Genomic DNA, 144,179 nt, shown 5'->3' with positions numbered 1-144,179 from the left:
GACACATGGGAAGGGTGAGCCTACATGGGGAACTCTGCGGCAGAGACAGGGCCATCATGGAGAACCCAAGGGACAGCAGTAAGCCAGTGGGTGTTGGGAGCCTGGCCAGCCAGCTTTTGGGTGAAGGACAAGGCAGGAGGGGCTGGCTGCCTCATAATCCCCTTGTGACGGGGGATCTAATGCTGGGCTCCTTGCATGAGGTGCCCTACATTGACTTGATCTTTCATAGCTAAAGAGTAAATAAAGAAAAAATGGCACAGTGGATGCTAAGGTAAGTCATTGCACATGTGAGTGAGATTGTGCAAGGTGAGTGGGAGCCACTGGGTCAAGGGTTGCAGCCTGAGCCCTGCCTTGAGAACCCAGCCCACTGCAGGATCACCTCTAAAGTCCACACAGTACAGCATTTCACAGGATACTTCCACTGGAAATATCTGAAATATTTATCTTCCCATTTTTTCCAGCCCTAAAATAGTAGAGAATAATGAGGGTTTCCTACCTCTACATTTGTTACACTAATAGGAAAATACTGCTAAAACCCCAGTCCCAGAAAAGTCCCCTTTGCAGATTAGAGCAGGGCCAAGGGCTGGGAGCGTGGACACTGAAGGGTCTGCTGTAAACTCTCATTCAGCCTGGTTACTGGAGGCAGGATGCAGAGTACAGGCTTAAACCCATGCTGCCACTAATTCCGTGCTTTTGCACTTTGAAGGAATTAATTTACAGACTATGTGGGAACTAGCCTGGATTAATCACCCTGGCTTCTTTTTTTTTTCCTTATTTAGATAAAAATCAGGACACTTTCCCAAAAAGTCCATGATTTTCCAAGCAGCCTTTGTACAAAAAAACCTCTTCCATGAATTCTTTTATTTATGCAAAACCTAGAAGAATTCAACAGTGGCAGGAGCAGCCACACCCGGTGACTCGGTCTTCCGGAAAGAAAATTCAAAAAGAATGAGGTCACAGCCTGATTTGGTCCATGGGGAGGCCCTGCAGTGAGAACAGTCATCTGGGAGATTCCCGCCCAGGGGCTGCACCACCCTCATTTAGGTCACGCAGATGTTACTGAGAGACGGACAGCTCCATCTCCACTGCACAGCATCAGCATGAACACAGCTCACAGGTGTGATGAGCTCAGTTTACAAAGTAAATGGTTGTATGCCTTCCTAAACATGGTAGGAAACCCAGAAGTCATGTAGGAAAAAATCACCTTCTTTTTAATGTAAGATTTTAATAATTCCTTACATCAAAAAACACAATAAGCAAAATGTTTTCCAAAAGCTGGGCTGAAAACTATTCTTATGCATTGAACAGAGAGAGATGGTGTAACACATACATACATGCCTATGAATCAATAAGACAAGTCGGGCAAAGGAGAGCAATACGTAAATCCACAGAAACTTTACTAATGATGGATTAACAACATTAATCATAATGTGCAAGTATGATTAACCTTGCCAGTGTCCACGGAAGTTCAAATGGAAACAATAATGAAGCATTGCTTTTGGTTAGTCAGATGGGCAAGATTTTTCAACATTGTAACTACCTATGTTGGTGAGTATGGGAAAACAAGTCTTCATACACCATGAACGAAAGACCAATTATTGCAACTTTCCAGAAGTTTGTTAAGTTTGTTAAAATCCTCTGACCCAGCAATCCTACCTCTAGAATAGTTTCCCAGAAATAAAAGTGGCTGTTTATAAGAAATAAATAAGAATGGTCATCACACCAATGCTGTCAATAGAAAACCCAGCAATAAACACCATCAAGGATGAAGGCTGAGTAAATCATGACAGACTATGTTTTTACTTAATCAGTAAAAAGAGAAAGGAAGGCTTATTTACACTGAATTGGAAAGAGTCTTACACTTTCAAGTGGAAAAAAATGTCAGAACAATATATATTGCATGCCTCTATTTTCATGAAGAAATAAAAGGCTCTAAACTCTATCTTTATCTTTCTATGTAAATCTACATCCAGGTGTATGAGGAGGTTTCTCTGAAGCCAGAAAATACAGAAAGTTCACAGCAACCTGCTGACTTGGCACCCTTCCTGTTAAAACAGAAGAGGAGACAACACTTAATATTCAGTAATGCTCCCTTCCACTCCTCTGTAGTTTGCACTATTATTTTTATCATCTAAGCTAATCCTAGACAAAAGCAATCATTAATACATATGCAGAGAAAAACGAGGGGTTGAATCATGTTCATTGTTGTTTTCTTCTATGTATTTTTGTAAACATTTCTACACTGAAACTCTATTGCTGCTGGAAGAAGAGAGCAGTAAGTACATGTATATGCCCAAAACAAAAGTCATGCTCACATTGGCAAGGCGTCTGCTGCCCCTTCCTGGCACAGGTGAGCGAAAGATGGTGGGGACATCACTGTCACAGGACCAGCTCATAGCTACAAACACTTCCCAGTCTGTAACAGGCCAAGGGCGGTGGAGGGCAGTGTCCTCACACAGCCTCCACATTTGCTCAGACAAGGTTCTGCACACGCTCTCTACCTATATGGCCCTGGTCACCTTGAGGGCTACAGGGGGCACCCGTGTCCTCAGGTGCTGCATGGCCAATCTGACAAGCAGCCCTCTCTGAGTTTTTTTCACCACTAGGAATAAGGTGTTCTTTTGAAATGGTCTTCGCCTGCCAGAGCCCACCCAGGCTGACCCTGAAAGCTAGATTACAGAACCTCGTCCAGATGTGGAAAACGGGCAGACCTGGGAAGAGCAGTTCCACTACACAAGAAAGAGTGTTTGTAGACATGGGAATCAGGAAGGAGCCTAGGGTGCTCCCATCCAGTCCTCCCTGTTCAGCAGCATAAGAACTAAGACCTGGAGATGAGAAGCCATGCAAAGAAGGGACAGAGCCAGAATGTATGCCCACATCTTCTGAGCAGGATGGGCCAACGATGTAGAGCCCACCAGACTTATTTCTTCTCCTACACAGCAGACCACCTTCCCTGCCTCCCTGCATTCTGGAGTAGGAGTTGGGCTACTGCTCTCCACCGTCAGGACTAGACGCTCAAGAGCCCCTGTGCAGAATCCTTCGCTCTTCCTTGCATGAGTCCTGGGAAGGCAGGTGTTCCACATGGCATGCACAAGTTCACCTGAGAAAGAAACGAAATGTGTGGGGTCCACACCGACCCTGGGGAGTTCTTCAGCCATCAGCCCTTGGTGCCTGCAGCAGACGCAGACAGCACTCCGTTCCTCCCTCGATAGCACTGTCCTTCAGGGGCTGACTCGGTGCTGTCGGTACACTTTGTTCAAATACATGCTTTCCACATGACCCATTAGGACCAGTAAAATGTGGCAAGATAAAAGTTTGCGTGTAGTTACAGAAATGATACTGAGTGTAGAACCAAAGGCAGACTCAGCTATTCTGGGGTAGGGGGTGCTTAGGCTCCTTAACAGCTGGACAGTCACTGATGTCTGCAAAAAGGAGCATGGCTGCAAGACGGGCCAGACTGAGATCATTCGGCTTTCATTCTAACGAAGGGATGTGCAGGGAAACAGGCAAAGGAGCAGGAGAAATCATCTCCAAACACACGACGGTCAATGTGAGAATAAATGTGGTCCACAAGAAACTAAATACAGTCCGGTCTGGAATCCCCCACCCCGACACTGGGCCCCACATCCCTTTGGGGAAGGAAATGCGGCTGGAGGCATGGAGTGGTCCTGCGCTCCCAGCAGCGAGGACATGGAGCCCCCGCAGGGCGCCTGACTCCTCCTCTTTTCTCCATCCCGACGGCTCCGAGAGAGAAGGCGCGAATCCTCTGCTCTGCTCCCTGGTGCCCTCAGCGACCCTGCCATGAGGCCCTCCTGACTTGCAGCCACGGCTCTTCCTTCCCAGTAGAATGAAAACCGGGAGTCAATATGCTGAGAAAAGTCCTTATTTCCAGAGCTGGCTAAGGAGAAGATAACAAATATAAGCAGAAGTAATGATTGCCTGGGTGACCCCAACAGGAAGAGGTGTTAGGATGGACAGAAACAAGACCACCTCCAGGAAGGGGCCCATGACCTGGCCCATCGCTGACCCCAGGCTGGCCGAGGGGAGGTGGATGTGTTCCCTGGGGAGCTCTGCCCTGTGGCCGGGTTCACACGTGTCTGCGTGAAGCTTCCAATGATGGTGCAGGTCTCCCGGATGCATGGGACTCGCAGCTCCTCAGGTGCCTCAGCCCCAGGGCAGAGCCAAGCCCTTGTCACAGCCTTGCTGGAGGAACAGCCAAGTGGTCTGCGTTCGTGGGCAGTGTGCACTGGTCTGCAGCAGACAGAAGTCGCAGAGGCAGCCCACGTTGTTATCAAAGCAATGACCTCCAGTGCTGCAGCGTCAGCTCCTCCCTCCGGGGTCCTGCTCCATCATCCCTTCCCCACCTGCCCAGGGGACCAGCACGCTCAGACAAAGGCTCCCCACCACTTGTCTGGCAGTTATTTCAGCCTCTTCTTGCCCACACTCCCACATGGTTCTTGGGGACACAATGAAGAGAAACATTTGGAGAATATCTGGAGTCCATGCTGGGCAGTAGGGAAAACATGAGGAACAGGGCTCCCAGCCTAGTTCAGACCAGCTCTCCACTCTCAGAATCCTCACCTGGCACCTCACCAGCACAGAGCGCCAGTATGCAGCTCAGCTTTGCAGCGGGAGACAATTTTAAAGTCACCGTTTACTGCTCCTCCATCAAGAAGGTGTTCTGATTTTCCAAGAATATACCTTTTATCATATTGACAATTCCAGGCAGATGTTGAAAAGAATGGATAAATATAAGTAGGTAGATAGAAGATAGATCAATAGATGATAGATAGATGAGATAGATAGATAGATAGATAGATAGATAGATAGATAGATAGATAAGAGACAGATTAGATAGATAAATAGGTGACGTGATAGATGATAGATGGTTTTTAATATGCACAGAAAAGATGTGGAAGGAAAATGGATCATATTTTTCATGATGAGCAGCTGGAATGACCATGGGTATGAAGTGAAAATATCATTTATTTTCATCAATTGCATATAGTTTATATTTTTCTACTATTACTGTTACTATTCACTGTTTACTATTACTGTTACTAAAAATAGTAATATTGACCCCAAAGTTTTAAAGGTACAGAAGATTGTAAAATTTCTCCCTTCCTCCTAGGTAAAAGCTTCATTAATATTTTCTTGTGTCTTTTTATAAAATATACATTCATACAAACTCTTACACATAACCTTTTTACAATTTAATAAGCATGTGTTTATATATGATTCATGCTGTTCAACTTTCTATTATAATTAATAATATCTTAAGTATTATGTACATATATTTATAATACTTAATATTAAGTATTATAATATTTGAAGTATTATTATATAAGTATATTATATAAGTATTAAAAATAATAATATCTTAGGTATTTCCAAATCAATACAGACAGATCTATACTTTACTTCTTTAAAAGTGGCCTAATATTTCATTTGTGGATATAACAACTTACTCAATCAGTCCCTTAAAGGTGGATATTTTAATGGTTTCTGGAATTTTGACTTTTCAACCAACTATGGATGGAACATCCTTACACTTAGACATGTGGTTTCACAAGAAGAAGGATTTGCTCAAGTCAAATATATTTCAAATATATTTTAACTCATGGAATCTGTGGAATTAAAATAGTACACATCTCTTAAATTCAACAGCTATTGAAGAATGCTTCTCCAAAAATGTTACACAGGATTACCTCCCACCCATACCAGGTGTCTTTGATGTCCTGCTGTTTAACTTTAAATTCAGGTCTGCATCTCTTTAGATATCCAAAGGCTATACGCATTTGTCTTTGAAAAGAAGATTTTGGTACCCCAAAGAAAACCTGGGTGATGTAACTCAACATTGTCTCATGTGACGGGGTGTATGTGTTTGTGTGAGTGTGTGTACGCACGCTCACACATATGCCTGTATTTATCCCAGTGTCTCCTCAAGTATTAGAGAGAGTTTTACCTGTGATCACATTCATAACTGTATATAATCTACAAACCTCTTCTTGCAGCGTGAAATATCCATTGCTGTGGACAATATCCATTGTCATCATCATCAAATGTTGAACCCACCAGCTCCTCCCCAAGCCCCTCCTCCTCCCTCTATCCCCAACATCCAGGTTCAGGTGAATTAACAACTTCACACCATCGATGCGAATGACCTTGATGGCTGTTGTGCAGCTGCAGAGGCACGTGGCAGTTAGGAAAACTGCCCCTGAAGGGGGGTGTCTATCCCAGCCTCACTAGGACTTACCCTGGGGGACCCTGCTCCAGGCACTAAATCTAAGCCTCAGTATCCCAACCTGTCAGAAGGATAAACCAGCCACAGAGATTTATTGAGAAAATTAAGGGTAGACAGCCTTGTAAACCTTTAACAAAAAAAGCACATTTCCTATAGTCTGGATCTGGTTTTCCATACATGAAGTAAATCATCACCCAGCCCACCCCAAGCTGTCTCCTTTGCAAACCCTACCATTCCTGAATCTATTATTTTGATTAAACTTTCAAGGAGATTCTCCATTCAAATAATGTTATCCATTCTCCATTCAAATAATGTTTTCAAAGGCTTGGTGGATGTGATTTCTCAGCACACTTGCATATTAAGGAGGGCAGCCAGCAGCACTGTCATGCGGGAGTACCTAAGGCCAGGCACCAGATTCTGGGCTACACTTCCCATTCTCCGTATTTTCTTAAGAAATCCAAAATCAGACTAATTTTCCACATGCAGGTGACTGTTTCCCTGTATGGGTGCCAGGGCATCCCTCCTGATCCTTGACATCCCCTGGCCTCACAGGACAGTCCAGGGCTGATGGTCCCATGGCCATGTTCCCAGAACAAGGGGATCTGGATCCAGTCGCTCTTTACTTCAAGTATATTGATCAATCCTGTGCAATGAAGCGGAATCATCTTAAACAGCCCTGATCACACCTTTCCTTTATATACACCTGCTCCTCTTTGTCTCCCAAATTAAATTATAGCGAGTAATGCTGATATTAAGCATCTTGCCGATCTCCACTCTAAGCTTCTCAGAGTCCTGGGCCAGGTAAGTGGACCGGCTGTGGCAAAGAACTGTAACATCTTCTGTCACCTATGTCCTTGGGGTCGGGTGCAGTAAAAGAGAGGTGCGGGTCTGCTCTGACCCGGTGGGTCCCAGCTTATCCTTGGGGCCCTGAGACCCTTTACAGGCTCCAGTGGGTCTCATCCTGTGCTTTCCACAGACCAACAGTGACTTCAGGCCAACCACGAGTGACCGCGGCAACATGGAACACAGGCCTATTCCCTGGGTCCTTGTCTAATTTTCTGAACCTCCTACTGTACTCTCCCAGACTGCTATTACTTCCCCAGCTTGTCCTACAGTTGTTTAAGGTCCAATGCTCACACAGACACACACAGACACACACACACACTCCAAGCAGCTCTGCTTCCCTGATCAAACCTAACTAATAAAATTGTATATTATTCATCACAAAATGCATCACATTAAGTCAAAAAGCTCTGCCCATCTTCTCCGCACAGTGTATGCAGGGTGTACGGTATATACACTTCTCTGTCACGTTATAGACAGGGGACACTCACATCTACAACAGCCGGAGAAATGCACACTCCCTTCACCACCGCGCTGTGAAGCTGGTGGACTTCGCACTTCAGAGGCCTCGGCCCTCCCAGAGCCCAGGTGTGAGAGGGTGGGGAGGGCGAGTCAGCGTCCTGCCCTCTCTCCGGCCCTCCGGCCCCCTCCTCGTGCTTCGTGGGAAGCTCCACCTGAATCAGACTAGACCTCTCCATCCCCACGTGGGCAGGAAAAACGGAACAGCCGGCTGAGCTTGAACGAGTATGCGGCAGGTCTGCTGTTAGAGCAGCCTAACTCTCTGAGCAGCCCCAATTTCCATCCTACATTCCCTGTTCCTCCGTTTATTTCAGAGTAGACATTTAGAGAGGAAAGGTCAGGATGAGCAGGGAGACAGAGCAAGATCAGTCATTAACACAGGCCTCCTGCCTACAGTACTTACCTGTTTCTAAGAAAATTTGCTCAGGCTGCCAGTTTCCTCGAATTGTAATTTTGGTCAAGTGACTTGACTAAGACCCAATCCTTCCCAAGTGGGAAATGTCACCATATCTCATAAAATATGCCAGGGATCAGGAGCTGCATGAAGCAGTCCCAGAAAGGGAGATGGGCAACTCTGAGTTTCTGCTTCCTAAGCTTTGAGGAAGATGGTGATGCCTTTAAATAGTATTTTAAGGAGGAATGCTTAATGATGTGGGAAAATATATACCATGTATGAAGTCTAAAAACATGACAAAAGCCTTATATTATAAAAGTTATAAATAAAATACACAATGTATGTATGTGTGTGTTTTCTAAGGCATCAAATATTACTATTCATTATTTCTGGGCAGTCAGGGTTTGAGGGTTTTTTTCTTTTTACATTTTTCAAATGCTTTTTTATTAAAGATACATTGTTTCTATAATTAAAAATAATAATGACTAATTTTATAAAAGAGAGAGATGTTGAACTTGGTAGAAATAAAACCTCACCCTATGTTTGTGCTTGGTGCTACAATAATATACACTTCCTGGAGACAAGCTTTTAACTTACCTTGTCCCAAGCCAAATTCCCAAACTCCACCCTCTACAATTCTCCATTTCAGTGACTGTCCACCTGCCAAGCTAAATGACCCCAAAAGCTCCCTGTCGCTACTGTCCATCACAGCACCATCCTGAAGGCGGACAGCCTCCAGCACCTCAGCACCACCCCTCCTCCTCTTACCTCCGTCACCCGCCTCACCCGCGTCCAAGTACGCACCACTCCTCTGTCCTGGACCACTGCAGGGGCTTCAAGCCTGCTTTCTCCACTTCTCTCTGCTCAGCGTCATCCCCACACCGTCCCACACCCCATCCTGATGCTGGTACTCATGGTATCCTGTACTGACTATCCTCTTCCAGCTGCAGGTCTAAAAGATAAGGCAAGGAAAATAGAATCAAAACTGGATTTCCACCCACCAGATTCATTGGTTCCCTGGTCTTCCCCACCTCAGGAAACAATAACCTCCTTCAATTCACTCATCCTGAGCATCTGGTACATGCAGCAGGGCACAGACTCATTCACCATGACTCCAAATCGCAGCCGAAATTCACCCATGCATCCCACCTATGTTGTTGCTACCAGGGTCCTGGTCATCACCACCTCTTTCTGCCGCAATAACGTCCGAGCAGGACTCCCTGCTTCCATTCTCCACCCTACAAGCAATAGCCTGCACATGACCCAGAGAGATCTTAAAATCAAAGAAGGAAGCCTAGTTAAACCCCTCCAGTGGATGTGCATTGCACAGAGGGAAATAACGGACTCTTTCTCTTGCAGGAGCAGTTGCTGCCCACTGCTTTGTCCCACCTCTTATTCACCTGTTTGCTCACTGGGTTCCAAACATACTGATCTCTCCCCATTGCTGAAACAGACCATGGCTGACCACAGCCCAGGAATGTGGAGCTTGCTGCCAGGAATGTTTCCCTCTGGCTTTTTTATGGCCCCACCCTCCAAATCTTGCAAAGTTCAGAGCGCACGTAACTTTCTAAAATAGGCTTTCCTGGTTTCTGTATAGACAGGTAGCTGGCCCCCAGTTTGGCCTAACTCTTGATCACATAATCTACCTTTATTTCCTTCTTTGCATTTATCACTATCTGAATTTGTCACATTCATTAATGGCCTTAGATTTTACCTATCAGTCTCCCTCTAGTAGAAAGTAAGCCCCATTATCTACTTTTTTTCACTGCTGTTGCCCGGGGTCTAACAAAATGCCTGGATTGTTAAATTTTGTTGAACAGGTAAAGGAAAGAATCTCCAGGACTTTCTCACAGTTTTTACATTAGCATATCTCACTGTTTCTGTGAGAGGCAGTCCCTGCGATAATCTAAGCTTTCATTGGTCCAACTTAGACTAGACAAGCTGACTATCTTGCCAGTGTGTTAGAGACCAAACTGCTTCACTGCTGTAAGAGTCAATGATGACATTAAAGCTGTGGACTGCCTCCATGAGGGTGTGCTCGGGCCCCACGGGGGCTCTGGAACTGGAGACCATTTGCCACTTTCTGGCATCTGTGGTATGTGCTGGGGGAAGTGAGCAGCTGCCACATGATAGAATAGGGAGCAGGGGAAAGGTTCATCTTCTGCCAATGTGCCTCTGTTCTGATCTGGGAGATACTCCATCCTCAGAGCAGAAAAATCCAAGGCATTCCAGAAGAGGGGGGAAGTATAGGTACGTGGAAGTGATGACACAGCTACATTCCATCATTTTATTCTCATCCATGCACACATTCCGATCATCAAAATAGTCATATTCGTGTTGGCATTGCACACCCACCAGCTGGCCCTGAGCACTCCCACGCTCAGCCTGGATAAGCTGTATGTGACCAGAACTCAGGGACGCTGACCTCCATGTCCTGTCCATCCTCAGAGAGACATTCTTGGGAGCTGCAACTGCTCTCCAGCCACAAGGCCCATTTAGTCAAGGCGGCCGGCATGACTCACAGCCCCCACTGAACAAAGCCTCTTTTTCGTTATTGTCTTCCTGCTCCTTAAAGTGTAGTTCAGAGCACTGTGCATGGCATTTGGAGTGGCAGTGAAATACACTAATGTTAAACCTGTGGGAAAGTCCTGGAGATTCTGGAGACAGCAGTGGTTTAATGAGTGAGCACAGAACATCTGTGGTAGAGAATCAGGTGCTGGGGTCAGAGGATAATCTGACAGATTTGCCTCACTGTCCAGAGCAAGTTTAATTTTGCCTTGTTCAGAATTGCATAAAGAATAGTTCTGGTTGCACATGATGGGAGGGTGGATGCTAACATTAAGGCAGCAGCAAGTACTGTGGAGTGGGAGTTTATGGCTGCACATAGAGGTAGACCAGATGGCCCAGCAGGACTTCTTTTCTCCCTGTTCTACCTAGAATATCCTAGGAGTTATGGGACAATAATCAAAACACAAAGCAAGTGTCTTGGAAAAGACAAGCTCAAAATCAGGGGTTGAGGCAGGTTTCCTAGGTAGGCAGGGTCACCTGAAACTCAAGTCCAAGTCCACAGGGCCTCTCCATCCAGGAACATGTTAGTTAGCACATTTTCTAAACCAGATAGGCAAAAACAAGAACCTGGACTTCACCTCTTTCTCCTAGACAAACAATACTATTCATCAGGGTAATTGGACCCTTGAAATTCAAATTCACAAGGTGGGGGAGAGGGGACAACTACGGAGAACAGACAATAATAGAAAATAACGAACTGAATAACCTACACCTGGTGAAGGAAAATTAACAGACTAAAACAAATCAAGAACTTAAGTATAATAAATATTCTTGAAGAGATAAGAGAGGACATTATTGGTATAAAGTAGAGAAGTTAACAAGAACCAAGTAGAGATAATGGGAATGACAAACATGAGTAAAAATGATTCAATACATGGGGTTAATTTTGAATGGATAATAGCTAGAGAAGAAATGTGTGAGCTGAAGACTGGATGAAGAAACCCTGAAAGGCATCAAGGGGGAGCATAAAAGATAGCAAGTCTGAATGGAAAGCTAATAAATGTGGTGGGGAAGAGCTGGCAATGCCAGTATGCATACACTAGGAGTCTAATAATAAGGGGAAAATACACAGAGAGGAAGCATTATCGGAAGAAATGCAAATGAAGTTATTAAATTAAAGAAAGGTGAAAGTCCTCAAATTAAGAGTCCTAACCATGTGACAGAAAGATAGAGAAGGACAAATCCATGCTAGAGATAGTATAGGGATATTTTTTAAATGCCACAAAGAAAAATTCCCAATGTGTACAATGTGTAGTAGGGTTTAATCATTTCCCCCCAGCAACAATGACAAAAAATTTTTTTAAATGAGAATCTTAGTATACAGAGAATCTAAATATCAGCTACATTCTCTTTAAATGAAATCACAGAAGTGTGGTGTTAATAGTATGTGGCCTCAGACTTCTTACCACTGAAAGGATCTTTGAAAATAGCCTTGAAGGAGCTGCTACAGCAAAAAGAATGAACCCCAGAGGAAACTAGGGGATAAAGAGGAGTAACAGTAAATAGAAACAAAGGTATTGGTCTCTAATAAATTGGATACACAAGGGAAGATTTCCTCTAATATTCCAGAACTAAAATTGATGGAAACTTGATTGTATGCAGCTACCATAAGAAGCCACAGACACACTGATGAGGCCTCAACAGATCAAGCTAGGAGCTGATCTTCTACCTCATTTCACCTCTATTACTCAGAAAGGTGAGTCAGAAACCCAGCTCACCTACACAGTATTGTCTGGGGGCTGAGCCTGGGACTCATCATCCAGTTCCTGTCCAAAAGAAACAGATGGTGGCACTTCCTCTGGCTGGGTAACATCAGTAGGACTGAGTAGGTAGCTGATCCTTTATCGCCCATCAGGCAGAAGCAGGTGCTGCTCTGATTTCCTCACCAGGAAGTGGGGATGGAGGGCATTCAGCAAGCTGTGCCTCCACCCACTTCAAACATCAGCCAGACCAAATAAGGCTGCAAGGGTGGGGCCTGACCACTTCCCCACCCCTACTATCAGCAGGGCCACCTGGAAAGGTGCACTTCTGCTGTCCTCCAGCACCAATGAGGTGGAATAAGGTGTTGGAGAGTGGAACTAGTTGTCATACCGTGGGGTCCACTGAATCCAGCAAGAGCTGAGCTTCCACTTTCACCAGGCAGCAAAAAAGTGGTGGGAGTAAGCCCTCCATGTACCCCCTACCTGGTGTCAGCAGGGCCCAGTGGGAGCTGAGCCTCCCACCTCACTTGAAGGAATGTGGTGGTGTAGGCTAGTGCTCCACTATTTTATGAAAGGTGTCAATGGGCCCCAGAGGGAAGCTGAACTTCCGCCCCCATATCTACAAAGAGGCAATGTAAGTTAGCCCTCCATTTCTTGCCAGATTTGTGCTAGCAGAGCCCAGCAAGAAGCTGGGCATACACACCCACCCATCCCTCATGCATACCTCACCAGATGGTTAGCTCCAGATTAAGTAGGTCCCAGAGTCTCATTATAAAATATTTGGAATGTCTAAGATACAACTGAAAACTACTCATTATATCAAGAACCGGGAAAATCACAACTTGAATGGGAAAAAACAATCAACAGTTGCCAACACAGATGAATCATATGCTGAAATTGTCTGACAAGGATTTAAAGCAGTCATCAGGAAAATTGCTTCACCAAACAATTATGAATTCTCTTGAGACAAATGGAAAAAATAAATTATCAACAAAGCAGCAGATGGCATAAAACAAAAGAACCAAATAAGAATTATGAACTGAATATGCAGTTAGCAGAATAAAACATTCAGTAGATGTGCTCTGTGGTTGAGTGGAAATTACAGAGAATAGAATAAGAGAATCAGAGGGCAGATCAATAGAATTTACCTAACCTGCATAACATAAAGAAAATAGACTGGAAACAAAAGCAGAGTCTCGGAGATCTGGAGGCCAACAAGAGAATTTTTAACTAACAAATAATATCAGAGTAAATCATGAATCACCAGAGTCCCAGAAGGAGAGGGAAAGGTGGGACTTCATGGGTATTTGAAGAGATAACAGCTAAAAATTTCCCAATTTAGTGAAAGATAAAAATCTACAGAGTCAAGAGATTGATCAAATCCAAAATAGGATAAACTCCAAGAAAGCCACACTCTTAGACACAATAATGAACTTGGGGAAACTAAAGACAAAGAAGAAATATTTAAAGCAGCCATAGAAAACCAACACATTCCTTATAAGAAAACATCAGTTAAATGACAGTGGATTTCTCATTTTAAACCATGGAAGTAAGAAAGAAGTGGCACTCTGTTTTTCAAGAACTGAAAGAAAAGAACTAGCAACCCCAAATTCCGTACCTGGTAAAAATATTTTACTTTAATGAGGGATACTCTGACATAAGAAAACTAAAGGAATCAGTTACTAGCAACCCTACCCTTAAAGGATGGCTAAAGGAATTCTCTAAACAGAAAGGAAATAACAACAGAAAACAGTTTGGAAGTTCAGAAAGAAGAAAAAAATAACAGAAAGGATAGAATTAGGGGTAAATAGAATGGACTAGCCTTCTTACAAATGTCTTAAATCATATTTGATAGTGGAAGAAAACATAACAGTCTAAGGTGGTGTTCAGTATACATAGTATAAAAGACAATTCTGCTAAACAGCAGGCAGGGTAAAGGGTGGAAGTGGAGTTTCTATATGTCATGCAAAGTGGTAAAGCATCAGTACCAGCAGGTTGTGATGTTATGTATGTATACTTTAAGACCTGCAGCAACACTGAGAAAACTATATGGAGATTGAAACCCAAAAGCATCTAAGTAAATCAAGACTAAAGGAATGTTCAAGTAATCCAACAGAAAGTAATAAAAGGAAGACAGATGAATAAGAAACAGAGGAAACAGGAAATAGAAAATAAATAAATGGCAACCCTAACATAGCAATAGTTCCTTAAGCGTAAATGGACTAAAAAACACAGAAACCACTGAAAACACAGAGCATGGCAGAGTGGAGTTTAAAAATAATGCTGCTTCAAATGCAATCATATGAATGTTAGAAAATCAGGAGTCACTATATTAATATCAGATAAAGTAGACTTTGAAGGAAATAAAATTACTAGAGACAAAAAAGAACATACAAAATGATAGAAGAATAAATGCACTCGAAAGACAAATGATTCTACATATGTATGTGTCAAAGAGCAAAGCCTCAAAATACATGAAGCAAAAACTGATATTAGCATTGGCCATTAGGGGAATGAAAATTGAGATTGCAATGAGACAACACATCTATCAGTTAAATAGATAAAACTGAAAAATAGTGATAACACCAAATGCTGGTGAGCATGTGAAGAAACACAACCATTCTTACATGACTTGTGGAAATGTAAATTGACTCAGTCCCTCAGGAAAAGAATGCAGCAGTTTCTTACAAGACTAAACATGCATTTACCATACTGCCTAACAATTGCACTCTTGGACATCTATCCCCAACAAGTGAAAAATTATGTTCACACTAGTGCCTGTACACGAATGACACAAATGCTTTGCTTCTAATAGCCAAAACTTGGAACTAACCCAGCTGTCTTTCAGTGGGTGAATGGTGGTCTACCCTCAAGAATGGAATACTAATGAGCAATCAATGGGAATGAACACACAGCAATCTGGGTGGATTTCAAAGGGATGATGTTGAGTGAAAGTCCAATTTTAAAGGGTAACATGCTGAACCAGCATTCTTAAACTGACAAAATTATAGAAATGGAAGACAGATTAGTGGTCTCCTGGGGTAGGGCGAGGCAGTGAGGGAGAGGCTGGCTGTGCCCATGAAAGGGAGTACACAGGACCCTTGTAGAGATGGAACTGTCCTGTGTGTTGATTGTGGGGGATCACAAGTATCCACATGCATCATATATGTAGGTATATATCCACATATGCCATAAAACTGCACAGAACTGAACACACATATACACATAAAATGGATGAAATCTGAAAAAAGTCCATGGATTGTTTAAAAATAAATTACCTGGTTGTGATATTGTACTATCATGATGTTACTATTAGGAGAAATTGAGGGCAGTGTATATGTGATCTGTTCTACTTCCCAGACTGCATGTAGATCTACAATTATCTCAAAAAAAGTGTTTTAAAAATGGGTATATTGGCATCTAATGATATAGCTTCAAAAATATGTGGCTATATAGTTAAATTAATACATTACTCTTCTCAAAGCACATAGAACAGGATTCATAAAATAAGCAAAGATAATTAAATAATAGGAGGACTAAGCTGCTGTCCAGGTCCATATAGAATGTACACCACCACCACAGAAAGCCATTCTCTTTGTCCTGTTATCCACCTGCTACTGAGTGTTCTAAGTAAATGTCCAACAAGCACATGAAGAGATGTACAAAATCACTATTAATTGGAGATGTGCAAATTTCAATAGCGATGAGACGCCATCTTCAATTAAGTATGTCTTGAGTTAGCAAAACCTAGCAATCTGAGCGATCCCAGTGAGCCATGTGGGAGATGGACTGCCACGTTTATATACGGAGCTCACCTGTCAGCTTATACAAGCAACCAGGCACCGCTCAACGATGTTTAATACGCAAGAACCACAACTCCCACTTCTGGGAAGTACCCCGGAGGCTACATGCGCAGACCCACACACTTGCTGTGATCACGGAATGTGGGGAAGCAGGCTAGAAAATGCCTGAAGCGTTGGAAGCAACAAGCCACATATGCAGAGAGCCCCGAGGGGAGCTCACTGGAATACCGGTTACCCAGCAATTGAGAGGCTGAACAAATGGCTGCACACGCGCAGGTTCCATGTGGACTGAAAGTGCACATACAGCCACACAGCCTTTAACGAGGTCATACATGTCTTCAAGGCCGTGGAGTCCAAGAGCGCATGCATCTTGGAGGTGGGATTGAAGTAGGAGCAGGAAGTTAGAAACAAATGGGGTCAAAAACAAAAAGCAGCAAAAGCTTCTGCATGGATTGATGAAAAGAATGTTAAAACCGTAAACTACAAATGCAGAGAAAGCAGCTAGACTATTACATGGGGCGGAGGGAGGATGGGGGGGCGGGGTCAGATGCAGAAATATCCTAGGTGGCCTCTGCGAAATGAGGGTGGGACAGGGAAGGCCGGCTTCCTCTAAGACCCTTTTTGTTTCCTTTCTTTAACCTCGTGCAGGCACTACTTTGGTAAAAATAGAAAAGGAGCCGTGGGTCAAAGACTGGAAAACAAGATGAAAGCTGGCAAGGATCTCAGGGCCCCTGTTCTCAACCCCCCTGCCCCAGCCCATCACCCGCCCCTGGTGAAGCCCACAGCCCTGGCTCGAAGGGAGGGCATGCCGCTTGCTCCTGAGCCTGCTGCCGCTCGGCGCACTGGCCGCCTTGGGAAGGCCAGGTAGGAAAGGCCGAGAGGCCAGTGCTGCTCAGCTGGCTTCCCCAGTACAGGTTCCACCCTTCACGCTCCTGTCTCCTGACACCTGTTCCCCTGAGTTCAGCAGAGGAGATCCCCAGGGAAGGAGCCAGAAACCAGGGAGGAGCTCAGGGCAAGGACGAGCTACGGACCCACAGGGAGGGTGGGCCTGCCCCTCCATGGTGGCGTTTTGCTCTCCTACCTGCTGGGGTGATGGGCGACAACCCTGGCATGGAGGCTGAGCCATGCGGGCACGTCTGCCCTGCCCGAGATGGGAGGCCCTGTCAAATCAAGGCTGCCTGGTAACCCCACGTCCTTTCCGGGGGAAAATGCAGCCATTGTTTCTACACAGGACAGACCTCTGTCACCGGCCAAGCCTGTTTGAAGAAAGTTATTTCCACAAAACTCTGAAGGAAAAGGCTGCAGAAACGTGTCCTTGTTCCAGTCTCCCGCTAACAGCGCTGAACCAAGTGCACAGAGGCATGCTGAGCTCCTGGGCTAGAGGGCTGTGGTGAGGGCAGCTGCAAGGGCAAGTGAGTCCCTCCGCCCCTGTCCCAGTCCCTAGCTCCTGAACCCCCCTTGCACACACCCAGGCAAAGCCTTGGCAGCCTCTGTCTCCTGAGTTTACTTTTCCCAAGAGCCAGAAAAGAACAGTGAAATCTCTGGGCCAGCAGGTCCTAGGCATGCCCTCCACACCATCAGGGCTTCTCCAGAGACTGCCATGGCCTCAGATGCCCACCCAGCCCCTTGTCCCCAGCCTTCCTTCCCACTGCCAGGGCAGACCATGGCCTCCACCAAGCCTCTCGGGCGGCGGGAGCAGGGAGGCCCACGTGGGCCATGCCTGGCCAGCCTGGCGGTGGATGAGAGGCCTGGGGCCAGGCCTGCAGGCCCCCACCTGACTCCCGTCCTCACGGGCGCCTAGCTGAGCACAGCACCATGAGCAAGCCAGCGGTGACACCCTCCCACTGTCACAGTGAGCCAAATCAGTGGAACCATTATTGAGTCCCACTAATACTTTTCACTTGACGTACTAAATTTTAAATTAAAAAAGCTTGAATTTCAATTCAGAATGAAATGTTCCAATTGCATTTTTTAAAGAGTCAAGGCATTATGGCATCACCACCTCCTCTTACGACCACCAAGGCCACTCCGCATTCCAGGTCATTCCCTGTGACGGAGGCGCTGCCGCCTGACACACTGGGGCATGCTGCATTCACTGTAGCACTGTTCCCAGAGCTATGGGCCCATAAGTGCCCAGACACCCAGACAGAGGGATTGACCTGGCCTCAGGGGCGCTGGGAGGTGTGACAGAACCCGGGCAAAACAAGCCTGAGCTTGAGTGCAATCAAAGAGGCCAACTTGCCCCTCTGCACCCCACAGTCAGCTTGGAAGGGTCTATTTGCACCACCTTTTTGGATGTGGCCAAGGCTTGGCCCTAAGCCTGTGCAGGGGCCAGGGCCTCAGGAAGGGCCACCCCATGGCTGGCCGGCTCCCACCCTGGGTGCAGCAGGCTGGGGCTCTGAGGGGCTCCCTGGCATTGTAGTGTGGCCTTGTGGTAGCTCTTGATTTTCATCTTCTAAGGACAGCTTGCACCGTAGGACTGATTGTAATACTCAACTCCTGTCAAGAATCTCCTTAGGCCAAAGTACCATGGGAGTGCTCACTTGCAACTTTTACCTACAAGGCTGCACTTTCCATGCAGGCTTGCCACTTGTATTTTATTACTGCAGTAGATGGAAATGAAATTTGAAAATGAAAAAAAAAAGAACAGCTTATCAGTTTGATTCTTAACCATCATAACTCGTGGAAGCACCAAGGGGAGTATTTATTCCTGAAGCAGCTGTGCGGCTCTCCTGAGCACCCAGGCTGCGGGGCTTACTGAAGAGGTTGCACTTTCTTCCCAGAAGGAGCCGGGAAGCAGGCAGGGCAGCTGCCCATCTGGGGCCCTCAAAGGGAGAAGGAGGAGGGGGGAGCAGGGAGTGTTCCCAGCCCTTGTGGGAGCAGGAGGCCACCCACCTCTGCCCCGGCTGGTCCTCTCCTACACCTGGGGCAGGGCGCGACTGAGTCTGCTTGAGCTGCAGTGATTGTGCCCCAGTCCTGGAGGCTGGAAGGCAAAGTAAAGGTGTCAGTAGGGCTGGTTTTCCAGGGCATGTAAACGGCTGTCTCTCCCATATCCTCTCGTGGTCATCCCTCTGTGTCTGCCCTGATCTCCTCTTCTTATAAGGACACCAGTCATCCTGGATCAGGGCTCACCCAGTGACCTCATTTTACCTTAATCGCCTCTTTAAAGGCCCCATCTCCACACACAGTCCTTTCTGAGGTCTGGGGATTAGGTCTCCTACAAAAGGATTTGGGGACATGATGACTCAGCCCAGAGTACAGGGTGTCTTCTGGCAGCACACTGTTGTCTTGACCTCTCCTACAAGGTGACAAAAAGCGGCTGGGGAAGGACACTCAATTCAACCTCAGGGGTGGAGATGGTCTGCAAAGGCAGTAAGAAAATAAGCCTGGCAGGACTTGAATGTAGCAAGTCTCTTCCCATCTTGTCCACTAGAGCAGGGACCAACAAACTCCACCTGGGCCAAATGCCACAACAGGCCGGCTCCTGGTCCTGCACATGAAGCTGTACCGGGGCATGGCCACACTCCTGTGTGCATGTCATGTCTGTGGCCACTTTCACAGAGTTGAGTAGCAGGAACAGGGACCACACAGCCCCCAAAGCCTAAAATTCTTAGTGGAAAGCATGTGCTATCCCTGCTCCAAAGACAAGGCAGGGACATGTCCTCTGCTCACAGCTGTGACCTCAGCACCCACATAGTAGGGACTCCATCAGTATTTGCTAGATGAGCAGGAGCTGAAAGTGTGGTGAGGTGAAACACAGGAGACCCCTCGCATGAGTCAGTGAAGGCCTTACATCCTGGAGGCAGCACCCATGTGCATCAGGTTAATGTTCATCTGTGTCCCCAGCAAGACCACAGTGAGTACGAGCTGCCCTTTCTGTAGTAAAGGGCCTGGCACTTCCTTTGTCCCCTACTACCTCCAGTAGCACTCAGCCCTCAGGACCTGTTGTTCACTCTGTCCCACAAAGTATGGAAGCCCTGCTAACTCCATGACTGTGAGCATGAGCTCCTCTTTCCTGGGCTCTGACACGCAGTGATGCTGGCTGCATTGGATATTCTCTAAGACACTGTCTGGGGCCAGAATCAAAGTGGCAAAGGTGTTGGCCATCACCAATCAGACTGAGCACTTGCAAACAAGGGACCTGACCACACTTCCTGCAACCCCTTCCTGCTCCCCTAAATCCCGGTCTCACAGCGACCTTAGGACTTGTCAACACTCAGGGCCTGGAAGACATAGTGCTCCTCCCTCACCACAGCTATTATTAGGTTTCAGTGGTCTTGATCCCCTTTGACCCCAGGTGGACTCGGAGTTCCCAAGGATGCCCCTCCATTTCTGGGGAGCCTGGGACACCCCAGTGTGATACCAAAGTCCTCCCCACAGGTCCATACACTGGCATAGAGGGGCAGATGCAAGTCAATTGCCAGGAATAGCCTCAGGCATCCCATACTTCCCCAAGTTATAACTGCAAAATAAACTTGCATGGGTCCTGGTTCCGGCAGCCCTTGGATGACCTCCTGAACTTGAGAGACAGGAGGAAAGAAGAGGCCCAGGGGAAAAAGAAGCCATTCCCTGGCTGATATCAGTACCCAGCCTCCTGGGATGGGATGCAGGTGTGGCCCAGATGACGCCTGGTTCCTCGCCCTCTTCTCGGGAGGTCTTACAGCAGCGAGGCTGTGGGCCTGCTTTCTGAAACTAAACACCTGAGTAGGGATGCTTTCTCATTTTTCCTGGGTGTGGGACCATGGGAAACTTACCACACTTGTGAAATGAACCAACAATCGTGACTCACAGAACTTCTGAGAGAACTAATGGCAGGTACGCGCTTAGCACAGGTTCCCAGCATGGAGAATGCCTAACACATGTACATCCTGCGGACTAGAGCGAAGGGGCAGATAAGCAAAAAATACCAAAGAAGAGTCAGAAGGGGGAGGAAACATGTTTTCAAGTGTTCTAGGAATATTTTTTTCAAAAGTTTTACCAGGACAAAATGGAAGCAAATAAATGAGTTTTGTCCCCTAAACTGACACTTGTACACTGACACACGTAAATACGTACAGACCTACGCAGGTGAATGGTTGTTGCCATAGTAACAGGATGCAGACAACACTTGCTAGGATGCACTGGTATTCTGTCACAAGCTCTATCCATCACAGACATCCAAGAGACCAACCTGAGAAATATTTTCTGTCTCAACTGTTCAGGATGGAGCTAGCAGCCACAGTGCAAGCTTGTTTTAAGACATGGTTTGGCCTGAGGAGGAGTGAATCCCAGTATTCTTGCCAGAAATGTGCTGGGGCAGCTCCAGCAGATTCCTCAGATATCTCAGTTTCTAGCCCAGCTCCTCCACAGGTAAAACTCATCTTGCGAGACCAAGCCATGATTACATAGCTCAGTCTGGCATGAGTGTGTGAATGCAAAGTGCTTCTATTCTTAAGCAAACACCAGAGAAATATTTCTCTGCTGACATGTAGCAGCCCCTGGCACCCAGGAACTCCTTTCCCCAAATCCTTTCCAAATAGGGAATGCATAGCCCTCTACAAATGAGCCCAGGGGACCCCAAAGATTCTGTGGATTTGAAACTATCCAATGCATACTTGAAATACCTTTCACCTTAGATGTTTCGGAGGAGCGGTGAGTCCTGAAATATGAAGCACCACACAAAGTACACAGTACCACCTTCCCTGAAACCCTTCTTAGGCTCCCCGGCTAGCAGCTTTTGGAAACTATTTTAGTAGCTTCAGTTAACTAACACAGGATCTATTTCTTTGCCAGGAAAGCATATTTTAAAATTTCAAATGTAATGAAATGGCCTGAAAATTCAGAGACATTAGAAATTGCATTGCCTAGTGTGTTTTGAGGTCTAATTATGTCTGTGCATTGGGTTTGGATTATTTTATTTGCTCTCACCACAAATCAATGGCTTAAGGATGGCTGAATTCTATTCTTCATTTGTTGCTTCAACAATAACTCATATTTACCAATCACCTACTGTGTACCAAGCATCGTTTCAGCTTCTGCGCAGATGGTGGAGAACCAGACAGTGTCCCTTCCCTGGCAGAGCTGATAATCTAATGAGACAGACCACAGCAAAAATCTCACATTTATAATATCATATCAGGTAGTGGTGAGAATCTTGAAGAAAAACAAAGCAGGGTTAAGGATCCAGATGAAGGAGCAGGGTCAGGAGTGATTTCTAAGAGGAGGTGACTTCTAGGCATCAAACTGAGTGAAGGGAGGGGGTGGCCAGTGGGGAAAAGCCCTTCAGACACAGGAGACAGAGCAATGGGGCCCCTGGGGGCAGAGGGTGGGACTCAAGGGGTGAGGGATGGCATGGGCATCAAAGAGGGAGCACGAGGGCCTGGTGGGAATGCATAACATCTTGGGTTTTAAGTGGGATGGGTACCAATAAAGGGTTTAGAGCTCCCGGCATTTTCTATTCCATCCAATTTCATTTTTTTTAAAAATGGTCATCTCACTCCACTAAATTGATTTCACAACTTATCAATACAGTTATCAACATACAGTTTGGAAGCCACACTCTGGTGGGTAACCCTTGCTTCCGAATTATCCTTATCAAAGTATTAAAAAAGAGATCTAGCAAGTTTGTACTGTCTATACAGTCAGAAAACTGCAGAGTGATTCTGTAAATGGAATCAAATAACCTGCACCACACCTTTGATGTGCGTTTGCTTATACACAAGGACACTAAACTGGCCCAGATGGCCAGGACTGGCAATGTAGGGCTGCCGGGCTGCCCAAGAAGCCATGAGTCGTCAGACCCAGTTGGTCTGGCCCAGGAAGGCAGTAGGCTGCAGAGCTACGACCCCAGGTTCCAGCTCCCTGCGTCAGCACCAGGCAACCACGGCAGGGCAGAGCAATCTAGACCCGCAGATACTCTTACCAGAAAAAGGGTCCCATGCCTCCTACATCTCCAGTTCTGGTTGGCCTTGGGGCAGCTCTTATCTCAAGTTGGTATTCCTATGTGGGCCTTCTACTCACGGAATTCCTGGGTATTAAAAGAACGTGAGAAGTCACATCCCGGATCCCCATGCTGCCCTGCAGGATGGTACCTAAATTCTCCAGAGCAGGTATAAACTCACAGTTTTGCAGACAGGCCCACACGGCAGCCATCCAGACACCCACCCAGAGTCTCCCTGGTCTATCATATATGCCTTTCTAGAAACGAAAGCTCATCCCCACTAGGTTTGTTCCTGCTTTCGAAAACCAGGCAGTCACCAGCCATCAACCTCCTGTCCCAAAAGCCCCGTTCCCCTCAGTCTCACGGGCCTGCACGTGGACCTTCACAGGGCCTCCTGAGGCGTCGGTGTCAAGCTGTCATCAAGCACTCACTGACCCTTGTCCTGGGGGTGACAAGTGCTCGGGAAAGCCAGGGAGCAGGCTGCAGGCAGGACTGTCCTTCACATTCTTCAGCTGTCACTACATTAGGCTACGGGGCCAGCCAACCTCAGCTAGGCCTTGGGAGCTCTTTGTCCACTTTGGGGCATTCAGGCATGCCTCCCATCCCCCACAGCTCAGCCTGAGTTCACCCCCATTAACCCTTCACGGACATGGGCCACTTCCTCTCTCTGCCCACAGCGAGAACGCTGCGTTGCAAGCTCCCCGTGAGGTCTGTGTCTTAGTAATTCACGTGAAACGGAGGGCCCTGTGCAAGCCTCGGCCACATGGTGCCTCGGCGGTGGGTGGACCCAGGGTCCTTCCAGAGCCCTGGGCTGCACTGACTGCCAGGAGGGCCTCGGAGTTCAGCCGCCTCACTTGGTCACGTGCTCTCCCCTGCCACAGAGCAGTTTTCTAATCAACCCATGTGTGAGGACACGGTGAGGACGCAGAGACGAGTACATCACAGTTAAGATCCTGCATAAAGGGGCCCGAGCCCGTGCTGCAGCCACGTCTGTGGGGGCGCCCAGCCTCTGCTGACGTGGTGACGTTGTCCAGGGTTGGTGGAGTTCTTCTTTCGGAGCCCCTATTTTTTTGGATTGTTTTGTTCTGCCTATTTAGTATGTTGGTTTGCTAAGCCATGAGGCACTCATCAGTCGGGTACTGAAATGTACCTGTTACTCAGGTAGTGTAAACGGAATTTCCAAGGGTCTGTACATGCATGTATTATAAATATGCATGTGCCTACTTACCAGGTCAATATTGTCCCTTAGTGTGCATTTTTCATACCCACTCATGCATATGCCCATGAAATACAGAAGAATCTGTGTGGAATGCCTCATCCTTCATGTCACATTTACAGAAAACTTCCCATGAGTCTGTGGGGAGGGGTGTGTGTGAGTGTGTATGTAGGTAAATCAATTACTAAGCCTCTTTTCTGAACACACTGGGTGACCTAGACAGTCCTGGAATGGAAAAAGAAAATTCAAGAACTGGAGGTAGACCAGTACTTCCTGTCCGCACCCCCAGAACAGTCCCCGTTGTCTGGGCTGGCACCTTACTGTGCAGGCCAGGTCACTCTGGCCACAGCTGCCTTCACAGGGGTCTCACCCAGCAATCCTTGTGCTGGAGAACATGCCAAACTGGTCATAGCTTCAAAAGTGTTTTGCTATAAAATGACAACCCCTGTTCAAAGATGATCTGGGGCTCACCTTTAATCCCTTCTACTCCAACTGCAGTATTGGCATGCTGTCTAAATAGATGATGTAGCATATGCATGTACACAAGTGTATATGTGTGTAAGCACACATGTCCACATATCTCAGGACTATCTCAGGGCATAGAAAGGGCTTGTTGTGTCTGCAGCGTGTGAACAACTGACAGCATCAGGACTACCCGAAGGACTTGTGTCCTGAACATGTCTCCGAGTCCCATGTAATGTAGTGAAATCAAAACGTGCAGAGTGCGCCTCCCCCCAGGGTTCCCGAGGGCAGCCCTGGACCCCTGCTCCCCTACTGCAACTCTCTGCATCACCTAGGCTGCTGGTCTTGGAGGGGCCAAAGCCCCAGGCCAGAGCCTCCAAAACAGAATCCCAGGGGACTGGTCTCTTCGAAAAGAGAAAACAAGATTAATTAATTAAAAAATTTAACCCTAGAGTATGGGAGAATATATTTGTAAATGACAGATCCGATAAAGGCTTAACGTCCAAAATATATAAAGAGCTCACACGCCTCAACAAACAAAAATCAAATAATCCAATTAAAAAATGGGCAGAGGAACTGAACAGACAGTTCTCCAAAAAAGAAATACAGATGGCCAACAGACACATGAAAAGATGCTCCACATCACTAATTATCAGAGAAATGCAAATTAAAACTACAATGAGGTATCACCTCACACCAGTAAGGATGGCTGCCATCCAAAAGACAAACAACAACAAATGTTGGCGAGGCTGTGGAGAAAGGGGAACCCTCCTACACTGCTGGTGGGAATGTAAACTAGTTCAACCATTGTGGAAAGCAGTATGGAGGTTCATCAAAATGCTCAAAATAGACTTACCATTTGACCCAGGAATTCCACTCCTGGGAATTTACCCTAAGAACACAGCAATCAAGTTTGAGAAAGACCAGTGCACCCCTATGTTTATCACAGCACTATTTACCATAGCCAAGAATTGTAAACAACCTAAATGTCCATCGGTAGATGACTGGATAAAGAAGATGTGGTACATATACACAATGGAATACTACTCAGCCATAAGAAGAGGGAAAATCCTACCATTTGCAGCAACATGGATGGAGCTGGAGGGTATTATGCTCAGTGAAATAAGCCACGCAGAGAAAGAGAAATACCAAATGATTTCACTCATCTGTGGAGTATAAGAACAAAGGAAAAACTGAAGGAACAAAACAGCAGTGGAATCACAAAACCCAAGAATGGACTAACAGGTACCAAAGGGAAAGGGACTGGGGAGGATGGATGGGTAGGGAGGGATAAGAAGGGGGGAGGAATAAGGGGAGTATTAAGATCAGCATGCATGGGGTGGTGGGAGAAAGGGGAGGGCTGTACAACACAGAGAAGACAAGTAGTGATTCTACAACATTTAGCTATGCTGATGGACAGTGACTGTAAAGGGGTTTATAGCGGGGACCTGGTATAGGGGAGAGCCTAGTAAACATAATATTCTTCATGTAAGTATAGATTAAAGATAACAAAAAAAAAAGAAAGAAAAGGGGGATTACTCCATGATAGGATAAAACTAACTGTAAATCAACGATTAATGCATGCTTTAAATATCCTTAACTTTGATCACCTAAAGGGTGTCAGATGATCGGCTATGGAGGTACACTTTTCTGATAATATTCCTTTCTCTTAAAAAAAAAAAAGCAGTTCCTGTGTGGTGTCCTCCAATGAGTTCTACACAATGGTATAAAGGGCAGATCAAAGTGTGGGCAAAGGGTCTGTTTGTGTTTATACAGAGGATCAAAGCCTAATTTGGCTACCCAGAAAATGAACTAAGATATGATATGAAGAAGAACTTCCAACATCAGCACTCTCTGGAAGAGTCATACCAGAAGATGATCATCAAAAAACCTCAACAAAGATCCAGGCAATGCTGCAGTTGTAGCTGCATTCATCCCACCGGTTCCTGGACTTGCCATTGGAATGAAGAAGGAGATATCTAAGCTGGCCTGTGCATACAGTAAAACAACAAATTTGACTGGATCTACACTGTTGGAACTCAACCAAGAATTAGGAGAAGTGCAAGTTGTAGCGCTCCAAAATCTTACAACTACAGAATATCTACTGTTAAAAGAACATATGGGATGTGAACAGTTCCCAGGAATGGGCTGTTTTAATTTGTCTGATTTCTCTCAGACTGTTCAAGTACAGTTGGACAATATCCATCATATCATAGACAAATTTTCACAAATGCCTAGGGTGCCTAACTGGTTTTCTTGGCCTCACTGGAGATGGCTGGTAATTATAGATCTGCTTTGGTTATGTAACTGTATTCCTATTATGTTAATGTGTGTGTGCAATTTAGTAGTTTAAAACCTATACATGCTTAAATTACTCTACAAGAAGATATGTCAAAGAAATAATCAATCTTCCCATGTTTTCTTCCATCTGCTACCTCTATAGCTTTTCTTCTTCCTTCCTAATTACCACCCTTAAATAGAATTCGTGCCTCATATTGAATTTACTGAGTATCATAATTCCTCCAAGTGCTAAAGATACTCAAGACAAATGCTGGGCATAGAAGCCACAGGGCATAAATCTGCAAAGAAGTAAAAGCTAACCTTTTCAAACAATATGGCTTCTCTCTCACTTACCAACTTCACATCTCCCTGTATGGCCCCGGAAGATGACTGGTTAGCCAGAGACGGGTAAGATTCCTCAAGGGAGGAACAACCTAAGACAGGCACAGTCGCAGAAGGGCCATCAGGTGAGAAATTGGGGATCAACAGAGGTGAGGTTTAGAACCTCTCCCCCCAGTTTTGAGAGAAATCTTCTGCATCCGTGGATGTTTTATTGCCCTTGTATAGCTTGGATTAACACATAGTCTACAGGCACACACCTGATCATCTACATTTGCTCTCTTACAACACTAAACTAAGTTTTCTACCTTTATCTTACATCTACCTAACACTTCAGCATTTTATTAAAAATAATAATAATAATAATAATAATAAAGGGAGAAATGTGGGATCCACATATAAATCAAGTATAAAAATCAAACAAATATTCATATTTGACCTGATTGTTTATAGTTCATGATGCGTGATCAAAACCGAAAGTTTCTGTGATGACTGCCCTTGCACTGTTCACCATGTAAGAACTTATTCACTATGTAAGAATTTGTTCACCATGTAAGAACTTGTTTGTTATACTTTAGAAGATTGGAGACTGTTGAGAATTAGGCTTGGGGTGGATTAATGATTGTGCATTGACTCCCCTATACAGAATTTTATTGTTGTTAACAACCATTTGATCAATAAATATAAGATATGCCCTCTCAAAAAAATAAAAAAATAAAAAATAAAAATAAATTTAAAAAAAAGAATAAAATGAGTGAAGAGAAGAATGAATTACAACAAAGGCTAGGAAGCAGCAATGGCGGTTAATTTTACTATGAGGATAAGTGAAAAGCGAATTACAAAATGGTGTGGATTGTGTGTGTGTATCAGGGACTGACTGGGAAGGAGCAGGAGGGAACTTTCTGGAGTGACCATAATGTTCTATATCTTGATAAAGGTTTGGGTTACACAGGTGGATGCAGTTGTCAAAACTCAATGTACCTTTGAGATTTGTAAGCTCATTGCATGTAAATAACAAAAGAAAAAATGCAAAAAATATTGGAGTCTAATTAATGATATACTGATGTACTTTAGGGTGAGTTAAAGAATGTCTGCATTTGAAATGTGTCAGAATTCAATAGGATGGATTGATGGATGAAGAGAGAAATGGCTATATGGGTAGATATATGGTAAGCTAGGAGAATAAAATGTTAATGACCAAATCCAGGTGGTACATATACAGGTGTTCACTGTAATATTTTTTTCAACATTGCTTATTAAATAAAGTGTTAAGGGAAAATAAAAATAATAAAATAAATAAATTTAAAAACCAAGATGGAGTAATTAACAGCTGAAGCTTAGAAGCTGAGGAGGACAACCTGGGGAGGTGTTGGGTGGGCCCTGTGGAGAGGTGAGTCTCCCTGAAAATGGTGAGCCCTTGAGGTGAGAACTCCATGTGGAGGGAGAGGGCTGGGCTGAGAAGGGACAGGGCCCCATTCACGGGGGTCACCCATGGGGGCAGCTGTGGGCTGTGCATTCCTGCAGATCTGTCAAGGCTCTTGGCAATGACCAGATGTACCTATTGCCCATCTAGTATCTGGGGTGGGAGGGCCCACAGCCACTGCTTTCATTAAACTTCCAAACCATAATGAACAGGAGGGCCATATGTACTCCTATGACTGCTATTCAGGGCCCCCACCCAGTGCAGGCTGGCATCCTGTGGGCCCAGCCACGCTGGAGCATCCTGCTTTTGACTAAGGTGATGGCACAGCTACCATGGCTAAGTCTGGCCATGCACAGCCTGGAAGCCCCGCTCCAGGTTCTGGGTCACGTGCTAACCACTGGGCACCATATTTCTCAACAGTGTGCTTTCTGGATGCAACTACAGATGGGCTAAAAGGACTCCCAAGTTCTGGGATGGGTCCCAACACAGGAACCCCAAAAACAGCTCCACCGAAGGAGTTCGTCTTTTGCACTTTTGTGACATAATAGAAAATATATGTATTGTTCTCTGCCCCTGTTTCTGGCATAGGGCTCCTGAAGCCCTTGCCATTGCCTGGTGATAGGAAGGCCTTTTGTTCTAATGAGGTGACTCTGGGTGGGCTCTTGGTCACAAGAAAGACAAAGCTATGATTTGAAGCTGGAAGTTTTTAGCATACTGCCCCCCATCTCTTGAAAGGGGAGAAGGGCTGTAAATGGAGTTGGTGATTGATCATAACTATGTGAGGAAACACCATGAAATCCCTGTAGTGCAGGGTTCCTGATGGGTGAACATGCAGAGATTCAGGGTGAGTGGCACCTTTGGAGAGGGCATGGGAAGTCCACACCCTTCTGTACACCGTACCCTCTATGTGTCTCCATCTGGCTCTTTCAGAGTAATATCCTTTCAAAATAAACCAGAGATCTAGTAAGTAAAATATTTCTCTGAATTCTGTGAGCCACTCTAGCAAATTCATGGTAAGTGCAGGTAACAACCTGGGCTTCCAACTGTCCTTCGAAAGTGGAGGGGCAGTCCTATGAAGCTGAGCCCTCAGCCTGTGGCATCTGGCACTCTCCCCAGATAGATGGTGTCAGAGTTGAGCTGAGTTCTTAGACAGCATGCTGGTGTCTGCGAATCGCTTGTTGGTGAGGGGAACCCCCCCACACACATTTGGGCACCAGAAGTGACCACGTGAGGTGTTTGTGGGGGTACAGGAGAGTCATGGGAGAAAACAGTGCAGGGGAGAGGGGCTGTTTTCTCCTACACAAGTGATAGAGTCTGCCCTAAGTCACAGCCTCTGCCCCCCAAGTTTCCTGGACCACTGGGCTCCTGGGCTTGCAGATCAGATCAGCAGCTCAGGGGCAAGTGGGTATGTGTGCACCTGCCTAGGTCTCAGAGCCAGTTGGAAAGCAAGTGTCTGTCCCATGGTACAAAGGACACCTGGAAGGGGCCCACCCGGAAAGGGGGTGGAGGGCTTCCCAAGCAACAGTCCACCTTGCAGGTTTCTGGGTCCCAAAAGCCATCTACTTTCCTGATGGGTGAGTGACCACCCCAGCACCACTAAACACAGAAAGCAAACAGTTCATGAAGGTTGAAGTCACAGGGATGGACCTGGAAGGAACCTTAGATCTCAGAGGCACCCATAGGTCCCCCCCTCTGTGCTGCCCTCAGACACATGATGCAAATCCAATCCCCTGATTGCAGGTGTGGGATATCATTCAGGGGTCAGAGAAGCTGGGCAAGGAGTCAGATTCTCCTGCAACTCCAAGGACGGCAGACTCCCTTGTACTGTGTTCATGTGCTGCCCTAATAAAGGTTGCTGAAGTTTGGGGAACACAGGGTTCAACAGAAGTAATCCAGTATCTTCACTGTATGGTCTCTCTGAGTGCTTAATTCTCTAGTGCACTTAAACCAGGGTGCCAGGCTTGCTGTCCATAGCTATTTGAGCAAACACGCCCCTTGCCCAGGAGCCATCTGGGTTAGCATCCCCCGACCCCATACATAATGCTGAGCCAGCTCCATCCTCCTGTCATTAGGATAACAGCTTTATCAAGATACAGTTCACATACCACACAACTCACCTTTTTGAAGTGTGCATTGCTGTGGCTTTTGGTATGTTCACAGAGATGTGAAACCCTCCACACTATCTAATTTTAGAACATTACCATCACCCCAAAAAGAAACCCCATACTTCCTAGCCACAGTCTTAACCCCCCTCCCTCCATGCTCCAGGCAACCGCTAATCTGCTCTCCGTCTCTGTGGACATCCCCTGGCATCCCTACAAATAGATTCAATGTGACGTTTATCCTTCTGTGTCTGGCTTCTTTCACTTGGCATCCCGTTTGCAAGGTTCTTTCATGTTGTAACCCATGTCGGAGCTTCGTTGCTGAATAGTGCCGCCCAGCCTGTCGGACATCTACACACCATGGTTTATCCATTCATCTGCAGGTAGACATTTAGGATGTGTCCACCCTGGGCTTTCTGAATAATGCTGTATGGCCGTCTGTGGTGTCTGACCTGGTGGATGTGAGCCCCACCTCTATTGGATCTCCTAACCTCTCCTCCAGAGCAAACAACAGGGCCCTAAACCATTCTGCATCCCAGCTACGTCCAGCTGCTCAGCACCATGAAGCCTTCTTCTCTGCCACAGCCGGCATCTCATCATTATCCCGCTTTTTCCTCTGTCACCTGCTAGAGGAAGCGCGTCTATGAGAAAGACTGTGTGAAATGGGAAACAATCCTGCCACCCAGGAGGCCTCAGTGCCATGGAAGGTACTCTGGCATCATGCTCCCCCACGGCCCCCTTTGACCCATCCCTGGGGGCCCAGCCCCTGCACCAGGTGACAGGAAGGAGAGTGCAGGCAGCTTGGCTTGGGGACAAACCCAAACTAGATGTCTTTACCTTCACACAGGTGTGATGGGTCTGCATGGAGCTCGAGGCCCAGTTTTTACCAACAAAGTCCTTTAACTGTAAAGGCCACCCTTGTGTATAAAGAGACACAGGGCAGATCAATGGCAGGACCAGACAGATGGGAACAGATGGTCCATGAACCCACTGGAAGGAGCCTATGGGGAGCATCTCCTACCCCCGGGTATAGCTGCCAACAGCTGGGAACAGAGCCAAGCATCACTGAGTACCAGGATGTGCTGGACACTGTCAGCACCAAGCCCCCCAGTGCCCACAGCCATCCAGGAGCTGGATGCCGTGTTTATGGCCATTTTAAAGATGGGGGAAACTGAGGCAGAAAAGTACAACCTGGCCAGAGAGGGGAGCTGGGCTGGAATGTAGCATGACAGCAGCAGATGGGAGGACATCCCCCCACACGTGGGGCAGTCCCAGCCACACAGGACATTCCTGCTCCGGGTCTCGGGGGAGCACCACGTACACGGGGAGGACGGAGAACACTCTGCCCTGCACTGGACTTCCCGGGGGAGGTGACCTGTGGCTTTTATAAGTGGGATAGGGTAACTCACGTTCATTATTATTGTACTTGCACTTCTTGTGGCGTCACTGCTTACCTCTTGCCATTCTTGTGTTAGTACTTGGGGGCCCTGCTGGCACCCGATCAGTTGGCCTGAGCTCCCTGAATTGTTTGGGGCTTCTGGGCCATAACCTCAGCCATGACTTTACTGTCTCATCAACCCTGTCATAGCAGCATAGGGGCCTGACAGCCGGTGCCTGGGGCAAGGCGTCCCGAGGGGCATCTGCTGCCATGAGGTCATGTGAACCCCCTGAGAACAGAGATCAGGAAACAGGAACACAGAAGGGCCTTGGCCTCCTGCCACAGAAGCAGCGAGTTTGGACTCTACTTTGAGAACACTGGGTGGGATTTCCTCATCTGCAGACCAAGCAGAGAGAAGGGGGTTCAGCTGGGGTCCCTGCAGGGAGGCTGTGGCTGCGGGTAGAGAGCTCTGCAGCCAGTGGGACTCCTGGGGTTCCCACGGCTCCTAACAGAGAGCAGAGGTGAAAAGATGAAGGCACGGACGCCATCCGTGCTCAAGCTGCTTGCAGCTTTTCCTGCAAATGTAGAAGAGGAAAGCGTTTCTATTTGAAAAAGGACTTGTGGCCCAGGTGGGGGTTCCTTGGTCATCCTGGGGGCACTCGCTCAGCCAGGCAGGCTCTATGGGGTCAGGGCAGCCACCTGGACACCCAGGGCTGGGAGGGGGTTGGCTCCATGGGCCCGCACTGCTCTGTTGCTTGGACTCCAACCACAAAGTAAACCTGGACAAGCCTGGGGTTGAGGGGTCACACCCGAGTCCTGATGGGACCCTGGCAGTCAGAGTCAGAGCGCTGGGCCCTGGGAACTCGGACTCTGGGATCCACACAGCAAGCGGGGAATGTCCACACCTGGGCTCCCGGAGTCAGGGTTAGGGTTCGGGTTAGGGGCTTTTCCAACCGTGGAGTCCAGGCCTCAGCCCAGAGGCCCCAGAGGCCCGCCCTGGGCTGGCTCGGCAGGAGGAGCGCCTTTCCCTTCCTGGCCGCACTTTCTCCAGCACACAGCAGCCTGCTGGCCCCCCACCTTGGGCTCTTACCAGGTCTGCCTGGGGTTGGACCACCCAGGGCAGGGTTTTCCCAGCCTGGCCACGCTGCCCGATCCTTCTGCCAGCGGCTCCCCCAGGGAGCATTCCTGGGAAAGCCCTTAGCGGCAGGCAAAGCTAGCTGGCAGCCAGTGGGACCTCGCCCTGGGAGGGGAAGCTTCCCTCCCGAACTCGGCTAATTATGGCTGTCTCCTGGGAAGGGACAGGCATTAGGGCCTTTAGGGAAGGCACCGCGAGAGGCATGTTCCCTGGCTCTGCTGCTGTTCACCACCAGATGGGGAGGAGAGAGGCGTGCAGGGCCGGCTGGAAGTGTCTTGTTCCAGAAAAGTGGGGCCGTCGGCCGGCCACGGGGAGTCAAGAGGAGGCGAGGGAAACCAAAGCTGCGCCGTGCACCCGGGCCAACCCAAGCAGTTCTCCTGGAGTGGCCACCTCCAGACTCGGTATTCGGTCCCATGAGCGCAGCAGCACTTCTTCCGGAGTGGGGTACGCTGGGTTCAGCCGCTTGGGGCAGAGCTAAGCTGATGTGTCAGAAGGGGCGCGGACCTGTGAGCCTCCACAGAAGTGGAGACATGGGGCCCCAGAGAACACCCCACCCTCACTCAATTTACCGCCTCAAGGGGCCTCTGAGCAGCATGATAAACACATGATAAGCACAGGGCGTTTCCCCAGCCGGGCCTTGGGCTGGAGAAAGCCTGGCGGCTGGGTTGCACCCACCGCAGGGCCCACAGGCCCCAGATGGCTCAGCACAGGTGCTGCTGAACCAGAGCCCACCTGTGTCAGACCTGTCCTGGGGGCCGGGATCCGTGTACACCCCACCCGGCCTGAGGGGACGTATGTAGGCATGTGGCCCCAGCGGGGGACATTTGGTTTCCTGTGCTCTGTACAGTCCACAGAGTAGACTCTAGGACAGACAACCCCAGGGAGGTGCCCTTTCCAATTAGGCGGTGAAGTCAGCTTGAACTTCAAACAGAGCAAAAATAGGATTCTAAAAATAGCCCCTTGGAAACTATGGGGTTGGGTGGCGGGGAAAGTTCCCCACCCAGCCTGGCAAGAAGGTTCCCACCCGGTCTCCAGTGTGGAGGGGAAAGCTAGGTCCGAACCCTGCAGGCTCCAGATGCAAGGGGAGTGGGGGGTGTCAAAGCTCCGGGTGGAGAGGGGCTAGGATGCGCCCCAGGCTTGGGGGTAGGAGCTGGCCTCGCTGCTCCTGCCCAGGGCTCCCTGCTTTACTGGTCCTTTAAATTCCACATCTAGGCTTTGGAAATGCTCCTGGATTATGAGCCGCTTTCTGGGGCATAAACACGCATGTTCACCATCTTTTCCTGCCAGACCCTTCAAGCCCTCCTGCTCAGAATGCAGCGCCCAAGCTGGAGCATCACCACCCCAGACCCTGAGTCAGTCTGCACGTCCCCAGGGCCTGAGGGACTTGGGGTCCAGGAAAGTCTGAGAAGCCTGCTCCTGGCCTCAGGAGCCCAGCTTCAGGGCCCAGGGATGTCCCATGGGAGTCCCCCTGGGGTGGGGGTCTCAGGGCCCAGGCTGCTGCAGGCCAAGGCCTCCTCCAGCCACTAGGGAGTAGGGGCTGGGTGCTAGCTGGGTGAGGCCTGGGGCTCCCCACTGCTGGACAGAGGGTGCTGGGAGTCTGGCCAGACACCTCACCAGGGCTCCTGTGGGCATGTGGGCAGGTGCCATGCGGTGCTGTGGATGGCTGCCATCAGTGGCTGGGACACCTGAGGCCACTGTGACCACAGGGCCTCCTCCTGCATCCCTGCCCTGCACACCCAGAGAGTGTCTCAGCTCCACGGGTCCCTCCAGAGCCCTTCATAAAGCTCCTACTGCACATCATCGGGGCAGAGCGAGGCCAGCCCAGCCCTCAAGGTCTCCGGGACCTGCTGGGGACAGATGCATAAAGCAGGTAGTGATGAAGTCATGTGGAAGCAGAGGGGCGGAGCTGGTCTCAGGTGTTTCCAGCCCACAGGGAAAGACCAGCCAGGTGACCAGTCCCACGTGGGTTCTGGCCAGCCTGGCGCCGGTGAGTCCACGTACCATGTTAATGCTGCTATTTCCCTAAATCCTTCTTTCCATCTTGAAATTATTATTTATATTAGTTATAATTTACATACAGCACAGAGCACTAACTTTAAGGATGTGATTTGATTAATCTGATAATTTTATATACCTGTGTCACCAACCCACATCAATATGTGGAGCATTCTGCCACCCCAGAAGTTCCTAGATGGCTGCAATTCTGACTTCCACTGCTAAGGTTGGTCTTATGTGTTCTGGACCATCATACAAATGGATTTATGTGGCATTTAGTGCACTGTGTCCCCAAATACAGTTTGTGAGAGTCCGCATCCGCGGCCCTTGCTGTGTGGAATACCAGCATGTGGATAAAGTACACTTTATTCTAAGACTGGTTGACTTTTGGGTCACTTCCAGTTGGGGGCTCCTAGGAATAAAGCAGCAATGCCCAATTTTTTCCTTTATAAAAAATGTATTGAGGTGAAATTCATATAACATAAAACCAATCATTTAAAGGTAAACAATTCAGTGGCATTTAGTGCATCCAGTGGTGAACAATCACCACCTCGGTCTAGTTCCACAACATTTCCATCATTCCAGATAAACCCCCTACCCATTAAGTAGTTTCTGCCCCATGGTCCCCACCCCCAGCCCCATGTACAGCACCAGGGAACCACTGATCTGTGCTCTATCTTTATGGATTTACCTGTTCTGGGTTGTTCTCAACATGGAATCATGGAATGTGCAACCTTTTGTGTCTGGCTTCTTTCACTGAGCAACATGTTTTCAGGTTCATCCACGTTGTGGCCTTCACACCTCAGTATGGCCACTGTTGCACTGTGTGCATGGGCCACACACTGCAGCACCTTGGGTTGTGGTTTTCACCAACACGACGTTCATGTCTCCTGTATGAAGGAGCGGGAAGGTGGGGCCATGGAGGGTCTGCAGCAGGTGCTTGCTTCACTGACACTGCTGGCAGTTTTGTCCAGAGAGCATGGTTCCTGGGGCTCTAAACATTGGACAACAGTAGGGGAAGTCCTGGGTGTCATCAGCCTTAGTGTCAGTGTGGACATCCTGCTCCCCTGTCCCTGCCTGCATGGGGTCAGCCGTGCACCCTGGCTGGAAGCCTGCTGTCCAGCCACCTGGGCTGCATGAACTGTGACTTCCTGGAGCCCTGCTCCTTCCAGGATCCCTCGGGGTCCTTGACGTACCAGTTCCCAAAACCCTGACCCTAAAATTGGCACCCCCCCACCCTGGGCTCCCTTCCTGTCTCTCATGTCCCCCCAGCCTGCCCCCAAGGAGAGGCTGTCACCTGGTGCTCCCCCAGCTCACTCTGAGCTTGGACGCTTCCAGAAGGGAGGGCTGTTCTGGGCTCAAAACACAAGCCCTGCGGAGCGCAAGACCCTGGCTCTCTCCAGGGCAGTTAAGTTGTGCTGGGCTGGGCTGTGTAATTCTGTGAAGTTCTGTGTTATCTGTGCTGTATTTTACATTTTTGTGAGAAGGAACATGAATACATAGTCTAAATTGCTCACAAACTTCAAGTTGTCCCCCCTTGGGGCCCGTAGTTCAGTGGGAACCAGGCTCTGCTGGCCCCAAGATGAGCAGCACAGGCTCCTGAGGGCCGCCCGGGGTCTTCAGCGAGGGGCTAAGGTGCACCACCTCCAGTCACTGGGAGCCAGCGTGTGGTGGTTCTCAAGCCTGAGGGCACTTGACATTTGAACCAAGTGGCCCCCTGGCCTCAGCCCCAAGGCTGGGATTGAATGTGGTCTGGGCCAAGATGGCTGCACTCCCCGCCTCACTGTATCCTTACATTCAGCAAGCCAGCCAGCTCCACCATAAGGTATGGCACCTAAGGGCTGTTGCCAGCCACACGGCCCTGGGAGCCTTGGACAGCCCACGTGGAAGTCCGCCCCCACCGCTGGCCGATGCCTGCCCTCTGGCCCCCTCTGGGTCCTGTCTTCAGCCACTGCCCACAGCACAGCCCCTTGCAGCAAGAGACCATTCACAGGGAAGAGGTGATTCATAGGTGGCCCTGCGGGCCTGGAGGACAGATCCCCCACCGCTTGCATTCCCCCGGTTGCGCAGGTTTCTAGGGCGGCTCCAACGAGGGTGGTGCAGCCCCATGGGGAAGCCCAGCCGGTAGCACCTGGGTCTGCTGGTAAGCAAGGGGCACCGAGATGCTCACTGAGCAAGGCTCTCCCACGGGGCGAGCTTGGCTCCCAAGCACCCGGGGCGTTCATTTCCCTGTATCCCCCAAGGGTCCAGGTCTCCTGCTTCCTCTTTAGTAGAACACCTATTCCAAGGGGACAGGCCAACAGAGCACACACGGTGGCATACAATGCTCAGTGTTTTCTGCAGTTTCTTTGGTAGCCCTTAAATAAATAAATTAGCAACCTCTGGTATACTTCCCATGGAGGGAGAAATAGCTAAGTAAATACAGCACCTGGCACAGGCACGCCCCTGGGCATGGTTTCCCTCCCGGCCACAGCTTCATTCCAACAACCAAGAAGGCTCCAGTTCTGAGAAAACCAGGTGGGCTACAGCCTGCGGATCAAGTCGACAAGACATGGGCTGATTTTTAAGGTCAGTTAGAGGGCTGTTTGCACCTCCTTCCTTAATGTTTTCCTGCATGGAAGACCATGACTGCACACCCAGAAAACAGAACCAAAATGCAGCGGGGTGTCTGGGGGCTCATTTGTCACTTACAGTAAAGCAAAGGATCTGACTGAGGTGGACAATCCCAGGCAGACACCACTCGTCCATCCTTCACGAGAAGCAACTGGAATCTATGCAGGAAAGAGGAATTCAACCAACATTTCCTGAGCATCCGGGCCGCACACAACAGGGGACTTGGTGTTCCGGACACCATGGCCTGTGGTCCCTACCCTCCAAAGTGAATTGAAGCCAAAGGCAAAAAACAATTTGGTTATTATTTTTTAATTGTATAAAGGATCACAACAGGTTTGTTTCAAAACCAGAAAGGTGCCCCCTTAGCACCATTCCGCACGCACTGGGTGCCTTCAGCCAAATGGTATCTGTACCAGTTCCCTACTTACCAGGGGCAGGGGCACTTCCTAATAGGTCACATGTGCAAGGCAGAAGCCTGGGCCAAATGTCACAAACAGGGCCACAAGTAAAGCTACTGATAGAGGAAGTTATTTTAAAATGCAATTATCCAGGGAAACACTAAGTACATTTTTTTTTTAATAGCTAAAATTCATCAAGTATTTTCCACACATGAGGTGCTTTCGGTGCTTTTCTGTCATCACATTTGAAAGACCTTCTAAAAGGATGCCTTTCATTAAGCCATCCCCATGCATCCCAGCATCTCCTAAATGTCTAATAACTCTGGAAGTTGCAATTAGCTGTGCCGACGCCCCTCCATTTTTGTACCACTTCTCTTTGCCTGTAATCTCCATGTGAGGAGGTATTCATTGTCTACAACTGGTAGTGATTTAAATGACCAGAAATAGGTTTATACCCAAGATGGGTCTATAGGGAGAGTGCAGTGCACATGGGATCTGGATAAGTCAGGCACAAGCAGTAGGAGAGGAGGGAGGAGCCCTGGGGACAGTCTGGTCACCAGCCCAGTCCTAAGGACTCCTAATGGGAGGAGTTAAATTCTTCTAACTCTGTCACACACGTGTAACAAGAGGGTTTGGGGGGGCTCTGAGGACTGGCTCCTGCTTTGCTAGCTCCTCTGTGTTCAGTAAATCCAAGCACTAAAGTGGGGAGGGGCAGAGGCGACCAGCAGGAAGAAAGATGTGGTCAGACTGGCCTGCCATGGGAAAGCACCTGCCTCTGAGCTGGGCCACTCACACCACCAGGGTCCCTCCTGCCCCACAGACATCCCGGAGCTGCTCCCCTAAGAACTTGGCTCAGTCTCTGGTTTCCTTACCTAACCATTCTGGGGTGGATCTGGAGTGTGGGGAGTTAAAGACATACCCCATAAAGAGTGGGGTCTGCAGTCCCACCCCCTTGAATCTGGGTGGCTCTGGGTCCACTTGGGCCCATAAAGTATAGCAGAGGGGCCGAATATGATGGCAGGTTATGGCCCACGCATTCTGGAATGGCCATGGGCTCCTTCCATCTCATGAGACCCTCTTGGGGCATCCTGAAGCATATTAGGAAACCTCAGCCCTTAGTACTGTGCTAACGTCCTCTCCTCTGACCTATAGTCCCAGCCAGGTCCAGCTTGCAGCCATCTGCAACCTGCCAGATACGGGACAAGAGCTCAGGCCCCCAGGCACCTGTTTGCCAGCTCATACCATGAAGTTAGCTCAGCGCTTGCTACCTGGAGCTGAGACTCCCGGCCAAGTCCTGACTGAGGCCCTGATGGACAGTAATCATGAGGTCTAACAAACTGTCTGAGGCTGCTGGGTTCTGAGGCTGTGCCAGAGAGTCAGAGACCCACGCACCCCGCAGTATCTTTTTACCACTAACTGGCTCACGTTGGACTGCCTGTGAGGCCCTTTTTCCCTCCTCCTAGCCAACTGTGCAGACCCACCCTCTCCGTGTGCCTGGACCTTAGCCAGGTGGCCCCTGGAACCCAGGCTTTGAGGATCAGGAGCTGTAAGAGGAAGGGTGGCAGCTGTGGCTGATTTGCCAACCATGGGACCCTTGGTACAACACTGAGGCTCTCCTCTCTTCCTTGGAAATGTGGACTCGTGGCCTGGCCACATGAAGGTTCACCCAGCCCAAGAAGAGCCAGCCCACCCTGGCGGGAGGTCAGAATCCAGTTCCTCAGCCTTGGCACTGTGGACATCGGGTCTGGTGATGTGGGGGTGCCCGAGCACAGCAGGACACTGGCCAGTTCCCTCCTGGTGGTGACAACTGAACCATCCAGGCATCATGTCTATACCCAGATGTTGCCAGTGTCCCCAGGGGGCAAACTGCCCCTGGCTGAAACCTTCTGCCCTCCATGGGTGACTGTCTGACTCCCCTAGAACACTGGCTATGATCAGAGCTTACTCCCTCAGGGGCAGCCCTGGAGCCAGAATCCCGGTGACCTCTTCGGCTGGGCCATGGCCAGAGCCCGGAGGCAACCCGTGCTCCGCGCACAGGCTCTCCCCTTCCACCTGCACCTCTGAGCTGAGTGAGGACCCAGATGGGGTGGGGGAGGGTGGTCCTCCCTGTGGGGTGGCTCCAGGGCAGAAGAGGCAGCAGGTAGGTGCCTTTCTCAGAAGGGGAACCTGGGGGAAAGGCCTGGCTCCTGCGTTCATATTTCTCATTGGAATAATAACCTCCCAAATTAGACAAAAGCCGGCAGGAAGTGCATTCTGCCACTGGCCCTCAGAAGCACCAGCTGTTCAACTATCTGACAAACACTTAACCACCTGTCTTATGCCAGGGTGGTGCACAAAAGCTCTGAAGAGAAAGTGTGCCATGAAGAGGTGGGAACGGGCCTATTGAATGTAGGTGTGGAACCCCCAGTGCCCCAGTGAGAGCTGGGCATGGATAGCCCATTCCCCTGAATCCATGGTAATGAGACAGAAGAGGTGGGAGGAATCGAGGCAGGCAGCACAGGGGGTTATCTGCAAAGGAGACTCCATGATATTTAAAGTGGTGGGAGAGACCTGGCGGTGGGGAGGGTGGCTCATCCTGCCAAGAGCAGGGACGCTGCAGACACAAATGTACCAATGGCTTATGGCACATCCCAGGACCAGCCTTGGGTCCAAGCCACTGGTCCCATATACCCCCTCATGTGGGGGATGGTACCTGGGGGCCTGTCCCACTCAACCATGGGGATGCGCTCTGGATGGGAAAACAAAAACTGAGGGGCACCTTTGCACCCTATCTGCCTCTTCTTCATCTGACTCTGAAAACCCTGAGCAGAGAAGCTGACGCCAACTCCAGGTGGAGGAGGAAGGCTCACACCCTTAGCATTTGTCACATGCGCTCACTGGGAGGCATGTAGCTCAGCCCCCATGAGCCCTGAGAAAGGACCACTGAGTGCCTGGGCAACACAGATACCAGGGGACAGGCTCGTGCACACATGGGCACCAATAAGAAGCCACAGAGTTGGGTGCTAAGTGTAACTGTAGCTTGTGCGGGAGACTAAGGGAGTAGGAGCCAGGTCCCCAAGCTCGGCTCATCTAGGGGTCATGGGAGACCTGACAAACAGCACCTGAGCCACATCCTGAAAGGACCCCTTAGGTGGCTGGCTGCAGTCGACGATGGTGTATCATTCATTCCAGCTTTGTCCCTGCCGGTGTCCTGCTGAAGGAAAGCCACCTGAAACTGTCACAGGTTCCCTTCCAGCCATCTGGGTGCATCAAGGTCATGAAGCTCTCACAACAGCCAGACAGGATTCTTCCTGGGGGCTCCTGGGCCACTGGCTTACTGCATTCGCTGCACAGAACTTGACCCTGATGGGATATTGTCTGAGGAGGAATCTGGTGAACTGCTCCATCATAGCATGATAGGTGCCACAGTTCTCTAAATAGCAGTCCTCTAGACAGAGGCATACAAATGGCAACACCATGCCCTCTATTCATCTGAAGGTCAGCTACTACTCCACCAGGAATAAATACTTAGCCAATTTCAAAATCCAAAATTTACTTACAAAGTAATCTTTAAATTGGTCCAACATAAACTGTGAAATGTCAAACTAAAACAATGACGTGCTCAATAACCTAAAATCATCCTGCAAAAATGAAACTCAGTCCCCATTAAGCACTAAATCCCCTCCACACCCCTAGCCCCTGGCAATTACCATGCTACTTTCTGTCTCTATGAATTTGATGACTTTAGGGACCTCACATGACTGGAATCATACAGTCTGTGTCCTTTTGCGACTGGCTTACCTCAGTCAAATGTCCTCTAGGTCCATCCATGTTGTGGCATGTTCCAGATCTCCTTCCTCTCTAAGACTGAATAATATTGCATTGCCTGTATAGTCCACTTTTTGTTTACCCATTTATCTATCAATGGACACTTGGGGCTTCCACCTTTCAGCTATTGTGAATAGTGCTGTTATGAACATAGATATAAAATATCTCTTCAAGACTCTGCTTTTAATATTTTAGTTATATACCCAGAATGGAATTGCTGGATCATATGGTACTTATATTTTAATTTTCTGAGGCAGAACCATACTGTTTTCCATAGAAGTTATAACACTTTACATTCCTACAAGCAATGCACAATCGTTTCAATTTTTCCACATCACCAACACTTCTTTTCTTTTTTTTTTAGCTAGTAGCCGTCCTAACTGGTGTGAAGTGGTATTTCATTGTGGTTTTGAGCTGCATTTCCACAATGATTAGAGATATTGTGCATCATTTTCCCATTTATATACCTTCCTTGGAGAAATACATATTTCAGTGCTTTGCCCGTTTCAAATTGCATTGTTTTTTGTTGTTAAGTTGTAGGTGTTCTTTATATATTCTAGATATTAACCCCTTATCAGAGATATGCTTTGCAAATATTTCTTTCATTCCGTAAATTGCCTTTGCTATGTTGATTGTGTCCTTTGTGCTGGAGAAGTTTTTCCTCTGATGTAGAAAACCTGTGGTTTACTTTTGTTGCCTATGCCTTTGGTGTCATATTCAAGAAATCATTACTGAATCCAATGTCATGAAGCTTTTCCACTATTTTTTCTTCTAAGTTATGGTTTTAAGTTTCATATTTAGGTCTTTGATCCATTTAGAGGTAAACTTTATATATAGTGAGGGTCCAACTTCTTTCTTCTGCAAATGGATACCCAATTTTCCCAGCACCATTTGTTCAAAGACTGGCCTTTCATCACTGAGTGTTCTTGGTACCCTTGTCAAAAGGCACCTTTTGACCATACAATGGAAGAGTTTACTTTAAGGTCTTTATTCAGTGCTATTGGTCTATATGTCTCCTTTATGCCAGTCTCACACTGTTTTGATTACTGTGATTCTGTAATAAGTTTTGAAATTGGGAACTATGAGACTGTCAACTTTATTCTCTTTTTTTAAGATTGTTTTGGCTAGTCAAGGTCCACTGAGATTGATTCTCTATGAATTTCAGGATGGTTTGCACATATGCAAAAAAGTGCCATTGGAATTTTGATAGGGTTGCATTTAATCTGTAGATAGCTTTGAGTAGTTTTGGTATCTTAACAAGATTACATCAAGTCTGTTACCTCCTTGGTTAAGCTTATTGCTAAGTATTTTATTCTTTTTAATGCTATTATAAATGAGATTGTTTTCATAATTTCCTTTTCCTTTTTGAATCGTGCATTTTTGGTATATGGAAACAAAACTGACTTTTGTTTGTTAATTTTATATCCAGAAATTTTACTGAATTTATTTATTAGTTCTACCAGGTTTTTGTGGAATTTTTAAGATATTTCCACATATGTGTCAGGTTTTCTACACATAAGTTAGCTGAGAACAGATAATTGTACTTCTTCCTTTTCAGTTTAGATGCCTTGTGTTTCTTTTTCTTGTCTAATTGCTCTAGCTAGGATTTTAGCACTATGTTGAATAGAAGTGGTGGAAATGGACATCCTTGTCTTTTTGCTCATCTTAGAGAAAAAGCTTTCAGTCTTTCACCAGTGGGTATCATGTTAGCTGTGGGATTTTCATATATGGCCTTTATTATTTTGAGGTAGTTTCCTTTTATTCCAAGTTTGTTTGGTATTTTTTGTCATGAAAGGGTGTTGACTTTCGTCAATGCTATTTCTTCATCAATTAAGATGATATTTTTTCCTTCATTATGTTAATGCAGTATATTTCATTGATTGATTTTCATGTTAAATCATCCTTGTATTCCAGGAATAAATCGCAGATGTTCATAGGATATGATCTTCTTCATGGTTTTTTAATTCTGTTTTTAGTAGTCTGTTGAGGATTTTTGCATCAGTTTCCATAAGGGAATCAGGGAAATTCTGGCCTCATAGCCTAAGTTTGAAAATGTTCCTTCCTCTTGAATTTTTTGGAAAAGTTGGAGGAGGACTGGTGCTAATTCTTCCTTCAATGTTTGGTAGATATCACCAGTAAAGTCAGCTTATCCTGAGCTTTTCTTTATTTTGATTGACTTCTGATTGGGTTTGTGATTACTGGTTTAATCTCGCTACAAGTTATAGTTCTGTTCAGATTTTCTCTTTCTTTATGATTCAGATTTGATAGGGTGTTTCTAGGTATTTGTCCATTCATCTAGGTTATTTAACTTGTTGGTATACAGACGTTTATAATTTTCCCTTACAATCCTTTATATTTCTATAAAATGTTTTGGAATATCTCCACTTTTATTTCCATTTTTAGTTATTTGAGTCTTCTTTTTTTTTCCCTTAGTCAGTCTAACAAGGATTTATCAACTTTTTCATCTTTTTTGAATAACTAACTCTTGGTTTCATCGATTTTTCTCTACTGTTTTTCTATTTTCTATTTTATCTCTAATCTAATCTTTACTACCCTCCCTTCTTCTATCTTTAAGTTTAATTTGTCTTTCTTTTTCTAGTTCCTTAAGGTGTAAATATTTAGATTGTTGATTTGAGATCTTCTCTCTTCCAAAAGGTAAATCTTCACAGTTATAAATTTCTTTCCTTATCCTGTTTTTGCTGCATCATATAAACATATATTGTTTTCATTTTTATTTGTCTCAAAATACTTTCTAATTTCCCCTGTGATTTCTTCATTGATCCATTGGTTGTTTCAGAGTAGATTGTCTAATTTCCATATATTTGTAATTTTCCAGTTTTCCTTCTACTATTGAAGTGTAGTTTCATTCCACTGTGGTTGAATAAATGCTTTGTAAGATTTCAATCTTCAAAGATCTATACCCTGAAAACTACAAGACACTCTCAAGAGAAATTAAGAAGGACACTAACAAATGGAAACTCATCCCATGCTCTTGGCTAGGAAGAATTAATATTGTCAAAATGGCCATCCTGCATAAAGCAATCTACAGATTCAATGCAGTCCCCATCAAAATACCAACAGCATTCTTCAATGAACTGAAGCAAAGAGTTTTAAAACTCATATGGAACCACCAAAGACCCCAAATACCCAAAGCAATCCTGAGAAGGAAAAATAAAGCTGGGGGAATCTCACTTCCTAATTTCAAGCTCTATTATAAAGCCATAGTAATCAAGACAATTTGGTTCTGGCACAAGAACAGACCCACAGACCAGTGGAACAGACTAGAGAGTCTAGATATTAACCCAAACATATATGGTCAATTAATATACGATAAAGGAGCCATGGACATACAATGGGGAAATGACAGCCTCTTCAACAGCTGGTGTTGGCAAAACTGGACAGCTACATGCAAGAAAATGAAACTGGATCATTGTCTAACCCCATACACAAAAGTAAATTCAAAATAGATCAAAGACCTGAATGTAAGTCATGAAACCATAAAACTCTTAGAGAAAAACATAGGCAAAAATCTTTTGGACATAAACATGAGCAACTTCTTCATGAAAATATCTCCCCGGGCAAGGGAAACAAAAGCAAAAATGAACAAGTGGGACTATATCAAGCTGAAAAGATTCTGTACAGCAAATGACACCATCAATAGAACAAAAAGGCATTCTATAGTATAGGAGAATATATTCATAAATGACAGATCTGATAAAGGGTAGACATCCAAAATATATTAAGAGTTCATGTACCTCAACAAACAAAAAGCAAATAATCTAATTAAAAAATGGGCACAGAATTTGAACAGACACTTCCCCAAAGAAGAAATTCAGATGGCCAACAGACACATGAAAAGATGCTCCACATCTCTAATCATCAGAGAAATGCAAATTAAAACCACAATGAGATATCACCTCATACTAGTAAGGATGGCCACCATCCAAATGACAAACAACAACAAATGTTGGAGAGGTTGTAGAGAAAGGGGAACCCTCCTACACTGCTGGTGGGAATGTAAATTAGTTCAACCATTGTGGAAAGCAGTATGGAGGTTCCTCAAAAAGCTCAAAATAGAAATACCATTTGACCCAGAAATTCCACTCCTAGGAATTTACCCTAAGAATGCAGCAGCCCAGCTTGAAAAAGACAGATGCACCCCTATGTTTATCACAGCACTATTTACAATAGCCAAGAAATGGAAGCAACCTAAGTGTCCATCAGTAGATGAATGGCTAAAGAAGATGTGGTACATATACACAATGGAATATTATTCAGCCATAAGAAGAAAACAAATCCTACCATTTGCAACAACATGGATGGAGCTAGAGGGTATTATGCTCAGTGAAATAGGCCAGGCAGAGAAAGACAAGTATCAAATGATTTCACTCATTTGTGGAGTACAAGAACAAAGAAAAAACTGAAGGAACAAAACAGCAGCAGACTCACAGAACCCAAGAATGGACTAACAGTTACCAAAGGGAAAGGGGCCGGGGAGGATGGGTGGAAAAGGAGGGACAAGGGGGGAAAGGGGGCATTAGGATTAGCAGACATAATGTAGTGGGGGTGGGCATGGGGAGGGCTGTACAACACAGAGAAGACAAGTAGATTCTATAGCATCTTGTTACGCTGATGGACAGTGACTATAATGAGGTATGTGAGGCGGACTTGGTGATGGGGGGAGTCTAGTAAACATAATGGTCCTCATGTAATTGTAGATTAATGATCCCAAAATAAAAATAAAAAACAGAAAAAAAGATTTCAATCTTCTAAAATGTATTAAGACTTTTTTTGTGGTCTGACATATATCCTAGAGAATGTTCATATGCACTTGAGAGAAATGTGTAAATCCAGTTATTGTCATTGAAGTTTTCTATATGTGTTTGTGAGGTCCACTTGTTTTATGGTGCTGCCAAGCCCTCTTCCTTATGGATCTTCTGTCTGGTTCTTGTATCCATAATTCAAAGTGGAGTATTGAAGTCTTCCATTATTATTGTAGAGTTGGTCTATTTCTCCATTCAGTTGTATAAATGATCACTTCACACATTTAGGACCTCCGATGTTAGGTGTGTGTATGTATGTATGTATGTGTATATGTATATATATATATATATATATATATATGTGTGTGTGTGTGTGTATATATATATATACATATACACACACACACATAAGGTTACAGTTTTTATGTCTTTTTGGTAAATTGAAGCATTTGTCATTATATAATGTCCTTCTATGTCTCTTGTAACAGTTTGGGACTCAAAGAGTATTTTGTCTCGTATTATTATAGCCACACCTGCTGTCATTTAGGTACTATTTATATGTAATATCTTTTCTCATCCTTTCACTTCCAACTTACACATGTGTCCTTAGACTGAAGTGAGTCTTTTAGCACTTTTTTGTAAGGTAGGTCTAGTGGTAAAGAACTCTATAAACTTTTGTTCATCTAGGAATGTCATAATTTCTCCCTCATTTTGCTTCTTCTCAGGGACTTAGATGTTCTTTTGATTTCTAGTTTGTATTGAGTCTAGCATTTCTTTGTCCATAACTTCTTGCTCCCAGGTGTTTGTGGGTCTGAGGACTCCCTGCAGCTCTAACATGCCATGGCCCTTGGCCTTCTTACCAGCTACTTTCAACATGATATCCAAACTATGGCACCATTTCCAGAAACACTCCGAATCAGGTGAGACAGAAATCGTCAAGTCCCCAGACAAGCCAGCACTTGGTAAATATCCCAGTCTTTCCTTCCCTTCCTAAGGGTTTGGACAGCTTCTTCCTGACCATGCTGGGCTATACCAGGGGTGGGGAGCAAAGATGAGCAAAACCAGCACAAATGTTCTGTTATGAGTGTGGCTTTTCTTTGGCTGAGAGTTTGGGCTTGGTCCCTGCAGATCCTCACCTGGCTTCTAGAGTTCCTACAAAGTTGCTTCGGTCTGTATGTTGCTGCTCACTTTGTGCTTCTGTAGAGTGAGGATCTGCATGTCCAGTCAGCCATCTTGCTGACAGCAAGTCTACGCTGCCCCCAACCTTCACTGCATCAATTGTCCAATTTCTTCCCCTGGGGCTTAACCTGCTCTTTCTGGCCCCAGAGCCCTGCACACATGTCATCTCCATAACACATGCTTCTTTTGTCTCAGAAGAATTTCTCTCCCTCATCTGAGTATGACAGTCCCTGTAGACGTGCTGGACATAGATGCTCAGTATCATCTCCTTGTGAATCTGGGTCAGGACATCTTGGGCAGAGCCCAAGACTTTCTATCTCTAACAATTGCCCTTGGCAACTTTGGAAAAGAGTGTAGCATAGGGCACAGTTGATATGGGAGCTACCACTAATGTTCTCAAGAAATAGAGCCTTACTGAGGTGATGCTAGTATCTCCCATAATTAGTGAAATTCTGCTAGATGAGAGAGTACATCTAACATCCTTCCCACTCACAGCACCTCTGGGTGGCTTTGTTCTGTTCACCTGCATCCCAATCTGGCTGCATATTTCAAGCACCTGGTCAGGCTTTTAAACCTCCGATGCCCAGGCCTTACCCCAGCTGAGGTGGATCTGAATCTGTACCATCAGTATCCATGCTGCAAACTCCCCAGCTGACCACCAGGTGTGGTCAGGACAGGAGCCATAGCTCTTTCCCAGTGAGGGCAGCCATTCTAAAACGTTGTGTGGTGGGTTCCCATGGGGACAGGGTGGAGACCTACCGCAGTCAGCAGCATCCTGACCCTCCATGCACACAGGACCAACAGGGTCATCTTTGTGTATGCACAACAGACCCACACATTTTTCAGCAGGACGCCAAGGCACTGTCAAAACCTGAACAAAGTATACATCCCCTTTAAAAGAAAAAAGATTCATCATCAATCTCATATCTTGACAATTATTCTCACTGTAATGTGACTTAAGTATGTAGCAAAATAAAATTAGATATAAATTTTGTGCACTTTACAGCTTTTATATAACTATAAACCAAAATAATTTTCACATCAAGTACTATAAAACCTGAGATCCAATAAAATACAAGTAGGCCTCATTAATTTAATGTGACAGGTAATGTCATTTTGCAGAAACTAATTTTCCAATTTGGGCTTAGAGCAGGAAGCTATTGCCTCAGGGCCCACTTTATAGTTATTGTTTCCGGATTTTAATTTCAATGAAACATACAGTGAATGCCCCATGACAACGCTGCTCCCAAGATGTTAATAAGTTGAGGCTTTGCTTGAGGTCATGATGGCTCATCCCTGCACCCCAGGTTTATACCTCTCTGGAACACTTCTCTCCAAGGGCTTCAGTCAACAATCCTGTTTCCTCAGCCACTCCTGACCTTCTCTCCAAAACATGTGCAAACCCCTGACTGTCTCCCTTCCATCTCTTGGCTGAACCCCAACCCTGTATGGTGGCCAGTCTTCTGCATCCCACCATGGCCACTGTCCACCCTGCACCTGAGCCACCCTCCCCACATGTAACCTAAAGTCTGCTGCATGGTGACACCCTGTAGGATTCTCATTGCACTTTGACTAAAACCACTCTCTCCTTAGCCAGCCCACGCCTCTGCTCTGACCGCTGCCCACTCCTCCGTCATGCCTGCGTGCACTCTGCCCCCCTTGGCTGACATCCTTGCGGCCTCGGCCTCCTTCCTCATACCTTGCACCTCCTGCCTTATACAAGTTCATGTCTCCGCCCGGACTTCTCCAGAGCCTGTGACGGCTCCTGTGTGTCTGCTTCAGACTGCCTCCAGGGAGAAGCTGCCGGGCACTCCGGCACAGCCAACCGGTCACAGCCCAGCTCCAGCACTTGGCACCCTCTGCTATTTTTTGTCTTCATGTCTTTGTTTGTTTGGAGTATTAGTTTAGGTACGCAAGCTGCTATGACAGATAAACCATCAAATCTTGTGGCTTAGCAAAGCATAATTAGAGCTTACTTTGCACTCATATAAAATACAAAATGATTTTTCTGATGAACAGGTGGACCTCCTCAGGCAGTGCTCAGGGACCCAGTGCCCACCCATCTTGAGGGGAGGCTTTCTGCACCTTTTCCAGAAAGGGGGAGCAGAGTTGGTGCCAGCAGCAGGCCCCAAAGGCACACCGGTGTCAGCACGGGCCCTGTGAGCAGCCCATTAGCCTACTGCTCCCTTTACTGAATTTCTGTCAACATTTCCTTCTGCCTTTGGCCTTCATTTAGTGGGAGCCATAGTCAGCATGCAGGCACCAGTATAGAAGTCACAGGGCATGACCCCCAGACCCTTCTGGATATGCTTACATCAGTCTTTGAAAGCTATTATCAAAACCAAAACCCAAATGATTGTGTGCACACATGTGTGAGCATGCATGTGTGTGTAGGTGTAAATTACACCCACAAAGGAGAACCACCCAAGGCTATTTATTTGGGGCTTGTCATAGCAAGGGAGGCACCCAGCATCACTTGCCTTTGACAGAAACTCAAAGGCAGGCAGGGGAGGGAAAGCTGACAGAGGAAAGAGGGGGAGGCATGTATGTGGGCACCTGGGGCAGCTGGGGGTGGGCTGCCAGGGAGGCATCCTCTGCAGTTCGTTGGGGAGCACACTTGACTCTCTCTGGTTGGTTCTGGTTAGAGTGAGGACAGGAAAATGGGCAGCTGGCTGCCATCACCAGGTCCTGACCGTGTGGGCTGGCTGCTACAAAGGTCACAGGTCAGAGTCCTACAGCTACGTGTGTTCTGGTCATTGTGCATATTCAGTGTGTCTGTGTCTACTTCAGGCACATGTACCTATATGTATACCCACCTGCTGTCTGCCTGCATATTCTGTATGTCTGTATCTAATCAAGCAATATACCCATATATGCACACCCTGACCCTCCACTGATGAACCCTCTATTTGAACAGCTTTGTACAGCAACAGCCACACTTCTCAGCACCTATAGTACTGAATGATTTCAATAGGAATATATTGATGATCAAGGAGGATAGGCAGGGACCAGGCAGCACTCTGGGGAAGCAGCGGGAATGAGAGGCATTGTCCCCATCCTCAGAAAGCTTGCGACCAGGAAGAGTCTGACTGCTTAGATTCTAAGGACCTGTGAGGCCACAGCGCAGCAGCCCACCTCCAGGAGGGTGAGTGCCTTCTGCTGTGAACTGACTCGTGAAGGCACAGTGAGCATGGGTGGGCCCAGTGTGCTGCGAAGGACTGACTGCCCAGGGCCCACCCAGGGAGCCTCAAGGGGGTCGCGTGCATGCAGTGGCCTGCCAGCAACAGGCATCCAAACAGCCTGGAAACAGGAGAACAGAGCGTCCACACTGACAGCTGGGCAGAGCTTCCCTCCTGCCTCCTGGGCCCTCTCCCCACCAGGCTCAGTCCTGAGCTCAAGGCGAGGGCCAGGGCCCAGCGGCTAAGGACCAGTCGCCGCCAAGAGAAAAGAAATCCCAGCTCTCGGATGGAGCGCCCTGCCGGGGTGACCAGGACCAGCCCCTCTGTCGGAAACACGCTCACACACACATGCCACACAGATACCACACACTTCCTCACACTCACACACTCATCCACACTCACTCACATGCAGTGCTACACTTGGTTACATGAACTGTGGGGAAACAGAGAGAGGAAGGGAGGAAACAGGTGTTGGATGGATCACAATTTTCAGTTGTGTGACTGGGGAAGACATCGCTGAGAAGACAGATCCCACACTTGATCTGAAAGGTGGGAAGGAGCTGTGACAGAGCACACGTCCTCCAGACAGAGGGAATGAAAATTACAAAAGGCTGCAGGCTCAGCTTGACTTCCTGCAGGAAAAGCCCGAGGTCAGAGTGGCTGGATCAGGGTGCTCATGAAGTACCAGCAGGTGAGGTCAGGGAGAAATTGGCAGGGTCTGAAAGGCCAGCTCTTGTGAGTGATGGTGAGGACATGGCCTTGCTCCGAGGGGAATGGGGAGCTGAAGGATGTCATGGGCCGTCCAAGGTTTCTCAGGGCTCACTCCACCCACTGCATGAAGAACTGATGGCAGGCAACTAAGGGCAGGGGTGGGAAGCCCTCGGGAGGCCGTTGTGGTGGTCGGTCCCAGCAGGACGTGGGGCGGCTGGGCCCGGGGAGTGGTGGTGGGTGGTCAGCCATGTGGGGGGGAGAAGGCGGGGCCTGATACACGCTGAAGGCGGGGCTGACAACCACCCAGACACAGCCACACTTGCAAGGCAGCAAAGCAATGCCCCGGAGCTCCATGCTGGCTGTTACTCATGCAGCTTCTACCTAGACTTGCCCTGGTCCATCCATGGTCCACTCATTCTTAGCAAAGTCACCTTGACACCTGTGCCCTTGCCCAGCAGATCTAGGCTGACAGAAGGCCATGGAGACCTGCTTCCCCCAAGTCTCTACATCAGCCCGCGTCTCCCAGTTGGGCCTCCCATGCAGAGCAGGTCTCGTCAGCACTCAGTCCTGGGCACCTGGCTGCTCCAGCATTTCTGCTCTGGCCACAGGGCTCCTTTCACGTCGCCGCAGGTCCACACCCAGCCACGACCCCCAGACTTCCTACAGGTCCCCTTATTGCTGGCACCCAGGTTCCCTTATCACTGCTCAGTGAACCTGCAGCCTTCCCTGAAGAGCTGCCCTTGGCTACAGGCCACAGATGGGGGCAGAAAGGCCACCCTCCTCACTGCATCCTTCCCTGCCCTCTCCTGTGTCCCTTCATTGGTGTCCCCAACCTGGCTCTGCCTCTAGGGCCTACAGCCCAACCTGCTCCTCACCTTGGAGGCAAACAGGGACACCAGCAGAGCTGCACAGCCCACGCCCCACTCCCTCTGCTTCGCCACACCTGCCCTGCTTAACTGCTGGGCTCACCCTAGACAAGCCGGCCCAGGCTCCCGGGAGGGTTTTCCCTCTGTCCACAGCACCCTGCTCCCGATTCAATGCCCCCAAGGCAAATGCCACCTCTTCAAGGACGCTCTGAGCCCCTCTCTGGGCTGCCTGGCTCCTCTGGCCGTCATGACACTGCCCCAGCCACTGGAGCTCTATGCGCTCTTCTGTTAGGCAAGAAGCCTCTGAGCCCAGGAGCCTTGTCTATGTTGCTCATTCTTGACTCTTCAGGTCTAAACCCTGTGTATGGCCATTACTAGTCACTATGTGTGGAAGGAATAAAATAATTTCCTATTAGGTCACTAAATCAGTTGATTAAAGCAATAGAAGCCACCAATATTTAACTAATAAACATGACAAGTAAACATGATTTGCTGGCTCAGCAAAGTATTGAAACCCCAGCTGTCTCAGCTCTGTGGACACAGCCTGAGGGGGGCAGTCCCTGGGACCGTGGGCTCCACCAGGTGGTCACAAACTCTGGGAACATAGGCAAATGTATATTCAATGGTTTGTCCATGTGAAGTTTCAAGATAAAATAATTATTGTTATTATTTCCAGACTTTATGATGAGCCTATAAATACCCAGGTGACAAGGTAACTTTAGATGCTAATTTCATGCCATTCCAAACAACAGAAATAAGCTAAGACCGTCTTGTCCTGTTTGGGAAAACGACACCAGCATGTAGCAATCTGACCAGGCGCCCAGTCGGCCTAGATGGACCAAGGAGGGCAGTGCAGGGGGTGCAGAGCAAGGGGCTCCTCAAGGCCACAGGTTGTGTGCGTTCACGCGGTCAGACTGTTGCAGCACGCACCACTGTGCTAGGCAGCTTAGTTTCCTCCTGCTGCTGTCACAAGTGACCATGCACTTAGTGGCATCAAGCAACATAGATTTACCATCTTGTAATAGAGGTCAGAAGCCCTCAATCTGTTTCACTGGACTAGATTCAAGATGCCAGCAGGTCAGCCCACCTTCCCGAGGCTCCAGAGAAAGGCCTGTTTCCCTGTTTTGTCCAGCATTCAGAGGTACCCAACATCCTTGGCTCATGGCTCCCTGAATCCTCAAGTGCATCCCTCTGTTTACCCATCTGGCTAACCCACAATAATCTCTCCATTTCAAGATCTTTCATTCCACCCCCAAATACACATTTGCTAAGTAATGTAACATACTTGCAGGTCCTGGGATAGGCATGCACTCCTCTCTGAGGGTGCCGTTATTCAGCCAAGCATGTTGAATAAATGCCAAATGAAAGGCTGCTGGGCATGCATCTTCACGATTACTGGGGAATGGCTGTTTTCTTTAAAATGTTTCAGGGTATCTGGCAAGAGGTAAAATGAGCCCTTTAACGTCCTGGCAACATGGGGAGTAAAGAGCAAGAAGAGACTGGAAAAAGGCTCAAGCAGGTCCACAGAGTGCTCATCTCTGGGAGGACAGCTGAGCCACTGGCAGGGGCTGTGGAAACACCCCTCCCTGCAGCTGCTTGGAAGGCACCTGCTCTGTGGATTAAGGAATGACTAGATACCCTTGGGCCTGGAAGCCTCTGCAACCTCCTTCAAATAGATATTTCCATAATAGTAAAATGGAAAAAAGTATGTATCTATTAATGTTTTGGCATTAATATTAACATAATGGACCCAAGACACAGATCACTGTCTGTATCTGTGCAGATCAGTAACACCAGAGTGATGACGTCATCCCAGGAAGACACCGCTTTGCCCTTCAATTTGAGCTTCTTCCCACTCCTGGCCACTAGCCTCCATTCCAGTGAATTAAAAACCCCTGCGTTTCAGGCTCTCTGCACCTCAAAGGAAGCCCACCACGTCTCCAGGTGAGGAATCAAACACGGGCCTCCAGAGCCGGTTTCCCTGCCTCTGACCTGTCCTTTTCCATATGCAAAGTCCATCAGCAAAGCCTGCCAACTCTACCTCCAAACTGTGTCCCAAACCTGCTCCTGCTCGCCGTCCCCGTTGCCAACTCACCCTGCAAGCTGCCCTGCACCTCGCCCGGACACGTGGTGGCACCCCGACTGGAACCCGCTGGGGCTCCCTCTCCACCTCCTCTCCATCAGCCCTGTCTGGGTGACCCGGCCCTCCTTGCCAGCCTCTCCCCCCGCAACCCTCCCCCTCAATCTTTGGCCTTCTTTCTGCTTCCCAGAACGCATGACCCTCTTTCCACACTGCAAGTCACTGGCACACACTATCCCCTACACCTGAACGCCTTTGCCTTTGCTCTCAGCAGTGACAGCTCCCAATATGTCAACCTAAATGCCACCTTGACTACCCTGGGCAGAGTGTGCCCATCACCCCTCATCCTCCTTCCTGGGCACTGGGGTTCCCTTGAGCTGCTCACGCAGCCTGCATTTGCCTCCTTTATCGCTCGGCCCCTTTGCTTGTTTCTCTGACTGGCCCACATGGAGAAGGGGCCTGTGCCCTTTAGGGGAGCTCCATGGGGTGGCCCCCCCAGCCACTCTCCGTGTCTCCTGACTCACTAGAGACAAGGGGCTCTTATTGGGAAAGGAGCTGGAGGGCTTCGCATCAGGAGCCCACCCTGTCCGTACCCCTCACCCCCAACTTTACTTAGACTTGTCACTTCTAATTCTGACATCCTGATGACCCTAAGCTTAACTCTTTGTCAGTTTTTCAGATGGTGGAGAATTTCATCCCCTAAATCATTTTTCATGGCTTATTCCCCAAACCAAACAGCAGGGCGTGAGCTCGCAGAGAGCTTGGCCTGAGCCAGTGCAGGCCCTGGCTCTCTGCGATCAAGTCAGACTGAACAAAGGCATGATGGTTTGAATGGATTCGTGAACGAGTGAGTGGATGGGAGGTGAATGGCAGGAACATTCCCTGCACAGGAGATGGCCGGCCACAGAGCTGTGAGGGCAGAGGGGACACGGCGAGCACGAGGCTGCGGGCCCATGGCTGCACTGGGGCAGTTCTTCAGCAGCTGTGGCCCAAAGACGGTCCCGCACCCACCCACAGGGTGGCAGCCCCTTGGCATCCCAGCCGACTCAGCCCAGGCCGGCGTGCCCGGCGTGGGCCTGTCTCCCCCGGACACCATGCTGGTGTTGGCAGTCAGTGGGAGCTGCTGAATTCCCTTGAGGCCACTCACACCTCATGGACTACATCTTGCTATTTGATTCCACGTGTCTCAGCTTGGGCAGCCTAACCCTAACCCAGCTTGAACAACAGACATTGACCCTGTGGTCCTGGAGGCTGGCATCTGCTATCACAGCACCAGCAGGTCTGGCCTGTGAGGCCACCCTTCCCGCTGTCCTCACATGGCCAATGCGGAGCAGGCCCTGGGGCGTCCTCTTCCAAGGACACAAGTTCTATCAGATCAGGACCCACCTGTGTGACCTCACTTAACCTGAATGGCCTCCTTAAAGGGCCCGTCTCCACAGAGAGCCACACTAGGGAAGGGGGGACAAGTCAGCCCCAGCAGCCCAGAGGGTGCTCTCACTATATCTTCTCAGCCCGATTCAGCTGAAGTGCCACCTGCTAGCCACAATGCCACCATAGGAAGGGCTGACAAAGCAAGAGGGCACTTCCCACAGAAACTGCTCAGCGCAGACCCTGAAGAAGACATTTCAGATCTTCTAAAACTGTCCTTGTATTTCTTCCTGAGACCCACTTGAACCCAGACAGGAAAATGGGCCCACCTGCTTCTCCTCTGTGTTTTGGTCTAATTTCACCATGAGGGTCCAGGGGAGTCCCCTGAGCTGTCCTTTGAGACCACATCCTCAAAGGAAAATACAACCGAAAACAGAGCCACAAACAACCATGGCCTCAGGAATTGGCAACGGAGCTATGCTGAATACATCCCGCTCACGTTATTTGCTCTGAAACCTCGGACACCTGCCCCTGTCCTCCAGAGGCGCCAAGAGTGGAGGCCTGTACTGCAGACAGAAGGGGCTGGTCCCAGAGCCAGGCACCCCCGCAGACCGGCCCTTGGCCCTCCGGGGTGGCAGGCAGCCTGCATGCTGTGCTCACAGCAGGTGCCGCTCCCCTACGGAGGCTCCTGGCTACCAGGGTTAGAGGGCAAATGCTCCAACCAATTTCCTTACGCAAACCCATTCCAGGAAGTCAGAGGAGAAAAACATTTCAACAGAACAGCTCCACCTGCATGGAGCAGGAACTAGCAGATCCTGGAAGCTTAAAGAGGAAAAGTGCATTTAAATCTCTAAACTCTGTTTAAATATTTGAGGATATGAAATAATGCTGTGACTTTTGAGACACTTAACAAAGAAGTGAATCTTTTCACCCATTCTTACCCAGTACCTATTGACATTTGCATCACATTTTTAAAGAACTGATCAGTTCTTTCCCATGAGATTCATGCTGTTGTGACCCCCCATCCACCCAGCTTATGACTCAGAGAGTGGGTTACGATGCTCACAGTCCCCCCTCCAGTCCCCTGACAGGGTGTCCACAGAGCTATGCTCACAGGCTGGGCTGTCTGCCTAACACTTCACGGTGCTGGCAGACTCTCCCTGCCTCCTTCCACCCCACTGACGGCACCCCAGAGTCCTGAGAACCTTTACAACACTCCACGAGCATTCCCGCCCCCACCTAGAAAACTCTCCACAGAAACCCACAGAGCTCTCGGCCACTTTCTGTCTGTTCTCTGCTCCAATGCCTCCTATCCTGAGGCATCCCTGGCTGCACTCTGATGCTCTGCCTGCCCTTCCTGCTCTTCCTCTGGGCTCTTATCACTGTACGCCACGAACTAGAAGGAAGAGCTGCAGGACAGGGACCTCAGTGAATAGATTCCCTTGCCTGCTGCGTCCCGGGTGCCAGAAACGGAGCCTGCTCACGGAAGGTGCTCAGTAAACCCTCACTGAAGGAGTGAACAAGCACATCGCACACATCACACAGCACAAACTCCTGGGAAGCAGGCACTGTCTCAATGACATCCAAGGGCTCAACCTGTGAATCAGCATTCCACAGCTGCCTGGACTCAGCTGTGTGTGGCTCTGACATAGCTACAATAGGAACTACTAGATGTGTTGTTATTTCAGCTGGAAACAGGGTTGGGCTTGGCAGGGATCTGTCCTCAACCTCCTGGGAGGGGTGTGCTGCTTGTATGATGAACACTCACAGACAGACATCAAACATTCACGCATCCTCAGAGCTTGGAAAGCCACAACAGAATGTTTAGGAACTCACAGTCTTCATTTCTTATTATTGCATACTTGGGGAGCTGGGGGCATGGGAATCTATCTGCTTAGATTGGGGGAAAAAAGAAATGTACCCTATTTCTCTAAAAAGCCCTATTGAGTATCCTGTGGGACATAACAGACTGATTATGCCATAGTAACAATGCATCTCAGACCCCAGTGGCTTTGCACAATCAACATTTGGTTTTCAGCCATCTCAAGCCTACCAGGGGTCCAGCATTTCTTTGCATGTGGAGCTGGCATTCTGAGCCACCCAGAATATCTCCATATCAGTACAGGCTTCCCCCAGTGGGGAGGTAGGGAAAGGAAGAGGGAGGCAAACGTCAGCAAATACATCCAAGGGGCAGGAAGCTGCCTTCCTCCAGTCACGTAGGACGTGGAGCTCCATGTGTGCACAGCTGTAGTGCCTGCCCCAGGGTCATTCCATGCCTCTTGAACTTTAGAAAGGCCACCCTGGAGCAGATCCCCAAATACCTCTGGGGAAAGAGCACCATTCTTTCAAGCCTCAGAACAGGTGCCCGGAGGGGAACCTGCCACGGCAGTGCATCGTGGCACCCAGCCCAGCAGACCTGCCCCAGGGCTGGCCAGCCATGCACCGCTAGGCCAAGGTACTGGGTCTGATGACCTGGGAGATGCTGTAGATGGAAGAGAAACGGGCCCACGATCACGCGTGGAGAGCCCAGCGAGTAGGGGCTGGGCAGGTGGAGGGGCCAGGAGAGGCGCTGAAGATGAGTGCGGGAGAGGTGGAGGTGCAGCATGCAGAGCCCTGTCAGAGGCATGGAGGGCCATGCTTCAGGCCTGAGGGGACCCACCGAGCCAGACGCTCTTCTACAATACCACCTTGCCAACCTCATCAGGAGGAGAGCTCACTTCTCATTGTGCCCTTGAGTCTGGAAGGATCCTGTGACTGCACTGCCCACTCGAGTACAGAAGGACGAGCCCACATCTGCTCTGGGCAGAGCAGTAAAGCAGTAAGTGTCCCAGAAACTTCTGCATCTCATCTCCTGGGCTGCTTGCCCATGGAATACTCTCTGGTAGAGCCCAACCAGCATGATGAGAAGCCCACGGCCACGTGACGGTTCTGTGGTCAAGGGTCCGTGGCGAGCTCCCAGCCCATGGGCACCAAGACTGCCAGCCGTGTGAGCGCACCTCCTTGGACGTGCAGCCTTAGGCGACTCCAGCCCGGCTTCCCTCTGACTGTAAGCACAGGAGCCATCCCACCAGGCCTAGCCAGCCAGCGGAGCCATGACACACAGCGGGCATTGTTTAGACTGGGGGCACGTGTCATGCATCAGGGGAGCCAGGGTGCAAGAACCACACTGGGTTCAGCTCCATCGAGGTCCCCAGTGACCTTGGAGAGGAAAAGGAAATCTGGCTGGAATGGACTCACAGAGAGGGCACAGAGGAGTGAAGACACATGATTCAGTGGGGTTTGCTGTGAAGGGGGCAGAAACGAGGCAGCAGGTAGAAGGAGAGCAAAGGGAGGTACTCTTTTCAGATGGGAGATACATTCCAGCATGTTATATCCTCGGGAAAGATCCTGCAGATGGTGCTGAGGACAGGGTGAGACTGAGTCTACAGCTGCCTTTGGGAGCCAAGAGGCATGAAGCTGAGAGGCTCTGGCCACCACAGGAGGCTGATGGCTCACCCAGTGAGGAGCTGGCCCGCACTGGACGAGGCCTCACCAGGAGCAAGGCTGGCACCTCCAGTTGGAGCACAGGTGGACCGCTGGGCAGGGGCTGGCCCACAGACTCCACAGAAGGTTCACATGCTCTCTGTGGGAGAAATAGGGCCTGTCATCAATGGAGACAGGAAGGGAGGGAAAGTAGATGGTGTAAGGGGAGAAAAGGTGAGTTTAGAGCCCTCCTAGAGCAAGGCGGGGCAGCAGAGGGCCCAGTGGGCTCTGTGTGCTGGGGGACTGTGCTCTTGTGTTTGGGGCCCTGATGGCAGCGTGGCGCAGAGACAGTCTCAGACAGAGACTTAAGTGACAGCACAGCATGGTAACCATGGAGCAATGGAGACTTCCTGCCCATGAAGATGCAGGAAGGCCTCAGTAGGAGCCAACATCTGCAGGGGACCCTCAAAGGACAGGAGGAGCTTGCTGAACAGTTTTAGCTGGAGGGGATCATATTTGAGAGAAGAGAATATGGGGCAACATGGAAGCAGAAAGAACTGAAAGTGCTATACTGCAAGATGGGCAAGATCCATGCTTGCTGGGCAAGGAGCCCACAGAGGAAGGGACCTCCCCACTCTCAGCGACAGGCAGGAATCACACAGCTACAGAGGACAGATGTTAGTATCAAAATATATCTCATTACAACTACTGTTTTGGATAATACAGCAAGTTTTAGTGAATCGGTGTGTATATTCATTCTTTCAACAAATTATTATGTGTTATAGTAGTTAAAATTAGGTTTGGTTTATATTCAAAGAAATATAACATTAGCTTGAACAAAACAGAAGTTTGGTTCTCTTTTGTATAAGAGACAACAGTGTTAGTAAAAGAAGTCTGAAGCTTAGCAGTTCTGTCAACTAGTACGGCAACTTCAAAATGCCAGGCTTTGTTCCAGATTCTACTCCACCATTGTTAGCATTTTGCCATCTTCCTTGGGCTTCAAAATGGCTACCAGAGCTCCAACCATCACATCTGCATTCCAGGACATACCGCTCCTTTTAAGGAGAGGTACTGATTGCCCTTCCTTAGATTTGTTAGAGCTTGGTGGCTATACCATCATCTCTCCTCCTGACAGACTGACTGTCCAGCTGTCTCTGGTAGGGGTAGGGTGGGGCAGGCTGCACCACAGCCTCTACTGTTCCCTGCACACAACAGGATGGTAGTAACTGTGGTATCCATGCAGGCCCTGACACTTCTCCCCACCTCTGGGCTCAGATGAAGTCCAGTGCCATAGGGAGAAGGACCTGGCCTTCCCAAAGCCTACCCCAGGGGGCTGAGGGATACAACCAGGAGAAGGGGTGGTAGAGCCCATGGGTCAAAATGTGACCAATAAGAGGTGTGAAACAGCTGCAGGACTCTTTTCTCAGATGGGTTGTTCTTTGGAGAAGAACGCCACATGGCCAAGCTACAGGCCGTGTTTCCCTGAGAGGCCTAGCATGGCTCAGGACAGCATGTCCCTGTTGTGCTCTGTCCCTCCTGCCACCGAGTGCCTTTCCCTCCCTCTTGTTGCCCTGGGAGAACGCTTCCTGGTGAAGCCTCAGCACCCACACTTTGTGGAGCCAGGCCTCCCGCAGAGCACACACAGGGCTGTGGCAGACCTCCTGGAGGGGGTGCAGGCCGGCCACACCTGGCTGCAAAGCTGTCGGGAAAGTGGACTTTCCTGCTTGCCCTGAGCCCAGCTAAAACACGGGCTGCTGTTACAGGAGCTGGAACTGGCAGGCTTGGCCTCCCGTGCCTATGTGGGCAGGATGCGTGTTCAGTGAGTGAGAACGCCCCTTCCAGAAATTTAAGGAACTGCAAGGAATTTGTGATTTGTACTTGCAGATGAGACAACGAACTCACACCCAGGACCCATGTAACAGAGCTCATAAAGCCATGCTAAGTAGATCAGCAACCCTGGCTGCTGGATGTGTGACAGGCCCACTGATTCTCAGGAAGCAGCAGAGAAGAGAGCTGTAAACAGACGCAGCAGCTGGGCACTCTTGTGGGAAAGCACACTTTTCCAAGGAAGGCATGAGGCACCAATTCCTCACACTGGCAGGCTGCTCTGCCCATGCTGACATCCTCCCTCCCCATAGGGAGAGCTCTTCCGCCTGGCCAGGGCAGAGTGCAGTGAGGCTGGCTGAGCCACCGGGGAGACTGAGGCTCAGAAAACTCAAGAGGCTTGTCTGGGCCATCCAAGTAAAACAAATTTGCTGTTGGTTACTCTGAGTCCCAGTAAATTCATTTGAGTCTGTGCTTTTTCAAAGGGGACTAGTGCCCCATATTCCTGCAAGACCCCCCACCCCCAGTATTGTTAGGAACATTCAAGCTCCAGCCTCAAGAGGGTTGGGACCTCTCTTTGTTCCCAGCCCCAGACAAAGTGCCAACGTGCAATAAATGGTCCATAGAGGGTGTCCCTCACCAACCAAACTTCAGTGTCAAAGCTGGAACTGAATGTTGGCACCTGGGGAAACATCTGTCTATGTCAAAGGGAAGGACAGGTATAGGCACTGAGGAAAAAAAAAGGGACAATTCTATCCACCGAGTGCCTGCTTTGCTTGCCTTCATTGATGAATTTATCTTCAGCTTTAAGCAGCACGATTCTTATACCCAACAAAAAGTGACCCAGTTGGGCTGGTCACAGTCTAATTTCAAATCAGACCCTGTGCTCACCCATGAGCAAGCTTCCAATGAGAACCTAGCAGGTCCCTTAAGGCGCTGGGCAGTGGGGAAGTGGAGGTGAGTTTGAAGGAGCCCATATGGAGTTGCTAGTGGCCCAAGGCCCATGCTGGCTGGACTGCAGAGTGTGTCCTATCCAGGCGGTCAGAGCTGCCCTCCTACCCGCTGACAGCCTCCAGTGCTGTGTGCTGAACACACTCCCACCTCCGGGGGGTTGTTGGGTCCTTGGCGCATTCCCATGAAGTAGGCATCACTGTCTCCTGGTTGGCCCCCCTGGGGACCAACCCTCCCAAGATCACACCCCAGTGATGGGATTGGGGCATTCACTCACATCTCCTGGGTCTGGGTGTGGTGTTTGTGCCATTTTGCTGCCTGTCTTTCCTGAACTGTACATTTAGTGAACAGTCTCCAAGCAACAGTTACTAAGTCAGAAAATCACTCCATTTTTCTTGCAAATGCACCATTTACACAAACCTCAGGTGAGCATATCACCAGCAGGCTCCTTAGAAACCATACACCAATGAGGCCATGGGAGACACCAGCTTCCCCTATAGGCGTGCATTTTGTCACTACAGTGCACCTGCTTGTGAGAAAGGCTTGTGTCACTAAAATTAGAAGGAAATGTGCTCAACCGAAGTCCTGCTTAAGCAGGCCTCACCCCAAGAGGAGGAATTGAACCTGCACATGGCCGTGAGTCAGTCCTCTCTGCCCTCGGCTTCCTGAGGTTTGAGGAAAACAGTGGAGAGGTGGGACACTCACGTACAGCAGCTCTGAATTAAGAACAAGGGGTCCATCAGCCCCCAGTCGGTAATAACACGTCAGAAGAAACAACAACACACATCGAAAGGAAGGGAATGCAGGCCTTTGTGCTCACATCTTGGGAGGAGCCCCGGAGAGCCTCGCTGCCTCATCCACAGGCTCGTGGTGGGTCAGGAATCACCCCAAACGCCCCGAGGCACCACTTGGCACTGATGCCTCTGAAGGCAGTATCTGCGTTTCCCTCCAGGAAAAGAAAAGTTTGTTGATAAGGTAGCATGAGGTATTTAGCACTAATGCTCTTAAACATGTTTTTAAAAAATGTGACCTGATGAAAAATGGGAAGATGGCAGAGGTGACACAGGACACGACACTGGACAAGTGCCCAGGACAGGCCACAGCCCTCCCTCCATGAAGGCCGGCTGCTCACCACATGACCACTACACTCTGAGTTGGGCGCTGGAGGAACAGACCCACCCAACCTTCTGGAGATGGGGGTGGTCCATGCGCCCGACATGTTCAAATGCCACCACAATCCAAAGCTCAAGCTATGGGCATCTTCCCCACACATAAGGGGTTCGGTTGGGGGAAACAGCCCAGGAGAAAGATAGCGCCCCACTCCTCCCTCTCATGGACCAAATGCAACCTCACCAGAGATGGAAAAGCTCCCGCCACATTTAATTGTATGGTTCCCTGGTTGACAAGAAGATGCAAGGGGAAGGGAGATTAAAAAGTGCTGAGTATGACTGTCTTAAAAACCTTTGGCAAGTTCAGAAGAGAGAAGACAGGTCTTAGGCACCAGAAATGAAGCAGACTCAACTGGGAGCAAAAACCATGCCCCCAATGAACACCCCTGCACCTGGAAATAGACCCAGTGACAGCCCTTGGCATTTAGCCCGCTCTTGGGGGAGATCGGGTGTGCACCCACCCAGAGAGCCAAGACTCCGGCATCTGGCTGGGAGAACAGAAGGGATAGCCATGGATGACCTTCCTGCCCTGTGGGAAAAGGAGGTTAGAGGAATTCCAGCTGCCAGTCTTGGGATGTGTCTAGCAAGACTGCCATCTGCCTGAGACCAAGAATGGGAAGAAAAAGGTTTCCCATGAGAAGTCAAAACCTCAAGCTGTACCGCATGCACATAAGGATTCCAAGTTTGCACTGTTAATGTGGTTCACGTAATGTTGAGCCAAGAAATGAACAGAATGACTTGCCCTGGGTGGGTGAAACTCCAAGGTCCCCAGCACAAGGAAAACAAAGCCATTCTATGGGAACATTTTCGAAACTCAGGACACAAGTGACTCAGGCCTCCCACACATGGCACAGGCTTCTAAGACCACTCAGGCCTGCTCTCTGAATGCTGCTGCCATTTTCTCATTAAAACTCTGCTGCATGTGCAGATGGCAATCTCTGCATTTCCCACGAAAAGGGACCAGGGCTCCCTGAGGAAAAGCTGACTCCAGACCAGGGGCAGCAAGTATATAGATGTGTTGGGAACATTTGCTCATATCTGAAAACAAGGACACTAGAAAACTATTAGGTCCTCTCTGAAGAATTAGAAGCCTGCTAGACTGAGCTGTCCAATGCCTGTGTAGGAGGGACAATAAGAGCGAAAACAGAAATTATAAGGGCAGTGGATTAAAACACAACAAGTTATTTAAGTCCTTGAGCAAATAATGGCACTTCAGAAAAAAACACCTCACTACAGGAATTAACTCATTGTTTTGAAAACTACTAAATAGAGGGAAAGAATTATATATTTATCCTTCCTTTCCTATATAAACTCTTTCACTGGATATCAAATAGTTAACAAAAGAAATTTCCTCTTCATAGAAATATTCCAGCTAATAAACGAAGAAAGAATGGTAGAAATAGAACATCAGTATTGTACCTTGAAGGAGTTCATGTATTGGAACAATGAACATCCGTGGGTTCTGACACCACAAAGAGAGACAAGTAAAAATTATGTACTGCCCCATGGAAGCATTCAACACCCTCTATGAAACAGTCTTGCCCCCAGCCCAATCAACCAATCAATCAATTAAATGTAATTGTAAAATAAACTTCTGAAACCAATTACCATTTTACAGAAATACAGAGGATAGAAGAACAAGTTAAGTAATAATATGGAGAGGAAAGTGACAAAATACAAACTGCTGGGAACACTATAAGGCAAATTACTGAATATGAGAGAACAATAGAGAAGGATAAAAAGAGAAACTATAGATTAAATAAGAGTTATTAGGCACAACCGTCTTTTCTAAAATAAGTATCTTATTTGAATAGTCATTCAAACAACTGATTAACATAATTTAAAAATTATACAGCATGAGCAAGTGGGGTTGTAAGGTATGCAAGACTGACTCAGTATTTAAAAATCAATTAATATAATTTATCACAACAGGCTAAGAAAGCAAAATTATATGGTGATATCAATTGATGCAAAACAGCATTTTTAAAAACCCACAATATCCACCCATGATAAAATATCTCAGCAAAGGAGGAACAGAGTAGAACTTCCTCAATTTTTTTAAATTTTGGTATCATTAATCTATAATTACATGAGGAACATTATGTTTACTAGACTCTCCCCTTCACCAAGTCACCCCACATACCCCATTAGTCACTGTCCAACAGTGTAGTAAGATGCTATAGAATCACTACTTGTCTTCTCTGTGTTGCACAGCCCTCCCTATGCCCCTCCCCACACTATACATGCTAATCGTAAGGCCCCCTTTCTTCTTCCCCTGCTCTCCCTCCCTTCCCAGCCATTCTCCCCCAGTATCTTTCCCTTTGGTAACTGTTAGTCCTTTCTTAGGTTCTGTGATTCTGCTGCTGTTTTGTTCCTTCAGTTTTTCTTTTGTTCTTATATTCCACAGATGAGTGAAATCATTTGGTACTTGTCTTTCTCCACCTGGCTTATTGCACTGAGCATAATACCCTCTAGCTCCATCCATGTTGTTGCAAATGGTAGGATTTGTTTTCTTCTTATGGCTGAATAATATTCCATTGTGTATATGTACCATATCTTCTTTATCCATTCATCTACTGATGGACACTTAGGTTGCTTCCATTTCTTGGCTATTGTAAATAGTGCTGCGATAAACATAGGGGTGCATCTGTCTTTTTCAAACTGGGCTGCTGCATTATTAAGGTAAATTCCTAAAAGTGGAATTCCTGGGTCAAATGGTGTTACTATTTTGAGCTTTTTGAGGAACCTCCATACTGCTTTCCACAATGGTTGAACTAATTTACATTCCCACCAGCAGTGTAGGAGTGTTCCCCTTTCTCCACAACCTCACCAACATTTGTTGTTGTTTGTCTTTTGGATGGTGGCAATCCTTACTGGTGTGAGGTGATATCTCATTGTGGTTTTAATTTGCATTTCTCTGATGACTAATGATGTGGAGCATCTTTTCATGTGTCTGTTGGCCATGTGAATTTCTTCTTTGGAGAACTGTTCAGCTCCTCTGCCCATTTTTTAATTGGATTGTTCACTTTTTGTTTGTTGAGGTGTGTGTGTTTTTTATATATTTTGGATGTCAACTCTTTATCGGATATGTCATTTATGAATATATTCTCCCATACTGTAGGATACCTTTTTGTTCTATTGATGGTGTCCTTTGCTGTACAGAAGTTTTTCGGCTTGATATAGCCCCACCTGTTTATTTTTGCTTTTGTTTCCCTTGCCCGGGGAGATATGTTCACGAAGAAGTCACTCATGTTTATGTCCAAGAGATTTTTGCCTATGTTTTTTCTAAGAGATTTATGGTTTTGTGGCTTATATTCAGGTCTTTGATCCATTTTGAATTTACTTTTGTGTATGGGGTTAGACAATGATCCAGTTTCATTCTTTTACATGTAGCTGTCCAGTTTTGCCAGCACCATCTGTTGAAGAGGCTGTCATTTCCCCATTGCATCTCCATGGCTCCTTTATCGTATATTAATTAACCATATATGTTTGGGTTAATGTCTGGAGACTCTATTCTGTTCCACTGGTCTCTGGCTCTGTTCTTGTGCCAGTACCAAATTGTCTTGATTACTGTGGCTTTGTCTTGAAGTTGGGGAGTGAGATCTCTCCCACTTTATTCTTCCTTCTCAGGATTGTTTTCGCTATTCGGGGGTCTTTGGTGGTTCCATACGAAGCTTAGAACTATTTGTTTCAGTTCGTTGAAGAATGCTGTTGGTAATTTGATAGGGATTGCATTAAATCTGTAGATTGCTTTGGGCAGTATGACCATTTTGACAATATTCATTCTTCCTAGCCAAGAGCATGGGATGGGTTTCCATTTGTTAGTGTCCTCTTAAATTTCTCTTAAGAATGTTTTGTAGTTTTCGGGGTATAGGTCTTTCACTTCCTTGGTTAGGTTTATTCCTAGGTATTTTATTCTTTTTCATGAAACTGTGAATGAAATTGTTTTCCTGGTTTCTCTTTCTATTAGTTCATTGTTAGTGTATAGGAAAGCCTCAGATTTCTGTGTATTAATTTTGTATCCTGCAACTTTGCTGTATTCCAATATTAGTTCTAGTCGTTTTGGAGTGGAGTCTTTAGGGTTTTTTATGTACAATATCATGTCATCTGCAGTGACGGTTTGACTTCTTCTTTACCAATCTGGATTTCTTGTATTTCTTTGTTTTGTCTAATTGCTGCGGCTAGGACCTCCAGTACTATGTTCAATAACAGTGGGGAGAGTGGGCATCCCTGTCTTGTTCCCGATCTCAGAGGAAATGCTTTCAGCTTCTCGCTGTTCAGTATGATGTTGGCTGTGGGTTTTTCATATATGGCCTTTATTATGTTGAGGTACTTGCCCTCTATGCCCATTTTGCTGAGAGTTTTTATCATGAATGAATGTTGAATTTTGTCAAATGCTTTTTCAGCATCTATAGAGATGATCATGAATTTTTGTCCTTCTTTTTATTGATGTGGTGGATGATGTTGATGGATTTTTGAATGTTGTACCATCCTTGCATCCCTGGGATGAATCCCACTTGATTATGGTGTATGATCCTCTTGATGTACTTTTGAATTCAGTTTGCTAATGTTTTGTTGAGTATTTTTGCATCTATGTTCATCAGGGATATTGGTCTGTAATTTTCTTTTTTGGTGGGGTCTTTGCCTGGTTTGGTATTAGGGTGATGTTGGCTTCATAGAATGACTCTGGAAGTATTCCCTCTTCTTGTATTTTTTGGAAAACTTTAAGGAGAATGGGTATTATGTCTTCTCTGTATGTCTCATAAAATTCAGCGGTGAATCCATCTGGCCCAGGGGTTTGGCTTTTGGGTAGTTTTTTGATCACCAATTCAATTTCTTTGCTGGTAATTGGTCTGTTTAGATTTTCTGTTTCTTCCTTGGTCAGTCTCAGAAGGTTGCATTTTTCTAGGAAGTTGTCCATTTCTTCTAGGTTTTCCAGCTTGTTAGCATATAGGTGTTCATAGTAGTCTTTAATAATTCTTTGTATTTCTGTGGGGTCTGTCATGATTTTTCCTTTCTCATTTCTGATTCTGTTGACGTGTGTAGATTCTCTTTTCCTCTTAATAAGTCTGGCTAGAGGCTTATCTATTTTGTTTATTTTCTCGAAGAACCAGCTCTTGGTTTCATTGATTTTTGCTATTGTTTTCTTCTTCTCAATTTTATTTATTTCTTCTCTGATCTTTATTATGTCCCTCCTTCTGCTGACCTTAGGCCTCATTTGTTCTTCTTTTTCTAATTTCAATAATTGCAACATTAGACCATTCATTTGGGATTGTTCTTCCTTCTTTAAATATGCCTGGATTGCTATATACTTTCCTCTTAAGACTGCCTTTGCTGTATCCCACAGAAGTTGGGGCTTTGTGTTGTTGTTGTCATTTGTTTCCATATATTGCTTGATCTCTATTTTGATTTGGTCATTAATCCATTGATTATTTAGGAGCATGTTTTTAAGCCTCCATGTGTTTGTGAGCCTTTTTGCTTTCTTTGTACAATTTATTTCTAGTTTTATACCTTTGTGGTCTGAGAAGTTGGTTGGTATAATTTCAATCTTTTTGAATTTACTGAGGCTCTTTTTGTGGCCTACTTTGTGGTCTATTTTGGAGACGTTCCATGTGCACTTGAGAAGAATGTGTATCCTGTTGCTTTTGGGTGTAGAGTTCTATAGATGTCTCTTAGGTCCATCTGTTCTCGTGTGTTGTTCAGTGCCTCTGTGTCCTTACTTATTTTCTGTCTGGTGAATCTGTCTTTTGGAGTGAGTGGTGTGAAGTCTCCTAAAATTAATGCATTGCATTCTGTTTGAACTTCCTCAATTTGATAAAGAACATCTACAAAGAAGAAACAACTACAGCTAACATTATACTGAATGGTGAGAAATACTGGATGCTTTCCCCCTAATATTTGAGAAAAGGCAAAGATATTCTCTCTCAGCACTCCTGTTCAATGTTATATTGGAAGTTCTAGCCAGAGCAATAGGATAAGAAAAGGAAATAAAAGATACACAGATTGAAAAGGAAGAAAAAACTGTTTTTGTTTATAGATAACATGATTGTCTATGTAGAAGATCCCAAAGAATCAGCAACAAAGAACTCTTGGAATTAATAAGCAGCTATAGCAAGACTATATGACACAATGATAATGTACAAAAATCAATCACTTTGTTGTACACCAGCAATGAACAATTAGATTTTGAAATTAAAAACATAATGCCATGTATAAGACCACCAAAAGTGAATTTAGGTGTAAGTCTAACAAAAAAGGTACATGATCTATATGCAGAGAACTACAAACTATCAGGGAGGAAATCAAAATCATGGTTAGAAGGCTCAATATTTCTAATAAGTCCATTTTTGCCAATTTGATCTATTGATTCAATGCAATCTCAGTAAAATGTCAGCCAACTATATTTTCTCATTCTAAAGTCTACATGAAATGGCAAAAGACCTAGCATAGCCAAAATAATACTAAAGAAAGAAGAGGAAGAGGAAGAAAAGCAGAAGGAAGAAAACAAAGTTGAAGGACTGAGACTACCTGATGTCAAGACTTTCTGTAAAACTAGCATAGTCAAGACAGCATGTTGCTCATGAAAGAACAACACAAAACCAAAGGAACAGAATAGAAGGCCCAGAAACAGTCTGACACAGTGTAGTTAGATGACTGATAAATTAACAAAGGCAATTAAATAGAAGAAAATGATAGTCCTTTTAACAGATGAAGCTGGAACAATCAAAGGTTGATAAATGAAATCTAACACAGAAAAAATGAACCTAACAAAGACGTTACACCTTTCATCAAAATTAACATAAAATGTATCATAGACTAAAGGTCAGATAAGAAAACTTCTAAAAGATAGGAAAAGTTCTAGGTGATTTTGGGTTTGACAATGAGTTATGAAAGAAAATCTAGACATTATTCAAACTAAAAACTGCTCTGCAAAAAACATTGTTAAGACAGATAAAACATGAAGTGGAAGAAAAATTTGTAAAACATGTCTGGTAAGGGACTCATATACAAATATACCTTCCCCCAACAAAAAAAAAAACCCTCTTCTAATTCAGCATTAATAAAACAAACTACTTGTTTAAAAATGAGTAAAAAAAATCTGGAAAGACACCCATCAAAGAAGATATACATATGGCAAATAAGCATATGAAAAGATGATTAACATAATTTTTCATTAGAGAATTGCAAATCAAAATAACAATAAGATAGCACCACACCCCTATTAGAATAACTGAAATCCAGACACTGATAATGCCAAATGCTGATGAGGATGTGGAGCAACAGGACGTCTCATCCATTGCTGGCCAGAATGCAAAACGGTACAACCACTTTAGAAGGCAGTTTGGCAGTTTCTTACAAAGTTCATCGTAGTTCTATGAACCTTCTCCACCTGCCGTAATAGAATACCACAGACTGGGTGCCTTTAACAACAGAAATCATGGATGCTTGAGGACCAAGATCAAGATGCCAACAGGGTTGGGGTACACCTCTCTTCCTGGCTTGTAGGTGGTCAGGTCCTCATGTGGCCTCGCCTCTGGTGTACATGGAGAGAGAGACCTGCAGTGTCTCTTCCTTCTCTTAGAAGGACACCAGTCTTATTGGATTAGGGCCCCACCATTATGATGACCTTAAATCTAAATACCTCCTGAAAGGCTCTATCTCTAATTATAGTAACATTGGTAATTAGAGCTTCAATACATAGTTTTGGGGATCACAGTTCAGTGCATCACAATAGTCATATGATATAAATTAGTGATCACACTTCTAAGTATTTACTTACATCCACACAAAAAAATATCTGTGTATGAATGTGTATAGCAGCTTTATTTATAATCATGGAAACTGGAAGCCACCAAGGTGTCCTTCAGTAGCTGAGTGGATAAACAAACTGTAGCACATTCTACAGTGGAATATTATCCCTTGAGGAAAAGGAATAAACTATTAACCCGAGAAAAGACAGAGGTGAATACTGCTAAGTGGAAGAAGTCAGTCTGAAAACTATAGACCAAATTACCAATTATATGACATCTTTTAAAAGGCAAAATTATAGCAGCAATTAAAAATCAGTAGATTCTGAGATTTGGGAGGTGGGAAAGAAGGTTGAATAGGTGAACACAGGGGACCTCCTTAGCATGCTAAACTATTTTGTATGATACTGTAATAATTGTGGATAAATGACACTGATCTGTGAAAACCCATAAACTCTACAAGACAAAGAGTGAATGTTAACGTGTACAATTTTTAAAAGTCATTTAGGAAACTGGAGATACCAGGATGGAGTGCAGAATGTGACAGGCAATATAACTGTATCTCATGTGCAGAATCATCTCACTAAAGTGAGTGGGGGAGATGGTGGCCTAAGGAACTTTGGAAATAGGTTAATAATTCTAATACTGAAAATGCAGAATGAAGCAGACTGAAAGAAATAGTTAGGATTTTGTCTTGAATGCCATCGAGTATGTTGTTCTAGCAGACATGTATAGAGAACCCTGCATGGAACGAATGGAAAATACACATGCATTTCAACGTGTGTGGAATGGTCTCAGCAAAGAAACCAGTCAGAGAGCCACAAAAGAAGTCTCATCCACACTACATAACCAGTATTATCTGTCTGTAAGGCATAGAATTAGAAACCCAAACTCATAACATAACCAAAAATAGATCTCCTATCTGGAAATTCAAAAGCATATTTTAAAAAACTGTATGTACCACTAGGTCTTGTAGCCCTTTGCCATAGGGGCCCAGCACAGGCCTGCTGACTTTCAGCTCTAAGCTGCCCTGTCTGTTCCCAGCAAGCTGGTCCTGATCACGGTGCTGGGACCTCCAGTGCAGTGGGCAGTCAGCAGGGGTGGGGAGGCAGGGCTGGTGTGTGTGGGGGATATGGTGCAGCCCACGCAGTGTCTCAAGACACAAGCATGTAATGCTGACGTTCCCCTTCTAGTGAACCTTTCCCAGCAGAAAGGAACTGGGGTCCACCTGTAACATTTTTGTCCAGAGAGAACAGAGCCAGGGAACATGTGCCTGAGCCCTTGCGGTCCCTCCTCTATCCCCGGGCCATTCTCTGGGAATCAGCTCTGGCAGACGCTCCGGGGCAGCTGGAAACTTCTCTGTCATGCCCTCTCCATTTATATTACTAAACAAGAAATAATATTTTTGTAAGATGGACCAATCATTCTACTCTAGAATATTTTTTAAGTAAACATGTAATTGCCAAATTGACCTCAAATGAAATAGAAAATCTAATAAATTGATAAACATGGAAGAAATTGAAGAAGCTATCTAAAAGCTACCCTGACCCAAAAAAAAAATGCCTTATTCAGATTTTTTATGTGGAAAATCTTGAAAATTTTCATGGAATAAATAATTACACTAACACATAGCCTACTCTAGAACACAGCAAAGAAAGCTAGCTTCCAGATTCCTTTCTCAAGGCCGGCACAACACTAATACTAAAAGTTAACTAATCTGAAAAGGAAATAGGCCAGCTTTACACACGAAAGCAATGTCAAAATCTTACCCAAGTATTACGAAATATAATTCAACAGTATTTTAGGGGAATACACTCTAACCAAGTTGAGATCCTTCCAGAAATGCAAAAATGGTTTATTGTTAAGAAATCTGCTTACGTAATTCAGTCACAAAAACCAGAATCCTCTCTCAGTTCAGAGCAAAAATGGATTACTGGTAGGGTAATAGTGGTTCCCAGAAGTACAGCAGCGCTGGAGAGACAGACCCCAGGACGAGCTTCATAAATGGCTCCCAAGCACGTCACTGGCTGCCAGGGAGGGGGTTGCGACCCCCATGATCGGCTCCAGCACCACTCCCACCAGCACCCACAGCCCTCCCATCAGGACTGGAGAGACACAGAACACCCGCTGCAGGGCCCACACCCCCTGCTGCAGCAGCCCCATGGGCGACCTGCCTCCCACAGTCCTCACCATCTGGGAGACAGGCCCCTGCACTGTCCAGCCTGTCACCTGCAAACCAGGGTCTCCACTGCCTTTTTTAACTACAGAAACCCAGGCCCACAACTCTGCCTTGTGAATCTCAGGCCAGTGCATCTGACATTGAAGTCTGAACTGAAAGCCTGAAGCCTGACTGGAAGGGAGTCTCAGAGGCAGGCACAGGAACTGGGCCGCAGGAAGGTGGTCTGGACGGAGGGGAGGGTGATGCAGAACACAGGGCCGACATCCCCACCCCAGCCACCCTTGGGCTCCCAATATCCTCACGTGCCAGCTGCACGCAGTCGTGCCCCGCACAGCCTCCACGGTCTGCTTCCCCTCCTGAACGCCAGTCTCTCCACATCAAGGGAGTGCACCTGCCCTCTCCGCAGAAGTGAACACCCAGGTCCCCTTTGTCATCACGACAGTCCCAGAGTAAGGTCCCTCCTCGTCTAACTCCATAAAAATCCAGGCTCAGTGACCTACAGTAATCTTAGGGCTAAATTACACTCCAACCACCTATAGCATACAATAAATAAAATAGTAGGGGAAAAGGCAGAAGAAAATGGGTTAACATATACAAATATAAACCTACCAAAAATGAGACAATATGCATGGGAAACAGTTCTAATTTCACCAGTTGGTCATGAGGCCTTTGCTGATATGAGACAGATAGATAGATAGATGATAGGTCAGTTTATTATTATTAAGTATTCATATATGTAAAACAGCTTGTGGAAATGTAATTCACATACCAAATATTTCACAGACTTCAACTGAATGATTCAATGGTTTTTAGTATATTCACAGACTTGTGCAAACAAAACAAAATCACTTTGGGAACATTTCATCTCTCCAAAAAGAACCCCTGTATCTGTCAGCAGTCCCTGCTCCCCATTTGCCCCCAAACATGCACATCCCAGCCCTTTTCTGTCTCCTTAGATTTGATATCTTGGGTATCTCATATAAAATGAACTATACAATATGCAGCTCTTTTAGACTAACTTCTTCCCCTTAGCATGATGTTTTCAAGATTCATCCATATTGTAGCATGTCCCAGCACCTCATTAATTTTTATTGTCATGCAATAGTCCACTGTATGGGTCTACCATGCCCTTAGCCATGCATCAGCAAGGGGGCATTTGGGTTATTTCTGCTTTCTGGCTACCTGAATCATGCTGCTATGAACATGGGCGTGCATGTTTTTGTGGGAACTTGTTTTCAGTTCTCTTGGGTGTAACCTAAATGTGAAATGGCTACACATTCGCTCCAGTGTTTAACTTTTTGAGGAACCACCAGACTGTTTCCCAAAGCAGCCGCACCATTCCACATTCCTGCCAGCAGGACATGAGGATTCTAGCTTCTGCACATCCTTACCAACATTTGCTATTGTCTGTCCTGTTGATCATAGCCTTCCTGTTAGTGTGCAGTGATACCTCACTGGTTTTGATTTGCCTTTCCCTGTTGACTAATGAGATTGAACTTCTTTTCATGTATTTATTGGCCATGTTTTTTACCTTCACTGGAGAAATATTTTTTAATTGGGTTGTTGAATGTCTTTTAAAGAAACTGCAAAGGCTGGAGACCAAGCACTTACTAGTGGCATCTGTACAATTAACCTAGTTCTGTGGATTTGAGTGCATTTGAGTTACCCTCTGGCAACACTTGCTCACTTCAGTATAGCTTCATACTCTTGTCAAAAGCACTCCATTTCTGCTGGAGAGAATTGGATGTCCGTCCACCAGAGCCTGAGTGGATGGCTCGTGGCCCATGCTGTGCAATACACTGTCACTTTAGCAGATGAGGTGAATCGTTGTGCTCTGGCATGGAATGTGTCCAGGATACTGGGTGCAAGGAAATGAAGTGCCTGACATGAGAATTATGTCGGATGTCAGACACCTCAATTTACAGAATAGCAATGAAGAGCCCAGCACAGTACAGACCCCCACTTCTGACCGTGGGAATCCACAGGGCAAACACACATGGCCATGCAGAGGACATCCCAAAAGTGTCACATACCCCTCTGTGTCACTAAGTGACCTCTGACAGTGGCATATTTGAGCGTGAGGAATGACAATAACTTTAATGTATACTTCACAGAAATCACTGCTGTTTCTGGATTTTAAAGGAGCAAGAAATCCTTTATATATCTCTTTAAACCTGGCAGGCAGGACACAGCCATCCATGTCCTGAAAGGCAGAGTGTTCCAAATGGTGACGGGGAGACCTCAAGGCCACTGAAGGGTTGAGCTCATGAGGGGCTATTTGGGGGCTCAGCAGGAAGCGCTTCCTTGGGTTTAGGGTTTGGACCACAAGTGACTCGCCACTAGGGAGACCTGGGCTTCCCACCCCAGGGTGGCCATTTTCCTCCAAAGGATTGAGAGGGGAGCCATAAGAAAAGGAAACTGGTCCTTTCACTCACAGGGAAGGGTTCAAGGATCGGAACCCCCAAGGGCACCCAGTCATGCTGGATACCCTTCCTTCTGAAAGGACGCCCACCACCGCCACCTATGAAGGGTCCCCACGGCCCAGGCCAGCCTCACTGTCCCCTCCTCGCCCCTGTGCTCCCGGGTAAGATGCCCTGGGGAACAGTAGATTTCACTGGGGTCATCGACAGCCTTGTGAAATGAGACACTGAGCTCTTCTAGGAAGCATATTTGACTTTAAAAACTCATCTCAGAAACTATACCACTATGGGAGAGGAGCCTCTTCACGCACACACACACAGACCCTTGGAAAACAAACCACGGGGCCTTCAGGTGGGCCTGGGTCATGAGGCAGAGATAGATGGGCTCCAAGACAGGGCAGCCACTCCAGGACAGGGGGGGACCACAGCAGCACCACAGCTGTCCACCTGGGTCACACTCCTGAACCACACTGGCACCTCCAGGATTGACAAGCCACAGGCAGCAGCCATGTTAGACCAGAGCTGAAACCCTAGGACTTCAGTGAAGAAAGCGAATCGGGCACCTGAGAGCCACTGACCTATTCAGCCATCAGCCTGCATGAGGGGCATCACGGGCAAGCCCAGGAGATGAGGGCCTGGCAGACCCCTGGGTGCAGGCCAGCCTCCACCCTATCTTGTGTCCTGTGTAATAGCCTGGCAGGCCTGCCAGCCCAGGGCTCCCTCAGGAGGCTCTGCCAGCAACCCAGCCGCATCCCAGTCACAACCTTTGTCAGTGAGAAGGTGCCTCATGGCTCCCATCAGCTGAGCCTGTGATGCTCTGATTTCTCCATCAAAACCTGGATGAGAAGAAGGTGGGTTACTTGGGACCCTGATGCTTCATTTTTCCACATCGCAAGAGAGACAGGGCCGCATGGCCCTGCTGTGCACCCAGGGCAGTGGGATGGCTAGGAGGTGAGGCCTGGCCATGGGGAATAGGCCCTCGTTCTAACCTGGGAGGCACCTCCTGAGGGACAGGAAGGTCTGACCAAGACGGCAGTGCTCAGAGTGGCCCAGGAACCCCAAGGATCTTGACCCATTCTGGCCCCACAAGGTGACGGCCCATCCTCAGCAGTGGTAGGTGATGGCCCCTGCTGGCATGGCCCCCTGTGTGTGCCCAGGCATGCAGCAGCCCCAGGGCCATGCCCACTGCCACAGCTGCGCTGTGCACATGGCCTCTGTGTCCTGAGGCTTTTGCAGTTTTCATAGGCAGTGCAGGAAACACTGAGAGGTGTGCTCCCCAAGACAAAACCTGGGGTTCTCCACGATTTTTAAGAGTGAGCCCAGAGTTTGAGGAGAGAGACGCAAGGCCTCTCCTGGAACAACAGCACTGCCTCCCTGCTCACCTGGAGGGGCGCCCCCAGTGCTGGGGTTCACACAGCCCCGGCCGGCCTCCTGCCCCTGCCCTCACACCCGCACTGCATTCTCCACGCATCTGCGTGAGACACATCACCTGATAAAGTCTGTGAGGCACAAAACAGACCTGCTCTGGCCCAGCCCACTGTGGCCAGTCCACTGGCCATGACAGGCTGAGGTCCTCCACCCACAACGCTCCCTTGTGCTTCTCAGGGACGCCTAGCAACATGGGTGAGGCTTCCTCAAGAAGCACCTGCCATCGATGTCACCTCGCCCCCCCTGCTGCCATGGTCACTTCCCGGCTCGCTGCCTGCCCCTCCCACCTCTCTGACACCAGCCTTCTTGAGGACTGTGACCCAGCCCCAGTGCAGGCCTGGCCAGCTGGCCCAGGGCAGGGGGCTCCCCCAGCCCCCGAGCTCACCTCCCAGTGCTCTCCCGGGCCTCCCCACAACTGTTATTTTCTCCAGGGTTCTTAGTCCAAACTGAACAGCCCCGCATAATCACCTGCTTCTCACCACTCTCTATCCCTGAAGCCTAGCACAGAACCCAACTCAACAGATATTCCCAGAATGAACTAATGATATCCTGCACATCAGAGCCACACTGACGTCCTTGTCACCTGACACAGAAAGAGGCGTGTCATGGAACAGGCCACCTAGCTTCAGCCATGCCTGGGCCTGGCCATGGACAGCATGCTCAGTGCTCGGGGTGGGTGGGGTGGGGGCAGGGGCTGTCACACAGGGGCCTGCCTGCCCTGGTACAGAAGCAGGAGGCAGGGTGGGGGATGGACAGTCTCGCGAGGAGGGGGTGTGTCTTATGGTCAGAGCTAAACATCTTGGGTATTCCCTCCTACACAAGTAAGCTTTTCCAGCAAGTTTAATTTACTTTGTTATATTAATGCATATACATGGTATTTTGAAAAGAAGACTCAAAGCAATAACATATTACTGAGAACTATTAAAGAGAACCTGAATAAATGAGAGCTATAACGACTTCTTGCTGCTATTGTCCCCAAACTGGACGGTAGATTCAATGCAAGAAATTCCACAATTCTCCATCATTACCCAAATTTGTTCTTGTAATTCAAAACCAACTTTATGATTGTCTGGAGGCAGCCCACACCAGCACGGCCGCCCTGACCTCAGCACAGTTCTGTGCTGCACCCCCGTCAGCTCCAGCTCCAGCTCCATGCCACCCTAGGGGCTTCTTTCAGCAAGCCCTGCTCATCCCCACAGCTGTCCCTCCTCCCCCTGCCCCACACATATCAAGGTCTGTCCTTCATTTCTCCGAAAGTCCTCTTTGTATTCCCGCTGCTTCACCATAACTGTGTCTGCCTGCCTCAGTCTCCAAAGCCCATCCAGACACACCTACCCCTCTGCAGAAGGCCCATATCACATGAGAGCCCCTCTCCTGACTTCCAGGAAGTGGAGTGCAAGCGTGACCCCCGTGTCTTCCTGAGAGCCAGGTCTTCCCAAGACCCTGACGTGCCCTCCATCACCCAGAAAGGCTGGTGTCCCTCTTGCCCAGTTGCTGCCTACAGTGGGCTTTTGCCCAAAGTCTGCCTCTGTGTGCGCTGCCTCTTGTTGGTTCCTCGACTTCTCCTCCTTGCTGTCCCCTTATCCAGCCTTCCTTGGCTTTCAAGTCCTGACTCGGAGGTCAGCCTGGAGGTCTTCCCATTTCTAGAATCCTGATACAGTTTCCCTGTGTCTTGATATATTTTCCTGCAGTGCCAACATGCATCATGCCTTTGACATAAGATTGTGTTTATGGTTCCCAGTGGCCAAGGGAGGGAGACATTTTTATTACCCTGTTTTATAGAAAAGGAAATTGAGGGTCAGAGTGGTTCAGTAAATCAGCCAAGGGGCAACCTAGGAAGCATCAGATTAAAGATCCCAACTTTAGTCTGAGCTTGCTCAGCCAGCACTTTTCAAAAACCCAGGCTTGTACCTACAATTCCCTAGGGAGGGGTGTGACCTACAGGGGTCTGAGGGATACGGGCTTTCCTTTACCCACTGCTTTTTTCCTGCCTGTGTGGTGAAGTGGAGGGTCACTAGCCCTTCCTAGAGCTCTCTAGGAGAAAGGGCATTGGCTAGGGGAACTCCAGGCACTGCCTCCCATCATCCTGGCCACAGCTCTCTGAAGCAGACTCTATCTCTAAACTGGGAAAGAAAAACTACGGAAGCTCATGTGTGTATTCGTATCCAAAACACATGAGCCCTGTCTGTGCCTGGCATGGTGTGAGGTGCGAGATAAATGCTAGTGACTCAGAGACACAGCCCTGCCACCCTTTAAGCTGACAAACATGTGGGCAAGAATCAATGAAGTTAACGTATAAAATGAATACAAGTTGGGATAAATCCCACCAAACAAATAAAGAGTGTGGTGAGCATTAGGGGAGCAAATGCAGGCCAATGAGGCCTCCTCAAGGAGGGGTTGTCGGTGTGTGGAGAGGTGTGTTTGGGCCGGGGGACCCCACACCATCCCATCACCACACCAGGTTCCTCAGCCCCTGCTGCACAGATCTCCCCTGGAACTCCCAGCCCACTCAGCATGGGGTGGGTCTGAGAAAGAGCATCTCTAACCAGTCCCTGGGGACCCCACTTTGAGAACCAGCTCACCACACCCCATTCAAGTTCCCCGTCCATTGTCCTCCCAAGTTCAGGATTCCTCCTTGAATGTCAGAGTGTGGAAAGCATGGAACATGGACTGAGGTAAGTCAACCCTTCCCAGATAAGATGTGTGTGCCATGTCTCCTGGTGGCCAGACCAGTGGCTCCAGTGGCCGCAGGAGGATGTTTGTGGCCCTGGGGGAGCAGTGGCTTCCAGGAGTGACTATCCCATCTACCCAGATGCTGAGGGCTGCCCCAGCTTTCCAGGAACAGGCCTTTTCTCCTCACATAAAAATAGCCATTCCTCATGAACTGACTAGAGGGACTCAGCTCACATCAGGAGCCGTCAGCCGTAGGAAACGCGAGCTTTGTTGGTGGTTAGAAGTGGCTGGGAGGGCAAAAGGAGCTCAAAGTCATGCTCCCCTTCAGCTGTATTTCAGGGAAAGGAAGTTATTGTAGCTCTTAGTCAGTGAGCATGGGCCAAGTCCCTGCTGGAGGACAGCAGGGTGCTCCGAGGACAGGTGGCCTCTGCTCTGGGTGCTGGTGGCAGAGCCACAGGCCTGGGGCGTGAAAATGCACAGAGCCGTCTGTCTGGATCTGTCTGGAGACAGAGCCAGTGCTCAGTCTTCCCTTGGACTTTGGCACTGCACACAGGCAGTCAAGTGCTCACTTTGGTCTGACAGTCGTGATGCCACCAGAACCCAATAGTATCCCATCTCATCTTGTCACTGCAGTGTTGTAAAAGCACTCTGGGAGAAAGCCAGGTTGTACATGGAGATCACCACAAATCTGGGGCTCACTGTACCCTGTGCATGTAAATTTCTAATGTTTTTAGAAATGCAATATGTTGATACATAAATGATGTAGATGGACTGCGTGCATGTGTGCACATGTGTGCCTCTATGTGTGTGTGTATTAGCCTCATATAGTGCCTTCTGAAATTATTTCCAAGCATGCTTTCCAAATGTAACTGCTGCTGGACCTGTCACCCCAACACCCTAGCTTCAGATGTAAATATGAGTGTCTATGTTTTGTTCATTTGTCTTGTACTTGGATGGTGCATTAGCACCTTTTCAAAAAAACATTTTTGTGGGTCCCAAACTTTCCCTTCCTCTTTCCCAGTGCCCAGGAAGTAATGTGGCTGACTATCTGAGACTCATATTGGGTAGGAGCAAAAAGACGCTTGATTCCCCCTTAAAAATACATCTAAACTCCTCTATTATCCCATCGCATTTCAGGCTTCCCCCAAGAAATGTGAGTCATTGTAAATGTCATTAGCGAGTGCAAATGTCTTTGCTAGTCAATGATTGAAATGCTCTGAGCCCTCAGACACGTGGAGCAGCCCTCGGAGCACTGCGCGTGCCACACCTGGGCATGCAGCAGCCACCCACATAAAGATGATACCTTGTGATGGGGTGACCAGGTATGTCCACTGCCCCATGCTAATGCCTGAACACGGGGGCAGCATCTTTGTCCCAAGTTCCAGCAGGGAGGACGCATCAGGACCATGAATCTCAGTGCTGGAGAGTACTGTGTGTACTAGCCAGGGTTCCCCAGACCGGGGAGGGCAGTCTGCTTTACTCAGCCTACAGACTCACCTGCTAACCTCCTGCAGAAACCCTCACGCACACACCCAGTAACATGCTGGACCAAGGTAAGTTAGCACATGTGGTGAACTGCATGCGAGAGGTCCCAGGAGGCTCCCGGGGGAAATGCCCAGGCTGGGCAGGGCCCCGTGGGCTGCTGGGCTTCTGAGGGGCTGCAGGACTCTCAATGCTGCAGATTCTGGGAAGGGGGCAGAAGACCAGAAGCACATGGCCCCCAGACAGTGCCTGGGGAGCTGGGGGCACACAACTGCAGCTCCCTCACCAGGCCCAACCCACTCCCTCGAGCCAGGCCCAGGGTGTGTGTTACTGGGCACTGCTCCGAGCAGCACTCCCGTCTCCCGGGAGGGGGCTCGTGTCGGCAGTGGGCTCCCAGGGCTCAGCCCTAGGCCAAGCTCAGACTATGAGCACGGCCATCTGCTCACAAGGGGAGAGTTGGCCACTCCACAGTGCACAGGCCCCTATGGACTGGGGACATCAGTGGCCCAAACTGGGCTTGGGAGACACTCTGCCACCTTCTGGCATGCAGCAGGGTTCAAGCCCACACCCCCTCTCCCGAGTCCTCTCCCAGCACAGACCTCCTGTGCGTGTTGTCTGGGTAGATGAGGGTGTCAGCACCCCAGATTCTCTGAGGCTTCAGCTCCCCATGCAGCCACAGAGTGGGATTTACCCTGCAAATGGGACATTCATAATCCAACAGACCCTGTGTCTTCCCAAACCTGGGAATTTCATCTCAAATGGGGATGAACTCCTTGACAAGGCACAAGGATGGGCTTCCCCGGGGAGGTTGGTGGCTGGCAGCATGAGAGGTGTGTCTTCCTACTCCCTCTGTGCAGAGCAGGTAGCCTTGAACAGAGGGAGGCAGGGCGGCAGGGCAGACAGGGCCCACCACCTGCAGCGCTGTGCTGTGAAGGCCCCACTACGGAGACCCCGGCAGAGCCCCCGGTGCTGGGCGCCTGGGCGGGGCAGGCTGATGGGGGGATGCAGACCCTGAGCTCCGCCTCACAGCTGTGGCCCCGCCTATCTGGTCTGGCGCCTTGGATTTCATTTCCTACCGTGCAGTCCTGAGGGTTTTCCATTGGCCTTCCTACTTTCTACTTGGTAGTTAAGTCACAGAACATCAGAGCAGGAAGCAGGCTGTCACACAGAGACTGGCCTTCCTAGGACTTGAAAAGCCCACTCCCCCTTCCTTCTCACCCTCCCCTCCCTCATCCCACTTCCCCCATCCAATGGCCACACCCTCTGCCCCTCATCCTACCTGCCCCACCCCATTCACCTTCCTCATGCCGCCTCCTCCACCCCTATCCAACTCCCACCCACTTCCCCGACTCCATCCTCTGCCCCACCCCACATCCCCACCGACCAGCCACAGTGCCAGAACCGCTGGAGGACTAAGGCCACTCTGTGCCCGCACCTGGGAATCTCCGGCCGTCCCTGGGGCCAGCCTGACTCACACTATGGACAGACACTCTAGAGCCTTCTCTCCAGCCACCAGGACTTAGGTGCTGAGTGGGCCACCCAACTTCTGTGCCGGTCTGCACTGGCTAACCTTGCAGGCAGAGCCTGCCTCCCCCATCTCTCCCCTGGAGGCTGGAACTGGCCCTCTCTGAGGGCTCCCCCAACCTGCAAGTCCCTCCTGGGCCCACTCTGGCCAGGCTCCTGGCCGCCTTCCCAGAGCAGGGCCTCATCCCTGCAAACCCTCCTTCCCTAGAGGCCTGGCACATCAGAAGCCCCCCACAGCTTCCCTGCACCCTACCTGCTGCACTGGGAGTATCCTGAGGGCAAATCCCAGTCCCCACCCTGGAAGACAGGAGCTGCCTGGGACTTTTCAATGGCAGCCCATCCAGTTAAAAGACACACTTGAGTCTAGTCTTCACTGTGCAACTTCAGCAGGGAGACCCAGAGCCAGGAGGGAGGGGCTGTGGGCTGGAGACCAGGCACGTGGAGGCCCGGGGCAGCCTGGCTGATTGCTCCGTTCAGGTCTCCCACAGGAATTCAAACACTTGTCTCCAATTCCAGGGAGCAGGGGCCCCTCACCTGGCTGGAGATGCTAAATGTGGCTGAGTAGACTGCATCCCTTCTCCAGGTCACCCCAGATGGCGCCACACGGGGAATTTGGCTTCCAGACGCCTGCCATCCCGTCCCAGCCCGTGGCCAATGATCTGAGCTACTTATTAAAAAAACTAAAATAAATTAAAGACAGGTTTCCAGCACACTTCGGGTTGTGTAATTCTATCCATCATCCATATGCCAGGCATCATTCCCCAGCAGCTGGGTGGGGAGGAAGGCTTAAATCTCTTTGAACCTGGAAGTATCTGTGCCCTGCGAATATATAAAAGTACAGCTGGGCAAATGTCAGTTCTCGGTAAGGGGGTGTCAGATGGCGTGCGAGCGTGCTCCCTCACGTTGCCAGGACACGCTGCAAGGAAGCCCCCGGCGTGCCGACGCCACGTGCTGCGAGAGGACATGGCAGCCAAGCCCTGCCTTGGAAAGCTGAAGCACGTCCAGTCCTTATTCTCAGGGGGTAAAAAGGAATGCCTGGAAAAGTAGTGACGGTCGTAATGAGCCAAGAAACATGTGGGGTCTAGAAGTCACCTGAGTGATGGGGTTGACCCCTGTATTCCTGTGAATTACTGTGGAGCTCATGCATCCGTGTCCCTGCAAAGCTTCTCTGCCTCCTGCCATTTGCTCTCCTTTGCAATTTCTGCTGTAAACAGTTTTGACAAATCACTGTGGAGCTAAAACCAACAGCGAGAAGCTGTGCCCAGTGGTGGTCATTCTCCCCTGCTGCCTGAGCTCCTACCACCCACCAGGCTTCCAAAGGCAGATGCAAAGGCATAGAATCAGAGTATCTTACAGAGTTAAAAAAAAAAACAGGGGAGAGGGGTCATGCTAGGGCCTGAGGCCAGACAACACCCACTACTTCAATACAATTATTGAATTAGTATCTATTCTGCAAAACAAAGTACCCAACACTTAGGGGCTTAAAACAACACTGATCCTTTAGCACCTCTTGGGGCCCCTGTGGTCGGGAAGTCGGAGAGGAAGCAGCAAGGTGGCTTGTCTCTGCCCCATGGCCTCTGGGAACTCAAAGTAGGTGGGGCCACCTGAAGGCCATTCCCTAGGGCTGGTGGTCGGCCAAGGCCATTGGCTATCTCTGCCTGTGCCCCCGCTTCCTCCCACGATGGTGGTTGGGCTTCAAGAGCAGGAGTGCTGAGTGAGAGAGTCCAGGGACTGAGGTGTGCCCTGTGGTGACCTTCAGGATCTGGAGCCCACCGGTGCCCTGCACCACCTCCTCCATGTTCCGTGGGTGACACAGTCACAGAGGCCTGCCAGGCCCCAAAAGAGGAGGGGGTCTCCCCTTCACTGGAGTTGCCCAGAGTCCCATTGTCAGAGGACTGGGCCGGATGGGATGCAGGCAGGCATGAGACCTTTGGAAAATACAACATACCACACTGAGGGGCAAGCAGGCCTAGGGACTCCGGCCTCTACTCAACGCTGCCAGGCCACAGCGCCTACTGGCCCCTCCCAAACTGCTCTCCACAGCTCTGAGCCAGCAACATTGTCCCTCGGATGCCACCCCATTAAAGGTGGGCTCTCTACTGGGACTACTTGTGTACTGTCTCTCAGATTCATAGCCAGGATTTTAACAAAGGAAGAAAAATAACTGGGCGTCCACGGTGGCCCTTCCGAGTCATTACCAACCGCCTCTCAGCCACTGACGGCAGGCGAGAGCTGGAAGGTGCCCTGAGCGGTGCTGCCATATCGCTCCCCCTGCTCAAGGTCTGCAGAGGAGACAGCTCCTCAAGGGCTGTCTCTGCTGAGCAGGCGGGTGCTGGCCCGCCAGGGGAACTGCCTCTGCAGCCGGGAGGAGTGGCTCTGGGCTGAGCTGGCTTAGTGGCCACACACCCAGTCTGCCAGACGCCAGGATTGACGCCAGCTGTCCCTGCCTAGCGTGAGTCTTGAGGGTGAGCTGACATGATGGAAGGCCCCAGGCCCACCTCCTGAGATACTCCCTGTGTGTCGGGCATGGCCCAGCTGGTCCTGGAAAAGCCCAGTTCAGGGGGTGAGACTTTTCTCTCCACCCACTAATTACAGTTTCTTGTTGTCTGTCTCTCGCCACAATTCCTAAATTCCATTCTGACAGCTACTCAGTGTCCCCCAGCAACAACACAGTGGCCATTCTATACTGCCTGTCAGTTCACAGGATCAGGCGCTCAGATGGGCAGATTACAACTATGTCGTCATGGAAGAGGCCGAGGTCAGAGGCCAGGGCTGCTCACCTGTGGCTTCACCTTGCATGGTGCACACCGCCTCAGCACTCAGCTGGTCTGTCGCAGACGCACGGTTCTGGGTGCACAAACACTCACATTATATGACCCTCCCTATTCTGCAGGAGCACGCCTGGGAGACCCAAGGGTGAAGGCACGGTGCCAAGGAGGATTTATCACTCTTTCTGGCAGCTTCTTATTTGCCTTGAAGAACCCAACACAGAGCTGCTGCCTGGAGGAAACACATGCTGCCGGGTATTAATCAGCTCGACAGAAAACCCACCAAGGACACAGTCTGTTGCAAGGGGACAGCTTTGAACTACAGCTGCCACAGCTGGGGAAACATTTGATAGTGGAAAACAATCACGAGAGGGAGAAGGGGGCTCATCAGGCTGGGGATATTCATGAACATTCCCAACAGGCATCAGCAGAAAAAACACTTCAATCTAATCGTCTCTCTTCCTGAATTGTCAGCTTCTGCATGATGCTGACTAGGAACAAGAATAAAGAAGCTAGGAATGCAGGGGTCAAAGAGGAGGCATTCTGTTCATTAAAGGACTTTGAACAATGACCCAGAGCAACAAAGAGCTCACTGTGATTTCTCTATCAGGAATGACCCACCAGCATGGGTTGCAGAGAAAAGTTATCCAGGGACACAGTACCAAGGTTGGGGGGCCCTACCAGGCCCAGGCCCCACCTGTGTTCAGGTTCAGGTTCAGCCCCCAGAGATGGGGTGCTAAGATCCTTGAGGGGCCCCAGGAGCACACAGTAATGGCAACTGCGTGATGCCATGTCTACCAGTGGAGATACGTTCCTTCTCTCTCGGCACCTTCGCTGCTGCAGCTCCCCGAGTTAGGCGCTGCCCTCTGCGCCCTGCAGGAGTGGTCGGGGACAGGAGGAAGGTGGGCAGGTAAGGCATGGCAGGTGTGCTGACGCAGGAATAAACAAAGGGCAGAAGGCACTCTGGAGAGGACAATAAAACCTAGTGAGGTGGTCAGTCCACCCTAATCAAGCCAGGGGCCCACGGCCTGGACCCTGGAATTTGAGGCTCATAGACAATGTGTCGATCTCTCTCAGCACCCTGTTTCCTTCTAAAAATAGCCTGACGGAGGGCATTTTTAAGAGGCAGCTTTTTTACCCTTACCTCTTGACCTGGAGGCCCGGCACAAAGACATCGATCGCCTCTCTCAGGCTTCCCATCAAGATTAAATGTCACCACCTTGATGCCAAGGGGTCTGTGGCAGAGCCCCAGCCCTCCAGCTGGCAGAGGCCACGGCAGCGTCCTCCTCAGGGTGCCCTCAATGCAGACTGCAGCCCCAAGCCGGCAACAGACTTGGGGGGACCCACAAACCTCTCAATTCCATAGTTTACTAGAACAGCTCACAGCATTCAGGAAAGTGCTATACTCAGGATTAGTTTTATTGTAAAGGACACGAATCCGAACCAGCCAAAGGAAGAGAGATACAGGCCGTCTGGGAGACCCCACCCTGGAAGCTCCTGTGTCCTCAGGCTCCCACCCTTCCTGCCCACCCGCTGGGTGTGACCAAGCTTCAGGGATGAAGTTTCTACCTGAGTCCCATCTCCTGACATGACAGCCGAGTCCCTAGCCTGATTTTACACCAGCGTCCTTCCCCTGCCCCTCACAGGGGCTGGGCGGATAGCCAGTGTGCTCTGACCCCACAACTAGTCCCCCAGGTGTGGCCAGACACCCCAACAGCATGATCCCAGGTGCTGAGAACCTACCTCAATGACAAAGACACTCCTGTCACTCAGGAAATTCCAAGGATTTAGAAGGTACTTCCCAGGGGCTGGGGACAAAGGCCAGCCAAATCTTCCCTGCACAACCAAGGCCAGATCTCAGGATCAGCCACTATGACGTCAGACCCCTCTGTCTCGCCCTCCTATCCCATGGCCACCAAGAAGGAAGACCCTGACCTGGATTTCCCCTTTGGCTGCAGAAACCTTCAAGGCTGCCCCAGCTGTCATCACACCTCTGTCTGTGATGTCACCCATGTCCCCTACCCCTTACTTTCCTCTCCTATAGCTGTCCCCCCAAGTGTGTCTGTGACCCCCTGAGTCAGGCCCACTGCTCCCTAGGCACCAGCTGGTGCCTCTGCCTAGTCCCCCTTGAGGTCCCCCAATCAGTGTGACCCTGACCCCTTGCACATTTGCCATCCCCCAAACCCCCCCACTAGTCTTCTCCTACCCTCTGCAACCCACCCACTCTGCAAGCCTGTCTCAACTGCTTTTCTCCACCATGTGAATTCCCGACCTCTCTCACCTGCCACAGAAGCACAGGTCTTCTTCATTAGAAATCTGGAGTCTGCTCAGGTGTTCTGCACCCATGTGCAGCCCCAGCTTGGCTTCCGCTCCCGTCAGCACCGGACTGGGCTTTTTCAAGCCCTGGGGTCTCAGCTCCGGCACTATGGGGCCCAGGCAACAGTCCCAAAGAATTTGCAGCTGGTTTTATGTTGTAGACAATCTCATATTTTTGTTCTGACAAAACCCCAGGTCTTTTTGGTCCTTCCCTGTGAATATTTCTACCTAAAAATAAACGCAAGTAAGTAGTCAAATTTATGGTCACCGCCAAATAGAAAATAAAAGCCTGATTTGCCTCTAAAATTTGGCATAAGATTTGAGTGATGTGTTGTCTTGCCAATGGGTTTCAGCCCTGGGCAAGTTCACTATGGATTCAATGTGACCAAAGAAATGACAGTAGAATGCTATTGGGGTGAAAGGGTGTGGGGAAATTGGGGTTCCTATGGCCAGGATCCTCAATGAACTTAAACCCCCGATGATGTAACTGGCCTGTTGCCTGGCTGCCACTTCCACACCTTTAGGCAATAAGCTATTATTGTGCTGTATAGAGAGCTTGGCCCAGTGCTCTGGGTGGAGGCGGAGACACTAGTGCTCGACCTACCACCAGAGAACAAGCCAGGTAATAAACCCTTTCACCCCAAAGAACATTTTGCTGTCAATTTCTTTGGTCACACTGAATCCCTAGCAAACTTGCCCAGGGCTGAAACCCATTGGCAAGACAAAGGGTATATACCCAACTTTATTCCCACTGTGGCTGGTCAATCACTAGAATCCCGCCCACTCAGAGCAAGTCTGCAGGCAGCAAGCCTGTCTCTGCCTCTGGGCCTCTCTACCCCTGCAGCCATCTCAGTCTGTCCTCAGGGCTGCCATACTCCAGTCTCATCTCTGCTCTCCTGCAGCCTTGCAGCTGTGCCACCGTGTCGCCCAGAGCACTGGGTGGAGCTCTTTATATAGAGTCAACAGACATGTATTGCCCACACATGTGTAGTGAGCTGGCTGACCAGAGCCAGGTGAGGGTCCTGGCCACCGGAACCTTCACTTTATTCACATGTGTCTTCTTCATGTTTTGTGGTTATTTACTAATCTAGTCTCTATTGGCTGTGGTCCCCCGTATCTCAGGCACACATCCCCATGCTGATCAGAGCAGAACTCCAGGATGTTAATCAAACAAGCAATCTGGCTAACCAGAACTGAAGACAGCCCTCAGCACCTCCTACTGGGGCTGAGCAGCCCACTGGGGGACCCCCACACCTATTACCCAGGCAGCAGAAAAGGACAGGCCAGAAATAGGAATGCCTGAGTTCTCAAAATACTCATAGATATTCGTTTAAGCTGCTTTAGTTTTTGACATTAAACTTGTCCTCCAAAAACATCTTAACAAATTTTGTACCATGAATCTTTGACATGAAATAGGAAAGATGTATCAGCATCTCAAGTTTGTGTCACCATCAACCAGAAATGAGATGCTGCTTTATAAATTCTCTACCAACTCTTTGCACCACGGGTGGCTCCACTTCCAGGGCACCCACCATGGGCAGCACCAGTGATGCGGAGCCAGCCTTGGGGTCGCGCCTGTGCCCTGGTAGGCCAAGCACGTGGAACCATAGCCCAAGCCCCTGGGGAATGGCACAGGACATTTTCCCAAAATGGCGCTGCCAAAAATACATGTGCTTCCTTCCAGAAAGCTCTTCTCCAGAGCTGGTAGATCTGAGTGCGTTTACAAACCATTGCGGACTCAAGCAATGCACTATCTTTTTAACTGAAAATTATGCAGAAAACTCTTTTTAATCGTTGTTATGAAAGTAGCTCTAAAATACTCCAGCGGGGAGTGTCCTGAGCCTAAAAGCATTTCTCCAGCATCAAGGGCCTTGCAGGGGCCCTGACCTCTTCACTGAAATAACAAATCCCCATTTTGTGATTCAAGAGCCAGAAGCCTGGAGTGGTTGGCAAGGCTGGAAGGGCCCTGGAAATTCTCCTCTTTGTGTTTAATAAATCCCTGAGATCACTTTCCCCTTCACCCTTCAACTTCTTTCTGGAATTAGTGGTACCAGCCCAGAGCATCTCAATTCACTGGGACTCCTGGTGGTTGACTTGTACACCCTCAGGTGCTATAGAGTCAAGAACCGGCTGTGCTTCTGTAGTTAAAGAGCCAAATGCCTGGGCCAAGGTTGGAGCCATGTTCTCTGTCACAAGGACGCACACTGCAAAGGACATTCAGGATCTAAGTTAGATCTCTTTCCATGACGTGTGGAATGTGCGCTACCTAGGAGTTCAAGTTGCTCCAGTAGTTGATAGGGAGCCTCTGATGAGGCCCACCTCCCTGTTCCTTGGTTTCCTTATTCATTAAAAGGGTATAACAAGAACACCTCTGCCCTGGGCCATAGTGCGACCAGGGTGATAAATCTAAAAATGCATAACTCAGTATAAAGAATACTATTGATAAAGACATTTATTCATGAATGCTATCCCCTCCATGAAAATGGCTGGCCTTCTCTGTTCACATTATTTGGGCACTGGCCCCCCACTCACCCAAGCGGACGTTGAAATCGATGAGCAAGAGCAAACCATCCAGGTCAGAAAGTGGGGTGCAGGCAAGGTGAGAGGGTGCAGGATCCTTGGGTCTCACTGCCAGAAGAGCCCGGAGCCCGGCTGCCCTCTCCCGTCGCGCTGGCCCTCTGGAGGAGCCCCAGCTTGGGGCGGGAACTGCAAAATTGTCAGTCAAACCCACTCTCACAGTAAGAACTCAGAGCACTGCTCGGTGTGAGAGTGTGACTCACAATAGGAAATGTACGTTTGGTCTTCCTCTTATTCCTGGCACAGAGCTCCTAAAACCCTCCGGACGTCCTGTGATGGGAGTCATGGATGATGGTGCCTCTTGTTATGTTGATGAGGTGGCGTGGCAGCATCTGAGGTGGGGGCTGGTCTCCAGGGAGCCAGGCATGTGACCAGAGGGTTGAACTTTCAGTCCCACCTGAGCAGGGAGGGGAGAGGGGCCGGAGTCCAAATCAGCTGCCCCTGCCCACGAGTTACTCCTCGTGCCTATGTAAAGAAGCCTCCATAAAAACCCAAGAGAACAGGTTTGGAGAGCTTCTGGGTGGGTGAAGACATGGAGATTCGGGGAGAGTGGCACCCCTGGAGAGGGCATGGGAGCTCTGCACCTTTCCCTGTGCCAGCCCTCTGCAACTGTTCATCTGGCTGCTCCTGAGTTATAACCTTTGTAATAAACCAGTGATCTAGTGAATAAAATGTTTCCTGAGTTCTGTGAGCTGCTCTAGCAAATTAAGGGAACCCAAGGTCATGGGAACCTCCAATCTGTAGTCCATGGATCAGAAGCACACGTACAACCCAGACTTCTGGCTGACTTTCAGGTGGGGTCAGGGACAATCTCGTGGGGCTGAGCCCTCAGCTACCACTATCTTCAGGTAGATGGTGTCAGAATTGAGTTGAACTGTGGGATATCAAGTTGGTGTCAGGGAATTGCATGGTGGTATGGGGAACCCCACCCCAACCCCCAGTGTTGGAGTTAGTAGACCAGAACCTTTACTCAGCTGAGCACCGACTGCCTTGTCAGAACCTGGCATCCATCTGTCTATCCATCCTGTACAGGGACATGTGCCGGCTCCACATCTTTCCTGTGCCCAGGTCCTGTGCTCTGACTCCCAGTTGCTTTGTCCACTCAGTAATTGTAAACAACCCAAGGATGACCACTGGAGCCACCCTCCTTAGCCGTTGTCCCCTGAGCCCCAGTGCTTTGTTACCACCTTGGAGGTTACGACCTTCCAGGCAGGTCAGTAGCACTCTAGAAGACTGCTGGTCAACCCCTCTGAGCACAGCCTTTTTTCTGAAGCAAAGATGGAAATAGCTTAAAAGAACATTGACACAGAAACCACTGCTGTGAACCCAGGACTTGACCCCTTTCAGTCCTAAGCTCACCTGTGCCCCCAAAACATGATGCAACTAAAAGGAAACCATGTCACATGTCAGGCATATGAAGGCCCCCTGGCTACTCAAGCAGCCCACAGGTCCCTGCATGAGGTCATTGTGGCCACAGAGCCTCATTCCCCAAGAAGAGGCGAGAAGATGGGAGCAGGCATGGGGTGCCAACAGGCAGAAGGAAGCCTGCCTAGAACGTTTTCCATGGGGAAGCCAGGGCTGCAGTGTCAGGGCACCAGTCTTGCCAGACACACTGCCAAGGGCTCTTGTGTCACTTAGGGGCTCTTCATTGGGACCCCAGGGAAATGTAAGAACTGTACCACCAGGGGCCTGAGCTGGGACCCCATCAATCCCATGGGTGGATGTGACTTGAACTCCAGCTGTGGATGCCGCCCCAGGACCACCCAGCACAGGGCAGCAGGGATGCCTGGCCCCATGTTTAGCTGAGAAGCAAGAAGAAGGGGACAGAGATGCCAGTCACTTTAAGAGGAGAGCCACGTCCCAGGTCTACAACATCTCTGAAACTCAAGCATAGTGCAGCACAACCCCTGGGCTGCTAATATTTCAGGAGTCTGTATTTGCTTTCCCCCACTTTTAAAGCAAAACTGAAGTGCTGAAATCCACCTTCCTACTCCCCCAGAACAGGGGACTCACCCCATGCCTCAGAGGCAGGGCCACTCTGAGGATGCAAAACAGTGCCTGCCCTCTTCTCCTGCACTCCAGGCCAGTGGCAGCACCCCAGAACTGTGGCCGGGGAGACTCCCTGGGTTCACAGGCATACCTGTCAAAGTGACAGGCTCTTGCAGTAGTATACCAGACAAATTAAAATCAGCACATGCAACAGCTCTGGGCCTTCAAAGGGCAAGCAGTCTCTAGTGAGCTTTGGAGAGGAAGCCTCATGTTGCCCATTAGCACAGCCGGATGCTAATATCTGATCACACCCAGTGCTAGGCCAGCTCTCGGGCTACCTCCTGCCACCCAGGGACCTTGGCGGCTGGAGGGTGGTGCCTGTGGGAAGGGAAGACAGCACCTGGTCTGACTGCCTCCACGTGTTCCCTCCTCCCCCAGGTCCAGTGTCCCAGCAGCAAGGCAGCACTGCTCCTGACACTGGCTCACCCAGGACTGTGCCTAGGAGCCTGATTGGGAGGCTGCCGAGCACATGGCTGGCCTGGGAGGTAAAGGCCTGTGCATGTGTGACGCAGGGCTCACCGTCTCAGCAGAGGCCCTGCTCTCAGCAGGCCCTGTCGGGGACTCACCTCGCAGAGAGGCCCAAGTGGCTTGGGCCGAGGGGCTCTCATTCTCCGTATTTGGCCGGGAACATGGATGGACAGAGCAAATGTTACTATTTTGAAATATGTGGGATGTTACTTTTGTGAGATAGTCTGTCTTTGGACATACATTCCACAGCTGATACCAAATACTATTAAATGTCAATGTCAGAACATTTTAAACCCAAATCAGGGTGGGGGTATTCGGTGACACGGCCCCTGGTCCCGTGTGGTTGGAGGCAGCTGTGCTGCTTCAGTTCTGGAGCCAGCAGGGACTTTGTGACCAGTGCCGGTCATGTGTCCCGTCCCCCAGGCTCAGTTGCAGAAGGAAAAGGAGACCGCCCTAGGAGCGGAACGTCTGCGGGGGCTCAGAGTGGGTCTGGCTCCAGATGCACCTTCTTGTTTCAGGACATCCTTTGGGCGGCTTGGCTGCCGGTGGAGGTTCATGGTGAGCACAGAGCTTTGCATTTTGGAAGTACGCTCTTCTACATGAAACTTCGGAGGGAAACCCACAGGCATAAGTCTCCCGGGGCAAAAGCATGACCTGGTAGGAAGCAACTGGATGGGAGGGGGGTACCTGCTGGATGCCCAGGGACGTGGGGTTGGGGTGAGCATTACCCCAGGTGAGCTCGCATGAGACAGCCGTGGCCCACAGCCAGGCTCACCTGTCCCCACCCCATGTCCCCACCTGCACAAGACACCCTAAGACAACAGGATCCATTCTGCAGACAATTTTCAATACACGAAGAGGTGGCTGCATATTGACTGTCAACAACCAGAGGCGGGCATTGCCAAGAGTCAGGCCTCCCCCCATCAGCCTTGAGGCTGTCCGGGCTCTAGGATGTCACCCCAAGTCCTTGTGAAAGCATTGGTGGCGTGGGCGGTTCACATCTTTTGGAGCCAACATGTCACTCACAGATCTTCTGTGAGTGTGTGTGTGTGTTATCGGTTGTGTGTACATGTGAGTGTTTCTGAACCGACATCACAGTTTGGGATTTATTCTAATGTACTTTTGGAAGGAGACACATGAAGGTCTCTCTACTGGGGAGCATCGCACAATGAAAATGTAACAAAGCCTCACCTACCCAGTGAGATTCGAACTTCACCATGAAATGCATGCGGTCCTCTGCCTAAGCAGAAGGGTGTGATCTCACCCTGGCTGGAAGCAGACCGCACTTCCTGAGGAAGCGTGGCGAGGGGCGGGCAGCCTGCTGCTGCAGAGGGAAGAGCCCCAGCCTACAAACTGGACCTTCAGGAAGGTGGGACCTCCCAAGGCCCTGAGGTTCTCCAGCAGGGGTGTGATGGGATGCGATGTGACAAGTGACCAGCAGAAATGGGTCAACGCTTATTTCTCCAGAAGTCAGAATATCAAAATTTGGAGCAGAGCTTCTCCAGCCCAGCTGACACCAGGATTCCCCTGAGAGCCACTTAGATCTGCCCTTCTCGCCTGCAGGGGATTTCATGGGGAGAGTGCAGCCTGTAAGTGCACAAGCTGAATTCCTGGCTACATTTAAACCAGAAGGAGCAGATGACTGGCATTTCCTGCCCTCTAGACCCCAGGCACTTTTCTTCTTCAGAGGAGTCACCACTGTCTCGCAAGTGACACTCCATCCCTATGAGCCCTCCCACGTCCTCAGAGGCAAGCAAACATCAGCCTGTCCTCTTGTGGCAGGTGGTCCAGAGGTGGTGGCTGGAGGCCACTTCTGCCCATGCCTGTTTCTGCTCTGCCCCAGTGGAGGGCCCCTCATGGGCGTTCCCATTGGCTGTGCTCGCCGTCATCAGACTCGCACTAAAGACCCACCTGAGAACAGTTCCACAGCGTACGAAGCACGTTCAACAGCCTAGTCAAGGGCTTGGCTCTGTATTCACAACCAGGAAACATTTAATCAAACATCCACACCTGTGCTCTGTGCTTTTTCCAAGAACCCACATACTGCTGTCACAGCAGACAGACAACAGGAGCCACCATTTGAGCCCATCTGCGTGCAGGGGCAAGCCTCAACATTCCTACATCATCCAAGCTGCTGCCCAGTGGAGGACAGTGGAGTGAGGGCCTGCTGGGCACTGGGAGTTGAACTTGAAGTCCAGCCCACTGACGCCAATGCCAGCATATTCTATCTTCTGTCCTCAGAGCCACTGCACAGCTAGCTCTATGGCTCCTGACATCCCAGTAGGCAGCCTGCAAGGATCCACACCTTCTCTCTGAGCAAACAGATTGTTTGGGAGCCTTCAAAATCCCTCATTTGGCCAGGCTGCCTTTGCAGAAGGCCAAGAGTAGAGAGGCAGCCAGTGGCCACCACCAGGGGTGGGCTTTGGAGTTCCAAATGACAGGTAAAGAATTCCACAGTCACCAGACCTAACTTGGAGTCAAGAGGCTGGGATTCAAATCATGATTCAGGATATACTGCCATTTTGAGTCTGGGCTTACTCATTCGTGCAAGACAAACGGAGCAGGCCTGTCCTCCCCCAAGGTCCTGGGGAGGCTCCGATGAGGAAGCACTCCACGGAGGTTGGTGACAGCCCGACCCTCGGGCCCACCTCCCCAGCTCCACACACCCGTGCTGTCTGTGCCCCACTGGCAACTCCCTCCTGCTGCCTGACCAGGGCCCCTGAGCCCCCAGCCTGGGCAGGTCCTTGCACTTGGAAACTTCCCTTTCCATCCCTTTCTTTAATGTTAGTGTCTGTACTGAGTTCCACCCCCAAAAGTGACCTGAGGGACTGCTTTATGCTGAGATGCTCGTGACTGACAGCAGAGGGCCATAGAAGTCACATGGGCCGGCCCTCTGCAGTTACAGCTGAGGAAACAGAGGTCCTAGACACATGCCCAGTGGAGCCTGGACAGTCCAGTAACCGTCCAGTGATGTTTTTCCTATGTACCAAATACATTATCTAGCTGAAACCATCTCCTTTGAAGAAAGGACCAGGCCTCCTCAACAGTGCAACAGTGCACCTTGGACAGGAGCTCTGGGCCCCGGGCTGCCACTGGAACCTCTTTGGGGGCCCCTCAAATCTCAATCCCTGTCCCACCCTCAGGTATGCCCACCAGGGCAGCTGCATCTCTCCCTATGGCTCCTGCCCAAACACAGGAAGCTACGGATTCAGCAGCCTGACCCACCAAAATGAGAGTTCCCCTCAGCCTCCAGGGCAGGGCTGCCCCAGCTCAGACCTCCTCACGCAGGTTCCTCTCCAGCGGGAAACCCAGTGCTGGGCGACCGCAAGGACCTGGGGAGCTGGGGAGGCACCCCACTCAGCGGCCCTGCTCAGCGGCCCTGGCTTTGTGCCAAGCCGCTGGCTGGGATGCTGGGGGCCGGGGGCTCTTGGGCCAGTCTGCACCTGCAGGATTTGCCTTGCAGACCGTCTTCCCATTTGCCAGCATGTGGTCTGCATGTGTTCGCAGGCAGGGGTGTCTGCCTGTGAGCTGCTGATCAAACACATCTCAAGAGGGTTTTTTCTTACTGGAAACTGTCATTAATAATCTGATTTTTATCTTTATAATGCTTTGGCCCTGAAGGTATTGGGCTTCCATATCATCACATTTCAGTCAAGCTTCCAGTGCTCACTTGACATGATGTTTAATCTTTTCACTTCAAAGGACGGGACTCGGCTACATGTGCTGCTGTTGTTCCCAGTGCCCGACCCACCTGCCCTCAGCACAGGAGCCTCCCGCACCCAGACAGGAATTCCACCCACTTACCACCTCAAGGCTCTAGGACACTTCAAAGCCATTTCCTACATTTCCTAAAGAAAGAAAAAGAGTAAATGAATAAAAAGTGCGTGGCGGATGGGGGAGTGGGGGCGGGAAGGATCAAGAGCAAAGATTTTTGTTGTCTTCCAAAACGTTTCACTTGATTGAAAGTGTGGAAGTCGGATGCAGTGTGCCTCAGGGGTGTCTACACATGAACATGTCCACCCTACTGTACTTGGATAATAAAGGCAGAACCTTTCATGTTTAAGTAACCTCTCTACTCCAAGGAGCTTAGATATTCTGGAACTTTTCAAAGGTGGCAGGTCATGGTCATTGGTGCTGTTCCATTATGGAATGAGTGGCTCAGACTTGGCTCAGAGCACACAAGGCTGTCTCCCTGGTACCTTGCTCAGCATGGGGCTACCATCGCCGAGCTGCAGGAAACCTATGCGACAACCTGCTGAGGCCCGGGCAGCAGGGCCCTGGCCCATGGGCTCCCTGCCGGCTCTCAGCTCCCCCTCCCCCTGCTAGTCCCCCCATGTGAACTGCATGGCCAGCGCCTCCCACCCCCAGGGCCAGCTGGAAGACTCTCCGACCTCTGCCCACATGCCTTCTGAGCCCCTACCACTGGCCACCCTGCATCACCTTCCCCTGCACTATTCACATATGGCCACATGGCCCTTACCCCAGAGCCAGGCCTTGGTCCGAGGATGGACTCACCAAGACCCACAGGTGCTGTTTACATTTCGTTCTACTTCTGTGATCATCTTTAAAAAGTGATTAAAAACACATTCTGCTCCCAATTCCATTTCTGGATACATATCCAAAGCAGTCTCAAAGAGATCCTGGTACCTGCAGTTCCCAATGGCGCCATCCATGGCAATCAAGGAGGAAGCAGCCCCAGTGTCTGTCAATGGACAGATGGACAAACAAATGTGGTCCATCCCCACAATGGAAAATTACTCAGGCTTAAAGAAGAAAGCAATTCTGGCACATGCTGCAACTTGGATGAACCCTGAGGACATTCTGCCCAGTGAAGTGAGCCAGGCACAGAAAGACCCAAACTGTGCGATGTCACCTTCAGGAGAGCCCTGCAGAAGTGAACGTCATGGAGACAGAACATAGAAGGGTGGCTGGAGGGGCAGGGGAGCCAGTGTTTAGTGGGAACATGTTTCAGTTTTGCAAGATGACAAAGTTCTGGGCTGGTGGTGATGGCTGCACATGGATGTCACTGTACTTAATGTCGCAGAACTGCACACTTAAAAATGGTTAAGATGGTAAACTTTAGTTGTGCTTTTTATCACATTTTTTAAGTTAAAAAAAAGAGAAACAACTAGATTAGGGGAAGAAAAAAGAAACCCCAGGTTTCTGAGGACTGAGACCCTTGCAGCTGAAGGACTGTCCTCTTCCGCCATCTGCATGGGTATGGCTGTGCTCTCACAGGGCACTCTGGCCCACAGATATGCAAAGAGGTTTACTGCTCATTCTAGGAACTTCTCCCAGGCTCAGCACCAATTCAGGAGAAAGCAAGGCCCCTTGGCCTCAAAACCCAGGCCCTGCTGCATGCACTAACTCTCACCCCTTCTAACCAGTCCCACGGATAGAGGCCCAGGAACACCCAAGTGGCCTGCCCTGCCCCTGCAAGGGGCTCCCCTCAAAGGTATGAGAAGCAGAACCCTGGGAAGAGAAGAAATGCTTGGGACACACAGGACCATAAATCAAAGCCTTGTAATAGTCACTTGCTGCCAACAAATGTACCCACAGAAACTCTTAGAGGAGTTTAACAGTTTCACCAGTTAATATTAAACCCATTTGTTTCAGCAGCTCAGACTAATCTAAAATCTAGTATGTGGAACCTTGCGGGCCAGAGGAGCACATAAATGGCCTGGGTTACAAGCAGCACCCAGCCAGGCTCTTTCCCGACATCTCCAAATGTGGCCCTCTCTGCTCTGTGGCCCCCATGGAAAGAAGGGACAGTGGGCGCCAGTCTTCCCAGACCCAGAGAGCACTGGCTGCCCAGGGCTCCACAAAACCACACCAACGCATGAGGCTCCTTCCTGTCTGGAGGCGGAGAGTCTCCCAGGTGGGATCTCTCACCGCCAAGGCAGAGACTTGACGGCTCCACCCCACAGGCCCGCAGCAGCCAGCTGCTATCATCATACCTCGCGACAGTGTTCACGGAGCCCTCAGAAGACACTGGACTCAAGTGCCCACTTTGATTTCCCCTTGTGTGGATAAAATGAGAGTTCCTGTGGCCAGGATTCTCATCTGGCCCTGGTTGACTAGCTCACTGCACACCTGTGGGCAATACATGGCTGTTGATTCTATATAAAGAGCTCTGCCCAGTGCTCTGGGCATGACACGGTGGCAGGGCTGCAAGGCGGCAGGAGAGCAGAGCAGAGGCTGGAGTGGTGGCAGCGCCAAGGACAGAGGCCCAGAGGACGGCTGTGTGCAGGACGACTGTGCAGAGAGGCCCAGAGGATGGGTGGGCAGGCAGGGGTGCCCAGAGGCAGAGACTGACTGGCTTGCTGCCTGCAGACTCGCTCTGAGTGAACGGGATTTTAGTGACTGACCTGACACCTGGAAATAAAGTTGGGTATAACCCTTTCACCCCAAGAACGTTCTGCTGTCATTTCCTTTGGTCACACTGAATCCATAGTGAACTTGCCTGGGGCTGAAACCCATTGGCAAGACACCTTGTAAACCACAAACCCTTATCACCTTTAGGTGGGCAGAGACTGCAGCAAAAAGCAAGAGTGTTCATTTTGACAAAAGGTAGTTCAGCTGAGTCAGAAAGCGTGCAATCCAGTCTTTGCCCACTTGAGTGTGTGTGTGTGTGTGTCTGTGTGTATCTGTATGTGTGGGTATGTTCATGTGTATGTGTATGTATCTGTGCTGCATGTATGTGTGTATGTTGAGGGTATCTGTGTATGTCTATGTATATCTGTGTGTGCTTCTGTGTGTCCGTGTGGGTGTATCACATGCATGCATTTACCAGCCAGGTCAGTTCAGGGAGAGCTGACAGATGCACAGGGGGCCTTCTCGGAGGCCAACCGCCACTAAAGTTCTCAGGTGGCACCTTGTTCTCTGGCCCACATTCACCTGGACGCGTGTTGCTAATCCTCCGCCCCTGGAAAGCTCTCTCGCTCTGGTTTTCCAGGCTCTCTTGCTCCTGGGATGATGTCGTCTCCTCCACTCACACTTATTCCTATGCTGTGCTTCTTCCCGACCTCTCAGAAAGGCAGCTCTGACCCCGAGAGCCTGGATGAGAAGTGGCCACACCGTTCAGGGACTAAGTGAATCAGAGCCCTGCACAGAACCCTGCTGGGCTGCTCCTGGGAAGAGCAGAAGGGCCATGTGTCTGCAGGGCTGACATCTGCTCCAAGCACTGAGAGTTCAGTGCAAGCGATTCTCAAGTCTGAATAAGCACTGGAACCCTGGGCGGAGTCCAGAGTTCCTCTAGGATGGGGAATAAGGGCTGGGATTTCTAACACATTCTCTGCTCTCCCTGGGTCAAGGTCAGCCAGAAGCCCCTCAGCTTGGTAGCCTTCGATGCTGGGTTTGTCCCCCATGGCCAACCATGAGTCCTTTGCTGGGATCTCACACAGGGCTGCCCCAGCCCCACACTGTTCCTTCTTGTAAGATAGGAAATCCTTACAAGATGGCTTTCAGAACTGAATTAAACAAGCCTGGAGAAGTGATCTATTCCTCGTACCTGGGAGGTAGATGGCTTGGCGAGAGCAGTTGATGCCTATACCCCTGAGGCAGAAGGGCCCTATGGGCTCTGCATGTGGAAGAGATGTCAGCCTGGGCCAAAGGGCACCTGTCCTGACCCCAGCCCTTCACCAGGAGAGCAGCCGTCAGCCCAGCGACGACCCGAGACTGCTCCACGGCGATCAGGCACGTGGTGCTGTTATCCTGAAACACACAGGCCTGCCCGTGTTTGAAGAGAAAATAAAAGACAAGTTATTTGCATGCGCCCAGCACCTTGGGAGTGTGCCCCAGGCCCCACAGATGGTGATTCATGTCCACTTTGGTAGGCAGCTGGCTGTGTGGTGGGAAGGCCCACAGGGAGAGAGCTATAGTCTGCGGGCTGGAGCATCATAGCAGCGGGGCCACAGGCCTGCCCCTGCCCCAGCACCAGGGAGGCTGGGGGACCCAGGACTGCTTGCCGCCTGCCAGAGGCCACCCAGGGGGTGAGGTGGGGCCTGAGCCACAGTCCTGACTGGCACCCGTGCCATGGGGTCTGTCCAGCCTCATCAGAGAGCTGCCTGTCTGACCTCCTGGCACCTCCAGCTGCTCCCAGCTGCCCAGAGAAGGGCTGCCGGCGCCAGGCAACTAACTGCTCAGGGAAGCAAAAGGAGAGGGAGTTGTAAGGTTCCCAACTGGCCCACCTGCTCCTGGACTGCGCAATGGATGGGCAGCTGGGGACCTGATCCTGGGCTGCAGGGAGCCCCAAACTCTTCCTGGCCCATCAGCTCTCCAGCTTCTCAGACACTCCAAAAGCAAACCCAGCTGCCCTGGATTTCCCTCTGCCTCCCCTGCTGCATGTTCCCCTGGTTCCAGTCACCCCTACTCTGATGCCAGGACACACAAACCCCACTAACTACACAGCCCCACAACCCTGCCATCCCCCACAAACACCCACAAATCCCCACACCCCAACAACCACACAAACACCCACATTCATGCACAATCCCCACAACCCCCCCACAAGACCCATAGACCCCATAAGCCCCCAGCACCCCCCGACTGTCCAGATGGGCAGCTAGCGCCCACCCGTGGTGGTTGCAGCCAGGAACCCAGTGTTAAATCCATCACAATGCACACCCGCGTCCCTGCACTGACACCCTGTCTTCTTCTCCATTTCTTCCTGCCACCTTCGTGAAGCCACCCTCCCTGATCACCCCATTCTGCCCCCAGAACGGCGGCACCCCCACGGTCTGGCCCTTGCCCTCCACACACTCTCTGGGTAGCTACTCCCGCACTCTGACTCGTGACTTCCAGATGTGCATCTTCTGCCAGCCCTCCCTCGGGTTGGGGCCCGTGACCCCACTCGGCCTCAGACACCACCAGCGCCACAGAAACCTGCCCAACACCCCCTCACCAACTCTCACGAAAACCTCAGTATTTTCCAGAATCCCCAGTCTTAGTGAAGGGCACGAGCATCCCTCTCCCGAGGAGCCGAGTGGGAAACTCCATGGTCGCCGCTGGCTCCTTCTTCCCCTCATTCCTGAGGGGCCTTTCCAGGTTCTCCAGGCTTTAGTGTCTCTCTCTTTTCCACACTCCTGTAATAATCTTGTGAAGGACCCCTCACTTAAGTATTTATTAATATATAGTAAAAATAAAATTGTTCCAAAAATTTGCTAATTCTGTTATTTATAACTTAAACTATATTGTCTCAGTAACTGGGTAACAAGACAATTGGAGTCCCAGTTAAGTCCACAGAATTGTTTCATGCATAGCACACTCATAGTGCAACTAAAACATTAATTATACTAGTCATGATATGGCATTTTGGATGATGTGAATTCTCAGATACAAAGATTTTGAGAACCCCTGCTGTTTTGCGCATCATGGACAAGAGGAGCCCAGCTCTCCAGGGAAGGTGACCCTGCGTGTGTAACCGGTTGTGAAAGAGCGAAGTCTGCTAACCCTCTGCACTTTCCCTGAGACCGGTTTGCCCTTCCTCTTTGGTCATTCGTCCCAGGAGAAAAGTACTCACCCTGTGGGCACGCTGGAGTTCGCACATTCGGCTGCAAGTAACAGGAAACCCAGTTCATAAGCCATACACAATGAGGAAGAATCCAGAAATGGTCCATTGTCTCAAAGGCAGTGCAGCTGATCTTTATAAAATGGATATTTTATTTTTTCATTGATTTTCTCTATTGTTTTTCTGTTTTCAATTTTATTGATTTTTTCACTTACTCCTTTGTTTCTACTCCACGTTTGCATTCCATTTGCTCTTCTTTTGCTAGTTTCTTCAGGTTAGAGCAGAGACGGTTCATTTGACACTGTTTTCTTATGTTAGTTTCCTGTGGTTCTCTAAGAACCATACACTTTAGTGGCTGAAACAATACAAATTTGAGATTTTATAATTCTAGAGACCAGAAGTCTGGAAGTGTCTCACTGGGTTAAAATCAAGGTGCCAGCAAACCTGCCTTCCTGAGGGAGGTTCTAGAGACAATCAGCCGTTTCCAGCTGCCGGAGAGCATGCCCATCCCTGCCCATGTGGTCCTCTCCTTCTACCTTCAGAGCCAGCGGCATCCAGTCAAGTCTTTCTCACGCTGACATCCCTCTAGTTCCCTCTCTTTTGTCTCATCCCATTTGTAAGGGCCTCTGTGACTATACTGGGCCAGCTGGATAATCCAGAAGAGCTTCTCCATTTTCAAGTCAGCTGATTAGCACCCTTCATTCCATCTGTTACTTTAATTCTCCTTTGCTGTGTAAACTAACAGGTCAGAGGTTCTTGGCAGTAAGATGTGAACATCTTTGCAAGGCCTCTATTCTGCCTACCACAAGATTTTTCTATTTTATGCATTTTGTGCTCTGAATTTCCTCCAAGCACTACTTTAGCTGCACCTCAACATTTGATATATTTTCATTTCGTTCACTTTAAAGTATTTTCCAATTTTCCTTTAAATTTCTTTGACTCATGAGCTATTTAGAAGTGAGTTATTTCGTTTCTATTTGGGGATTTTCTTGATATCTTTCTGTTACTGATTTCTAGTTCAGTTATTACAGTCAGAGTGCATACTTCATAAAATTTCCACTCAGCTGTTTCATTTTCTAACACAAGATATAGTTTATCTTGATGAATATTCCATGTGACCTTGATAAGAATAAGTATTCAGCTGTTGTTGGGCCAATGGAGGATCAGTCTGTGACAGAGGCCACTGGACCCAGATGTAACCAACTTTGCCATGTTTCAACTGTACCACTGGGCACATTCATAATTCCTCTGAGCCTCTGCTTCTCGTGTTCTCCAGCCCCAGTAGTTCTCCAGCTACTGAAGCAATTACATGAGACAAAATCTATTGTATATTTCACGAGATGATGCACAGAATACGGGAGGATGATCTCATTTAGTCGGCAGGACTGTCTTCCTAAACAGGGACTTGGCGGGGCCAACGAGGCCTTACTCCCACGCATGCGCTGGGGCCTTTGGGCTGGCTGGGAGACTTTGCCTTGCGACATGGAGTGCCACGCAGAAAGAGGGCTGGCTAGCCCTGGACCATGGGGCCGATCTGGAGAAACAGTTTCTGCAAAGGCAGGGAGGAGGAGATCAAGGCTGCTGCATGGCGTAGGACGTCTTTGTTGAGAAGCAGAAGCACTTAACAGCTATCTCCACCAAGTTCTGTTATCCATGTGTACGGGTGATGACCTTTCCCCAGCTCACCCAAAAGCTGGGATAAGAATCTGCAGCCCCTTCTTCTGCAGTAACGCTTGTGAAAGCTGAGCAGGCGGGTCCTTCCAGGAGCCGGGACCCCTCGTGCACATGGGGGCCGAGCTAGCTTCATTTTTCCATCAGATCATCAGCAAAAAGTTCTCTCCCAAGGGCATCAGGTGACCCCCGCTCCCGGACACCGGGCCTCTCTTGTCCTCAACTTCCAAGCAATCCTCTGAGTCTCAGGCTCCCCACCCCCACCTCCACCCTGAGCCCCCCAGAAGTCAGGTTGAAGTGGGTTCTTTGGGCTCCAGGCCGTCTACAAAGCAAACAGCACTGTATTGGGAGTGCAGCTGCTTCCTCTGGCTGAACTTTGATGTGTTAATATGTTACTGGTCTCCAGCCTCTCCCTTAAAGGAGGAGAGAAAAACCAGGAGGAGAAAGAAATCCTTTCCTCCCAGAAACGCTTCTCTCGTCCATGCTTTGCAGGCCCCATCACTTAGGGGTGACCTGTGGGGCCGGGAGCAGTGGTCAGGGCCACAGTGCCAAACCCTCCGCAGGCTGGCGGCTACTGCAGCCCTTGCAGTCATGTTTTATCAAGTATCATAATCCTGCTGACATCACTACACAGAGCATACAGCACTATACTGTCCCTTTTCCCAAAGAGGCCATCCTGGGAGGGAGCTGGGGCCTGCTGCACATGCCCTGCAGCCCCTGGAGGCGGGCCTGAGCAGCTTTGAGGATCAAAGAAGACCTGGAGTGATACCAGACATAAAGATCAAGGAGGCTCACCTGTTCTTTCAAAGGACCTGAAAGAATGCCCAGTTCAGGGCTGCTCAATGTCTGTGAACTTAACCGAGAGGGGTTTCAGTTGTGAGATGAATGACACAAGGCCACAGGGGTGGAGGACACTAGGGCCACTTGGGGACTACACATGGGAGGTAGCCAGGGTCCCAGAGCGGGGTGTGGGAGTGACATTCAAGGACATTATGATAAGACAGTGGAGCGGGGGGAGAGCGCAAAGGCAGAGGCAGCGCTGTCCTTCAGGGCCCCCAGCACACCTCGTAATTGCATGTCTCTCTGGGCAGCACTCCCACATCCCTGGAAAGACAAGGCTGCTCGGGAAACCCACCGGCTGCACAGGCAGAGAGAAGCACGTATCCTTGCTCTGCATGTGCACCCTCTGGGGCAGGGTCAGTGTCTACTCCTCCCAAGGGGCCAGGCTCGCCAGGGCCTACCTCTTTCCAGAGCCTAAATATTGTCTGCTCCTGTCCATGGGCTGTGAGTTCCTCTTTTCAGCAGCCACTGTGCCAATGGCAAGGAAACAGTGAGTTAATACAGTAAGCTGGCTCCACAGCCAGGCGAGGGGATATTTATTTCATTCTGACCCAGATTTATTTGCAGTCTCAGCAAACTAGTTATGACTTGGCTCCATCATCCCAAGATCATTCCAAAGTCAGCCAAGCTTGCCTTCAGAGTCTCAGGGGACAGGCGCCTTTCTCACCCACACTCCCCCAGGGAGGGGATTCCACCATCACTGGGGACCCAGACTTCTGCTGCCCTCCCCTCCTGGGCCACGGGGGCTGATGCAGCACTGGGCCACAGAGCTGTTCTCCCACCAGGAAGTTGGAAGGAAGGGAGGAGTGGGACTCTTAGAAGCCTCGTCCTTCTCATGGGCCCCTGGGTGGCAAGAGCAGCTCAGAAATGTGCCCTAGTGGGCACTGGGCCACATGGACAACTGCCACACTTTGTCCCTGTGAAAAAGTGTGTGATGCACTTTAATGTATTCATGGGATGAAAAACCCAAATAAATCGCTGAGCTATTGACACGAAATAAGTACATTATATTTCCAAAGTGAATCCAATCTGGCTTCGAGCCCATGGTCTGAGTGGGAAGGCCACTGTCAATGCCGTCTGTGGCTGCATGCCTGTCCCTTGGGACATCTGTGCTGACACGGTCCTGGAAAATGGGATGAAGCCACACCCCGTCTCCCATCAAAGCAGCAGCCCCACTGGGGCCCGGGGAAAGCCAGCCTGCCTGATTGAGTTAGACTGCCTCCCAGAGCTCCCCTAATGCCCCCTGCTTAGGGCCCTTTCCCAGGCTCCTGTTCAGCCCTAAAGCACGTAAGTTGTTAGCTGCTTCTCAAGCAGGGGACACACAAGCACAGGGCACTGTCACCTCCCACCCCTCTGGCAAGGAAGACATTACCTCTTCATTCTCTTTCTGGGAGACCCAAGCAGCAGAAACAGAAATAGCCATTACTTTCCAAAAGAGTAATCCTACCACAGACAAGGCCACTAGATTCCATGGGGCTTTGACAACACAGAGACACATTAATTCCTTTTAGGGTAAATAAAATCATCAGGAATTTTCCAGAAGCAATGACACTTAAGTGGCTCACTTTCAACATGATCAATTTCTGTTTCCCCTTCCTGACTCGGTCAAACCTCCGGGGTCACTTTCCCCTCTCATAAATCAAAAGATGTGGACCAGAAAACCCCCCGGGGAGTACACAGGGCGGGGTGCCAGGATTCTTTCATGGTGATTGACAGTCAAGTGGCTGAAAATAAAAAGCACGCTGACTCCCCATGGCCAAATTGCAGAAGGAAGGCCCAGCAGATCCATGAAACCCTGCATACAAGGTAAGAGGAAAGGGCAACAGGGGCCATCCTCCTTGGTGAGATGGAGCCACCAGTCCTCTCTGCAGATTCCTGTCCTCAGCCAGAGTTAATCTGAAGAAGATGCAAGCAGTTTCTCTCCTGTGCCAGCACTTTCTGTGCTGTTGAAATGCAGGGCCAGCCTCCCTTCAGGCTATTGTCACAAAGACCTAGATGCAGCGGGACTGAGCCCTAACAGCTTGGTTAGGTAAGTCAGCCCAGTCATATCTCCTTTCAGATATCTGGGAGTAAGTGAAGCTTCCTGCATGAACCATTCTCTTCGCCTCCAATCCAAAGGGAAGCCGGCACACGCATGGCCAGGCAGATGCCCCAGGGGCTGGTTGGGATCTATGTTGATATCCCCTGGATGTGCCTCTACATTAGCTATTTAGACACTTAATAAATCCCCTGGGGCAGCACTTTGAGTCACCACCATCTGATAGGAGCCTGCATGTGTAGGGCACTCATTATTTTAAAACTTAATCTCACCCGCATTTCTGTAATGAATAACACCTATGCTTCCTAAGAGGAATGGTGGATGTGAGACAGTTCTGGTAGGTTCGTGTTAGGGTCCACAGAGGTCACAGAGAACAACCCATTTACAGCGGGCAGCCCATATGACTGGCGAAAGCAGAGCTTTCAGTGAGAACAGCTTCATCCAGCATTTAAGAACAATGACCTCATTTCTGAAACCTTTACTGAGTTTTCAGTTCAAAAGCAGGTGAGTTCATGAAACAATAATATGCTTTTTAAAAAATTCAAGTGAAGTCTAATTCATTGTTTTTAACTTAGTGTCTTTTCCACCAAACGTAATTTAAAGTAGATCCATTGCATTTTTTCACCAGAGAACAAAATCGAGCACCCCCTTTCAGGCCCTGAGGCTGGAGGACCAGGCTGATTCTCTTTCTTTCGGGTGGACCCTCACCTTCCCACCCCTGCTGAGAAACGTTCAGATTCCAGGGCATACTGGACCACTGTGCTCCCTTCCCCAGAGGAACCCTTGAGCTGGCAGCCGTCTGTTAGGGAGTCTCGGCTTTATAGCAGGGTCGAGGGATCCCTCTGAGGTCAGAGTGACCCTGTGCTGCATTACCTCAGGGGGTGTCATTCTGCTCTGCCCAGAGGGAAGGGGAGTAGGACCTGCTGGAGCTTTTATGGCCACAGGAGGGGGCAGCTCCAAACCCCTCTGCTGCTGTTCTCAGTAATTCCACCACCCGCAGCACTGCCGAGGCTTCACCACACATCCACAGACTGCTTGAAAGGAAGAGGCTCAAAAATGCAGAATGTTAAAAAAAGTTTGACACCCGTTCACAAGGGGGATTTTGTTGCATGCCTGGGTCAGAATTCTAGGTGATCTTCATGGCTTTGTGGGCAGTGGGGGGTGACTACCCCCCAATCCAGTCTCCCTAGAGCTCCGAGGCCGGTGTTTGCCTCCAGTCTGCGATTAGGGCTGCCGTAGACACACACACACACACACGCACACATATGTGTGGGAGCTAAGGGGGACAGGGATGGCAATCACACCCCGATAACACTGAGGTGTTCTGCCGGGTGGGAGCTTCATCCTCTGGTTCTCGGGAGGCCTTGCGACCACTAGAGTGTTCCCCCACAGGCTCAGACAGCAGCACATGTAAACGGGGGGCCTGTAGCCAAGCGGGAGAGGGGCTGCTACTTCCCGAATCACTTCAGAGGGCACATCACTCACTCATGGACTTGTTCAAAGGTCTCGGGGTGCCCAGTGTCTGGCTGGGAGCTGGAGAAGTAATGGTCAATAAGACAGAGTCCTCAGCCTTGAAAATCTTCCAGACCAGTTGGAGAGACAAGTAAACACCAAATTTTAAGGAGACGCGAGGTCTGCCAAGAGGAGAAAAAAACCAGATGGACTCCCCGGCAGCCTCTCTGCGTCCCGGAGTCGGGGCTGAAGGGCCCCCACCCATAAGATGGTGAACTTCCTGCTTCTCTTCCGGGTCCTTGGTTCCTGCTGGCGCCACCTGAAGCCCAATCACCCCTCGCCCCCCTAATCCCAGCACCTAGCCAATAGCCACCAGCCCCGTAGAAGTGACACCACAATCACCCCATGCCCCTTCCTATATAACCCAGCACCTTCCCCTAATAAAGCGGAATTCTCCGGTGAATTGCTGCTGTGTGTCGCTCCTTTCCTTTCATTGGTGCCGAAACCCGGGAGACGGGACACCCCAACTGGGCCCCGTCTTCCCCCGACACCAGCAGCAGCTTGCCCTCGTCCTCTTTTTCCGGCGCTGGCTCCTCACACTCACCACTCCTCTTTGGCCTTTGGGTAAGTTTTCCCCCGGAGTGGGCCACTCTTCCCCGAGCTATCGCAGCGCCATTGACCGTGATGGTCCGGCAAGGCCCTGACGCTCGGGGACGAGGAGGGAATTCTCCCCGCCTTAGGCCTTCACGGCTGCGGCGGACCCTCAGGCCCCTCCTCTGACAGTCATAAACGAGGTGACTCCTTTGCGGATGAGAACGCTCCCTCCCCCCACCTCCTCCTTCCGTTCCTTCCGCTGAAATTCCTAGTACTGGGTTCCTCGTGACTCCGGCACTCTGCCTTCTTAGAGGAGTCTGGGTGACGACCCACACTTCCTAAGAAACCGACTCGTATACGAGTTTCTGCAGACCACCAAGGATCATCGGGGACGCCCTTTGTCTCCTTGCGGTCTGTTCCCAGTCCGAGGATCTCCGTTCGTCTTCCCCTGTTTGTCTCCTTCTCTGTCCTTTAGCCATGGGAGCCTCCTCATCCCTCCCTGAAAGTTCACCTCTTGAATGCCTGCTCAAGCATCTAGCCACCCTCTCCCTGACGCCTGATATAAAGCCAAAACTTCTCTGTAAATACTGCTCCCAAGATTGGCCGACATACCCCCTAGACAATAACAACCAATGGCCCGCAGGGGGAACTCTTGATCCTAACATCACTCGCGATCTCTTTAACTACTGCCAGGGCCTGAAAAAATGGAAGGAGATTCCCTATATCGAGGCTTTTCACCTCCTAGTTCAAAATCCCAGCCTCTGCACCACCTGTTCCCTGCCCCAAGTTCTCCTAGCCTGCAAGCCCTCCCCTCCACACACTCCCAGTCCCTCTTCGATTACCTTTGACCCAGCTGACTAACCTCCGCCATACAGGCTTCCCCCTTCAGACCCTCCCCCTCCTACAACCCCTCCGCCCTCTTCCGCCGTCTCCACCGCCTCCACCTCCTCCCCCCCTTCAGCCCCTCCCCCTTCCTCCACCACCATCTCCTCCCCCACCTCACCCCCCTGCAGATCAAGCCTGAGCCTTTCGGCCCCCCTCTAACTAAGTCCCAGGAGCCTCCTCCGTCTTTGCCCCCATCACCTGTTTCTCCCCCACAGACTGAGCCAGAACCCTTCAGTCCCCCTCAGACTTGGTCCCGAGGGCCTCCCAAAATTATCGCCCCCCTCCGGGAGGTAGCAAAATCCAAAGGCATCGTGCACGTTCACGTCCCTTTCTCCTTAGGAGATTTAGCCCAACTTGAGAAACGCCTAGGTTCCTTTTCCACTGATCCCACGACATATATCAGAGAGTTTCAATGGACCCTCCAGTCATACAGCCTCACACATCATGACATTTTCATGCTCCTGGCCAATACCCTCCTTCCTGAAGAGCATAGATGAGTTTGGGACTTCGCCCAAATGCACACTACCGAAACCCACAGGACTGACCCCACCTATCCCCCTGGCCCCACCGCTGTCCCCGAACAAGACCCACACTGGGATTATTAACACAGCCGTGGGTCTCCGCTCTCGAGATATCTTCACCTGCTGCTTAATAGCAGGTCTGAAAAAGGCAGCTCGTAAAGTAGTCAATTTTCAAAAGCTCCAAGACATAATTCAAAGGAGGGGGGAGACACCCTCTGAGTTCTTAGACTCACTCAAGCCCTATTACAGTATACCAGCCTGGACCCAGAAAGGCCTGACGGGAGACATGTCCTTATGACATACTTCCTGGCTCAAAGCTACCCCGACATTAAAGCTAAACTCAAAAAGTTAGAACAGGGCCCCGCTACCCCACAGACTGAGATCCTAACAGTGGCCTTTAAAGTCTTCCATAACCGGGAGGAGGAGAAAGAACGCCGTAAACAAAAGGCTGATCAGGCCAATTTCCAAATGTTGGTCCAGCTGATAAAACCACAACCTGGGCGCCTCTCTACAAACAAGCCCCCCCCAGGAGCTTGTTTCAAGTGCGGACAAGAGGGACATTGGTCAAGGGCGTGCCCCTCCCCCAGATCTCCTACCACCCCATGCCCCAGATGCCACAAAAAGGGCCACTGGGGGGTCTGATTGCCCAACCACCCGAAGGGGAGGCTGGACGAACAACCCCCATCCTAAGCCCGCTAGTGGGGCTGGCAGAAGAAGACTGACGGGGCCCGGGAGCTTCTCGCCCGACCATTTCCATCACCAAACAGGAGCCCAGGGTTACTTTAATAGTAGACAGTCGCCCCATCTCCTTCCTCCTAGATACAGGAGCCACCTTCTCAGTCTTGCGAGAATACTGGGGCCCTACCACGCCTGCCATTACTCCTATAGTCGGGGTAGGAGGTAAACAGATTTTCCCATTAAACCCCCCCCTTTTATGCACAATCCAAGACAATCCCATACCTTTCTCCCACTCCTTCCTGGTTATGCCCCAGTGTCCCATCCCCTTACTAGGATGGGACATCCTTTCTCTCCTCCATGTTTCCATAACTATATCCACTCCCACAGCCCCCAGTACTCCCTTTCTGATGGCCCTCATAGCCGATGACCCCCCTCTACCCAATGAAAGCTCCAGTTTTGCCCTCATACACCCTGTAAATCCCAAAGTTTGGGACATTACAAACCCCTCCGTGGCTCTATGTCCTCCTGCCTCTATCAAATTACATGACCCCTCTCAGTATATCTGTCAGGCCCAATACCCCCTAACCACTTCAGCCCTCATAGGCCTCCAACCCATCATTCAAGATCTTTTAAACAAAAATTACCTCAGACCCACTCACTCCCCGTTTAATACTCCCATATTAGCTGTTAAAAAAACCAACGGATCTTTCCGCCTCGTCCAAGACCTTCACCTCATCAACATGGCCGTCTTCCCTATCCATCCCTTAGTCCCAAATCCATACACCCTTTTATCGCGGATCCCTGCCTCAGCCTCCCACTTCTCAGTCCTAGATCTCAAGGATGCATTTTTTTCTATCCGTCTGGAACCCCCTCCCAAGATTTTTTCACCTTCACCTGGACGGACCCATACACAAGACATTCTGAACAACTCACTTGGACAGTTTTGCCACAAGGCTTCCGAGATAGTCCCCATATTTTTGGACAGGTCCTAGCTCAGGACCTCAAACAGTTTCATCATGATCATTCCGAGTCCACCTTATTACAATACGTGGACGATTTTCTACTCTGCAGTCCCTCGTGGGAACAGTCTCAACTTGACACTGCCTCCCTACTTAACCTTCTAGCTTCCAGAGGTTACTGAGTATCCCCCATCAAAGCTCAAGTCTCTTCCCCTTCTGTCACTTACCTTGGATTCCTTCTATCTCAACAAAGAAAGTCCATTACCTTAGACAGAAAACGACTCCTCTCTGACCTGCCCATTCCCAAAACCAAGACAGAAATCCTTTCCTTTCTAGGCCTGGCTGGGTATTTTAGAGCGTGGATCCCTAACTTCTCCCTGTTGGCAAGACCCCTATACGACCTCAGCAAGGGTCCCCCTGAAGAACCATTATCCTCCTCACCCCGACACTCCTTCATTAAGCTCCGTCAAGCCCTTGTGGAAGCCCCAGCTCTCCATCTTCCTGATTTGTTGAAGCCCTTCTCATTATACATTCATGAGAGGTCCAGTCAAGCTCTAGGAGTCCTAGGCCAACATTATGGCCCATCCTTGCCCCAGTAGCTTATCTTTCCAAGCAATTAGACCCCACAGTTTGGGGATGGGTGCCCTGCCTACAGGCATTAGCCGCTGGACAGCTCTTGCAGAAGGAAGCTCATAAACTGACATTCGGGGCACCCCTTACCATTCTGTCCCCACATCACCTAAAGGATCTCTTAACCTACAAAAGTTTACAGACTCTCCCTCCCTCCAGACTCCTGACCTTACTGTCCTCTTTCCTCCAAAATCAAGACATTTCTTTCCTCCCCTGCCAGCCCCTGAATCCAGCCACTCTTCTTCCTCTACCCTACTCTCCTCACACTCCCTAGCATGATTGCCTGGAAGCCCTTCACAACTTCATTCCGTGCAACTCCACGATCTCTGAAGGAGCCCTCTCACACTCCGACCTCATCTGGTTTACTGATGGGTCCTCCTTTAAACATGAGGGCACCCATTATGCAGGATACGCAGTAGTCTCCCTCGAAGACGTCATCGAGGCATGAGCCCTAACTCCCGGTACAACCAATCAACAGGCCGAACTCATTGCAGCCACCAGAGCTTGCACTCTGGCCCAGGACATGTCTCTCACACTGTACACTGACTCGAAATACGTATTCCACATTCTCTTGTCTCACGCGGCAGTATGGAAAGAACGAGGCCTCCTCACCACAAAAGGAAATTCCATAACTAATTCAGCCTTAATTACTAAACTTCTAGAGGCTTCACAACTCCCACACCGACTGGGCATAGTCCACTGCAAATCACATCAAAAGGATGACTCCCCTGTTACAAGAGGTAACAACAAAGCTGATAGAGTAGCCCGGTCAATTGCCCTATCAGAAGAAGCACCAGACAACGATCCGTCTGCCCTTGCGGTTTTAGTCTTATCACAAGACACCCTCTGTTCCCAGGACAGAGAGTCCCTCTTCCGCTTCTTACAAGATCTATTCCGTCCTAGCCCCTAATCCTTGATCCATTTTATACAATCCTTTTTTTCTCTCTCTCCTGAAGACAAAACCCTACTTAACCAAATCACCCACGAGTGCACCATCTGCCAATGCACTAACCCTAATACCCCCTCAAGGCCCGACCCTTCCTGGCTCATCAAGCAAGGGGTAATGTCCCCGCCGCAGACTGGCAAATAGACTTCACTAACATGCCCCCTGTATGGCGTACCAGATACCTACTCGTGTTAGTAGATACATTTTTAGGCATCCGCGGTTGCCTCTATCCTCCTCACCCAGATCTTTCTTAGGTTCAGGATGCCCACTTCCCTCCAATCAGATAACGGCCCTGAGTTCACTGCCCAAATCATTCAGAACCTCTCCAAGTCGCTCTCACTCCCCTGGCATCTACACTGTCCTTATCGACCACAGGCTTCGGGAAAAGTAGAAAGAGCCAATAGGACTCTGAAAGACATCCTGACCAAACTATCTCTAGAGCTACACCTTGACTGGATTCGCTTACTTCCCTTAGCTCTACTCCGCATTCGGGCCCTCCCAAAGAAACCTTCCTTCTTGTCACCCTTTGAGATCATGTACGGCCGCCCAATTCTACCCCCAGGGCTCCCTTCCCACAAAGGACCAATTCCTCCCAATATGGCCCTTCTGCTACTCTCTCTCCTCCGCACCAAATTGTGGAAATATCAGGATTGGCTCCTTCCTGATCCATCCGCCTCCCAAAATCCTCCTGTCTAACAGCCCAGCCAACTAGTGTTTTATAAGCTGCCAGAGGATCAGCCTTCTCTCACCCCAAAATGGGAAGATCCACACCCAGTTATTCTCAGCACCCCCTCGGCCGCCAAGCTCTTGCTGCCTGATAACTCTGTCACCCCTTGGATTCATATCTCCAGGTTGAAACCAAACACCCAGGACCCACCTTCTCTGGACACCCAAGACCCATCAGTCACAATCCAGAGTCCTTCAGATACAGCCCAAGACGCTGTCTACTCTACCATGCCTCATCCCTCTCATCCCTTGAAACTCCGCATCTCCCGTTCACCCCCTTTGCCATCCATACCCAAATCATGACTTTTTCCTTCTTTACTGCTCTCTCGCTTTTTTTCCTCATTCCTATTGTCTTCCCCGCCACCCCAGCCTCCTTTGTATGGCGATTCAAAGTCAGACAGACTTACACACAGCATCAAACAAAAGTTACTACCCTCATTGCCACATCAGACTGCCCTCTGAAAGGCTGCTCCGAGCCTTTATACCTCCACTTTCCTCCCTCCACCGAAGTGTTCACTAGCAGCTACCTTTATTCTCCCTACCTCTGCTTCCTCTATGACCAAAAACAAGCCTGTTGCAGGCGATGGCCAGACACCTACGGGGGATGTGCCTACAGGTCTTGCACCATTCACTACATGGGTAACTCCCGGTACCCACAGTATTACTCCTCCAACCGTTTCATAAAATATCCCAACAACTCATTCTCCTTATCAATCCCAGATCCCTGGGACTCTCGATGGGCTGCCGGAGTCACAGCCTCAGTTTACTACGGGGGATCCTCGACCCCCCACGGTACCCTTCATATCTCTCAAGAGTATGTTCCCTCTCATTCCCAGATCTCTCAAGTTGCATCAGATATCGGACATTCCGAAAAAGTCATTTCCAAACTCTTGACGGCGCCTCTTCATCTTCTTATCCCCGCCCCTCTTCCAATTCCTCCTACTCTTGGTTACAGCTTATTCAGGACACCACCATCTTTCTCAACCACACCCTTAACACCACCAATTCTTTCTTGTGCGCATCACTACAGCGCCCATTGCTGGCCGCCGTGCCCCTTAATATTTCCAACTACTCCTTTCACACAGAAGGACAACCCTTCCGTCCCCTGGCAGACATACCCCTATGGGAACCAGAATACACAAACAATCTCACCATCCACCACTGTGTAGACCCAACTCCACCCCCCTCCAGCGCACTTCACTGCCTCTCTATCTACACGCCCACCTCCGACTCTAAAACTTTTACACAACCAGGACACTTCTTTTGGTGTAATGGCAGTCTTTTCAACTCACTGCCTCCCAACTCCAATATACCCTGCATTCTCGTCACCCCAATCCCACAGCTTACACTTTACAGCATGGCAGAATTTCTTGAGCTCCAACCTCCCTTGCCCTCACGCACAAAAAGGGCTGCTTTCCTTCCCATCGTGGTTGGTATCTCTTTGACCACCTCAGCCATTGGGGCAGGGTTTTCGGGAAGAGCCTTGGGTCACTCTCTGTGGGCAATTAGAGAACTCAACGCCAAACTTGAGGGAGCCCTGACGTCCACTGCCAATTCCCTGGCCTCTCTCCAAAGACAGGTCACTTCACTAGCTAAGGTCACCCTTCAAAACCGGCGGGCCTTAGATCTGCTTACAGCCGAAAAGGGCGGCACCTGCGTCTTCCTTCAAGAAGAGTGCTGCTATTACATCAACGAATCCGGCATTGTAGAAACTGACATTACCAAACTCACCAACCTTGCCTCCAGCCTCCACTCTGCTTCCAATTCCAACCCATTCTCTTCAATACTAACAAACCCCTTCCTCACCTGGCTGTGGCCCATTGCAGGGCCTATAATAATCATTCTCCTCGCCTGTCTCTTCTTGCCTTGCATAATAAAGTTTATCAAATCCCAAGTCGGTAAAATCGCTAATCAAACTTTCAACCAGCTTTTACTCAGGAACTACCAGCTTTTAGCCACAGAAGATCCCTCACCCTCATGTAACCTCCTCACCACACGCTGAGATGGACCCCTCTCTCCGCTGGAAACTGTTCCTGGAGACAATGGCCACAGACGCCTGGCTTCTGGCACCCATATCCTCCTGGCACCATTGGAGTCAACAAGTCCTCGACCTATGGTTACAGGGAACCTTCACTGATTTCCAACCTGAAGAAGTCCACATCTACTCATCCTTACTGTGGGGAGTCCTATCAACCCTTTCCTCCCAGTCCTCAAGCCCTCACTCCCTTCTCTGCCCCCGTTCAGCAGGAAGCAGTCAGAGAAAAAGCAACGTCCACAACCCCATAGAGGAGAAAGGGGGGAATGAAGGGCCCCTACCCGTAAGATGGCAAACCTCCTGCTTCTCTTCCGGGTCCTCGGTTCCTGCCGGTGCCACCTGAAGCCCAATCACCCCTCGCCCCCCTAATCCCAGCACCTAGCCAATAGCCACCAGCCCCGTAGAAGTGACACCTCAATCACCTCATGCCTCTTCCTATATAACCCAGCACCTTTCCTTAATAAAGCGGAATTCTCCGGTGAATTGCTGCTGTGTGTCGCTCCTTCCTTTCAGGGGCCTCTGGCACCTCCTCCCCTCTGCACCCTCAGCCTCCCTCCAGCAAATGGGCATCATCACCCCAACCATTGGGTGTAGAAACTCAGGGTCTTCTTGCCTGCCAGTAAAGCTGTCTTGTCGCTTGCCCTGAACAACCAGAGAGTGCCCAGGGCTGGCTGGCTATCCTGGAGAGCAGTCCCAACACGCCCAGCAGCACGGGGCCTGGGCACAGCTCCCCCAAAGAGCAACTGTGTGACCACCCTGTATGACATTCTGGGACATGTCCACCCCTGACCGGGCCAGAAGCGGGGCTGTGTGTGCTGGGACCACCAGGCTGAGGAGGAGCTCACTAGGTAAGGGGGGAAACCTCGGTGAGACCACCTAGCAGGCAGGTCCAGGTGGGGCTGGGATCCACGTGTCAGGGACCATGAACAAGTTCAGCACAATCCACAATCTGGGGGGAAGTGACCAGAGAGGGCAGGGCCTCGCGGTGGGCAGAGGCAGCCGGGAATGCAGCCATAGGCAGGGTTCTGGGTTCCACCAGCTAGACGCCAGGCCCTGTCCCGGGCCCTAGGACACAGGGCGAGGGGACAGGGAGAGCCCCGCCTTCGCGGAGTGAGCTGCCTGCAGCACCACTACCCGTGAGGAGCACACTCAGGGTGTGACTGGTGATGAGCGGAAGTCTCAAGTAGAGGGTGTGGTCAGCATAGGCTCCCAGCAGAACAGCAGGGAGGGCTCAGCGCCAGGTGGGGGGAGCCGGGGACTGGCCCAGGTGGAACCAACACCTGGAGCCAGGGGCGCAGCCTGGGAAACCGGTAGGGGCCGAGAAGGAAAGGTGGCTGGGAGCCCGCCCAAACAGGGGTCCTGCGAGCGCTGTTACTGCTATGCCACGTGATTCGTTACTCGCTGAGCAGTCAGACCCAGACCCACGTGCAGGATAGTTGTGATATTCCGACTCTGAGGATAATAGCTACTTAGCTCACAACCTTTATTCTTTAATGTGCCTTACTTGTGTTGTTTGTAAAGCAAATTTAAATTTAGATTATACTTAAACTTTCCTACTTCTGTCTTTCTTCGCATGTCCTTTGACCCTGACACCATGAAATGCGGAGCCGGTCCAGTGCTCTGCGCCCTCTGCCGGCCCCCACCTTTCCCTTGCCGCACTGATGACATCACGGTCCGCTGGAAGCCCGGGGAGGTGTTCCACGCACTGTCCGTGGATAGGTTCTAGAAAAGCGACCTGAGAGGGCGATGACTGTCTGCAGCTTGAGCACAGTCAGGCCAAAGGGGACACTGGGCTGGAATCTGTCTCTCTCAAGTCTAGGGCATCGGTTGCCCAAAATCACACCGTACACTTGGATGGCTTTCTGTTTCCCATCATCTGTCGGAGTCTAATTCGTTCTCATACGGCCGGAAGAAGAGCAGGAGGAAGCCTGGGGCTCTGGGGCTCAAACTCGGCTGAGTATGTCCCTCAGAAATCGCTCTGCATGCAGGTGCTGATTCCAGGTGAGCTCTGGGGGCTGTGGATGTGAGAGCAGAGCCCAGGAGTCCACCTCTCACACCCGCTGAGGGGCCAGACGGCCACGCGTCGTCATTTCTCTGCTTGGAGCTACCTCATCATTGGAGGAGCCAACCTTAGGCTCGGAGGCTTCCTGAGAGACCCAGAACCAACCGGAGGTGTGAGTAGCTCATCCTGGGAAGCTGCTGGCCTGCCTCACCCTGCCTGGTGCCGAGCTCTGGGGGCTCAGGCTGGGCACCAGTCTAACCCTTTCCTGTGCTTTGTGCCAGCTGAGGGAGGCCGCACCCTGTGGGCATGTGCTGGCTGGGTTTCCAACTACCCTCCACTGTGAGGGGGGCATGCCCTTCTGGTGGAGGAAGGACCTGCTCTCTGTTACTGGTGCAGGGAAGGAATCGCCTCCAGACAGAGGTGGACCATGTGTCCTCCAAGGGCTTGGAGAGGCTGCTACCCCATCTGCTCCTTCTGAGTGCAGTGCGGTGTGGCTCAGCTTCAGACACGCCCATGGACACGACGTGGTCGGAGAGGGCCTACCGTGCTGTGGGAAGGTGAGGGAGGCTGGCCTAATGGTGTGGGTCCCATGCAGGCTATGGTCATGGACTGATCTCACCAGGCTCGGGATCAGCTCACAGGGCTGTCTGCACCTTCTGAAGGGGTGGAAAATCAGTTGGCCCCTGGTCTTTGCTGAGGAGCAGCTCATGAGCAGCTTGAATGCCATTAAGCCACAAGACCCAAAAATGATGATGGAAATGAACTATAATTATGTGAGGGCAAGAGGTTGCATTCTAAGTGGGCTCCCCCCACCAGGTAGGAAGCGGAGGGAAGGCGGGAAAGCCTGGAAGTCCTGATCTGAAAGATGTCAGGTTTTGTGGCCCAGAGCATGAGCATGACAATGTCCCCAGGATGGGGACCACTGAAGTGCCAGCACCTGGGAGGTATTGCCTTTGAGCATCTGCGAGAAAGCACTACTAGTCTTGCTCCCATGGCCAGCCTGGGTATTAAGGAGGCTAAGAGGAGAGGACTTGAACCCAGAGCCATTGCTCTCAACCATCTCAGGGCTGCCTGCCTGCCGACCAGCTCCATCACCCCATCCAGCAGCTCCAACTGAACAGCTATTATTTGCTGGCATTCAGACACTGAGTGAGGGTCCCCCAGGGGCCTGGATGCTCTCTCTGTGGGTGCTGTGCAGCTGAGGGGCCTGGGAACAGAGGTGAGTCCCACACCAGGGTGGGTTCCCCTGGGGAGTGGAGGGGGAGGTGTGGGGCATCAAGGGGCAGACAGCCTCTAGAGGAAGGGTGCAGTCCTGGCCACGGGGATGGGGGAAGAAGCAAAGAGTGTATGCTCTCAGGGGGACTCAAGGGCAGGGTTTGCAAGACCTGGACTCCAGGACCCCAGACAGATGGGTAGGGATCCACAGGTGTCCTTACAGCAGCCACTTGTCATCTGGAACAATCATGGTTCAGCTTGGTTCCTGGGCTCAGGTGAAAAGACCTCACCAACACCATGCTCCACATTTTGGGTGTAGAACTTAACTCTTGGCCATTTACCTGGGGACTCCTGGAGACTCCATCTACCCCTTGGGGGCCCTTCCTTGGAAGGTGAATAGCAAGCCAATGAGACAGGGACCATGAGCTTAGACAGAGTAGGATGAGGGCCTCCAGAAAAAACAAAGCAAGAGATTCCATTCTGGGATTTGCTTTGGCCTGCTGGGGGGCCCAGCTTATTTTTGTGACTTAACCCAGGTGCTGCTTTCCCTCCTCCAGCCCTAATCAAGTGATTTGCAACCTGGGCAATTTAGCAAGCAAGCCCAAAACAATGTACTAAAAACAGGAAGGATTTGGTCTTGGATTCTGTCTTAAACATAAGATCACATTTTAAAACCCAACTAGTTAAAAAGTAAGTTTCCTAACATACTCTTTAACAAACAGACAATAACTCAGCCCACCTTGGGAGCAAAGCAGGCAGTCGTGAGTGATATGCTCCCAGAACAGGAAGCTGCTCTCCTGGGAGGGACTCACAGCTGTAAATTTCTTGTAAATAACCCAGAAGACTAATAATGTCTCTTCAAAGATAAACATTTTGGGACCACTTAGCAGGTGTGCATCCCTAGCCCTTTGTCTCTCAACCACCTATAAATCCCCTAAACAACGCACTACCCTGGGGCTCTCTTGTCCCCTCCTGGCCTGAGCCAGGAGCTCTGTCCTCTCACTTTATCTATAAATAAAAGTCTCTCCTTTGCTTTCCTACCTTGAATGTTGGTGAAGTTCATTCTTCGACTCCACGAACAAGAACCCAGCACCACCAGCACAAGACTTAAAATCACCACCCACTGGAACCACTGGCTTCAGAAAGGGGGTCTGGGAGCCTTATGTCCTATTGTCACAATGCCCAGCCTGGGCTGCCTCAGTGCTACACCCCACATCAGCTCCCCATTCAGGGGCCCTTCCTGTGACTCCAGTGTCTGACTGGACAGAGCCACACATGACTTTGCTTATTATCCCAAAAACGGCTTGAGCACAAATTTCAACTGTGTCACCCCTATGGCCTTTGGACCCAGCCAGCCTAACACCCAGGATAGCCAGAAAAGCGATTAATGAACCGTCCAGTCTCTATATACATGGCTTTTCAAAATGGAAAATTAAAGAGAACTCAGAATGAGAGGTCTACAAGTAAACAGAGTCATCCACGTTTGCCTAATGGGGAGGAGATGAGTGCTGGCAGTGTGACCTCAGAGGCCTCTGAGATGGTCTGTGTCTCCAGGCCAGGCAACAGCCTTCGGTGGCTGTAGGAAGAGACAGGCATGAGGCCCTTCCTCTGTGAGCTGTGCATGTGCCCCCAAGCTCATAGTCAGGTGAGAAGGACGCCTTCACCAACAATCCTCCCCTTTCTTCCCTGGGGAGCCCCGTGCAGAATCCCAGAAGCAATACCCAAATATGTCTGCTCTCTAACGCTTGCCTCGTTAGTGACACTGTTAGTATACAACAGTGATTCCACATCTCGGCTCCACCAAGTCGATCTTACAGTCTGCTCAGCATGGAAGCCCTTTTGAAAACCAAGAGAAAAACCTGCTGGTAATAAAGCAGACCTCCTGAGGCTCCCAGGTTCAGCAGCAGCAGCTACTCATGGGCCCTCAGATGAGTTTTGAGAACCACTTAAGACAGGAGGATGAGCAGTTCTCGGGTACAGCACCTGACGTCTGAGAGTGGATGTACCAACTGATGTGCAGGGTCTCAGTTGGAGTCCAGGTCCCTCTGCAACTGTCCCAGCTGCAGAACCTCGACACCACTGAGTTAATGCCAGGCGTTTTTCCCCTGTGAGATGGGAGTAGTAGGCAGGATGTACAGTCTGCAGCTGTGGGGTTGTATGGTTCACCCTGCACAGCCCCCAACCGGTTTCACCTCTACCCTAGACTGAACAGCAGTGAGCTCACCGTGCCATGTTTTCAGATGTTTCACTCATAAGAACTTGTCTGCAGTCACTTCAAAGAGCAGGGAGAGACAGGCGCTGAGTCTGCCAGCTGACGTCAGCACCGGGAGAACTGATGGGAGAAGCTGCCTCCCCGTCAGGGCCTGCCTGGCTGCCCTGTACACTCTCCACACACAGCCTGGGCCGCTGATGGCTAAATATAGATTCTGTGGCTCATAACAAGTCACCCCAAAATGCGGCTTCTGGGCTGCCCCTGCTGTACGAGAGCTGACATGGGTCCTGGATAGACAGCTGTCCCTGCTCCACCAGGGGCCAAGTGGGGCTGCCCAGCTGAGGCTGGGGGATCCTCAGTGGCCTCCCTCACGTGCTGGCTCTGCTTCTGGCTCTGGGTGGCCCATCTCAGCTTTCTGCTGGAGCCTTGCCTGGGGGGCAAAGATGCAAGCTGCCAGGACCTTGTAAGGCCTAGCAGAAGAGATGCACGACATTGCTGTGGCCGCTGGCACCTTCTTGCTGGGCGGCGCAGTGCAGGCGCCCAGTCCAAGGTCCGGGAGGGTGCTGCAGGCATTCACCAGAATGATGCGCTGAGCGGCAGAGCAGAGCCACGCACGAGGACCTGGCTGCCTTGTGCTAGGGCTGAGCGTGGCAAAGCCTCCTCTGGGTGAGGAGAAAGCAGCCAGCCATCTCCACATCTGCCTGGGCCTTGAATGTGTGGGAGGGAAGAAGGAATCCAAGCAGAGGAGTCGGGGAGACGGCTCCAGGGAGCAAGGCAGAGAGACCAGCAGGTGGAGGGCAGGAAGGACAGTTGGTTGTGGGGGTGGGATTAACCATGTGAGGGTGCAGTAAAAGGGAGCCCTTTCAGGGTGAATGAGGTACCCCGAAGAAAGGGGCAGGAGGTGGTGTCTGGGCAGAGGAGCTGGGGACAGGAATGCACCCATGGATCACCTGCCTGAGAGTGGGGGCACTCAGTTTAAGTCTTTTTTTAAAGGAGTTCTTACATGGCAAGGCCCCTCCCAGCTATAGCCATGCAGTCAGGGGCACCCCCATGGCAGGGGTCCCATCTAAGCCCAGGTGTTCTTGAATGTCTCATTCCAGAGAAAATGAGGTGAGCATCCATCGCTCACATGGGAGTTCAGTGAGGTTTATAGCTTAAATAAGATCGTGGGGTTTCTGAAATGAAGTGCACACAGTGAAGTCACCCGTGCATGGATTTGGGGGCGGGGCAATTGGGCTGTTTGATTATCCTCTGTGTGAATATGTTTGATTTCCATCCTGAGTGGCGTGCACACCCTCCCTGTAAGTGAAGCGGTGGTCGGGGCTTTCAGAGTATCCAGTCAGGCCTCATTCTCCTTGGGTGGCCACCCCGGGGTGATGTACAAGAGAGCTCTGTGGGAGTCGCAGAGTGCTGTGGGCCTGCCCCATTCCTGCTGCGGCCCACCTCGGGCCCTGCCCCACACCCCCTCCAGCAGTGGAAGGCCCCGGAGCAAGGCCTGGGCTGTGCCCACCCACCTGCTGCAGTCTGTAGCCACAAGCCCTGGGCCCTGTCTCCACCCAGCCGTGACCCCATCGCCCCACCAGCAGGACTATGGCCCACTGTGTCCTGGTGGGCCCACAGCCTTCACTAACCCCTCCACCCAGGCCAGCCCTGGTAGAGACACAATCACATATGTGTGCATACACAAACACACACAGACACACAGGAAGCACACACACACACACACACACACACACACACACACTGAACAGGGCCACCTCTGACCTAGCAGCCAGCCACAGAGAGGAGCCACAGAGCATGCAGCCTGGCCCTCCCTGGGATGCTGGCACTAACAGGCCTGCCAAAGGGTTTACCAAGCAGCAGGGGTGAAGCAGCCACTGAGAAGTGGCTTGCTGACCCCTGAGCCCTGGCTCGCTTAGCTTCCAGGAGAAAACTCAGCCAGCCACATTTCTGCAGAGGCTGCTGTGTTCCAGGCACCATGCCAAGTGTGTCACACCTCACCTCACTTGATTCTCTCAGCAACCCACGAGAGGGGCTGGCAGCAGCACATGAGGTTGGCCTGCTTCTTAAGCAGCACAGGTGACCTTCATCCCCTCAGCACCCTGGACACAAACAGCCGCACATGGAGGCCACGTGCCACAGCCATGCCCTGGCCACATAGGGGGCTGCTGCATGTGCTTCTGCAGCAGGGCCGTGGGCAGCCAGCCTCTGCCAGCCCACAGTCAGAGGCCAGCCCTGTCCTCAGAGCACGTGCCCCCAGGACCACCCACCGACAGAGCAGAGGAGACCCCTACCAGCCCACGTGGCTTACCCCCCAGGTCTACTGGCAACACTGCAGGAAATCATTGTGGTAACTCAGGGCAACGGCCTGAGCTGCAGGGACATCTCCCCAGCCGCAGGCCAGTTTCAGAGGACTTGCACTTAACATCCTCCCAGGCTTCTGACTCTGGGAGGCATTTCTGACATATCCAAGTCCAATCATTGTGATCTCCACAGTCAGATGGTGAGGGGCCCATTACTCCCATGGGGGCCTGCAGACCCAAAGATTTCCAGGGTGCTGAGGCCAGGGCCCTTGCATGACCACTCCTGGGGTACATTCCAGGGGGCAGACACTGGGGAGCAACCAGGAGATGCTCATGTTTTCTTAACCCTAAAAGGAGATTGCCTAATGCATTCCTATTATGAAATAAAGAATGTCGGGCACCCTGAGTTATTCATTGTTCCAGTCAGTGAGCCAAGATTTCTTTTTTGGTGCAAAGAACAATAATCAAAATACTCCATGCCCAGTTACCAAAGGGAAAGGGACTGAGGAGAATGGGAGGGCAGGGAGGGATAAGAGCGGGGAAGAAGAAAGGGGGTATTATGATTAGCATGTATAATGTGGGGGGGGCATGGGGAGGGCTGTGCAACACAGAGAAGAAAAGTAGTGATTCTACAACATCTTACTACGCTGATGGACAGTGACTGTAATGGGGTTTGTGGGGGGGGGGACTTGGTGAAGGGGAGAGCCTAGTAAACATAATGTTCTTCAAAAAAAAAAAACTACTCCCTGCCCCTCTAGGTGTTAAACTTGAATATTTATCCCAAGGAATGCACACTATAGGAGGGAAATAGAGCAAGAAGAGAAATACAATCCATAATGAGGGCTCACTTATAATCCACCTAACCCAGTTCCTCAAAAAAACAAAAATGGAATCACCATATGGCCCAGCAACTCAGTAGGGCCTCAAAGAGATAATTGCATACCCAGGTTCACAGCAGCATTATTCACAATAGCCAAACAGTGGGAACAACCCAAATGTGCATTGACCAGATGAATGGATAAGCAAAATGTGATCCATTCATGCAACTGAGTATTATACAGCCTTTAAAAGGAAGGGAATTTTGGCAAATGCTGCAACATGGATGAACCCTGAGGATATTCTGCTCAGTGAAATAAGCCAGGCAATAAAGGACAAATTGTATGATTCCACTCATATGAGGTGCTTAGAGTCATCAAATTCATAGAGACAGAAAGCAGAGGGTAGGCACAGGGCTGAGGAAGTGGACGGGGAGTAATGGGGACAGAGTTCCAGTTTTGCAAGATGAACAACAATGTGAATGTCTTTAATGTCACTGAACTGTCCACTAAAAGTGGCTAAGATGGTAAATTTTATGTGATGTGTATTTTACCACAACTAAAATAAAATACTTGTCAGGTTAAGGAAAGAAATCCATCCTTATCAACATGTCCAGCATAATTTACTGATCATAGTGAATGCTGCTCTTCCTTTTGTGACTTTTACCCACACGTGAAACCTCTTCAGGGAGATTGTCAATAACCAGCCCCAGGATCAAAAGAGTAACTACGAGACTGAGTTCTGGTGTTTCCAGTTCAGCCATGAGCACTTGTATTGCCTAACAGCATGCTGGGAGCCACAGGTAAGCAAATGAAGTCTGAACCATAAACACCAACCCGGCTCAGCAGCCTGATTCATGGCAGCCCCCAAATGGAAACAGCCCAGGAGCCCACAGCAGGTGGGAGGGTGCCCAAGGTGCCATCCACCCTTAAAGGGCAGCAGAAGGGAGTGGATGCACTCACCCGGCGGCAGTGTGGACGAACCTCAGAAACACTGGGCCAAGGAAAAGAAGCCAGACGCAGAAGGCCACATACAACCTGAAGTGTCCAGAGAAAGCAGAGCCATAGATAGAAAGCAGATCAGTGGTTGCCGGGGGCTAGGGATGGGGGAAGCAAAGACTGCCTGCAAAGGGCAAGAAGGGATAGGCCCCGGGGCGACAGAAATGCTCTAATGTGAGACTGTGGCGATGCTTGCACACCTCTGTAAAGGTACTGAAAATCATTAAATTGTACTTAAAACGGACAGACTTTATGGTATGTAAATGATACTTCAATAAATCATTAAAAAAAATTTTTAAGTTAAAAAATACATCAACAGAGGCACTGTCAATGACTGTGCTGTCTCTCTGTTCTCACCCAGAGAACACGAGCAAGATTCTTTGATTGGATACAAGTCTGTGCTCTCTGCTCTCTCATGTGAGGATCTCCTCCTAACCATCCATGCAGATAGCAGCCCCCCAGGTGCTCCTCCAAGGGTTCAACCATGAGCACCATGAGCTCCTGCAGGAGAAGATGGCTCAAGACACAGACATCTGAGAGGGCGGTCTACGGGACACATCAGCTGCATCTATTTTCAATTACCTTTTCAGAGATAAATCTTTGAACACCTCAGCCACTTAGCCATAGTCTCTTAGCATCCCAAGAGGTGGATTCACCTAGTTAATATTAAATATTATCCCCTTGACTCTTATAGGGTGATTGTGTAAGAATCATTTGCACTTAAGATTCATTCATTTTTTAAGACTAAGGATGTCTTTGTCTTTTGCAAAATCAAAGTCAAAGACATTAAGTTGCTCAAGTTGCCCTAAGTAAATCCACCTAGAATTACCATTTCCCTCTGTACACGCCATTCCATCCTCCATTCATTAGATGGGAGGAATGATGGCCTCATTTCCTATATGAGAGTCAGTGAATTTCTCTTCTTGCCACAGGACATCCAGGGCTGATTCCAATGGAGCCACTGAAGGAAGTCTGAAGAAAAAGCCCCCTCTGCTCCTTCTCATAGGCTTTGTTGTTTTTTTTGTTCAAGTTTATATGAATTTTTAACTCTACAAGATGCCTAAATATTTGGGGGAGTTTGAAACATCCATCTCTGCCCCACTGGTGGGCATTGACCCTCACCAGGCATTCCTGATGTGAACACTGTTACAGTAAGCACAGACCACTCTGGGGAAGGCTCATTCTCGGGCTGAGAAGCCCTTGCCAGAGTTTCCGAATTCATTAAAGGAATGGACATCTTTATGTGGTGACATATTTCTCTTTAGAAGACGCAAAGGAAAAACAGGGTAAATACACCTCTTTGCAAATGCACTGACATCTATAAGGTTCCCTGCACACAAGCCAGGTTTCCTCATACCCAGGGGGTGCTCTTGATTGGGGAGGAGGGGACAGTTGAACAGGTGGGAATCATGGAGAGCCTCCTGGTGGCCCTCCCAGGGCCAATGCCAGCAAGCAAGACAGTTCAGCAGAGCAACCAGTTTGTATTATCTGCTATTATTGGGCTTTGGCATATGGCATTTTGTTAGAAGAAATGCTTCTGCTCATAAAAATAGGAAAACCACCATTGTAAACCTCAACCCATCTGGGGAAGTGCAATGTAGAGAACACAGGTCCCTAGGGATCAGCCCCTCCAGTGTCACTGTACCCTTACCTCGTTCCCCTCTATCCTCCACGACCCAGCACACAACATTTCAGACAGGGCAAACCTCCAGGCCACCTTCTGACCTCCTCTCTGAGGAAGTTGCCAGCCCAGTTACACATGGTCCCAGGCACCAGGCAGAATAGAGGACTCAGGCCAGTCCTGGACAAGGCAAGTAACAGTGAAAGGCATTATTTGTCAAGTATCAAGGCAGCGGGACAAGGAAATGAGAGCCTGACAAGGAGAAAGGGAGAAGCTGAACGGGGCTGACATCTGCCTCCCCAAGGGCTCCGGGGCCTGGGCTGTTTCTGGGTGCCAGGCAGCCCGCCTTTGGGGAGGAAGGGTCTCCATCACCTCACCAGGTGTGGTGTCCACCACCCTCCAGGGCTCCCACCCAGGACTCCATCCTGGCAGGCCCAGCATTGCTCATCTCCCCTTACCCGACTTCTGCCTGCAATAGGTAGGGTCAGCACAGCCTTCTGGAAGATTCCCTTGTGTTTTAATGCTCTCTTGAGTCTCTTCCTCCTGAAGGTGCTTCCCCTCAACATCCACTGCCTCTCCTTCAAACTCAGTCGGCTCTTCCCGGCCCTGAAATGACGACTTCCAGAGCCCCTTCCCATGGACGTGCTCTGAGGGACTAAATCCCTTCTTGTTCCTGACTGCGAATACCACCTACACACTGACAGCTCAGATGTGTACCTTCTGTGCAGACTTCTCCCCAGGCCCCAATTCACATGCTCAAATGCCAGCTGGCCATCTGCGTCAGGTGCCTCACCGCCAGTCCCCAGAGGGGCCTGCGCCGTCCCCTCCCTGACTGAATCTGGGCTGACCCGGCCCTCCTTTGACCAAAAGAATGTGTGGGTTGAAGCCGGCAGCTCCTGAGCGACCACATAAGCTGTCTGACCAGACCAGGCCCTTGGAAAGGCCATTTGGGGAGGCCCTGAGACTCCGCAGAGGGACAAGCCCCAACCAGACAGGGCTCCAGCCCAGCTCAGCCTCCAGCTGTCCCCACAAAGGCACCACACATGTGACAAAAGCATCTGGGGTGTCCCAGCAGACTGTAGCTGTTGGAGACACCACTAGGACCAGCCGAAGAACCTTGGGCTTTGCCAGTCAATCAACCGAATTTTTGCCAATTTTAGGCCAGTAAGTTTTGAGTGTTTTTTTTAATGCAGCAATGAACAACCAAAAGGATACTCTGGTATCACCTCCCGATTTCCTCTCCAGACCTGTTCTGACACGACATCCTATCTCAGCAATGAAACCACTGTTCCCCCAGGGGGTCACACCTGAGCCCTAGATTCCTCACCCTCCTGATCCCCCTCCCTGGCCCTGTCCTCCCTGTAGACACACCTTCCCTGAAACAGCACAGAGCCTCCCGACTGGCCTCCCCCCACTCCTGCTCTCCCCTTCCCAGCTGACTCTCCCCCTAACAACTAGTAATTTCCCTAGACTGTAGATCGGATCTGGCAGCCCCTGCTTGAAATCCCGCAATGGTCTTTTCCTGCTCTTAAATAAACCCAGATCCCAGAATGACAGAGCCACCTGCACCACCCACCTCAGCCTGGGCTGCCAGCCCCTGCCCTGCTGGCTCCCTCCTCCCCAGCGGCTCCTGCCATCCAGCCGGTCCCTCTTGCAAGTGGCTTCCCATCCTGGTTTGAAGGTCTTGCCTCAGGTAAGCCTCCTCTGACTCCCCCAGCAAACACAGGCCCCAGCCCCTGTCCTGACCTCAGCCCTTGGATCAGCCCGTCTCAGTACTTGCTAAGTTATAATATTCTCGTTGGCTCTATTGTTTCCTCCAACATGTCCTCTCCACAGAACCTATGACCCAGTAGGAAGGGCACCAATGTGGGCCTAGAGGTGACACTGGTGTGGCCCTAGGTTTGCCCAGTTCCTGGAGTTCACTGGACACTTGGCATTTGCTGGGTGAATGTGTGCGCCTGGCTTAATGGTGCATGTTAGGGGTGGATACAAACTGAGAAACACTGGTCTCCCTGGTTAGAAATGAATTTTAACATAAGGTATGGGCCTTGGCATTGACTTGTCACACTGGGAAGGCATCATAAGGCTTTAAGAAATAGAGCATACTCGTGCAAGCGTCCCAGAAGCCCCTTAATTCAACAAGAGAACTATGTAGAGCGGGGCCTACAAGGCAAAAGAATCCCAGCGTTAATGCCCTGCTGACCTCTTCCGAGCCGGCATTTGACAGGACCTGTAGATACAGGAATTGCCCATTATTTTTGTTTTGTAAGCATAAAGAAAGCTGTTTTTGGAAAGAAACAAAACACTCATTAACCTGGGTCCAGGCTGATCCCAAATCAATACGCGCCCCGGTATTGCCCAACTACCAATGACCCACCAGCGGCGCAGACTTGCTGTCATTCCTCGGGAATAATTGTCAACAGTAAAAAGAGGTTGCCATTATTCGATCAAGAGCACTGGTGCTCTTCTCCACAGCCTTTTTGATTTGCCCAGACTCGCTCTCCCTGCCCCTGACCCTGGGACAGGTCCCAGAGTCAGCTCAGGACACCTCGTGGCCACTGCACCCCCCAGCCCCACCCAAAAGTTCCCAGCCTGAACCTGTGCCCCAGAAACACTTTGGCCCTTTCAATTCTCAGTGCTTGTTGACTACATAAAACTATTGTGTCCATAAAACCGAGTGTGTTTGGGTGTAGACAAGCTCTTGCTCCCTGAGGGACTCTGCAAGCAATAGAAATATTTGTGATTCTATGTCGATGAAGGGCCATATTGCTTTGCCAAATTCCACTCCCATCCGTTAATCCCACAGTTATAGAAACAGGAACAGAAGACCAGTTTCCAGCGTACCCTCCACTGTCACCCCAGCACCAAGCACAGGAAAGACAGTAGTTGCCATGCCGCCATGAGAATAGGTGGCATTTCATCTGACTTGGCCCAGAGCTCGGGTGCTGTCACTACTGATCCATCTTTGGTTACCTGGGCACTTGGGAGAAGGGATTGACAAGAAACAACAGCACTCGTCACCTGAACCAAGCCCCCACACTCCCTTCTCTAAAACCTGGAAATCCTGCGTGTATTTCCAGTCAATAAAAATTTGCCTTTTGACTAAACACAGGCATCAGTCTCAAATGGAAACTGATCAGGATCATGCAAAGTTTGTGCAGAAACTTAGGCCAGATTTCAAGGCAAATGAGTTCCAGAAGGATCTTGAGGCCAGAAATCTTCCCAAAGGGTCCTCTGCTCTTCCAGGTAAAGGCTGCAAATGCCCTTCAAACTAAACCAATTCCTCACAAGCTTCTAGGAATAAATGTCTCTAGAATTTCCCTCTAATTCCTCTCATTATGAAGCAGAGCAGCTCAGCCTGCAATTGTTGGCGTCTACATACTCAAAAACCTCTGAATAGAGGTATGTTCAGCCATGGTGCAGCCCTGAGCTTGCTCTAGTTGACACAGTTCCTCCATCAGCCAACACATGCTGTCCTCCCCTGCCTTCATTCAGCCCAGCCAGCCTAACCTTTAGCCTAACCTTTAGACCACAGACTTAGGGCGAGGTTACATGCATAGTACACAGGCTGGCCTGGCAGGGGAGAGGGGCAGGGAGCCAGGGGCGCTTGCCAGCAATCCCAGCCAATCCCTGTGACTGGCCGTGCAGGAAGCAATTCCTGGGATGGAGCAGGTGTGTTTATCCTGAAGGTTAGACTGAACAGATGGTGTTGTGCGGTGCCATGCACAGACTGCTCTGGGTCCTGGGGGTCCTCTTGCAACTGCAGGGAAGCTCGCACATGGGCCACAGCCAAGTTGTGATCAAGCACTATTAGGCAAGTGCACCTGTGTGATGGGAGCATGGAGGGCACAGTGTCCCTAAGCCTGCCTGCAGGGCTCCAGGGGGCCTCTGGGGAAGAGGGAGTGCAAACCTGGGTGCCCTGCCCTCTGGGCCTTGGAACGCAGTGTCCTGGTACACACTGCAGGCTCCTGACACAGAGCCTGAGGCTCCCTGGCCCATTCAGCCTCTTCCTGGGCTGCCAGAGAGCTCCAAGGTGACTGTTGGGGGCACAGAACTCAACCAGTGATGGGGGCAAAGGGGAGATCAAAGGGTAAACACCCCGCTCTCCAGCGACCCTGCCTTCCAGCTGGGAAACAGCCCCCAACTCCCTGGGAGCTGAACTCGGGGCATCCATGGTGGGGATGGTTCCCTCCCCACCCAAGCCAGTACTTCTGGAACAACTTCTAAGAGGACAACCTGCTCCCTGGTCCTGGTCTCAGAAACCCAAACTGTCCAGCAGGTAACACGCAAGAGGCAGGAGTGTCAGGCTTGGCGAGAGCCCACTGCATGCAAGTATGGAGGCGCACCCAGACCTGAGAACCAGCTGGTTCTTCTCTAAGCTGGGCGGTGAGGCAGGAGAAGCAGGCAAAGGGCACATTGCAGAGACTGCTGTGCAAGCTGGAATTCCACAGGCAGGGTCCTGAAAGCATGTGTCCACCCAAAGACGGTACAGGAAGGCATGTACCCACTACACTATTGTTATTCACTGTTTCCCAAACCAGATAGGTGCAGGGGACTTTCAGCCAGGAGGACTACGGCTTGCCCATACAGTGGGGCCCTGTTCAATAGAAATAAAGAACTGAGAACTGAGATATTCTCAGCCACAGGGAGATCTCAAAAACCTTAAGCCAAATGAATCAGCCTTGCACAGAGAGCTTGTACTCCATGATCCCACTCAATGAAGTTCTAGAAGAGGCGATGCCAAGCTGTGCTGATAAAAACCAGACAGTGGTTGCCTTTGAGGGTGGGCAGAGGATTGCCTGGGAAAGGGTGCAGGGGGACTCTGTAGGGTGATGGAAAAGGTGCCATATGTTGGTGGGGTTTAGGTTACACGGGGGTCGTCCACCTGTACTGCCATGGTCGGCACATTTGGCTGAATGTGTTGACCCCCAGAAGTGGGCTGCAGACAGTGAACCCTAGTTATGATGTGTGCGCCGAGGTGCTTACTGATATCAGCAACTTCCTGTCCCACCCATGAAAAAAATAAACTGGATTGGTGAGTGGTAGAGGGATGGAGAGCAGAGGGATGTGTGATGAAGCAAATGCAGCAGAAGGGGGGGCCACGGAATTGTGTGTGGGGAGATGGGGGTTCACTGTACAATTGAATCAACTTCTCTGCATGTTTGAAAGTCTTCATAATAAAAATGTTAGGGATGGAAGGGACCATGGCTCCACGCCAGGATGCGGACCTGGCTCACAGCAGTGGGGGCACCGGCTAAGGAGGGAGAAACGCGGCCACGCTGGTGCTGAGGATGGTGCATGCAGACCCACATTGGCATCTTGCACAGTTGTTGGTGTTACAACACAAAGTGGTTGCCATAGTCCCAGTGTCCCCTGACCCGAGGAGGGTCACTGACTTCAAGAGACACAAAAACTTCAGGGGCGCCAGGCCTGGGTGTGGGTGCCCTGGGAGATCGGGGCAGGGAGTCTGGCTGATGCCTGCTTCCTGGACTGAGTTACGAGTGGATTTGGACCAAGCTTCTGAGCTGTAGACGTAACAGCTTTCAGCGCCCACTGGGGACTGCCCCTTCTGTTACTGCTACCCACTAGGAGTCAAGAGGAAAGCACACCCGAGAACATAAGGACCCAAAGCTGGCAGCCAAGCCAATGTCTTTTCCCTGCAAGACCCCAGGAGCAACCAGGGAGCCAGCACCGGGAAGAGAGAGTCCCTCTGCAGCCCGTGTCCCAGCCAGAGCGCCCCTCAGAGCCCTGCCTCCCGGGCAGCCCCTGCTAGCCCTGCAGGTCAGCCTCTTGCCCGCCTTGTGCTCCCTTTCCTGTTGGCAGGAGTCCCATGTGGGTGGAAAGCTGTCCCTCCTCAGGGGGCCTGGGTTATCTCAGGGGAGGCAGGACTCAGACTCTACTTCAGTCAGTGGAATCCGAGCCCAGCTAGGGGGAAGAAGAGGAAATGAAAAACTGACCAGTCATCTGCAGATAAGAATGTCCCCAGGATAGAGCGAGGCTTCAGTGTTTCAGCTCACACAGTCCTGCTGTGATTTCTCCCATTCACTGCCAAAGGTGAAAATGCGTGGATCAGTTCTAACATGTAAATAGAATCCCTAAGAAGTCCTCCAGGTAGAAGAAAACCCTCTTAGAGGACAAAAGCACTGGTGTGGTGGTCCAGAGTGGCATTTTCTCTAAAGAGGGGTGCTCTTCCGGGTCTCCGGGGGGAGGGCACCTGCTCCCAGGAACACCACATGTCATGGGGAGATGTCTGCAGGCCGACTCACTCTGGCACCCAGGCCTGGGTGGCTGGATAGAATGTGCTAGAAGGACTGTGAGGTCTGCCCTCAGAGCAAGCTGAACCTGAGGTTAGGGAACGCTCATCTCCAAAAGGAGAGCCCAGGAGCAGCCCCTCCCAGGCATGGGAGGCCATGGGCTCTGTGGGAAGGTGGCCCCAGCACACCCTGCTGCCAGCAGCACTGAACGCCGTGTGGAGCCTCAGGCAGCTGGGAGCAGGGCAGCTGTCTGACAGCTCTGGCCCTCCAGCTGCAGTGCAGCCTTCGTCCACACAAGCACCCCAGTTGCTGAGTACAGCTCTCCACACTGGAGGATGGAGACCAAGGGGCCAGGATCAAGCCTCCGCGTACTGTCCCCCAGGTGGAGTTTGGTCGCTGGTCCAGAGCATCAGTAGGGGCCTCCTCCTGGACCCGGCCAGTTCCTTTATTAAACTCCCTGTGGCTGCTTGGCCAGGAGCACCAGCTGTTCTGGGCCGGAGGCAGTAATGACTGACTCCATAGAGCATGCCTGCTGCCCATGTGCTTCTGGGAACCTCCCTTCACACAGCTTCCCAGCCACCTTCACTGAGCAGGTGGCCTAAGGACGGGGTTCTTTCCCAGAGCCAGTCCAGGGAGGCCCTGGCCCTCTGGTGCAGCATGCGATGGGCTCCAAGTTCCTCAGCAAAGCCTGCAGGCACTCAGATGGCCAGCAGCTGCCCACATTAGGATGCACAGCTCTGCTCAACCCACGCACAGCCTCAGTACTTGGGGGTTAGGGGGTCATCATGGAGCACCACCAGGAGGTGGGCAGGGTGATGGGGATGCAGGCCTTGGGACCTGACCACTTGGTTTGAATGTGGATGTCCCCATTCACCATGTGACCTGGGAAAGGTAACTGTGCCGTCTCATTTTTCTGTAAAATCCAGTCACTCTGTCCATCTGTGCAGAGCTGTTCCAGCACCCTGGCCACTGTCAGATCAAATGGCACAGTTTATGTGCAATGCCTGGTCACACCTGACATGGAGTTTGCCCCCTTCACCTGGGCACCAGGAGACACATCAGTGAGTAATAAGCAGCCAGCCAGTCCTGCCTAGACCCTGAGTGTTCCCTCCTGGCCCCCTGCCCCCTGGAGACAGGAGTCTCCCGGGCCTCAGACAGATTCCATGCAGATGCCCAGAACCCATTGTGCTTTCCCACATGCCCCCAGGAGGACCCCTAGCTACCTAGTCAGACAAGGACTTTTCATGACTTCAGTCTTGAAGGCACTTTCCTGAGTCCCTCCTTACCTCCTCAGGCTGATGAGGGGCTATGCAGCAACCACAGTGGCTTGGGGATCCAGAGACCTGGTCCTGGTCCTTTTCACAGAACTTTCCAGAAGCCTTTGCCTCCCAGCTCAGCCATTCTGTGACTGTAAATTTCAGGCTTAGACTGCATGATGCCTACAAAGCTTCCAGCACAGAACAGGTGTCTTGACACACACACTTTGCAGCATTCTCAGGCTCTGGGGTACTCCCATTCCTATGGGATATAAACAGCCTGTTTCCCTGCAGCACCAAGGCCCAGGCGTGGTGTGAGCCTGTCTCCCTGGGAACTGGGGTCCCTCCAGAAGGGCAGTGCCAGCCCAGGACTGGGGTCATCTTGGGGCCTGCCAAATGAGGAGGAGCGGAGCCCGCTGACCTGAAGTTTGGTGCTCTCTGGGTTGCACTCACACATCCCCAGCTGCTCGCTGCTCAAACCAACAGAGGCGCGTGGGCAGCTCCTTCCAGGCCTCTCTGTCCCCTTCCTGGAGGACAACACCTCTTGCCACAACTCAAGGTTGCAGACTGAGCCTGTGGAGCCCACTATTCTAACTAACAAGATCTCTGCAGGACCCACTTTTCCTTATTTCAGCTGTTCTTTGTCCCCCATTCCTTTTAAAAGAGGACCCCTTAGCCCTGGCAACCACAGAAATGCTTCCAGATATTGGCACCCTTTGGATACTGCACATATATGTGTGCATACACGTGGCTGCATACCTGTGTGAATACATGTGTGTGCATGTGTGTGCACATTTTCCTGTGCACGTGTGTGTGTGTGCACATCTGCTGGAGACTGAACATGCACCTCTCAGCAGGTTCTCATGAGGGCTGTGGCCTCATGGAGGTGAGTGCTGTTTACATGAGCTGATTCTCCCTCCTGTGGAGCCACACTGTCATTCCATGGGAAACCAGGCAGCCATTCCCTAAACAAGGATCACAACATCTACTTCCAGCCTGCAAGCGAGCATGCACTCCTGAAGCAGGCACCTGGACACCGGAAACACATTCCCAGGGTGTCTTCTGTTCTTTTCCTCCCAACTCATTGCAGACAGATGCTTTCGTGAAATGACTAAAACAATGATCATGGGCGTGCATGTGGCCCCACATCCCATTGCTCTAACATTTTGGACTTACTCTTGAGTCTTGTCCTTCCCTCTCCATGGCCCTGAAACCGTGGGCACACCTATAACCACACATGGCTCCTCACCCACCAGCACCCTGGCATGAAGCACACACCCCCATTCCCTACCCAAGGGGTGAAAGGCTCAGGGAATCCCACTCCTCTCTGAGAGGCCAGGTTAGGTGAAATGCTGAATTCCTGGGACTAACTCCTGCACTTGAGCCTGCTAAGAGCTCAGCTTGGCATACTTGGGCAATTCAAAAAAAGACCCTGGGCCAAGAGATGCCAATGCAGGCAGCTAGAAGGGCTGGGCACAGCAGTGAGGAAGGCCTGGGGATGTAGAGGGCCCTGCTGTGTCTGCTCCAGCAAGGAGCCCGTCCTGGGGCCCTGCTGGGGGACCCAAGAGGGGAATTACTACAGTGTTTCAGAGAATTCCAGGAGGGTCAGCCAGTGCAAAGGTCAGAAGGTGCAGAAGGCCACAGGTCCAGGGCTGGTGTGTCCCTTGTACAAGGCAGAAGAGGACTCAAACACACAGTTGGCCCTCTGCTTCCTCCAGCTGCAGGAGAGGATCTGTGCAGTGAGGCCCTCCTCTGCCCCTTCTCTGCTGGGGACTGGGCCTCAGGGGAGGTACTCCCACCCTCCTGGGGATTCCAGGCTCAGGGATGGCTATCGCTTCCTTCCTCCTTCACAGGGGAGGACTCTGAGGACACCCCAGGCGGACAGCAGGTGCTGGCTGGGGTCTGAGCCCCTGTCCTGGCCTACCCTCTCACTGACTTCTCCCAGCACCCCGGGTCCCCACGCCCAGCTCCCAAACGAAATGGCAGGGAAAAACATGAATTCATGTCAGCTCTGGAAGAAGGCTGGACATCAACTGCACATTGAGAACCCTTTCCTGTTTGTCATTGCAGAGGCCGCATCCTTCCAGCTGGACTAGGAGTAACTGGCAGGGTCCGTGATGGTGGTGGGCAAGGTGGGCAGGGCCATATGCCCCCCTCATGCAGCAGAGACACCACCCGATGCCCCTGCAGCCCAAAGGCCCTCCGCATAGGCTCCCATAAGAGGAAGTCACTCCAGGCGACTGATCTGCCTGCGGGACAAGCATGCCGTCCCCTCCAGGACTGCACAAGATGTGAGTTTTCCCACAAAAGGAGTCCCTCTTTGGGGAGGTGTCCCCCTCTGCCTGCCTCGCCTTTCAGTAACCCAGCCGAACTCTTCCCAGAGGTGTGCAAAGTCTAAGCTGCCACCCTCACCTGCCTCCTCATAAAGCAAGACGCAGCCCAGGCACATTCCAGAGCCACCCCACCCATGGCTGAGGCCAGGCTGGGACCGTGCTGCTGCTAAAAATGGCTGTTTTCCCTGTCCCCGCTGACAGGAGCACAGGCTGACATTCTTGCCATAGCTGACAGAGGTCCAGGGCTGGTCTTTCCTGCAGCTGCTTTCCAAGGCAGCCTCTCAGCTCCACCGAAGCCCTTGCATCCCTCACCCAAGCAGAATGGGGGAGGTGAGGGGGGCAAGGGGCGCTGTGATGGGGGCTTGGTGTGGACTGCGCAGCCCACTCATGAATGCCCATCACCAGAGAGGAACAAAGGCTGAGCATGTCTGCGCCTGCCACACCTCACCACCTGAGGCCCCGCGGTGTGGCCCCAGGGTGCAAGTCTTTCCTTGTGGAGAAGGATGTGGGTCAGGGTGCTGCTCCAGCCAAGGTGGGAGGGGACCTTTTGAGGCTGAGTCCCAGTAGCCTCACAACTTCTACCTTCCTGACGGACATCCATTCCAGAAGTGCCAGGCCGCCATGTTGGGAAGAAGCTCAAACCACACAGAGGCACCCCAGTAGGCTCCCCCAGCCCAGACCCGGCGCTAGATCTGCGGATGAAGTGTCTCCAGGTGAACCAGGCCTCTGGCCGTCCAGTCTCCCAACCGGCTGAATCTGGGAGCACAATGAAGCGGGGTTTGTTTGGTGCTGCTGGGGGTGGCGGTGACCTGCCATGACCTCAGGCACCCAGCAGCCCTCTCCTGCTCTCCGCGGCCAAGCCCGAAAGCCCAGCGTAGGAAGAGCAGCCAGGATGCCTTCCCCTCAAGGCAGCCAGAGTCCAGAAGGAGACAAACCTAGAAACCCACCAGAATCCCGCCCCTAGAGCTGCAGAGGTGCATGGACATCCACTCCCATCGGGTTTTAAAACCTAGGTTACAAAAGATATAGCCAAAGAATAACAATCTAAGCAGCCAGTGGCCATGCTGCCTTGTAAAGTGCCTTTGGGGTTTCTAAGAGGGGTTCTTCAAAAACAGGTGATTTCGTGCGTGGTGTGGTGACAGGAGCTTTAAGCCGCACTACCCCTGAGGTAGGGAAGAAAGCAAGAAGTTTGCTAGTGCCCAGCCAGCAGCAGCAGTGACAACAGGACAGGGGCTTATTTTTTGCCAAAACACAGAGATGAGCACCACAGACTTGGGTACACAAGTGATGACATGAGCTCAGTACAGGGGTAGGGGGGTAGAAGGCACACTGCACATGTGGGGTGGCACCCGAAGAGATAAGGAGCTCATGAGGAAATTGGTGAAACTGACCTGGTGCCTGAAATAAATAAATGATAGGAGAATTCATAGCAGAAACTTTGCATAAGTGAGAACCCAGGGCCCGGGGGCCACGTCCTGCTTGCAGGCAGTAATGCTCCACCGACACGATGCACTGAGTCACGAGTGCCAGCGCCACTGCGACCTGAGGGGGAAGCTGTATCTGACACAATCTGTACCGGGACTGACACAGGCAAACCAGTGACCTGTGCAGGACACAGGTCAGCAGGAAGTCCTTCCTCTGGGCCCCAACTTCTCATTCAGATCTGCCAACCCAGACTCATGTGAACTTTTCAGGCAACTCAGATCAAGACAGGATGTGGTTGCCACTTAGGAGACTATCAGGGAAAGCAAAGTCAATGAAAATTAGGTACTCAGGCCACGTCCACGAGCCCGTAGACAGCTCTCCTGTGAGTGGCCGTGTAACATCCCACAGTCCTGCGAGGCCCAGGCTTGGGCACCCACAGAGCCAGCAGCCTTACTTCTCCTCTGGCACACTCACACCCTTTCCGGAGCCCATCAAACAGACTTTTCCCCTTTCCCTGGCTTGCCCACAAGAACAGGAAACAGAAGGGGAGCCTCTCCTCTTTGGAGAAGTTGAAGTAAGCTGAGAAACATGTGTCTTAAAGAGTTTCTCTCCTTCTCTTCCAGCTCTATGACTTCAGCCACCTAACGCCTCATGTCCTGGAGCAAAGCAGAAGTTTTAGTCACACATCCTCCAGCAGGTATTTACTGCGCACCTAGGATGGTTAGACACTGCGTGGGCTGTGAGGATTCTCCAGTAAGCAAGATGCGAAAGGAATCCCCCACCAGGAAACAGGCACGTGATGGTGCGACAAATCTCAGGAAGGTATGTGACTCATGTTCCAGAGAAGTTCCTCAGAAGGGACTTGCAGGAGAGGAAGCAGGACCACCACGTGCCGAGCAGTCATGGGCACCCAGGCATCATCAGTGTGGGGAGGGCCAAGTGGCAGTCGGGGTCTGAGCAGGGTCCTGAGTGAGGGAAGTCGAGGCTGGGTGGTGGGAGCCTGCTGCACAGAGGGCACAGTGGTGTGAGGCCCAGGGGTGGGTGGGGCAGTGTCTCAGCCAGCTTGGCTGCAGCGACTACATCACAAGCCAGGCTGGGACCACATGTTCACACCGCTCATGTGTTCGTCTTGAGGAATGACCTGAAGTCAGGGTCAGGGGCCAGCGTGGTGGCTCTGGCAAGGCCCCTTCCTGCTTGCCCACAGCCCCCTCCTCGCTGTCCTCATGTGGTAAAGCGAGCTCTGGTGTCTTCCATAAGGAGGGCACCAATCGCATCACAGGGTCCACCCTCCCAACCCATTACCTCCCAAAGGCCCGTCACACTGACAGGGTGACCTCCCATGAATCCAGGGTCCACATCCAGGAGGAATCAGTCTTTGGGAGAAGAGCAACAGAGGGGTGAGCCGAGCAAACTGGAGGGGGCCATGGGAAAGGGGGACATTGGGGTGGCCCAGATCCAGCAGCACTGCAGACTCATCTAGCCTGCGTGCAAAGGTCCCACATGGGGGGCCCACACACAAGCCCAGATCCTGGCAGAGGAATGAAGGAGCCACTCACTGTGCATAGACAGGCCCCAGGGAACCTCCTGGGAATGGGGAGGTGAGCACTGCCCCGCCCTGGCAGCCCCGAGGGCAGGCAGGGAGCCCTGGCTGGAGGGGCCAACCACAGGGACTGAACCTCACTCTCCTGCCAACCTGTGTCCTTCTGGGGCACGTACGGGCTGAACCCCAAGAGAGGCAGAGACCGGGGCACTGTCTGTCATGCCCACCCCTATCAGCCTCTGGGACATGGAGCAGGGCAGAGCTGGGAACCTGATGAGGTCAGGGCAGGGTCCCCAGCACAGGGCAGCCCAGTCCTGGGGCAGCTGGCTGCCCAGGGAGCTGGTCCATGCAGGCAGCGCCTGCCCACAGACAAAAAGACAAAGTGAGCAGCTTGAACTATGACCGTGGCCGGGCCTCCTGCCCCACACACAAGCTCAGCTCATGTCCAAGTCCAGGAGGACTGTGGGACTAGTAAACCGTGATGGAGGTTCTGTGTCTTTAAACCCAAAGCAATCTTCCCATGGAAGGTTTAAGATGAGAAAGCCCTTTGGGAATGCAGCAGTTGCATAAGTGTGGATTAGCTGTGCTTGATTATAAATAAATGAGAAAACCCAGCGGGTATGGATAACCCCGCCCCCATCTTCAAGACTCCACTCATCCCAGCTTTTCTGTTGTTGTTCATTTAAGCTTCCTTGATTTGCCATCACCGCCATCCCAACAGGGGTCCTCCCCCAACAGGATCATCACCTGGCTCCCACCGCCTGTTGCCACATCTGGCTTCCCATTAAGCTAGCTCTTCATCCTCAGAATCCTGGAGCCGGGCACATTCTGAACTTGGCAAGTGTTGGCAGAGGGCAAGACCACTGGCACCCACCAGTCCCTGGGGGTTAGCACTCCCAGCCGCCCCGAGCCCTGGCGGGGTTATCGCTTCCATGTTGACAGATGAGTGGCCTGTCCCAGAGGGCAGGTCACTGGCCAGGGCCCAACATCTGATTACTTAGTGACAAAAACAGTATTCAGGCCCAGCTCCGCTAAGGCCCCTGTCTGTGCCTTTGGATTAAACTACCTCTTGCGTCTAGACAAAAGCCCAGACTGAATTTTGAGACGAACCATAGGTACAGGAAGAGACTGGTAAGGTGGGGGTGTCTCATTTGGTGCTGGCAAAGCCTCTCTCTTCCCTTAGGAGTGACGGAAAGGAATAGTGCCTTACTTGACTGGTGAACAGTGAGACCCAAGTATTACTCCGACTCTGTCATTCACACCTTAGTGTCTCTGCTTTCTTCATTCAGTCATTCAACAGACATTTTCAAAGAGCCCGCTATATATCAGGTAATGAACAAGGTCCTGGTGTTGCACAACTGCCTGTTTTCAGAAGCTGACTGGTTAGATGGGAGACAGGCATGTGAGCCAGTGACTATAGTACAGTTCCTGGAGGGCCATAACAGAGGTTTGTGCAAAGCACCAGGGAGCACAGGGAAGAGGGGATGCAGTCTGTGGGCAGGTCAGTGGCAGGGAGACAGAAGTCTTGCAGAGGAGGGAGCCTTGGGCCCCTTAGTGAAGCACTGTGCTGATGGCCTGGCAGGTCCTTTCCAGCACAGCAGGCAAAGAACTGCACGTGGCCACAGGTGGGGGCCTGGGGTGCAGACTTTCCCTGAGGCTCTGGGCTTGGGGCTGCACACCCATGGTCATTAGAGGGCCATGAAGCCTGCCCTTGAGATTTAAATCACAATCATTCACCACATGACCCTGGGGAAGAAACTCACCATCTCTACAGGGAAGTGAAATTTCTCTAACAGCTCCTGCCTGCAAACAGGGAAATCAAGATGTGGCTCCTAAAATAGGCAGAGACCATAGCAGATGTCACAATAGGGGAGGCCTGATGAGGGCACAGCACCTGGCCTGGTCACCTCAGACCCTGGGTACAGCCACTGACCCTGGGCACTAGTCACTCCACAGAAGCAAACCTGCTAAGAAGGGAGAAGAAGAGGTATGACACAGGGGGTCAGACCTTCACCAAGGGTGGGGCTGATGGGAGGGAGAGTCCCACCTCTGCTGTAGGGCCTGACGTTGCTGCAGGTCTGCCAGCCCACACGAGGTGGGGCAGAGCAGGACATCCATCCATCTCATTTCCTCTCACCCTGATGATGTACAGGCATCTACCTGGGGCTCCGAGGAGCCGACCAAGGCCCTCTGGAGCTGAAGGTGAGCTGGCACAGGTGTATGGTGGTCCCAGGCTCACTGCTGCCTCTCACATCCTGTGTGGGGGCAACTCCAAACTGCACTTCCCAAGTGTGCTGTAGCAGACAGACCCAGGAACCTATGGCCCCCCATCTCCTGGGTTCCTGCCCATGGGCCCCTTCCCTAGAGAAGTAGGGACCGGGGCCCTACTTCTAACCAGTAGGAGATGGCAAGGCTGATGAAACTATTCAGAGGTTAATAAGGTCCCAATTCAAAAAGTTGGGGTTATCCAAAAGGAACAATTCTGGGAGGGCCTGACTTAATCCAGTAAAAGCTCACAGAGAAGGGCGCTAATGCAAAAAAAGGCCCTCTTGCCATTGCTGAAGAAGGGAGCTGACCTGCTGGGCGAGGGCACTGGAGGGGCTGCAGAATGAGGGCTGGGGGTGCCTCCCAAAGCTTAGAGCAGCCCTGGCAGCAACCTCAAGAGTATGGGAATACCTCGGTCCTGCCTCCCTGGATGAGCTCAGGAGCAGATTCCGCTCCAGCCCAGCCTCCAGGTGAGATAGCAGCTCAACTGATTCCCTGAACAGAAGACCAGATGGACTCCTGACCCTCCAGAAACTGAAGCCATAGTTGGGAGCTGGTGCACACTGCTCCTTTTTATGCGTCATAGAAAGCTGGTGCACGAGGTCCCTCTGAGAGGTGGAGCTCCGCCTGGCTAACACAGCCCCAGCACCACACCTGACCTTCTGTCCATGCAACCATGCAAAGCCGTGGTCCCAGTGGAACCCTTCAGGGAATGTTTTCAAATGAATAAAAGGCACAGGAGTACAAAGGAAACCAATTGGAGATAACTAGAGCCATTAAAATATATTATTTCAAATTTTGGAATATCCTTCTTCATGAAGACACAAAATAACCTTCTGCCTACTAACTATTCTGAGGGGGGACATGAGCTGTGACTGCTGGTGAGCAGTCAGAGGGGCTGTCAGTGCAGCTACTGAAGTGCTTCATGTGCTGGACAGTAGTGGAAACAACGCAGCATTCCTGTGCACACTCACAACTCCCTGTATGTTACCCACGGGCTCTGCAAAGGTCTGTGGGCCCAGGGCTACGAAATCCCAGTGTGACCTCTTCCATGGCTAGCCCCAGGCACGAGTCTTTTGCACAAACCTGACCACCAACGCACCCTCAGAGGAAACATTCACAAAGCTCCAGCCA

General features: G+C 50.1%; 1 long non-coding RNA gene across 1 annotated transcript; it reads right to left on the bottom strand.

Annotated features, from left to right (window-relative positions):
• Positions 1 to 54,127: 54,127 nt before the first annotated feature.
• On the bottom strand, positions 54,128 to 141,830 carry LOC130682949 (uncharacterized). Its single transcript, XR_008996426.1, has 3 exons — positions 141,528 to 141,830; positions 88,194 to 88,456; positions 54,128 to 54,270 (listed from the first exon to the last, which is right to left on the bottom strand). It is a non-coding gene; the product is annotated as an uncharacterized LOC130682949 (long non-coding RNA).
• Positions 141,831 to 144,179: the final 2,349 nt, after the last annotated feature.

The sequence above is a fragment of the Manis pentadactyla genome, chromosome 3, assembly GCF_030020395.1.
Source record: "Manis pentadactyla isolate mManPen7 chromosome 3, mManPen7.hap1, whole genome shotgun sequence".
Lineage (NCBI taxonomy): Eukaryota > Metazoa > Chordata > Mammalia > Pholidota > Manidae > Manis > Manis pentadactyla.
The sequence above is the reverse complement of the archived record's forward strand: the minus strand, read 5'-3'. Positions and strand labels throughout refer to the sequence as shown.